Consider the following 127,260-nt stretch of genomic DNA (forward strand, 5'->3'; position numbering starts at 1 on the left):
CCCGCCCCCCCGCCCCTGCCACCTGCCACCCGCCACCACACAGGGCATGCTTTGTTCTTGTCGCTACTAGCAATTACTGGCACATACTCAGAAATTCAGGAACAGCTTCTTCCCCTCTGTCATCCAATTTCTGAATGGACATTGAACCCATGAACACTACCTCACTACTTTTTTTATTTCTACTTTTGCACTACTTATTTAATTTAACTATTATATATATACACACACACTTACTGTAATATTTAATGAATATATAACTACTCCAGGCAGAGGCTAAAAACTAAAGCTCCAGAGATTAGAACAACAAAGAGGTGATCATGAGAGGCAGAGGAGTAATTATGGGGTTGCTTTGAGTCAGTGGACTGGACTGTGTACGAGCACTCATCTAGAGATCTGAATGAATACACCATGGTTGTAAAAGACTTTATTAAAACAGCTGTAGATGAGTGTGTCCCCACTAAATCATTCAGAGTCTTTCCCAATCAGAAGCTCTGGATGAAACCATGAGCTCCACAATCTGCTGAGGGCAGATCAGATGCATTCAGGTCTGGAGACCAAGAAAGTCACAAGAGGTTCAAGTATGATATCTGGAAGCCATCTCACAGGCAAAGTGGAAATTCCAGACCAAATTTGAATCAATGAGGTATGTTTGATAGCCGTGGCAGGGTTTGAATGCTATCATCTTTTATAAAGTTAAATCAAGCGACATGGGAGACAGCAGGACTTCGCTTTCAGAGGAGCTCAATGCCTTCTGTGGTTGCTTTGACCATCAGAACAAGGAGGGACTATCACGAACGCCCACATCTCTGAATGATTCCATGATTTCAGTCACGTTGGCTGCCTTCAGGAGGATGAATCCATGGAAAACATCCAGACCGAGCAGAGTAACTGGCCACGTACTAAAGACCTGTGCTGATCAACTGGCCAGTGTGTTCATTAAGATCTTTAACCTCTCACTTCAGCAGTGTGTGGTACCCATCTGTTTCAGGCAGGCTTCAATTATATTGGTGCCCAAGAAGAGCATGGTGATCCGCCTGTTCCCCAGATGCACTTACATCCACAGTGATGAAGTGTTTTGAGAGGCTGGTGTTGAAAGGCGATGTGGATCCATTCTAATCTGCCAACTGGAGCAACAGGTCCACAGCAGACGACATCTCATTGCCTCTTCACTCAATGCTGGAACATCTGAATAGTAAAAATGCATTCATCCGCTCAGCATTCAATACCATCATCTCGTCATAACTAATCAATAAGCTCCAAGCCCTTAGCCTCAATACCTCAATGTGCAAAATGGATCCTGGATTTCCTCACTTGTAGACCGCAGTCAATTCAGATTGACAACAATTCCACCATCTCCATCAGCACAGCTACAGTACAAGGCTGTGTGCTTAGCCCTTTGCTCTACTCACTTTACACTTATGACTGTGTGGCTGAGCACAGCTCCAATGCCACATTCAAGTTTGCTGTTGGCACCAAACTTGTGGTCAAATCAAAGATGGTGATGAATCAGCATATAGGAGGAAGATAGGAAATCTGGCTGAGTGGTATCATACCAACAACCTCTCATTCAATGTCAGCAAGACCAAGGAACTGATTATAGACTTCAGGAGAAGGCAACCAGTGGTCCATGAACCAGTCCTCATTGGAGGATCAGAGATAGAGTGGGTTAGCAAATTTAAATTCCTAGGCATTACTATTTCAGAGGACCTGCTCTGGACCCGGCATGTAAGTGCAATTGTGAAGAAAGGATGGCAGCACTTTTACTTCCTTAGAAATCTACAGACATTCAGTATGACATCTAAAACTTTCACAAACATCTATAGATGTGTAGTGGAGAGTGTATTAATTGGCTGCATCACAGTCTGGTATGGAAACACCAATGCCCTTGAATGGAAAATCCTACAAAAGGTGATGGATTCGGCCCAGTACGTCATGGGTAAAGCCCTTCCAACCCTTGAGCATATCTGCATGAAACACTGTCATAGGACAGCAGCGTCCATCATCAGGGATCCCCATCACCCAGGGCATCTCTCTTCTTGCTGTCGCCATCAAGTGGAAGATACAAGAGCCTCAGGACCCACACCATCAGGTTCAAGAATAGTTCCTACCCCTCAATCATCAGGCTCTTGAACAAGGGGGATGACTACACTCAAGTTCACTTTCCCCATTAATGATCTGTTCTCACAACCTATGGATTCACTGTCAAGGACTCTTCATCTAATGTTCTCATTATTTATTGCTATTTATTTATGTTTGCATTTGCACAGCTTGTTGTCTTCTGCACTCTAATTGATCTTTCACTGATCCTGTTCTAGTTACTATTTTATAGATCTGTCGAGTATGCCCACAAAAGGAATGTCAAGGTTGTATCTGATGATGTATAGGTACTTTGATAATAAAATTTACTTTGAACTTTGGAGTCATATAGTTATAGAGTTGTAGAGCACAAAAGAGTTGCAGAGGTGTAGGCCCACCATGCCCACCCTTCTTGCTTTCGGATGGTATTCTTTGTTGTCTATGTTAACATGTCTTTTCTACTGTATATAGTTAACACTTTGTGAACAAAGTATAGAGTATATTGAAATAAAAAGATATTCTCACAGATTAATATCTTAATTAATAAAGTTTGGCCTTATACTGCTTTAGTTAACTTGGTCCATGGCCTGAGTCTGATATCAAACTGTTTCAGGCAGATCCTATTTTAAAATTTTTTCTGAGAGTTTGCTCCCGCAAACCTTGCCCTATCTTCACCTCTCTGCTCCACATACCCCTTAATGGAACAGCATCCTCACCTACAATCACCACGCACATTGATTGAGCCATCTGATTGCTTCTCTGGCATAAACCTCAACTATGTATCCAAACTAATTGCACACCATCTTCTCAACTCATAGTGTCTGCTCTGACTATATTGCCATGCCCCCGACCCCAGTCATGTCATCAATCCTAAATCCTTAAAGGTACAATTCTTAAAGTCACGAGCAACCATCCTGTCTCATTGTTAGGAACCTTCACTAAGCATCCACTCCAAGAACCATCATTCACAGCTAACCTTCACAATGACAGAATCAGTCTTTGTGTGTCTCTATGTATGTGCAGCCAATGTACTACACACCAAACCCTAGCCCAGATGAGGCACGGTAAAACTTCCTGGCCCCTGTTACTAACAACATTGTTCAGAATAATAGTGAAAAAAATCTGATTTATTTCCTAAGACTACAAACCTTTGACAAGATTACTGTTTTATGAAAAAAATGTTTCAGTGATACTGGCAATTAAAATAGAATTACTCTCATGAATAGGTAACGTCACAGCTATGCAATCCAAACTTATGGTCAACAGCACCTGTTTTTCTAGTTTTCTCAGTGCTTTTTTTCCCTACAGCTCGATGCTTTAATTTCTCCAGTAAATAATTTCTTTGTGCAGGGGCATTTTAACACTCCACATTATTCTATGAAGGGAAAAATGATTCATTTTAATAATGTTAAACATTTTGCTTCTCAAATAATTCTGCTATCTTTTTGTAGTTAAGTTGTGTCTTTTCTCCTAAGCTGCCATTCTTCCTCCTCCTTTGTCAGGTGCAATTCCACACACTTATCAATAACTGTTATCCCTGAGACTTGATGGGCTTGAAAGTAAATAATTCCAGCCCTGGTTCTAATTAATTTTTGATATGTTGCTAATTATACCCTGTCCATGTTGCTTTTCACTTCTACCATTAGGTTAAAGAGGGTGAAATTTCTTGTTATATTCATCTATAATGGGAACTAGGTAGAAACTATACATCCTGTAGAATCATTTTTGAGTTAAAGAACCTGTACTGGAAATGGAATAATTTCTATGTTCATATTTTAAAATGACTACAATATTTTTAATTTATTTATTTTCCGGGATTTGGGAACTACAGGCAAGGTCAGTATAAGAGGGGTGATTGATAAGTTCGTGGCCTAAGGTAGAATTAGTCAATTTTAGAAAACCTAGCACATCTATTTTTCAACATAGTCCCCGGCTACATGTACACACTTAGTCCAGCGGTCATGGAGCATACAGATCCCTTCTTTGTAGAAGTGGTCCACAGCAGGGGTGATTGATAAGTTCATGGCCTAGAGAAGAAGGAGATGAGTTACTAACTTCAAACTTTCTGCATTATCACTCAAAGAGTTGAACTGCTTGTGCATGTAACGAGAGCGTCTTGGACCTCCAGGTGGTCCATAGCAGGAGCGATTGATATGTTTGTGGTCTAAGGTAGAAGGAGATAAGTTATACCGCTCTCGTTACATGCACGTGCAGTTCAACTCTTCGAGTGAAAATGCAGAAAGTTTGAAGTTAATAACCCATCTCCTTCTACATTAGGCCACAAACTTATCAAGCACCCCTGCTGTGGACCACTTCTGGAGTTCCAAGATGCCGACTTCTACAAAGAAGGGATCTGTTCACGACCGCTGGACTAAATGTGTAAATGTAGGAAAAATAAATCTGCTAGGTTTTCTAAAGTTGACTCTTTCTACCTTAGGCCATGAACTTATCAATCACCCTTCGTATACTGTCCCACTTCATGCATTTTCCCTTGATCTGAATGTCTTGTAGGCCACTTCAGAGGATAATTCATAATTAAATGTGATAGATGGTGCATTTTTCAAGTTGGTCACAGACAGAAAGGAGATGGATCAGAATCAGAATCACGTTTAATATCATTGGCACAAACCATGAAATTTATTGTTTTGCAGCATCAATACATAATAATAAAACTACAAATTACAGTAAGAAACATGTATCTATAATTTCTTAAAATTAATTAAGTATTGCAAAAACTAAGGAAAAATATCAAGATAGTGTTAATAGCTTCATTGTCCGTTTAGAAATCTGATGGCTGAGGGTAAAAAGCTGTTTCTGAAACTTTGAGTGTGTGTCTTCAGGCTTCTGTATCTCCTCCTTGATGGTAGCACTGAGAAGAGGGCATTTCCTAGGTGATAGATGGCTGCCAAGAAAGGCAGTAAGTGCAGGCGGATAGTGCAAAGTGGCCATTCAGCGGTCATTCCTCTCTCAAGCAGATATTTGGTTTTGGATACAAATGTGTGATTAGCTTCTCGGAGACAACACTGTGGCACCACTGTAGGGTCAAGAAAAGGTATGAAGGAGGGATTTTCAATAGTGAGGGAAACAGACAGACAAGCAAGACTCCAAAATAGTATTGCAAACACAAGAAAATCTACAGATACTGGAAATCCAAGCAACACTCACAAAATGCTGGAGGAACTCAGCAGGCCAGCAGCATCTATGGAACAGAGTAAACAGTCAACATTTCAGGCCAAGACCCTTCATCAAGACTTGGAAAAAAAGAAGAAAAGAAGGTGGGGGGAGGAAGAAGTACAAGAATAGGTGATAGGTAAAACCAGGAGAGAGGGATGAGTGAAGTAAAGAACTGGGAGGTTGATAAGTTGATTGGCGAAAGAGATAAAGGGCAGGAGAAGGAGGAATCTGATAGGAGAGGGAAGTGGGGAGGAGCACCAGAGAGAGGTGTTGGGCAGGTAAGGAGTTAAGGTATGAGAGGGAAACGGGAATGGGGACTGGTGAAGGAGGAAGTGGGGGCAATAGCTTATTGTATAAGTTATTTTAAAAATACGAATCAGAACCAAGTTCATTATCTCTGACATTGCAAGTTCATTATCTCTGACATTGCGTAAAATTTGTTGTTTTGCAGCAGAACTACTGCTCAAGATGTAAAATTTACTTTAACTTACAAATATAAGTAAATAGAGAATAAGCAAATGGGACAGTGTTAATGGGTCATGGACAATTCAAAAACGTGATGGCAAAGGGAAAGAAGCAGTTCTTAAAATATTGCAAGTGGGTCTTCAGGCTCCTGTACCTTCTCCTTGATAGCAGTAACATGAAAAAGGCAAGTACTGGATGGAGGGGGTCTTTACTGATTATTCAATTTTATTTCTACCATTTAGCCTTTCATTGTCCTGCATTGACATCTATAATTCTTTGTCGTTTTTCATGCTTGAGCATTGAGTCAAAAATTACTTCCCAGTTATTTCAATATCATATGAGTTATTGTTTCCCAAAATAATATTAGCATGGATCACTGTTAAAATTAGATCTTGGAAAGAGATGCTGGGGAGCTCAGCGGGCCAGGCACCTGTTAATTGGACAATGGACAGCCTCATGCTTAACAAAACTGAAAGAGTTAATAATAAACTTCAGTCTTTTTGTTCTGAACTCAAAAGCACTTCACACCAGACATAATTGGTAATTGATGTTTTGTTGTCACATGTACAAAGATACAGTGAAAAACTTAGTTATATAAGCAGCCAAGCAGATCGTTTCAGATTCAGATTCAAAAGTACGTTTATTTTCAAAGAATGTATAAATTATACAACCTTGAGATTTGCTTTCTCACAGGTAGCCACAAAGCAAGAAACCCAAAAGAACCGAATTAAAGAAAAAAAAGACCAACACTTGATGGGCAAGAGAAAAGAAAAATTAAAAAAATCATGCAAACAAATTAAACAATTACAGCACTCCAAACCAAACATGAGTCCTCAGATCTGAACCCCGGAAAAGCACAGAGTAGGCCCAAAGCCTCACTTAACAGTTCATCCTAATAGCGGGCATGAAGCACAACAGCCAGGGCAATCTTCATCAGCGCCATGGAGATGACCATCATGGAGAACGAGTGAAATTGGCTCTCGCCTCAGATCCCGACACCATGTCTTTGCAGTCTACCTCAGTCAGTGTTTAAACTGACCCAACAATGGACAGCAAATAGCTCCAGTGCCGTGGAGAGAGGAGTGAAAGTTGCAATGACCTTCAACTTCTACTGTTTACTCTTTTCCATAGATGCTCCCTGGTCTGCTGAGCTTCCCCAGCATTTTGTGCACGTTGCTTCGGATTTCCAGCATCTGATGATTTTCTTGTATTTGGAATTTCAAAACATAATAAGTACATTGAGGTTATACAGTATAAAAGCAATAACATAATGCAAAAGATACAGTAGGTCAAGAGATACATTTACAGAGAAAGTCCAGGACAGGCAGACAATAGGGTGCAGGGACCATGAAGAGGTACAATGTGGGGTCACGAGTTCATCTTTATCATTATAGAGGTCCATTCAAGAGTTAATAGGGTGGTTAAGAAGACATACGGTGTGTTGGCCTTCATTAGTCAGGTGACAGAGTTCAAGAGCAACGAGACAATTTTGCAGCTCAATACTTGAAGATTGATTGTTAACTTTTAATTTAGCTTTAGATTAGGATGGCAATCTGGAGGACCAATCTTAAAACTGTAAGTGCTCATTATCTCCCAGACATTAATTGATGCAGGTACTTATTTAAAAAAAGTTAGAATACTTTGAAGGTGTTTTTTATTTCTTAAGTTTGAACTTGAAACATAAACAGATAGCTTTCTGTCTTTCGGACATAATCCATTACAGTTTCATAGTGTTCTGTTTACAAAGTATCTAACAGAAAGATTTAGTGTACAGCAACATGAGGCTTATGAATATCTTCAAAGATTTAGAGATGAGAAAATTCAATAGATTGTAACACACACAAAATGCCGGAGGAACTCAGCAGGCAGCATATAGGAAAAGACTACAGTAGACATTTTGGGCTGAAACCCTTTGGCAAGACTGCAGAAAAAACGTTGAGGAGTGGATTTGAAAGGTGGGGGCAGGGGAAAGAGAAGCACAAGGTGATGGGTGAAACCTGGAGGGAGAAGGAAGAAGAAGACCGAGGAAGTTGATTGGTGAAAGAGACAGAGGGCCATGGAAGAAAGAAAAGAGGTGGGGGGGGGGGGCGTGGCATCAAAGAGAGGCAATGGTGAGCATGGAGATGTGGTGAGAGAGGGAAAAGGAAATGGGAAATGGTGAAGGGGGGTGGGGGGCATTACTGGAAAATTGAGAATTCGGTGTTCGTGCCATCAGGTTGGAGGCTACCCAAACAGAATATTAGGTGTTGTTCCTCCAACCTAAGTGTGGCCTCATCACGACAGAAGAGGTGACTATGGATGGAAATATCAGAATACGAGTGGGAAGTGGAATTAAAATGAGTGGTCACTGGGAGATCCCGCTTTTTCTGGTGGATGAAGCATAGGTGCTCACAAAACGGTCTTCCAATCTATGCCTGGTCTCATCGATGTACAGGGGGCCACACCGGGAGCACCCAACACAGTATATGACCCCAACAGACTCAAAGGTGAAGTGTCACCTCACCTGGAAGAACTGTGTAGGGCCCTAAATGGCAGTGAAGGAGGAGGTGTAGGGGCAGGTGTAGCACTTGAACGAGGATAAATGCCAGGAGGGAGATCAGTGGGGATGGGGATGGAAAGATGTGCTTGGTGGTGGGATCCCATAGGAGGGGGCGGATGTTTTGGAGGATTATGTGCTGGACATGAAGGCTGGTAGAGTGGTAGGTGAGGATTAAAGGATCTCTGTCCTCGGTAGGGTGGCAGGAGGATGGGGTAAGAGCAGACACGTGTGAAACGGAAGAGATGCAGTTGAGGACAGTGTTGATGCTGGAGGAAGGGGAGCCCCTTTCATTGAAAAAGGTGGACATCTTCTTCGTTCTAGAATGAAAAGAATCATCCTGAGAGCAGATGCAGTGGAGACAGAGGAATTGAGAGATTGGGTTGGCATTTTTAACAAGTAACAGGATGGGACAAGGTATAGTCCAAGTAGCCGTGAGAGTCTGTGGGTTTATAATAGATATCACTAGATAAGGAACAACAGATATAAGATATGGAAATCTTGTATGAGTGAGAAAGAGAAGAGATCCTCTCATAGGTTATGGTTAGGTATGAAAAGGGATAAGGTCTTGAAAAGAGAATAAAGGGAGCTGAGTAAGAATATAAAACTATAAGGACTGTAGAGAGCATAAGGAAGGATGGGTAGCGATGAGGAAAATATGCAGTCAGTGTGGTCTGTTGAAATGTGTATTTTGATGTAAGAAATATCAGGAACAAGGATGATGAACTTAGAACAAGAGTCAATACGTGGAACTATGAAGTTGTGGCCATTACAGAGACTTGTCTGTCATAAGGCATGAATGCGTGTTGGATGTTCTGGGGTTTGGATGTTTCAAAGGGCTTAGGGAGGGAGATACAATCAATGGGAGACTGGGATTACTAATTGGGGATAGTATCAGCTGCAGAAAGGGAAGTTGTCATTGAGGAATTGTCTGCTGAGTCAGTTTAGGTGGAAATCAGAAATAGAAATTCAGCAATGACTCTATTAGAAGTATTCGCTAGGACTCACAATGGTAACGGAAACACTGAGGAACGGATCGAGAGGCAGAGTTGGAAAGAATACAGGTGGTGTCATGGGTTTATTTAGAGATACAGTGCAAAATAGACCTTTCCAACCCGATAAGTTGTACTGCCCAGCAGCCCAGCTATTTAACCCTCGCCTGATCAGAGGACAATTTACAATAACCAATTTGCCTACTAACTGGTACACCTTCGGAATTTGGGAGGAAACTGTAGCACCCAGAGGAAACCCACACATTCATGGGGAAGAATATACAAACTCCTTACTGAGGATGTCCGAACTTCACTGCTTCATTACACTAACCAGTATGCTGGAGTGGCAATGACTGAACTTCCCAAACACTGATTGGCACCTCTTTAGTGCAAAGGTTCAGTTGGGGTAGAATTTGTTTGGTGTGTCTAGGAAGAATTACTGACACAAAATATAGACAGGCCAGCTAAAGAGGAAGCCATACTGGGACTAGTACTGGGGTAGTGAACCAGGTGAGATGTCAGATCTCTCAGTGGGTGAGCATTTCAGAGTAAGTGACCACAATTTCCTAACATTTACCATAGCCTTGGAGAGGAATGGGGGCAATTATTTAATTGAGGGAGGGGGAATTATGATGGTATTAGGTAGGAATTTGGGAGTATAAACTGGGTACAAATTAAGGAGCACTTGCATGAGGCCCTGCATAAGTTTGTCCCATTGAAGCAGGGAAAGGATGACAAGAAATATGGAACATCTAGTCAAGGGGAAGAAGGAAGCTTACTTCGGGTTTATAAAGCAAGGATTAGACAGGTATCCAGGAAATGTCTGAAGAATGGACAGGAGAGCCAGAAGGGGGCAAGAAAAGGCCACATTGAATAGGATTAAGAAAATACCAAGGTGTTTGACATGCATGAGATGAACAGGAAGAAAACTAGGGTGAGAGTAGGATCAATCAGGGATAGAAAAGAAAACACGCCTGGAGTCAGAGAAGATATGAGAGGCTCTTAATTAATGATTTTATTCAGTATTCAAAGTAAGAGTGATCTTCATATTTGTAAGGACAACACAAAATAGGCTAATATGTTTCATGTTTGAAAAAAAGCATGTGCTGGAAACTTCGAAAAATATTAAGCCAAATAAGTCTCTGGGACTGAATGGAGTATAACCAGAGGTTAGCACAAGCAGTGAGGGAAGAGATTGCTGTACAATTGACTGGGGGGTGGGAGTGGTGGCAAATGTTATTCCGCTGGTGGAGTAGGGATAAACCTGGGAATTATAGACCAGTAGATCTTACTTCAGCAGTGGGCAAAATATTAGAGAAGATTCTTAGAGACAGTATTTACATGTATTTGGAGAAGTAAGTCTGATTAGGGATAGGCAGCATGGCTTTCTGAGAGACAGATCATGTCTCATAAGCTTGATAAAATTCTTCATGTGACAAAGCACACCGATTGAGATAGAGCTATGGATGTGCGCTACCACTGATATGTATATATTCTATATTTTAGTAAGGTGACAGATAATATTTGCCATGATATGCTCATTCAGAAATTCAGAGGCATGGGATTGGCTTGCCCGTGAAAGGCAGAGAATGGTTGTAGATGGAGCGTATTCTACCTGGAAGTCAATGACCAGTGATGTTCTGCAGACATCTATTCTGGGGCCACTGCACTTTGTGATCTTTATAAGAGCCTTGAATAAGAATGTGGAAGGGTGGGTTAGTAAGTTTGCAGATGACATAAAGGTTGGTGTAGTTGTGGATAGTGTAGAAGATTGCCATAGTTTACAGTAGGACATTAACAGGAAGCAGAGCTGGTCTGAGAAGTGAAGTCCACGTCCATAAATTCCTCAAAGTTGTCCTGCAAGCTAATTGGATTTTGAAGAAGTCATATGATGTGCTGGCCTTCATTAGCCAGTAATTTTGTGATAAATCCCCATTTGACCACACTTGGAATATTTTGTTCAGTTCTGCTTGCCTCATTGTAGGAAGGATGTAGAAGCTTTATATTGAGTACAGAAGAGATTTACCAGGATGCTGCTTGGATTAGTCAGCATGACTTACACTGATAGGTTGAGAAAACTTTTCTGTCTCATAGAGGGTCAAATGGACTGTACTGTGCTGTAATGTTTTGTTCACACACATCTGTAAATCACAGAAAATGACAGCACAGTGCAAACTCTTTAGCTCATGGTACTCTGCCTACTCTAAGATAATCTAACCCTTCACTCTTACATGACCATGTGCCTATCTAAAAGTTTCCTGAATGCCCCAACTGTATTTGTCTCTACCACGACCCTAGCAGGGCATTCCATGCACCCACAAATCTCTGTGTAAAGAACCTACTTCTGACATGCCCCTACACTTTCCACCAATCAACTTAAAAATATATGCATTTGTATTAGCCACTTCGGCCCTGGGTAAAATTATCTGGCTAATCACTCTGTCTATTCCTCTGATCTTCTTGTACATCTCTATCAAGTAACCTGTTATCCTCCTTTGTTCCAAAGAGAAAAGCTAGCTCACTCAACCTACTTTATAAGACATGTCCTTTTGCCAGGCAGCATCCTAGTAAATCTCCTCTACACCCTCTCTAAAGCTTCCAATTCCTTCCTATAATGAGGTGACCAGAACTCTACCCAATGTTCCAACTGTGGTATAACCAAGATTTTATGGAACTGCAACATTATCTCACAGCTCTTGAACTCAATTTCCCAACTAATGAATGCCAAAACATCTTACGCCTTAACAACATGATAAACTCCACCTGCCACTTCACAGCCCAGCTTTGTATCTTGTCAATGCCCCATTGCAATCTACAACAACCCTCCACACTATCCAAAACTCCACCAACATTTGTGTTGTCTGCAAACCTACTAATCCATCTTTCCATAAGACAAAGGAGCAGAATTAGGCCCATCAAGTCTCATCCACCGTTCCATAATGGCTGATTTATTATCCATCTCATCCTCATTCTCCTGCCTTCTCCATGAAACCTTTAACACTCTGATAAGTTAAGAACCTCTCAACTTTCACTTTAAATATACTCAATAACTTGGCCTCCACACCAATTGTGACAATGAACACCCCCAGACAAAAGAAATTCCTCCTCATCTCTGTCCCAAATGGAAGTCCCTCTTTTCTGAGGCTGTGCCCTCTGGTCCTAGACTCACCCACTATAGGAAGCATCCTCTACACATCCACTCTATCTAGTCCTTTCAGGGGTTTCAGTAAGATCCTTCCTCCAGGGAGCACAGACCCAGAGCCTCATACGTTAACATTCCATTCCCAGAGTCTCATACGTTAACATTTCATTCCCAGAGCCTCATACATTAACATTTCATTCCCAGAGCCTCATACGTTAACATTTCATTCCCAGAGTCTCATACGTTAACATTTCATTCCCAGAGTCATTCACATGAACCTTCTGTGGACCTTCTCTCAACCTCATTCTCCTGCCATCTACCCGTAACATTTGATACTTCCACCTTAAATACACCCAATGGCTTGGCCTGCCACCCGTGGCAGTGAATTCTACAGATTCACTACCCTCTAGCTAAAGAAATTCCTCCCCCCCCCTTGGCACCCAGGCAAGGGTGGACACACACCAGGTTCCCGCCGATCGTACCTTTCCACCCTGTGCGTTTATGGCCCGGTACTTCCCACCGACTTGTGAGAGACGCACCGCTTCCAGGGTCTCGTTACCTCAGGTGTCGTGTGTGTCCTGCCTTAGCGAACCAGTCCCTTTTTATCCCCCTGCTGGGGTATCGCCTGTCCATCACTTCAAACAGTTCAGGGTTCAAAGGGGGAGCCGCTCTAGACAGCTCTCTCTCCCGTCCCTTCATTACACATCTCCAAATGCTGCTCCATTGTCTTCCTTATCTCTCTCTCTCTCCTGAAGACAGGTGGCAAACCAACTGCTGATCCCACTGGACAGCTAACATCTTTGTGTATTCTTGTCACACTTCCCCCCTTTAAGGATTTTTACCGCGGGGTAAAAATTACAAACATGAATACATTATTTGGTACACACACAAATATACATCTTTATCAGCTATTTGGCCAATACAGCGAGTTTGAAGTTGTCAACACCTGACAGACAGTCAGCCATCACATTTTCTGTTCTTTTTATATGTGTTATTAATAATCCCTTAGACCAGGCTCCAACTTAGCAAACTTCATAGTGGCCAAAAACACTGATGAATTGCGATCAATGTAACCTCTCATTTGGTTTTGTCCCAGACCACAATAACAAGGGTCGTCCCACTCCGACTTAGTTTTCTCTCGCAAGGGCTTAGTAGGAGGGGGAGGGGTAGTGACCGCAGAGTTATTGCAAAACTTCCTACAGTACCCCACCATCTCCAAGAGCCTTCTGAGGGCCCTCTTGTCTGTCGGGGTTGGGATGTCAGAGATAGCCTGCACTGTAGCTTGCATCGCTGCCAGCTGCCCCTGTGTCACCACAATTCCCAGGTAAGTGACCTTCGCGTGGCCGAACTCATATTTTTCAAGGTTCACTATCAAGCTGGCTTCAGACAGCCGTATTACATTGCCAATACACACCTCTGTGTTCGTCAGCCCTTTAGTCACTGAATTACTCATTCTATATGGGTGTTGCTTATATTGTAACAGACACCACCCAATGTCCCAGTTCTTTGCATCGCCTCGGGACAATCAAACACGTGGGTGCGAGTCGTTTAATTACTTCTCCTAAAGAGTCGCTTTGTTCGGGGATTAAGGGAGAGACCTTATCAGCAGACCTGGCCAAAACAATAGCCTTCTCCCATCTGGTCGATACCATACTCATCTTTTCAAAATGGTTTTTTTCTCTTATCAGGGGGACCCTAGCTTCATTGATTTCCGTGCTAATGCCGACTAGGTTTGTTAGCATATCAAAAGCCTGTGACCGTCTCAGTTCGCATCGGCCATAATCAATAACATCCTCCCCCCTGGGCAGCCGGTAAACCTCTTTCATGATTCCACCAACTGTTTCCTCCAGCACCACAAAATGTCCACCGGGGGTACCTTGTGGGCCAGGTTAAAAATCTCATCCTCATAACTCTTTTGCACCACCCCCCATTCCCCATCTGCAGGTACTGTACTTGATTTCCCTTTCTTCCTTAGCACTTCCTCCCCCACACAATAGCCTACTAGTTCCCTTGTTAAGTCTGTGTCAGAGAGAGCTGTCTCTGCCAAAACCATCAGCCCCTCGTCTCGCTCCTGCACCTGCGCAAATTCCTTCCTGGCTAATGCTAAGTCTGTCTCAGCTCCCTTACTACCTCTTGTCTCCCTACACTCCTTCTTTTCATTTTCTACCCCTGTCTCGTACAAAGTTGGCAGAAACGTCTCAGCTAAATTTACCACCGCAGCCCCATGATGAACCTGTGAGTCCATGGGCGGGGCCTCAATGCTGGCAGGATGACCTATCAATCTCACGACTGGGAACACGATTCCCCCGGCAATGTCATTACTGAGCAAGACTTCCACGCCTTTCATCGGTAATTCGGACCTCACACCGATCGTGACTAGTCCAGAGACCAGGTTGCTTTGTAAGTGTATCTGGTGCAAAGGGACTGACTCTGTCCCTTCCCCAACACCTTTGACCTTTACCTCCCCAGTCTGGGTCTCTGAGCTAAACTCTAATACACTCTTCAGTATTAGTGACTGACACGCTCCCGTGTCTCTCCAGATCCACACTGGAACTGGTTTTAACCCCTCCTTCACTGACACCAATCCGGACGAGATAAACTTCTTGCGCCCTTCCTGAACTTTGGCAGACCTGTCCTTCCCTAGCGGTTCGTGTACCAGCTCGATACAGCCAGTCAAAATTGCCGTTTTTCCTTTTCCCGTCTCCTTCTTTTGGGCGAAGCACCTGGATGCAAAGTGTCCAACTTTCCCGCAATTATAGCAGACGATCCCAGGAGACTTCCTACCAGACTGCTCCCGGTCTACCTTATCCTTCTCACTAGTCCCCGGCTTACTTTCTGACTTTTCTGGCGGACTCTCCCCGCCGTCCTGACTACCCTTCTGGTAGCCTTTACTCAGGGCGAACTTCATTTTATGCGTCAACACATACTCATTTGCTAACTTAGCAGTTGCGGCTAATGTGGCTGCCTCTTTCTCATCTAGGTAGGGTCTCATACCCTCAGGGACACAACCTTTAAGCTGCTCAATCAGGATCAGCTGTAGCAGTCTGTCATAATCCCCATCTACCCCCTTCGAGGTGCACCAACACTCACAATATGTCTGCATCTCACGGGCAAACTCTAAATACGTGCGGTCCCACTGCTTCCTGGCATTCTGGAACCTCTGCCGGTATGCCTCCGGGACCAACTCATAAATCCGGAGGATGGCCTCTTTCACCACCTCATACCTCTGGGCATCTTCCGCGGACAAAGCTGAGTAAGCTTGTTGGGCTTTCCCTTTCAGCACACTCTGAAGAAAAACAACCCACTTATCCCTTGGCCAGTCCTGACTTATAGCCACTTTTTCGAAATGGAGAAAGTACCGATCCACGTCGGTATTGTCAAATGGGGGAACCAGCCTAACCTCCTGGGTCGCCCGGAACCCTCCACCTTGGTTCGGCACGAGCCCCTGCTCTTCTCCAGCTCGAATTCCCTTTCCCTCTGCCTCTCTCTCTCTTCTCCCTCCCATTGCCTCTCTTTCTCTTCTCTCTCCAACTGTCTCTCCCTCTCTCTCTCTTGCCTTTCCAACTCTCTCTCTTTCTCCCGCCTTTCTAACTCTCTCTCCTGCCTTTCTAACTGCTTCTCTTCGTGTTCTAACTGCCATACCCGGAACTCGTGCTCGAGTCTCAGTTTTTCAAGTTGCACCTGTACCGCGTCTCCAGCAGGTTTTTCAATAGACACCACCCCCAGCTCGCCTTGGGGAAACACACCTTTAGATACAAAGTGCTCTACGATAGCTCTGTGTATCTCCTCTCTGCTCATTGTCGACTTCCCCTGAGCAAGATTCAACCGTTTGGCCACAGCTACCAATTCCGATTTCCTGGCATCCTCTAGTGCCTCCAAGGCCAGCGCCTTTATAAATTCCTCAGCCTCCATTGCTGCTGTTTGTCTTTTCTTTCTTTCGGGAATTTTAACCCAATCAATTTACTCCATCCCAAATTTAGCGTTCAAAATCGCGGACGAGAACCCCACTTATGTTACGTACCCCGTAACTGGGTTGCCAAACCAGCAGAAATGGATCACTCAGTTGGAGTCTGGATTACTAGAACTAGGAAAGTTTTATTAAAGAAACAAGCAACACAGTACTCTAATCAAAAGGATAATAAATGCAACAGTTCAGCAATGATAAACACACGTGTACACAGAATTAAGATAACAGGATCAATCAAGCTCTATCGTTGTCTAGGGGCAAATGACCAGTTTCAAAGTGACAGAAAGTTCAGTTCAATTTAGTTCAGTTCACAGTAATCGTTGCTGTGGCGATGGACAGTGGGGGGGGGGGGGGAGGAGAGAGAGCAAAATGAATGAATATTCAACACAGCTTCCATACAGACCTTCGCAGTCAGCTTTCGTGCGAGCCCTTTGTGATGTCATCTGAGGTCACCGACCGTGACCCCTCCGTTTCCAGACACGACCATTTCCCTGTGCTGAACCTGGCACCCAGGCAAGGGTGGACACACACCAGGTTCCCGCCGATCGTACCTTTCCACCCTGTGCGTTTATGGCCCGGTACTTCCCACCGACTTGTGAGAGGCGCACCGCTTCCAGGGTCTCGTTACCTTGGGTGTCGTGTGTGTCCTGCCTTAGCGAACCTGTCCCTTTTTATCCCCCTGCTGGGGTATCGCCTGTCCATCACTTCAAACAGTTCAGGGTTCAAAGGGGGAGCCGCTCTAGACAGCTCTCTCTCCCGTCCCTTCATTACACATCTCCAAATGCTGCTCCATTGTCTTCCTTATCTCTCTCTCTCTCCTGAAGACAGGTGGCAGACCAACTGCTGATCCCACTGGACAGCTAACATCTTTGTGTATTCTTGTCACACTAAGAAAGTGCATGAACATACACTTCATGACACTATATTCCATCTGCCACATATTTGCTCATTCTCCTAATCTGTTCAAATACTTCTACAGTCTGCACTTCCTCAACATTACCTGACCCTCCACCTACCTTTGTATCATTCGCAAACTTTGCCACAGAGCCATCAATTCCATCACCCAAATCTTTGACATATAACCTGTAAAGAAGCAGCCCCATTACTGATCCCTGCAGAGGAACATAAATCACTGACAGCCAACCAGAAAAAGCCCCTTTATTCCTATTATTTTCCTCCTGCCAGTCAGCCAATCTTCTATCCATGCTAGTACCTTTCCTGTAATATCAGAGTTATTTATCTTGTAAAGCAGTCTCATGTGCAGTACCTGGGGACGCAACTGGATGACAGACTTGAAAAGACCACCGACAAAGAGGCTGTGTACAAGAAGAGCCCAAGTTGCCTCTACTTCCTGAGGAGACTGAGGTCCTTTGGAGTACACAGGCCTCTCCTTCACAGGTTCTGTCAATCCGTTGTTGCCAGTGCAATCTTTTATGTGGTGGTGTGCTGGGGCAATGGCATCAACACGGATGATGCCAACAGGCTCAATAAACTGATTAGAAAGGCTGGCTCTGTTATAGGAGTCAGACTGGACGCACTGGGGGCTGTGGTAGAACAAAGGACCCTACGGAAAATCCTGGCAATTCTGGACAATGTTTCTCATCCTCTGCATGCCACCTTAGCTGAACAGAGGAACACTTTTAGTAATAGATTAAGACAACTGTGGTGCTCCCAAGAGTGCTATATGAGGTCACTCTTATCCTCAGCCATTAGGCTCTATAATGAGTCAACTTATAGCTGGGGAAGTGATGACCTCCTCCTGTTAGACTGTTTGAAGTAACTTATTTTTTAACTCTTTCTTACTTCTCTTCTAATATTTATATATCACTGCACTTGCAATGCTACTGTGACACTGTAATTTCCTTTGGGATCAATAAAGTATCTATCTATCTCATCAAAGTCCTTCTGAAAATCCAAATAATCAACAACCTGACTCCTCTTTGCCTATCCTGCCCATTATTTCCTTAAATAATTCCAATAGATTTGTCAGGCAAAATTTCTCATTAAGGAAACCTTGCTGACTGACTTTGGCCAACTTTACCATATTCTTCAAAGTACCCTGAAGCAGCATCTTTAATAATAGACTCCAACATCTTCCTAACCACTGACACCAGGCTAACTGACCACTAAGTTCCTTTCTTCTTCCTCCGTCTCTTCTTAAAGAGTAGAGTGTCATCTGCAATTTTTCAGTCCTCCAGATTCTTGAAAAATAATTTCTAATGCCTCCACAATTTCTTCAGCTACTGTATTTCTTTCAGTACTGTGTGGTGTGGTCCATCTGCTCAAGGTGACTTATCTACCTTCAGAACTTTCAGCTTCCCAATCACCTTCCTCTTAGTAATAGTAACTACACTTACTTCAGTCCCCTGATATTCTCAAATTTCTGGCATTATTACTTTTGATAGATCTGAAAAACTTTTGGTGTCTTCTTTTATATTATTGTCTAGCTTACTTCCATATTTCATCTTTTCTCTCTTTATGACTTTTTAATTGCCTTCTGCTAGTTTTTTAACTAGCAGAATTTGCTAACTTCCCATTAATTTTTGTTTTATTGCATGCCCTCTCTTTTCCTTTTATGCTGTCTTTGATTTCCCTTGTCAGCCATGGTTGCCTCATCATCCCTTTAGAATACTTCATCTTTGGGATGTACAATATCTATCCTGCACCTTCTGAATTGCCCCCAGAAACTCCAGCCATTGCTGTTCTGCCATCATCCCTACTAGTGTCCCCTTCTAATTAACTTTGTCCAGCTCCTCTAGCAAGCCTCTGCAATTCCTTCTACTTCACTGTAATACTGATCATCTCCCTCTCAAACTGCAGGGTGAATTCTATCATATTATGATCACTGCCTCTTAAGGCTTCTTTTATTTTTAGTTCCCTAATCAAATCTGGGTCATTACACAACACCCAAAATTCAGAAATGCCTTTCCCCTAGTGGGCTCAACTACAGTTTTCTCTAAAACACCATCTTGTATGCATTCTACAAATTCGCTCGCTTGGGATCCAGTACCAACCTGATTTTCCCAATCTAACCCTGCCATGACTATCATAACATTGCCATTTTACTAGCCTTTTCTATCTCCCATTGTAGCTTATATCCCACATCCTGTCTGCTGTTCAAAGTCTGAATAACTCCGATCAGTTTCTTTACTTTACCCACAAGGATTCTTCATCTTCCGCTCCTATATCACCTCACTCTAAGAAAGAAACCCCTCCTCCTCTATCTACCTGCCAGTCCTTTCAGTACAAGGTGTACCCTTGGATGTTAAGCTTCCAACTGTGATCTTTCAGCCATGACTCAGTGGTTGCCATAATGTCATACCTGCCAATTTTCAAATGCGCTACAAGATCATCACCCTGCATGCATTCAAATATAGCACCTTTAGTCCTATGTTCATCCCCTTTGATTTTGCCCCCATGTTACACTTCAGCTCATCCCACTGACTGCAATTTTGCCCTATCATCTGCCTGTCCTTCCTCAGAGTCTCACTGCACACTGCATCTCCTTGTGTATCAACTGCCATATGCTCAGCCTTGTCACTCCAGTTCCCATCCCACTGGCAAATTAGGTTAAATCTTCCGCAAGGATGTTAGTCCCCTCCAGTTCAGATGTAACCCATCATTATTGCATAGTTCATACCTTCCCTACATGAGATCCCAATGATCCAGAAATCTGAAACCCTGCCCCCTGCACCAGATCCTCAGGCACTCATTTATCTATACAGGTACTATCAGCTTATTCCTTCCCTGACTAGCAAATGGCACTGGAGTAATCCAGTAACTACAACCTTGTAAGTCCTACTCTTCAGCCTCTTCCCTAACTCCCTATACACACTGCATTGGACCTTTGCTCCTTTTCTACCGATGTCATTGGTGCCAACATGCACCACAACCATAGGACACTCATCTTCCCTCGTGAATATTCTGCAGCCACCCTGAGGCATCCTTGAATCCAGCATCTGGGAGGCAACACAACCTCCTGGAGTCTTTCTCCTGTCCATCGCCCTAATTATTGAGTCTCCTATCGCTTTCGTACTACCTGACTTTACCCTTCCCTGCTGAGCCTCATAGCCGGCCACAATGCCATTGGCCTGACTGCTGCTACGGTGTCCTCATAGGTCACCCCCCCCGCCAGAAGTATCTAAAGGGGTATACACTTTGCTAAGGGGAAATGCCCAGGGGGACCCTGCATTGATTTCTTATTCCTGTTACTTCCCCTGGTGGTCATCCATCCACTATCTGAAACCAACACTCTGCATGTCGCCACCTCAGTACAAATGATGTTTTCATCTTCCTGGATGATCCTGAGTACATTCAGCGCTAGCTCCCTGACCTTGACCTTGTCAGTCAGGAGCTGAATCTGGGTGCACTTTCTGCAGTTGTCATCATCAGGAAGACTGTCTTAGGTACCATCCTGTTAACACTCTTTATACCTTTGGGTGTAACTTCTCAAGTTCAAGTTTTACAATAATCTAAGTGACTCCAAAAGACTCAGTACCTTTAGCCCACACCTGTTCTCCTGAGCTGGAGCCCGATCATTCCCACAGTGGCTACTCTGCTTACACTTCCTTTCTTCTCACTGGCTCAAATAAGAGTTGCTGCTTTTAAATAGCTCCCGCCCTGTGAGATGTTGCTCTCTCACTCGCTACTTCAATCAATGACTCATGCCTGGCTCCAGCCCTGCCTGATGTTACCCTCTCACTCACTACTTCAAACAATGACTCACTCCTGACTAGGTTTACTGTTTTCAAATGGATCCTGCCCTACAAGAGGTTGCTCCCTTACTCACTACTTCAAGCACTTCCTCATCCAAGCCATTAATAAAAACCGCAAAGATCAGCAGTCTCAGAACACACCACTGGTCACCAACCTCCAGGCAGAATACACTTTATAATCTATCATTTTCTACCTTCTGTGGACAGGACAATTCTGAATCCATGCAGTCACGTTTCCCTGGATCCCACACTTCCTGACTTTCTGAATGAGGCTACCTTATCAGACCCCTTACTACAATCCACATACACCACATCCACTGCTCTACCTTCATCAATATGCTTTGTCACATCCATAAAGAGCTAAGAAATCGCAGGGTTAAAAGGACACTGATGGCAGGCCTCCAAACAGCTGCAGTGATGTGGAGTACAAATTACAACAGAAAATAGAAAAGGCTTGTCAGAAGGGCAATGTTATGATAATTGTGGGGGATTTTAACATGCGAGTGGATTGGGAAAATCAGGTTGGCACTGGATCTCAGGAGAGAGAATTTGTAGAATGTCTGCGAGATGGCTTTTTAGAACGGCTTGTTGTTGAGCCCACTAGGGGATCGGCTGTATTGGATTGGATATTGTGTAATGAACCAGAGGTGATTACAGAGATTGAGGTGAAGGAACCCCTAGGAGGCAGTGATCATAACATGACTGAGTTCACTGTGAAATTAGAAAAAGAGAAGCCGAAATCCGATGTGTCGGCATTTCAGTGGAGTAAAGGAAATTACAGTGGCATGAGAGAAGAACTGGCCAAATTTGACTGGAAAGAGACACTAGCAGGAAGGACGGCAGAGCAGCAGTGGCTGAAGTTTATGCGAGAAGTGAGGAAGGTGCAAGACAGGTATATTCCAAAAAAGATGAAATTTTCGAATGGAAAAAGGATGCAACCGTGGCTGACAAGAGAAGTCAAAGTCAAAGTTCAAGCAAAGGAGAGGGCATACAAGGAAGCAAAAATTAGTGGGAAGACAGAGGATTGGGAAGTTTTTAAAAGCTTACAAAAGGAAACTAAGAAGGTCATTAAGAGGGAAAAGATTAACTATGAAAGGAAGCTAGCAAATAATATCAAAGAGGATACTAAAAGCTTTTTCAAGTTTATAAAGAGTAAAAGACAAGTGGGAGTAGATATAGGACCGATAGAAAATGATGCTGGAAAAATTGTAATGGGAGATAAGGAGATGGCGGAGGAACTGAATGAGTATTTTGCATCAATCTTCACTGAGGAAGACATCAGCAGTATACCGGACACTCAAGGGTGGCAGGGAAGAGAAGTGTGCGCAGTCACAATTACGACAGAGAAAGTACTCAGGAAGCTGAATAGTTTAAGGGTAGATAAATCTCCTGGACCAGGTGGAATGCATCCTCGTGTTCTGAGGGAAGTAGCTGTGGAGATTGCGGAGACATTAGCGATGATAGATTCTGGCATGGTTCCGGAGGACTGGAAGATTGCAAATGTCACTCCGCTATTTAAGAATGGGGCAACGAAGCAAAAAGGAAATTATAGACCTGTTAGCTTGACATCGGTGGTTGGGAAGTTGTTGGAGTCCATTGTCAAAGATGAGGTTACGGAGTACCTGGAGGCATATGACAAGATAGGCAGAACTCAGCATGGATTCCTTAAAGGAAAATCCTGCCTGACAAACCTATTACAATTTTTTGAGGAAATTACAAGTACGCTAGACAAGGGAGATGCAGTGGATGTTGTATATTTGGATTTTCAGAAGGCCTTTGACAAGGTGACACACGAGGCTACTTAGCAAGATCAGAGCCCATGGAATTACGGGAAAGTTACATATGTGGATAGAGCATTGGCTGATTGGCAGGAAACAGAGAGTGAGAATAAAGGGATCCCATTCTGGTTGGCTGCTGGTTACCAGTGGTGTTCCACAGGGGTCTGTGTTGGGGCCGCTTCTTTTTACATTGTACATCAACGATTTGGATTATGGAATAGATGGCTTTGTAGCAAGTTTGCTGATGATACAAAGATAGGTGGAAGGGCCGGTAGTGCTGAGGAAACACAAAGTCTGCAGAGAGACTTGGATAGATTGGAAGAATGGACAAAGAAGTGGCAAATGAAATACAATGTTGGAAAGTGTATGGTTATGCACTTCGGCAGAAGAAATAAAAGGGCAGACTATTATTTAAATGGGGAGAGAATTCAAAGTTCTGAGATGCAATGGGACTTGGGAATCCTTGTGCAGGATACCCTTAAGGTTAACCTCCAGGTTGAGTTGGTGGTGAAGAAGGCGAATGCAATGTTGGCATTCATTTCTAGAGGAATAGAGTATAGGAGCAGGGATGTGATGTTGAGGCTCTATAAGGCACTGGTAAGACCTCACTTGGAGTACTGTGGGCAGTTTTGGTCTCCTTATTTAAGAAAGGATGTGCTGACGTTGGAGAGGGTACAGGGAAGATTCACTAGAATGATTCCGGGAATGAGAAGGTTAACATATGAGAAACGTTTGTCCGCTCTTAGACTGTATTCCTTGGAGCTTAGAAGAATGAGGGGAGACCTCATAGAAACATTTTGAATGTTGAAAGGCATGGACAGAGTGGATGTGGCAAAGTTGTTTCCCATGATTGGGGAGTCTAGTACAAGAGGGCATGACTTAAGAATTGAAGGGCACCCATTCAGAACAGAAATGCGAAGAAATTTTTTTAGTCAGAGGGTGGTGAATCTATGGAGTTTGTTGCCACGGGCAGCAGTGGAGGCCAAGTCATTGGGTGTATCTAAGGCAGAGATTGATCGGTATCGGAGTAGCCAGGGCATCAAAGGTTATGGTGAGAAGGCGGGGGAGTGGGACTAAATGGGAGAATGAATCAGCTCATGATAAAATGGCGGAGCAGACTCGATGGGCAGAATGGCCGACTTCTGCTCCTTTGTCTTATGTCTTATGAACTCATTCAGGCTCATGAGGAATGACTTGCCTCTCATAAAAACCATGTTGACTGTCCCTAATCATACTATGTATCACCAAATACTTAGAAATCCTGTCTGTAAGTATCTTCTCCAAAAATGTGCCCACCACTGAAGTAAGACTCACTGGTCTATAATTCTGAAGGTTATCCCTATTCTCTTTCTGAACAAAGGAATAACATTTGCCGCTTTTCAATTATCTGGCACTACTCCAGCGGCGAGTTCACAAAGATTATCACCAAAGGCACAGCAATCTCTTTCTCCACCTCCCATATGCTGCCCAGGATGCTGTGTAAGTTGCATGCTATCTTGGTCAATGTCTCCCATCCACTACATAATGTACTGGGTGGGCATAGGAGTACATTCAGCCAGAGACTCATTCCACCGAGATATAACACAGAGCGTCATAGGAAGTCATTCCTGCCTGTGGCCATCAAACTTTACAACTCCTCCCTTGGAGGGTCAGACACCCTGAGCCAATAGGCTGGTCCTGGACTTATTTCATAATTTACTGGCATAACTTACAATTTACATATTACTATTTAACTATTTATGGTTCTATTACTATTTATTATTTATGGTGCAACTGTAACGAAAACCAATTTCCCCCGGGATCAATAAAGTATGACTATGATTATGAATATGAAGTTGGTCTATATTCTGTCCAGCCCCAGGAACTTATTTATCATAATGTTTTCCAAAAACTCCAGAACATCTTTCTAAACATCAACATGTTTATCAGCCTGTACTTACAAATGTCAATGTCCTGCTTACTGGTGAATACTGAAGCAAAGTATTCATTAGTGACCTCCCCTACCTCATCTGACTCCTGTACTATCCATGATAGCCCCACTCTGGACATACTCCTGTTTTTCACATTATGTGTGAAAAACCTTGGGGAGTTCCTTAATCCTATGCGCCGACGCCTTCTCAGAAAACTTAGCTGTCATAGAAGCTTTATCTTCTCACATTAAATTTCCCTTCTGAACAGAAGCCAGATAGACCTCAGGTTACGTTTGCCAAATGCAAATTTCCCATACACTGACTCAAAGAGTAATGACAGTTTCATATGGTTCTGTGACCAGCTTTACTTAGCACCTGATGATACAAAGCAAATATGAAAAATTGAATTCTGTTCAAAAACTGTGAAATTGATAAGCTGCTACTACAGCAGTGACAAAGATACAAAAAGACACAAACAGAAAATGTTCGTGGAACTCCACAATTCCAGCTACATCTGTGAGAGGAGGAACAGTTAACATTTCTACTCGGAGGCCTGTCATTAGAACAAGGCACGTAGGATCTCTGCCTTCAACTCTGTTTCTCTTCCCACAAAAAATATGCAGCCTGACTTGAGTATTTCTTGTAATTTCTGCTTGCATCTCAGATTTCCAGTTTCCGCAGGTTTTTTGAATTTCATGTCTAAGAAGGTATATCAGGCCTTGTACAATCAGAATATAAATATAATGGCTGACACCTTCATTTCTACAGACAATGGAAAGCATTCTTATATTGATTGTATACAGTTAAAAGGCTGTTCTTCCATTCTGCTTAACTGCATTGCTGTAAAGCTCTCACACACTTAAGAGCTAAAAACTCCAAAGCCCCCAAAGTGGCAGTCCAATGAATCAATGATGTTCTCTCCTTAAGCATTAATAGCAAATTATTTCAATGGGCTTTCACACCAAAGATGCAATAAGGTCAATCTGGGACTGCAAATTTATAATAAAGGTTCCCAACTTAGGGTCCACAGACCTCTTGCTTAATGGCATTGGTCCATGGCATGAAAAAGGTTGGAAACCCCTGCTTTAAAGGATGCCTGTCTTGAACTTGTAACTAATAGTTTTGTTACCTGAATGATTATATTTGATTGCTTTGAATACAGCAGAATTAATAAAAGACTCTCTAATAACATTTGATTTCAATATTTCAGAAGTGGCTGCTATCAAAGAACATTGTAATAAATTAATACAAATCAATAATTTTAATGACAACCTTCTGACAGATATAAAAAACTAGATGTATTCCAATTTGTGACTCAAACCCATATAATACTGGATGACTGTCAAAATTCTTCTCAGATGAATCTAGTAAAAAAGGAAAAGGGCCCGAAGCAAGTTTGGGCACCCTGCATGGCAGTACTTTCTATTCAAAAGGTTCAAAGGAACATCTAAACAAGCCTGATGCATTTTGGAAACAAGTCCTGTGGACTGAAGAAGTTAAAATAGAACTTTTTGGCTGCAATGAGCAAATGTATGTTTGGGAGAAAAAAGGGTGCAGAATTTCATGTAAAGAACACCTCTCCAACTGTTAAGCACAGGGGTGGATTGATCATGCATTGGGCTTGTGTTGCAGCCAGTGGTACCGGGAACATTTACTCATAGAGGGAAGAATGAATTCAATTAAATACTAGCAAATTTTGGAAGCAAACATCACACCGTCTGTAAAAAAGCTGAAGATGAAAAGGGGATGGCTTCTATGACAGGATAATGAACCTAAACACACCTCAAAATCCACAATGGACTACCTCAAGAGGCGCAAGCTAAAGGTTTTGCCATTGCCCTCACAGTCCCCTGACCTAAACATCATCGAGAATCTGTGGATAGACCTCAAAAGAGCAGTGCATGCAAGAAGGCACAAGAATCTCACAGAACTAGAAGCCTTTTGAAAAGGAAGAATGGGTGAAAATCCCCCAAACAAGAATTGAAAGACTCTTAGCTGGCTACAAAAAGTGTTTACAAGCTGTGATACTTTCCAAGGGGGGTGTTACTAAGTACTGCCATGCAGGGTGCCCAAACTTTTGCTTCGGGCCCTTTTCCTTTTTTGTTATTTTGAAACTGTAAAAGATGGAAATATAAAAAAAAGTTTTCTTGCTTAAAATATTAAAGGAATGTGTAATCTTTAATTTTATGCCTTTTGGAAATCAGTTCATCTTTCACTCACTTAGCTATTCACAGTAACAGAAATTTTGACTAGGGGTGCCCAAACTTTTGCATGCCACTGTAAGTAAATAATGTCTTGCCAACCCTACTACTCAGTATAAGCAAAACTTTTTCTGCAGGAATATTTTCCATTTAAGAAGCTGACTGGAACAGAATTTGAGATCAAGTTTAAACTATTTGAACATCCCAAGTTCAAAACTTCCATGGGACACCCACCAGTACAATCCTACAAAGGCAATTGAAAATTAAAAGCTTTCCAAGTAACTTCAGAAGTACTAGAAATACAGCAACCCTATAGGTTTCAGTACTGTGCTCCCACCCCCAGCCCTGCTTCACAGTTAATTTTTTTAAATTTATTAGTGTGGAATGGGCCCTTCAAGCCACACCACTCCAATTTAACCCTAGCTAGTCAATGACCAATTAACCTACTGCCAGTCGGCAGTGCAGTGGCATCCGTACTGGACTTCATGGCCTATGGTCCCAGGTTTGAATCCAGCTAGCTCCTTGCATGCTGAGTTGAGTGTCCAGCTTGCAACTTGGCCTCATAAAAGGGACAAATGCTAAAGAAACAGCAAGGTTGCCACATGATGCATCACAAGGCACAGAAAAGAAAAATAAATTAACCTGCAAACTGGTGCATTGTTGGACTATGGGAGGAAACTGCATTACCCAGAGGAAACCCATGTGCATACAGGAAGAAATGTACCAACTTGCTTACAGTGGGCACTCGAATTGAACTCTGACACCCTGGCTGTAATAGCTCTGTGCTAACTGCTATGCTACTATGGCACCTGTTTAGGAATTTTAAAAATAGTTTAAAATTAATCTGATAATATTTTTAAATTGCTGCAGCACATTTTTGATGTACAAACCTACTAGCTTCTGTGAACTGTGGCTGATATGGATAAAAATGATTGTTCCCTATCACTCTCCATCATGGAAGTGAGGTGATACCATTGTGATATACACACAGTGGCCACTATATTAGGTACAATCAGCCAATCATGTGGCAGCAACTCAATGCATAAAGGCATGCTGATGTGGCCAAGAGGTTCAGTTGTTCAGACCAAACATCAGAATAGAGAAAAAATGTGGTCTAACTGACTATGACCATGGATTTCCCATCACATGCTGGTGATAATAAACCTGATTCTGATTCCAATTGTTGGTGCCAGACGGGGTGGTTTGAGTCTCTCAGAAACTGCTGATCTCCTTGAATTTTCATGCGTAACAGTCTCTAGAGTTTACAGAGAATGGTGCAAAAAGCAAAAGAAATCCAATGAGTGGCATTTCTGTGGGTTCAATGCCTTGTTAGTGAGTGAAGTTAGAGGAGAATTGTCAGATGGGTTCAAGTTGACAGACCACAGTAACTGAAATAACCACACATTACAACAGTGGAGTGCACTAGAGCATCTCTGAATGCACAATACTTGCAACTTTGAAGTGGATGGGCTACAGCAGCAGAAAACCACAAATATACACCCAGTTGTCACCTTATTAGCTACAGAACATACCTAATAAAGTGGCCAATAAGTGTAGTCTGTATGTTTCAATATATTAATCCTTTGCCATTTAAAGTACTTATAAAAAAACTGCAATTATCCAAACAGAAATGTTTGTAGGAGACAATATCATATAAATGAACTTTTTAAAGATCCTGCAACGAACACAGAAAATAAAATTATATCTATAATATATTTTAAAATTACAAATTTCATTCTAGGTGGCTGGTAACATCTTGGAATGAATATTTGAAACTTTAACATTGTACTAAAGTGAAATTACAAAATATTTTACTTAGCAAGAGTCTTTTCGGACCAGTCCAGACAGACAAGGCCCTGCCAATTATATCACTGTGGTATTTGCAAACAATGGTTTTTGCCAGCTCGTTTCATGAAGACAGTGAAAATTGAAATCTGATAAACTCGTGAAGTTAACTGTAAGACTCAGCTTCCCCCTTAGTTCCATGAAATAGTTGATTTAAATAGAGTATTTATCAAAAAGTAGTCACTGCATTGTCGATGGTGGCGGGGAAGCGAAGGGGGCAGAAACACCTACCCCATCTCCAATTATCATCCCTTTTCTCGATGCACGTCTTCTGTTCTCAGTCGCTGTAATATGTAAACAGCCACTTCTCTTTGCACTCACTCTCCTTTCTAATCTTAGAATGCGTAGACGGTCTACGCAGGAAAGCCCGCGTCCGTAAAGACACGTAAAGCAGCCGAATTTAAAGAAGGGACCAATCCGTGTTCGGGGAAACGCTCCTGCTTTATACCAGGACAGCTGCAGCCTTGTCTTTAGACTCCTGGGCTCTCTTACAGCCGTACAGCCACTGAATGACCCTGGCGTTACGCTCGATGACCGAAAGGACAGAGGGAGGAGGCTTTTTCTGTACCTGGAGCCGTTGGCTGCCACTGCTGCTGTTGCTGCTACTACTGTGCCGCGATAGCTCGCTCTCCGAGTCCGGGCTGCTCACGCTCCGGAACCTGAGGGTGAGGCTGTCGGAGGTGGCGGCGAACTTCTCCCTGATCAGGTCCTCCATCACCTCGGGCTCCAGTCCGCAGTGTTCGAAGAAGCTGTCCAAGCCCGAGCAGGCTCGCGAGTAGCGGTAGCTCAGGTCGGAAAACGAGCGCCGCAGCCCCGCTCCTCCTCCCCGCCGTTTCAGTGGTTCCTTGGTGCGGCCGGTGTCTGCTCCCTGGGGTGCCGCCGGCGTGTTGGCTGCTGCTCCCTGGAGTGCCGCCGGCGTGTTGGCTGCTGCTCCCTGGGGTGCCGCCAGCGTGTTGGCTGCTGCTCCCTGGGGTGCCGCCAGCGTGTTGGCTGCTGCTCCCTGGGATGCCGCCGGCGTGTTGGCTGCTGCTCCCCGGGGTGCCGCCGGCATGTTGGCCTCTGCTCCCTGGGGTGCCGCTGGTTTGTCGGTTGCTGCTCCCTGAAGTGCTGTACCATATGCCAATCCTTCTTCTCCTGAGGTTGTCCCTGTCGCCGACTGCAGCAGTCTGTCGCCCCGGCCACCAGAGCCCGGCAGGAGTCTCCTGACTAAGCTACGGTTGCTCTTGGAGCTCCGATTGCTGCTGGTGGTCGTAGTTCCCCGAACAAACTCGCACTTTTGCCGATAGATGACTAGTGAGTCGGGCCTCAGCAGCCTCTTGAACCCCGAGCGCCGCACGATGCTCGGTTGGAGCTCCCGCTGCCCGGTCCGCTGGTGGCTGCTGGGTTCCAAGTGGTTCTCTCTGTTGCTGCTGGCGCCGCTACTGCTGTCTTCCTCAGAGGAAGAACTGCCTAAACCATTGGGCTCCAACTTGCGTCCCCTCGCCGCCGGGCTCTTCACGTACTTGGCTTTGTCGGCCGCCAGTCTCTCCACGGCGCTCGGCCGATCCCGCCTGTCCCTCTCCATTTGACTGCGAAGGTAGCTGGGACCCTTGGTCAGAAGCCTAAGGGGCAGAGAGGGGCTCACCTCCGACTGCATACCTGCAGGGGCCGAGATCTCGCTCGGCATCCCACCCTGGTCCACAGTTTTCACGTTCACGAAGTCTGGCAGGCGCACCTTCTCCAGAACATTCACCCCTCCAGGTCTTGCGACCTTATATTGTTTTGTTTGTATTCCTGCCTGTTGCTGCCAACTTTCCAGCCACGTTTCACAGTACGGAGTCTTGTGTTCGACGCTGTCACGTAGCTGTAGTTGCTGTTATCAGTTCTTGACTTTGCAAATACAGTGTCACTTTCAACCGGTTCACCTTGCCGCCGGGCTGTCTCTCCTGCAAATGAAACACATCACATCAGCACTCTATGACATCATGCGGGAGCAAGCAAACTATGTATAACACAACAGAGATGGGATTGGCTTTCACGTACATAGCCTCAAACAAGTACAAACCCTAATTAATGTTTATATCCAATACTGTCCCTCAGCCGGCTTTCTCACCTTTCCTCTCTCACTTCTAACTAAACCCAAGAGTACGTAACCACAAGTCACACTTGCACGTGCACAAAGCTAATTGTTTCCGTAAACTAACGAAGACAGTTTACTTTCAGGTAGATACGTGATACACATCAGTGATTCTGATGTTTGTTTAAAGTCATTCTGTCATTGGTGTTAATCTAGTTAACATAAAGAGGTTTGCAATTATGGTAAAACAGAGTATAAAGGATTTTTTTAAAACTATTACTAGCACGACGTTCCATGCCCGGGATAATTGCCAGCTTTTATTTGATAAAGTTCAGATGAGCTAAAATAATTAGTATAAGCCTTGCTTTTCCTGGGAATGAAAACACGGGAAAATTTGGCACAGATCAATTATATTTGACTTGATAAATTTGATAAATCAAATTATGTTTTCTCATGGTGTTAGGATGATTTGCAAGTTAATACTGTATAACGTTAATAACAAGAATTTGATTGATCCCAGATTGTAGGTGGCAAAATGTCAACGAAGTGAATGGCAATTCTCTGCTCTTATTGGTTAGAGAGACTGTGAGGAAACAATGCTGACGTCTTACTGGAAAGTAAGTGTGTGAACAGTACATTAGGGGTGAGTATCATTATTGTTGCTTATCTACACTGAATTTATAGCTTTCCTTGTGTACACAGAGAACATTTTCTCCTAGATAGGGACCTAGCTGGAGTATCCCTAATGGTTGATTTGCACACCATTAGTTTGCTTGCAAAGGTAACTGTTTAAAGAAGATGTCAGGTCAGGAGCAGCTATCCTCAAGACTAATTTAATGTCTTTGGTTTGACTTGCATAAGGTGAAATTGGAGAAATATTCTCAAAAACAGTCTCATGTTGATTTCCAATGTTTTATTTTATGACTGATGTGTAGTTTGAAAACAACAAAATAACAAATCAGTGAGAGGTAGTTAGGCAAACACGAGGAATTCAGCAAATGCTGGAAATTCAAGCAACACACATCAAAGTTGCTGGTAAACGCAGCAGGCCAGGCAGCACCTATAGGAAGAGGTACAGTCGACGTTTCGGGCCGAGACCCTTTGTCAGGACTAACTGAAGGAAGAGCTAGTAAGAGATTTGAAAGTGGGAGGAGGAGATCCAAAATGATAGGAGAAGACAGGAGGGGGAGAGATGGAGCCAAGAGCTGGACAGTTGATTGGCAAAATGGATATGAGAGGATCATGGGACAGAAAGCCCAGGGAGAAAGAAAAGGGGGAGGGAGGGGAAACCCAGAGGATGGGCAAGGGGTATAGTGAGAGGGACAGAGGGAGAAAAAGGAGAGAGAGAGAAAGAATGTGTGTATGTAAATAAATAACGGATGGGGTACGAGGGGGAGGTGGGGCATTAGCGGAAGTTTGAGAAGTCAATGTTCATGCCATCAGGTTGGAGGCTACCCAGACGGAATATAAGGTGTTGTTCTTCCAACCTGAGTGTGGCTTCATCTTTACAGTAGAGGAGGCCGTGGATAGACATATCAGAATGGGAATGGGTCGTGGAATTAAAATGTGTGGCCACTGGGAGATCCTGCTTTCTCTGGCCACACATTTTAATTCCACATCCCATTCCCATTCTGATATGTCTATCCACGGCCTCCTCTGCTGTAAAGATGAAGCCACACTCAGGTTGGAGGAACAACACCTTATATTCTGTTTGGGTAGCCACCAACCTGATGGCATGAACATTGACTTCTCTAACTTCCACTAATGCCCCACCTCCCCCTCGTACTCCATCTGTTATTTATTTTCATACACACATTCTTTCTCTCTCTCTCCTTTTTCTCCCTCTGTCCCTCTCACTATACCCCTTGCCCATCCTCTGGGTTTCCCCCCCTCACCCTTTTCTTTCTCCCTGGGCCTCCTGTCCCATGAACCCTTCGTATCCCTTTTGCCAATCAACTGTCCAGCTCTTGGCTCCATCCCTCCCCCTCCTGTCTTCTCCTATCATTTTGGATCTCCCCCTCCCCCTCCCACTTTCAAATCTCTTACTAACTCTTCTTTCAGTTAGTCCTGACGAAGGGTCTCGGTCCGAAACGTCCACTGTACCTCTTCCTATAGATGCTGCCTGGCCTGCTGCATTCACCAGCAACTTTGATGTGTGGAGAGATATTTAGCAAACTTTTCACGTATTTATGATTAGGTTAATGAATGACTAGTAATCTAGTTGCTTATTAACCTAATCATAAACATGAGAATCAACAGACTAATTAGCATTTCAATAAAACTTTTATATTTTGATATATGGAAAAAAACCGAAGTAGCAAAAAAAACACAGCAACTGGGACAACACATGTGGTCACAGAGTGAATATTGAAGCTGTACACAAATAGCTCCAGAAGTCTGGATCAGTGAGGCAGCAGCAGCTCTATTAAATGCCCTTTGTGATGGTAAATATTTAAGTCAGCTTGAAGTGGAGTAACTTCCAGGTGCCACAAGGATGAAATTTACACTGCATTTCTTGTTCGTGTCCATTTCATGTGGAAGCCTTTCGATTATGTTCCTTTTGATTAAATTCCAAGGTCACATTTGAATTTCATCAAACTTCTTCAGCACCATTAATGTACTACCAATGCAAACACATTTATTCCCTTTGACATTAATGATCTACAAGATAAGTTAAACCAATTATTTCTAAGTGACAATTTCTGCCTTCAATAAGTTGTGACTATTACCAGCTCCAACCATGTTAAATAGTATTGCTAACAGGCATTGGAGGCAGTCAAACAAAACAAAATGAAGTAAATTGGGACCCCATTGGTAGGTAAATGAACAACAGATGCCTTCTGCTATGTGTACCAATGTGCTTTTGCCCTGGAAACGTTATAATGATGGCAGTGTGGGAGGATTCTGATATAATGGAAAGATACAGTGGCAGCTGGTTTACATTCTAATACTCATAACGCTGAGTAATTGCTTTCAGGTACCATATGTTTTTCTGTTCTCCAACAAAATACTTGTTCAATGTGCAGTACTCCTGGCCTTTTAACAAGAGTGCAATAGACTTTGAAACAAGAACTATTGAACAAATGGTACTACTTTTAGTATTTCTGAGAATGTTTTCTTTCTCATTTATTCATGTAGTTTGTTTCAGAACATGTTTTTTAACTTCTACTGTGTTTTCCCTTTCCGGAAGATGACATTGAAGGATGACAATTGTATTTCTGACCTCAGAATTTGAATACTCCACCCTCACGGGTTTTAATGATGGGATGAAAGCTCCTTTGGGATTCTCTTAAATAAATGGATCAGTGAGATGGATATGGTTAAATTGCATCTTACAGAAAACAAGACAGTATAGCACAGGAGCAGATCCTTCAGCTCATTGTGTTACTCCAAACTAATTAAATGAGTAATAAAGTGTCTAATTAAAACAAGTCTCATTTCCTTCCATTCTCTACACACTTAATGTGCCTAAGTAAGAGCAGCTTAAACACCTCCATCCTATTTGCCTGCACTACCATACCTGACAGTTCAGTCCAGGCACTCTCTACACTCTGTGTCGAGAAAAACCTGGCCACACATCTCATTTGACCTTAAGCCGTCTCTCATTAAATGCAGGCCCTCTAGTATTTTAACCCTGGGGAAAATATACTGACTGTCTGCTTTATTGATGTCTCTCATAAGCTTATATATTTCTATCAGGGCTTCCCTCGGCCTCCAGTGCTGCAGAGAGAACAACCCAAGTTTGTCCAAACTCCTGATTGAAATGCCTTCAAATCCAGACAGAATGACGGTAAAAATCTTCTGCACCCTCTCCTAAGTCTCCATATTTTCCTATAATGGAGCAACCACTATACTCCACATGTGGCCTAAGCAGCAGTTTAAAAGCTGCAGAATAGCTTTCTGACTCTTGAACACAATGCCTTGACTAATAACAGTAAGCATGGTATATGCCCGCTTTACCACCTTATGCAGCCACTTTCAGGAATTATTGACCTAGACTCCAAGACCCCAAGCTTGGCGTCAAAAGAACGTTAAGTAAAATTTAGAAAAGTTTTAATGTTTTGCAGTTCAACATCTCAAAAGTGAAGCTATTCACATTTCTTGTACAAAACTTTGCGGGGAAATCTCAGCAAAACACACAAAACTGCATGTGCAGATTCTAACCATGCTGCAGCATAACTCCCAAGGTTGAAACATTTGGTTCTGCACAGAATTCTAAACCAATCTGAGCTACTTTGATATTGGGTGATAGTGGTCTTAGTTTGTGCCTTAACCTCTCACTGACACAATGCTGGTTTGAGATGAGATATTGCTATAGCAGACTCATTGCTTTTTGGCCTAACTCAGTCATGCCAACCATGATGCCTTTCTGCACTGATCTAAGTTGATTGCATTAGATCCTGTATCATTCTAATCCTGTCATATCAAAGCACTTGTCCAAATCCATCTTAAATGTTGCAATTGCTCTTGCCTCTCCTACTTTTGCTGGCATTTGTTCCATTTACCCACTACCCTCTGTGTGAAAAACTTATGCTCAGATTTCCTTTGTTTCTCACTCGCACCTTAAAAATACATCCACAAATTTGTACTTATACTTTCACTTTAAACATAAGGCTGTGAAGTCAAGCACAGCTCCAATGTCATATTTAAGTTTGCCGACGACACCACTATTGATTGGCCGAATCAAAGGTAGTGACGAATTATTATAGGAGTGAGATTGAAAATCTGGCTGTGTGGTGCCACAATAACCTCTCTCTCAATGCCAGCAAGACCAAGGAGCTGATTATTGACTTCAGGAGGAGGATACTGGAGGCCCAAGAGCTTGTCATCATCAGGGGATCAGAGGTAGAGAGAGTCATCAGCTTTAAATTCCTCAGTGTTATCATTTCAGGGGACCTGTCCTGGGCCCAGTACATGTGCATTTATGAAGAATGCACAGCAGCACCTCTACTTCCTCAGAAGTTTGATAAGGTTTGAAATGACATCTAAAACTTTGATAAACTTCTGTAGATGTGTGGTGAAGAGATAATTGTCTGTTTGCTTCACAGTCTGGGATGGAAACATCAATACCTATGAATGGAAAATCCTACACAAAGTAATGGATACAGCCCAGTCCATCACAGTAAAGCCCTTCCCACCATTAAGCACATATACCTGGAGCTCTGTCTCAGGAAAGCAGAAGCCATCATCAAGGACCCCCACCATCAAGTCCATGCTCTCTTCTTACTGCTGCCATCAGGAAGAAGGTACAGAAGCCTCAGTACCTTCACCCCAAATTCAGGGGACAGTTATTGTCCTTCAACCATCAAGCTCTTGAACCAGAGGGGATAACTAAACTCAATTTCACTCGCCCAATCATTCAACTGTTCCCACAATCTATGGACTCACTTTCAAGGACTCTTCATCTCATTTTCTTGATATTTATTGCTTTTTTTTTCTCTCTTTTATATTTGCACATTTGTTGCCCTTTGAACATTGGTTTCTTATCTGTCCTGTTGGGTGTGATCTTTCATTGATTCTATTGTGTTTCTTGGATTTACTGTGTATGCCTACAGGGAAATGAGTCTTAGTGTTGTATATGGTAACATATATGTACTTTGATAATACATTTACTTTGGACTTTTGAATTTTGTACCCTCCCACCCTCAAAAAACACTTGAGGTATTGTGCACTGGTCCCACATTACTGAGCAGATGTGGTAGCAACAGAGAGGGTGCGGAACAGATTCACAAAATACTTCCTGAAATGGAGGGTTTTAGTTTTAAGGAAACATTGGATAGACTGAGTGTTCTCACTGGAATATAGGAAACTGAGCAGTGAATTTACAGAGATTTAAAAGATTATGAGGGGCATGGATAGGATAGATTATGAGCATTTGTTTCTCACATTTGAGAGGTTTGTTAGAATGTGTTAGATTCCAGTCCAATTCTTAGAGCTCGGAACTAAAAAACAGTAAATGAAAACATAAATTAAAAGGTCATTTACCCCAATTATTCCACTCTCTACGAATGAAATTTGACATATTGGGTATTTTCAGTATTCTCTCCATATTTGAAATTACAGGCTTCTGCAGTTTCTGTTTGCCTTTTGTGCAGAAACATGGTCTGTAACTATATCTTTAATGTTTTGGAGTTTTAAAAATGTTTTCATATATATTTACATTTACAAATGAGGATGCAGTCATTTGCCCATCTTGCAGAACAACCCCATCAATCTTCTGCCACTTATTTCTCTATAATCTACATTCTCTCCCATGCTCAATAACTCCACCATAAATCTTTAACACCCCATTATTCTAGTAGTCATGCATTGTCACCAGTTTACAGAGAGAATATGCAAACTTCCACACAGGTTAAAAAAAGGGGCTGCTGGTTCAGTCTGTATGTTCTAAACCAAAAAAAAAAATAACTTTGGACTCTGACAGGATCACCTTTAAGTGACTAATTCTCAAACGGAAATATTAATCATGTGATGCCTGTCATTATGAACTGTCTTGTTTGCTCTTGTGCTGACACATTGGTGAGTAATTATCCGACAAGTTGAAATGATAAGGTCGTTGAAGATCTTGAAGGTTATTTTGTTAAAACAATTAAAATAAATTGAAATGCAATATTATTAAGAAGTTCCTGCTTGAAATTGTACATTCAATTGTAGAGGCAATGCTGGAGTAAAATGATAATTAACATAACTTAAACATGATTAGAGCTACTAATATCCACATCTGCATGTAAAGTGCTCAAGCATCTATTAGAAATTACTTTTCTGAATTGGATATGCAACTTCAGTGTGTCTACTTACATTGAAAGTGTGAAGAGAAACAAAGATTGAAGATGGTGGTGTGGCACAGCCACTTCTTCAGAGCCCCAATGACCCAGGTTTGATCTCAACATCTGATATATTTTGAGTGGAGTTTGAACCCTTGTGACCTTGTGGATTCTCCCTAGACAGGGTCATAGAACAAGCACTACAGCACAGAATTAAGCCCTTTGGCCCTTCTAGTCCATGCTGAACTGGTATTAGACCATTAGATATAGGAACAGTATTAGGCCATTTGGAGCATCCAGTCTGCTCCGTCATTTCATCATGGCTGATCCAATTTTCTTCTTAGCCCCAATCTCCTGCCTCCCTTACCCTGCCATCCCTTCGTACCCTGTTCAGTCAAGAACGTATCATTCTCAACCTTAAATACACATGATGACTTGGCCTTCATAGCTGCCTGTGGCAAAGAATTCCACAGATTCATCACTCTCTGGCAAAAGAAATTCCTCCTCATCTTTGTTCTAAAAGGACACCCTTCTATTCTGAGGCTGTGTCATCTAGTCTTAGACTCTCCTACCATAGGAAACATCCTCTACACATCTACTCCATCAAGACCTTTCACCTGTGACGAGAATACACATAGATTAAGATGTTAGCTGGCCTGTGCTGGCACCAGTGGGATCAGCAGTTGATCTGTCACCTATCTTCAGGAGAAAGAGAGATAAGGAAAACAATGGAGCAGCATTTGGAGATGTTAATGAAGGGACAGGAGAGAGTAACGGAAGGAGAGCTGTCAAGATCGGCTCCCCCTTTGAACCCTGAACTGTTTGAAGTGATGTACAGGCGATACCCCAGAAGGGGGATAAAAAGGGACAGGTTCGCTAAGGCAAGACACACACGATACCCCAAGGTAACGAGACCCTGGAAGCGGTGCGTCTCCCACAAGTCGGTGGGAAGTTTTGGACAGCTGATCGCGGGGCAAGCCATAGACGCACAGGGTGGAAAGTCACGATTGGCGGGAACCTGGTGTGTGTCCACCCTTGCCTGGGTGCCAGGTTCACCGCAGAGAAACGATCGTATCTGGAAACGGAGGGGTCATGGTCGGTGACCTCAGATGACATCACAAAGGGATCGCACAAAAGCTGACTGAGAAGAATGTCGAAGGTCTGTGTGGAAGCCGTTTGAATATTCATTCGTTTTGCTCTCTCTCTCCTTCCCCCCCACTGTCCATCTCCCACGGCAGCGATTACTGCGAACTGAACTGAACTAAATTGAACTGAACTTTGCGTCACTTTGAAACTGGTCATTTACCCCTAGACAACGATAGAGCTTGATTGATCCTGTTATCTTAATTCTGTGTACATGTGTGTTTATCATTGCTGAACTGTTGCATTTATTATCCTTTTGATTAGAGTACTGTGTTGCTTGTTTCTTTAATAAAACTTTCTTAGTTCTAGTAATCCAGACTCCAACTGAGTGATCCATTTCTGCTGGTTTGGCAACCCAGTTACAGGGTACGTAACACACCATTCAATAGGTTTCAATAAGGTCAGCACTCATTCTTCTGATCCTAGTGAATACAGGACCAGAACCATCAAACACTCTTCGTAAGACAAGTCTTTCAATCCTGGAGTCATTTTTGTGAATTTCCTTTGAACCCTCTCTGGTTTCAGCACATCCTTTCTAAGATAAGGGGCCAAACTTGCTCATAATACTCCAAGTGAGGCCTCACTGGTACTTTATAAATATTCTAGTCCTCTAGAAATGAGTGCTAACATTGCATTTGCCTTCCTCACCACAGACTCAACCTGTAAATTAATGTTTAAGGAATCCTGCACACAGACTCCCAAGTCCCGTTGCACCTCAGTTTTTTTGTATTTTCTCACCACTTAGAAAATAGTCAACCTTTTCATTTCTTCTCCTAAAATGCGTGACCAAACACTTTCTGACATTGTATTCCATCTGCTGCTTCTTTGCCCATTCTCCTAAACTGTCTAAGTTCTTCTGTAGTCTCTTTACTTCCTCAAAACTACCTGCCCCTCTACCTATCTTCTTATCATCTGAAACTTAATAAAAAAGCCATTAATTCTATGATCCAAATCATTGACATATAACGTAAAATGCAAAAATCACAGCATAGGTCCCAGCAGAAAACTACTGGTCACCGGCAAGCAACCAGAAATGGATCCCACTCTTTGCCTCCTGCCAATCAGCCACTGCTTTATCCATGCTAGGAACTTTATTGCAATACCATGGGTTCGTAGCTTGTTAAGCAGCCTCATGTGTGGTACCTTGTCAAAGGCCTTCTGAAAATTCAAGTACACAACATCAACCAATTCTCCTTTGTCTAACCCGTTTGTTATTTCTTCAAAAATTTCCAACAAATTGGTCAGGAACTCATGTTGGCTACGGCCTATTTTATCGTGTGCCTCAAAGTACCCAGAGACCTCATCCTTCACAATTGACTTCAATATCTTCCCAACCACTGGGGTCAGACTAACTGGCCTATAATTTCTTTTCCCCTGCCTCCCTCCCTTCTTGAAGAGAAGAGTGACATTTGCAATTTCCCAGTCTTCCAGAACCATTCCAGAATCTAGTGGTTCTTGAAAGATCATTGCTACTGCCTACACAATCTCTTCAACCACTTCTTTCAAAACCATGAGGTGTACACCATCTCATCCAGTTGACTTATCCACTTCAGACCTTTCAGTTTCCCAAGAACCTTCTCTCTAGTAATGGTAACCTGATACACTTCATGACTTCTGACACCTGGAACTTCCACCATACTACTAGTGTCTTCCACAGTGAAGTCTGATGTAAAATACATATTCAGTTCATCTGCCATTGCCTTGTCCCCCATTACTACTTCTCCAGCATCGTTTTCCAGTGGTCCAATATCCACTCTTGCCTCTCTTTTACACTTTATGTATCTGAAGACCTTTTGGTATCCTCATTAATATTTTTGGCTAGCTTACTTTGCTGTTCCATATTTACTTTTTTTAATGACTTTTCAGTTGCCTTCTGTTGGTTTCCAAAAGCTTCCCAATCAGAATCAGGTTTATTATCACTGGTATGTGACATGAAATTTGTTAACTTAGCAGCAGCAGTTCAATGTAATACATAATTTAGAAAAGGGCAAAATAAAAATGTAGTAAATAAATAAGTAAATTAATTACGTACAGACTTTTTAAAAAATGTGCAAAAACAGAAATGCTGTATATTATTCCTCCAACTTCCCTCTAATTTTTGCTCTATTATATGCCCTTTCTTACCCCGTCTAGCCATGTAATTAAAAATATTTCCTAAATATTGAAATTGAACTTGCATCTACACTTCTGCTAGCAGCTTGTTCTAAACTTGGAGGGGGAACAGATTTCCCCTGAAATATTATTCTTTCACCATCTACCTGTGATCTTTCATACTAATTTCTTCAAATTCAGTGGGAAAAGACTGCTTTCATTTACCCTATCTATACCCCTCATAATTTTTGTATACCTCTATCAAATCTCCCCTCATTCTCCTATTGTTGAAGGAATAAAGTCCAAACTTATTCAATCTTTTCCGATAACACAGGTCCTCAAGTTCTGGCAACATATTTGCCAATTTTCTTTGTACTCTTTCAATCTTGTTGATAACTTTCCTGTCAGTAGGTGATCGGATCTACTCGCAATACTCCAACTTATGCCTCACCAACATCTTATACAGCTTCAACATAACATCCCAACTCTTGTAGTCAATACTTCGATCTCTGAAGGACAATATACCAGAATCTTTCTTTATGACTTTATCTACCTGTGACGCCACTTTGAAGGAATTGTGGATCTGTATTCCCAGATCCCTCTGTTCTACCGTACTCCTTTTTATGCTACAATAGTTCATGATACCACTGGAGCCAAGAAAAAAATTACCCTTATCTTGCAATGAAATGTTTACCTGGGAAAACAAATATGCTTTGATATATGTTTGTCAATGAAGGTTGGAATAGAAATAAGTAAGTGATTATAATAAGTAAAGGATTATGATGTAGGAAATCATTGAACTTATTTAAAAAAAGCCTTCAAAACTGAACGGTTGATTTGCTTTTGCTGAGTATCACTAATGCTGTCTGGTTACTTTAAGGCTCACTGTAAAACACATGAATGATGAACAGAGCTTTCCGTTGTTTTGTACATACATTTAATCTCAACGTCCGAAGCAAATTGCCTTCAGTTATAACAACTGGAGTGTCACATTTGAATAAAATTTAGGAATATAAAACGTTGAATAAAATGTGGCCTATGTCAGAGACTCCACTGATCATATACCTGTACCTCCAAGTTCAGTGTTTATGTTCTGCATGAATGCAAGATTTTCTTTCATATTGCTCCTTCAGAAGGATATGGCAAGAAGCAGCAGGTATGTTTCTTGAGGAATTGTTCAAAATAAAAAAGAGCAAATAATAGCTTCTCACCATATTGGCACAATTCAAGCAGGGAAATGTGCTGCTTGATATAGAATGAATCCAAACCAGTTTAAAAGAGGGCTCTCCAAAAATGCATCCCTCACTGCAGTGAATTCTCAGTGAATATTGTGTATGCAAGTTCTGGAGTGAGGTTTAAACTCAAACCCCCTAACTGAGCCACTAACTGAGAAAGCTGATCATGAGAATTTCACTCGGGTGAAATAGCATCAGATGGCAAATATAGCTGTGGCTGCAATAGAGCAAAGAGAAAAAATAGAGCTAATTGGAAATAAAAATATGATATGCTTCAGTATATTAGTGGTATTGACAAGGGTGAGGGAAGGGCAACAAAGAAAAGGAAATGCCTGACAATTATTATGTACAAAGATAATGCATAGATATTGGACCTGCATTTGGTGCATGCAGAATATCAACACCTCCTCCCAGTTCAATTTGGCCCTGTCCTGCACTTGCCCAATTTAAGTCTCATAAGGTTTTGCATAGGAAATAGCTTTATAGTCATAGTCGTAGTCATAGTCATACTTTATTGGACAGATAAGCAACCTTGAGCAGTACACATAAAATGTTGGACAAACTCAGTAAGTCAGACAGCATCTATGGAGGAGAATAAATAGTTGATGTTTCAGGCTGAGATCCTTTATCAGGACTGGAAAGGAAAGGGGCAGAAACCAGAATAAGCAGGTAGGGGGAGGGGAAGTAGATGATAGGTGAGATCAGGTAAGGGGGAACGGAGATGGTTAGATGGGTGAGTGGGGGAGGGGGAATGAAGTAAGAAGCTGGGAGATGATACGTAGAAAAGGTAAAGGTTTGAAGAAAGAATCTGATAAGAGAGGAGTGTGGACTGCAGAGGAATGGGAAGGAGAAGGTGCACCCGAGGGAGGGGATAGGCAGGTGAGAAGAGAAGGAATGGGAGGCTAACCAGAATGGGAATGGGAAAGAGAGGCAGGGGAAGGGAGGAGTAATGATTGTAAGTTAGAGTAATCAATGTTCATGCCATTAGCTTGGAGGCTACCCAGACGGATTATGAGGTATTGCTCCTCCATCCTGAGTTTGGCCTCACTGTGGCACTACAGGAGATCACGGAAAGACATTTTCAAATGGGAACCGAAGTTGAATTGAAATAGGTAGCCACAGGCAGATCCTGCCCTTGGGGCGGACAAGGTGAACTTGCTCCATGAAATGGTCCCCCAGTCTGCATTGGTCTCACCAATGTGAAGGAGGGGGCATCGGAGACAGTAATGACCCTGACAGATTCATAAAGCAAGTGTCACTTCAGCTGGAAGGACTGTCTGGGGCCCTGAACGGTGCTGAGAGAGGAGGTGTAGGGACAGTATTAGCATTTGGCATGCTTGCATAGAAAAATTCCAGGAGGGAGATCGGCATGGCAAGATGAGTGGACAAGAAAGTCACCTAGAGAGCAATCTTTACGGAAAACAGATGGGGGAGTGGGGAGGAAAGATATGCTTAATGATAGGATCCTGTTGGAAATGGCGAAGGTTACAGACAATGACTCACTGGATATGAAGACTCATAGTGTGGTGGGAAAGGAGAAGGGGAACCCTATCCCTGTTATGATAGTGGGTGGATGGGGTGAGAGCAGATGTACAGAAACTGGAGGAGATATGGTTGAGGGCAGCATCAATGATGCTGAAAGGGATACTCCGTTCTTTGAAAACTAGAGGACATCTCATATGTTATAGAATGAAAAGCCTCATCCTGAGAACAGATGTTGTGGAGACAGAGGAAGTGAGAGATGAGACTAGCTCTACACTGAAAGAGCTGGAGGAACTCATCAGGTTAGGCAGCATCTATGGAGAAGAGTATAGTTGACATTTTGTGCTGAGACCCTTCATCAGCATAGCATTTTCACAAATGACAGGGTAGGCAGTGGTATGGTCAAGTTAACTGTGAGAGTCAGTAATTTTATAAAAGATGTCGGTAGATATCTGTCTCCAGAGCTAGAGACAGAGAGATCAAGAAAGGGGAGAGAGGTGTCAGATAAATTTATGAGCAGGATTGCAACTTTATCAATATTTCAATCTAAGTGACCAATCAACACGGAATCTAAATCCAGTGTATGTTGGAATCATGAATTCAGTTTCAAATCTGTTGGAGAGATAAATAAAATGAGGGAAAAGGAAGAACAAGATAAAAAGTAAAATAAATAATTTTGGCATCCAGCAACAAGTAGCTGTTAAAAGAATGAGATTCCATACTTGAAATAATCAGACAGGTGGTTTGATGGTTATAGTATTTAGACTAAATTGGGAAAGTCCTGACCTTTTCTTCCCCATATTTAACACCATAGAGCGCCCCAGTTGAAGTGAATATACAATTTTTACATGAGTAACCTCATTTTATTTAACCAACGATATTTACAACAGGTTTCCCATAGAGGCAAGCAGTCCAATGAAATGGCAGTATAATTTTCAGCAGAATTGACAATTGACGGTTTTGATGACGGACTGCTAATCCCCAGTGGCATATTACGCCATGTCACAGCTAAACATCCACAAGCTGCTGATTTTGTAGCCAAGCTCATTCTTACCTAACATTTTCCTTGATTCTGCATTATATTCAGCACTACAGGAACTAGTGTGATAACAGACATCAGCCTTTAGTGAAATCAGCAATGTTTCACAAACAGTTGAACTTTACTGTTGAGCCACAGTAGGACTGTCTGGTAGTAAGACTGTATTCCTGAGATCTGTTAGAGGATTCTGTATGCTGTGAGCGCCACTCCTTTTCCCTGGCTGGTGTGTCAGCACCACAACTCATAACACACGCTAAAAGAACCTGCCTACAGGCAACTAACTGAGGTATTTGTGGTTGTTATGTGATATGTGATAGACATAGCACTACTTCTCCACTGTTCCTTGAGCCTCTATCCAAACAAGGAACAAGCCGCAGCATAATTGTCAGAGAACGCCGTAAACACTGGTGGCAAAATACATACTTCAGTCAAACTAGTGAAGAAGATCTTGTTTCCAAAAGTATGTAAAAGTGCTTCTGTGATTTTTATTAACATAATTAGTTGTTTTTGTTTTCCTTTGGTGTAAGATTTTTAGTAAGGATGTGACTCATTTTTGGAAGTGCTCATGTTTTCCTTTTGACTGTCCTAGCCCAGGTCCACACAGATATATTGAGCAACACCTTTGCTTACATATTCTGATTTCTAGTAGTGGATGCTTATATTATGAAATTGGTCATAATGGTCAGTACTGCTACTTTTTCAGCCCAAAGTAGATTGAATGAAATGGTGAATAGTGAGGGATGATACTGACCTTCTCTTCTGGTTGAAGGGTTATGGAGAGGAAGAGACACTAAGCTCTTCTAGTTAAAGGGCAGCTAAACAACACTGAGGATGATTTGTTCATCGGTAGAGCAAAGGTTTATCCGGCCATGGCATAAATAATTAGTTATACTTTGGTTTGATTCTGCTATTTAAAGAACAAGGAAGTGGGCTTTGCTAGTGTAAACCTTTGGATAGGCACCACTATTGGAGGATTCGAGACAGTGTTCTGCCACCTGGGGAATTTTTGGGAATGACGTCCTTTTATTTGGGAGATCCAGAGTTACTGCCTCCTCTGTCCATTTCCATATTTCTGTCATTCATGCTGTTACAGCCATTGTTCTAGTCTATCCTTGCCTTGTAATCTTGCTATTGTTGGCCCAGCATAAGAATACATAATGTAGTGAATGATAGGCACCAGTATCCATAGCTGTCATTTTTTCTTGGCTTGAGTACTGTTGTTAATCTGCCATGTGCTTCTCAACAGACAACGCTATGAGGGTTCCCTCTGGTGCTCCGGTTTCCTCCCAAATTCCAAAGATGTGGGGATTAGTAGGCAAATTGCTTATTTGGTTATAATTGAGTAACACAAACTTGTTAGGCCAGAAAGGTCTGTTACCAGTCTGAATTTCTAAATAAAAACAAATAAACAAGATGGTGGATAAATCATGTGGCTCGCTTGCCTTCATTGGCCATGACATCAAGTGCAATAGTTGAGCTGTCTATAAGACCGTAAGACCATAAGATATAGGAGCAGAAGTGGCCATTTGGCCCATCAAGTCTGTTCCACCATTCAATCACGGGCGGATCCAATTCTTCCAGTCATCCCCACTCCTCTGCCTTCTCCTCATACCCTTTGATGTCCTGGTTAATCAAGAACTTATCTATCTCTGCCTTAAATGCACCCAATGACCTGGCCTCCACAGCCTCTTGTGGCAACAAATTCCGTAGATTTACTACCCTCTGACTAAAGTAAGTTCACTGCATCTCTGTTCTAAATGGGCGTCCTTCAATCCTGAAGTCGTTCCTACTTGTCCTGGGCTCCCCTACCATTGGAAATAACTTTGCCGTATCTAATCTGTTCAGGCCTTTTAACATTCAGAATGTTTCTATGAGATCCCCCTTCATTCTCCTGAACTCTAGGGAATATAGCCCAAGAGCTGCCAAACATTCCTCATATGGTTCCTCATTCCTCCCCTTTCATTCCTGGAATCATTCTCATGAATCTTCTCTGAATCCTCTCCAATGTCAGTATATCCTTTCTAAAATAAGGAGCCCGAACCTACATACAATACTCCAAGTGTGGTCTCACGAGTGCCGTATACAGCCTCAACATCACATCCCTGCTCTTATATTCTATAACTCTAGAAATGAATGCCAACATTGCATTTGCCTTCTTCACCACTGATTCAACCTGGATGTTAATCTTAAGGGTATCCTGCACAAGGACTCCCAAGTCCCTTTGCATCTCTGCATTTTGTATTCTTTCTCCATCTAAATAATGGTCTGCTCATTTATTTTTTCCACCAAAGTGCATGCCCAGATACTTTCCAACATTGTATTTCATTTGTTACTTCTTTTCCCGTTCTCCTAAACTATTTAAGTCTCTCTGCAGGCTCTCTGTTTCCTCTATCCGCTCCTCCACCTATCTTTGTATCATCAGCAAATTTAGCTACAAATTCATTAATCCCACAGTCCACGTCATTGACATACATCGTAAAAAGCAGCGGTCCAATCTCCTATCCCTGTGGAACTCCACTGGTAACTGGCAAGCAGACAGAATAGGATCCCTTTATTTCTACTCTCTGTTTTCTGCCAACCAGCCAATGCTCCACCCATGCTAGTAACCCCCCTGTAATTCCATGAGTTCTTATCTTGCTAAGCAGCCTCATGTATGGCACCTTGTCAAAGGTCTTCTGAAAATTCAAGTACTCCACGTCTACTGCATCTCCTTTGTCTACCCTGCTTGTAATTTCCTCAAAAATTGCAGTAAGTTAGTCAAGCAGGATTTTCCTTTCAGGAAACCATACTGGCTTTGGCCTATCTTGTCATGTGCCTCCAGGTATTCCGTAATCTCATCCCTAACAATCGATTCCAACAACTGCCCAACCACTGATGTCAGGCTAACAGGTCTATAGTTTCCTTTCTGCTGCCTCCCACCCTTCTTAAATAGCGAAGTAACATTTGCAATTTTCCAGTCACTGGTACAATGCCAGAATCTATTGATTCTTGAAAGATCATTGTTAATACCTTTGCAATCACTCCAGTTACTTCCCTCAAAACCCGAGGGTATATTCCATCAGGTCCAGGAGATTTATCCACCCTCAGACCATTAAGCTTCCTGAGCACCTTCGCAGTTGAAATTTTCACTACACATACTTCACTTTCCTGACACACTTGAATGTCCGGTATACTGCAGATGTCTTCCACTGTGAAGACTGATGCAAAATACGCATTCAGTTCCTCTGCCATCTCTACGTCTCTCATTACAATATCTCCAGCGTCATTTTCTATTGGTCCTGTATATACCCTCAACTCTCTTTTACCCTTTATAGTACAGTACCTTCTAGTATCTTCTTTGATATTAGTCACCATCTTCCTTTCATAATTCATCTTTTCCTGCCTAATGACCTTCTACAAGTTTTAAAAGCTTCCCAATCCTCTGTCTTCCCACTAGCTTTGGCTTCCTTGTATGCCTTCTCTTTTGCTTTTACTTTGGCTCTGACTTCACTTGTCAGCCACAGTGATGTCCTTCTTCCATTTGAAAATTTCTTCTTATTTGGAATATATCTGCTTGCACTGTCCTCATTTTTCACAGAAACTCCAGCCATTGCTGCTCTGCTGTCCTTCCCGCTAGTGACTCTTTCCAGTCAACCTTGGCCAGTTCCCCTCTCATACCATTGTAATTTCCTTTATTCCACTGAAATACCGACGCATTAGAATTTAATTTCTCCTTCTCAAATTCCAAAGTGAACTTGATCATATTGTGATCACTGTTCCCTAAGAGTTCCTTAACCTTAAGCTTTCTTATCACCTCTGGATCATTGCACAACACCCAATCCAGCACAGCCGATCCCTTAGTGAGCTTAACAAGCTGTTCTAAAAAGCCAACCCTTAGACATTCTACAAATTCTCTCTCTTGAGGTCCAGTTTTCCCAATCCACTTTCATGTTAAAATTCCCAACAACTATCATGACATTGCCCTTCGGACACACCTTTTCTATCTCCTGTTGTAATTTGTAATCCATATCTCAGCTGCTGTTTGGAGGGCTGTATACAACAGCTATTAGGCTCCTTTTAACCTTGCCATTTCTTAATTCAACCCATAGAGACTCTACACCTTCCAATCCTATGGCATTCCTTTCTAATGATTTAATATTATTTCTTATACACAGAGCAACACCACCTCCTCTGCCTACTAAACTATCTTTCTGATGTCCGTATATTCTTGGATGTTCAACTTCCAATGGCAGCCATCCTTTAGCCAAGTTTCAGAGATGGCCGCAATGTCATACTTGCGTACATGTCATGATACAATAGCACAAGATGGATACAGTTCAGGTTGTCATACTACAGCAAGGATTTAGTGATGTTAGAGAGGGTGCAGAAAAATATCTCAAGGAATTTACTGGGACCGAAGGGCTTGAATTAGATGGGGAGATTGGATAGGCTGGGATTGCTTTCCCTTGGGGCAAGTGACTGAAAGGTGATCTTACAGAGTTTACAGAATTAGGAGGATTAATAGGGTCAACAGTCATAGTTCTTACCCCCCAGAATGGGGACATATAAAACTAAAGTGCATAGGTGGAAGGTCAAAAGGAGTAAATATCTGGCAGTATTTGCTAGAAGAGTCAATTAGTGGAGCAATATTGCAGTGTTTAAAAGACATTTGGACAGGTAGGAAAGGTTTAGAGGGAACTATGCCAAAGGCAGGCAAATGGGATTAAATTAGACAGTCATTTTGGTGAACACGGTTGAGTTGGGTTGAAGGGCCTTTTTCCATTTTGCATGATTCTCAGAATCTACGATCCATATGTGGCTGACTCGTTGAACTGTCCTACTCACAGGGAGATTTGCTAACCTTACCCACTCTGTTGTAAATCTAGAGTCAGATTTTCATTGGCCCTTAACTGTAGTCTTGTAGGACAATTATTTCAAAGTGCTTTATCACAACCCCCTTATGACAGAATCGATGGGCCATAATAGTTTTGCCAGTCATTCATACATCCCGCAAGAGAATAATATACAGTAAATTTTGGAGACAAAAATAAGTATTGGAGTTTATCCTCAATTCCTTTGCTGTTGATGACCCCAATTGGGTGAACTAACTTTTGAACATGCTTTGGTTGATTTGTTCTGTCCCCGTGAATCTTGTCTTGCAGTTTTTGTAGGGAGAAGATAAAGTTAGACGTATCAGTATTATAGTGGAGTAAAGGGAATTACAGAGGTATGAGAGAGGTGTTGGCCAAAGTTGATTGGAAAGGAACACTATCAGGCATGACAACAGACAGCAATGTCTAGAGTTTTTGGGGGCAATTTGGAAAGCTCAAAGATGAAGAAATATTCTAAAGGAAAGATGAGGCAACCGTGGCAGACAAATGAAATCAAAGACAGCATAAAAGCAAAAGAGATGGCATATAATAGAACAAAAATTAATGGGAAGTTAGAGGATTGGGAAGCTTTTAAAAACCAACAATGGGTAACTAAAAAGTCATAAGGAGAGAAAAGATGAAATATGAAATGAAGCTAGCCAATAATATAAAACAGAATACCAAAAGTTTTTTCAGATATTTAAATTAAAGTGAGGTAAGAGTGGACATTATGCTGGAGAAGTAGGAATAAGGGACAAAGAAATGATGGATGAACTTAATAAATGTTTTGCATCCATCTTTACAGTGGAAGACACTAGCAGTATGCCAGAAATTTGAGAGCGTCAGGAGGCAGAAGTGAGTGTAGTTGCTTTTACTAAGGAGAAGATACTTGGGAGGCTGAAAGGCCTGAAGGTAGATAGGTCACCTGGACCAGATGGACCACATCTGAGGGTTCTGAAAGAGGTAGTTGAAGATTATAAAGGTTTGAGTAATGATCTTTCAAGAATCATTAGATTCTGGAATGGTTTTGGAAGACAGAAAAATAGTCACTCTACTCGTTAAGAAGGGAGGAAGGCAGAAGAAAGGAAAGTATGGGCCAGTCAGCCTGACCTCAGTGGTTGGGAATATGTTGGAATCCATTATTAAAGATGAGATTTTGAGGTACTTGGAGGTGCATGATAAAGTAGGCTAAAGTCTATAACTTCCTTAAGGGGAAATCATGCCTAACAAATCTTTAAGGAAATAACAGGCAGGATAGACAAAGCAGAGTCAGTGGATGTTGTTTACTTGGATTTTCCAAGTAAAGACATTTGTCAAATGATGAACATGAGGTTGCTTATTAAGATAAGAGCACTTTGTATTACAGGAAAGGTACTATCATTGGTAGAAGATTGGCTTACTGGCAGAAGGGGCCCATTCTGCAAAGGGATTTGGAAATCCTTGTGTAGGGTTCCCTAAAGGTTAACTTGCTGGTTGAGTTACTGGTAAGGAATGCAAATAGAGGGAGGAGAAGATGGTGGTGCGACGCAGCGCGCGCGGCCGTTCTGAATGAGTATCATTTATGTGTAACTAGGGGGCCGTGCACAATCTGGATTTGATGGAGACAGGCGTGAGAAGCGCAGAGGAACATCTGGAGTAACTTCTGAAATGCCTGCTTCGCTGCCGCTGCTACTGTGCGATCAAGAATCTCTGGAGATGAAGGTCCCAAATCCTTGGCTTTGCCTATTGCCTGTTGCCGGGGCTGGAGTCGAAGCGCTTGGTAGAGATGGTGCTCGGTGCTCGGTGTCGAAGAGGTGGTCGGAGGCTCGGAGTTTTCAGACGGACTCGGAGTCGGACTGTGGTCGGATGCTTCCAGGATGCTGCATTGGCAAGTCAGTGGCCGTGGAGGCTTACCATCTGTGTGAGATGATGGGACTTTTGAGAGACTTTGAGACTATTATTGTGCCATGGTCTGTTCTTATCAAATTATGGTATTCCTTTGCACTGTTGTAACTATATATTATAATTATGTGGTTTTTGTTAGTTTTTAAGTCGGTTTGTATGTGTTTTCATGATATCATTCTGGAAAAACATTTTTATCATTTCTTAATGCATGCATTAGTAAATGACAACAAAAGGGGACTGTGTGTCCTCATAATCATAATAAATGCAATACTGGCATTCATTTTCAGAGTGTCATGGTCCGGTCCATGAAGTCCGAATTCCGGTTCACGGTCCGGTCCATTGTTCCTTTTTCCAGGTTTTCTGGTTTTCCCTCTTAATGTTGGGTGCTCTAATTGAGGCAGCTGATTCACATTTTGGGCTGGCTACATAAATAGCTCCTGGGTTCAGCTTCAGTTGCTGGACTGTTCCCTTCCTTTCACCTTCTGCCTGCAGCCTCACCTGCATTGCTGTCAAGTTCTACTGCTGGAGCAAGACTGGAGCCTTGCTGTGTTTAGATAAGGAATTATCCTTTGTTGTGTCCTTGCCTTTGCTAGGTAGGTCTGGCTGTTTGCTGCTACCTAGTGTTGAGAACCATCTCTATGCCCATGCCTTCACTAGGTAGGTCCGGCTGTTTGCCGCTACCTTGTGTTGGGAACTGTCTCTCTGCATTCTGTGTAGAGCCCTGGCCCCAAGTCCTTTTCCCAAGGAGGGGTCCTAGTTCTGTGTTCCATGTCCCTGTGTTCCTGTCTTTCAATTCCAGGGCTCTGTGTTCCTGTGCTCTAGACCAAGGCTCTGTGTTCCTGCCCTCCCCAAGACCAAGGCTCTGTGCTCTGCATTCCTGTCTCCCTCAACCAAGTCAAGGCTTTGTGCTCTTGTCCTGTCCATGTGCCTCTCCCAGCCCAGGAATACCTCACCCAGCCTGGTGTTGGTGTTCCCTTGTCCTGTCCAGGAATCACTCATCCAGTCCTGTAGCCGTGTCATGTCTTTGTCTAGTTCTGGAGTCTGAGTCCTAGTCAAGACCCAGGTTCTGGGTCCTTGCCCAGTCTCTGGCTTGGAGTCCATACCCAAGCCTCGAAGAAACCCAAGCCTCATCCAGTGCTGTAGCCATGTCATGTCCTTGCTTAGTTCTGGGGTCTGAGCCTGAGTCAAGACCCTGGTTCTGGGTCCTTGTCCAGTCTCTGGCTTGGAGTCCAAGCCCAGGCTCCTAGTTCCTATTTCTTCATCCTGGTCCCGCTTTCCTAGTCAGTCCTAGCCCAAGTCTGTGTTCTTGTCCCAGCTCTCTAGTCAAGTCCTGTTCCTAGTACTTCCATGTCTGTGTCTTGCAGTTGGGTCCACACCCAGCACCCCACTTATGACACAGAACTAGAAAATAAGAGCAGGGATGTGATGCTGAGGCTTGATAAGGCGTTGGTCACACTGTACTTGGAATATTGTGAGCAATTCTGGGCTCCTTAAGAAAAAAATGTGCTGGCACTGGAGAGGTTCATGAGAACGATTCTGGGAATGAAAGGGTTAATGTATGAGGCATGTTTGATGGCTCTAGCCCTGTACTCGCTGAAACTTAGAAGAATGAGGGCAATCTCATTGCAATCTATTGATTATTGAAAGGCCAAGACAGAGTGGATATGGTGAGATGCTTCCTATAGTGACTGAGTCTGGGACCAGAGGGCATGACCTTAGAATAGAGGGATGCCCATTTAGAACAAAGATGAGGAGAAATTTCTTGTGCCGGGGGAATAAATCCGTAGAATTTATTGCCACAGACGGCTGGTGAGGCCAAATCATTGAGTATATTTAAAGCGGAATATGATAGATTCTCTGTTAGTCAGAGTGTAAAAGCTTTTGGGGAGAAGATAGGAGAATGAAGTTGAACATCCATGATGGAATAGTGAAACAGACTTGATAGGCCAAGTGGCCTAACTCTGCTCCTATATCTTATGGTCTTTCAGTTAGTAAACATAGTCTTGAGACATATTCTGTTGTTTACTTACTTTGCCAAATGACGCAGAGTTCACCAGCATGCAGCTCTATGTGATCAGCCTCCAGAAATGAGCAATTAGGTGGATGCCTTGAGTGCATGCAATACCCACTCAAATATCTGAAGGCCCTCCCACCATGACTAATTTCTACAAGTTTATGCAATATTCTCTGTGCCTCTGTTGAATGGAAGACTACTTGAAAAATATGATTATAAAAACCTAAACAATTTTAACACCTACTTAATGATATGCAGTAGCTGCTGTCTTGTTCAAGCATGAAAGCAAGATGCATGTCAAAACGTGCAAATGCTACTGGCTCTTTTTAAGCAAACAACACTGCCACATACATTTTCCAAACATGAGAATATTTTTTCTTCAAATCTTCTTTGCTTAGATTTGCACTGATTCACCCACTCCATCCCTACCCTCAAAATTATCCGGGCAGATTGGGAACAGTTACTCTAATTCCAGTATATGTTACCTCACCCTAGTATATTCCTCTGGGCGATATGTAGCCAGGAGATCATTCAACTCATGGAAGAATCAACGATTCGAAGTACATTTATTATCAAAGTATATATGCAGTGACATGGTCCGGTCCGTGAAGTCCGCATTCCGGTTTATGGGCCAGTCCTTCGATCCTTATTCCAGGTTTCCTGGTTTTCCCTTGTTCTGTTGGTGCCTTAATTGAGGCACATGATTCTCATTTTGAGCTGGCTACATAAACAGCTCCTGGGTTCAGCTTCAGCGGCTGGACTGTTCCCTTCCCCTTCCTTCTGTAGCTCTCGCCTGAAGTCTCACCTGCTACCTTTTGCCTGAAGCCTCGCCTGCATTGTCACTTATTCTCGTTGTCAAGATCTACCACCGGAACAAGATCAGAGCCTTGCTGTGTCTAGATAAGGAATTGTCTTTCGTTGTTTGGAACTGTCTCTGTGTCCACGCCTTCGCTAGGTAGGTCTGGCCGTTTGCCGCTACCTAGCGTTGGGAACCGTCTGTGTGCACGTCTTTACTAGGTAGGTCCAGCCATTTGCTGCTACCTTGTGTTGGGAACTGTCTCTTTTGTCCACGCCTTTGCTAGGTAGGTTCGGCCGTTTGCCTCTTCCTTGTGTTGGGAAATGTCTTGTCGTGTTCAACATTCTGTGTATGACTCCCAGCCCTACGTCCTGTTCCCAAGGAGGGGTCCCGGCTCTGTGTTCCACATTCCTGTCTCCCAAGACCAAGGCTTTGTGTTCTGCATTCCTGTATCCCAAGCCCAAAGCTCTGTGTTCTGTGTTCCTGCCTCCCAAGACCACCAAAGCTCTGTGTTCCGCGTTCCTGCCTCCCAAGATTGCCAAGGCTCTGTGTTCTGCGTTCCTGTCTTCCAAGATAGCCAAAGCTCTGTGTTCTGCGTTCCTGTCTCCCAAGATTAGCAAGCCTCCGTGTTCTGCGTTCCTGTCTCCCAAGATTACCAAGGCTCTGTGTTCCAGTCTCCTAAGGCCAAGTCTTGGCTTCGTGTCCTCATCTAGTTCTGGTCCCGCGTCCTGCCGCCACATCTTGTCCTCGCCTAGATCCAGAGTCCGAGCCTGAGTCAAGACCCAGGTTTTGGGTCCCTGTCCAGTCTCTGGCTCGGAGTCCAGGTTCCAAGTTCCTTGTTCCTCATCCAGGTCCCGCTTTCCTAGTCTAGTCCTAGCCCAGGCCCTGTATCCTAGTCTCATCCAGGGCCTGTCTTGTCCAGCGTAGTTTCTTCCCCACTTTCCTTGCTTTCTAGACACACCTAGTCCCATTCCTAATACTTCAGTGTCTGTGTCTTGCATTTTGGTCTGCCACCAGCGCCCCCTTATGACATACAGTATATAACCATGAGATATGTCTTCCCATAGATAGGCATGAAAAAAAAATGAATGGAATCCGTTCAAAGGAAAATATCACCCCAGCATGCAAAAAGAAACAAATTGCGGGGGGGGGAGGGAATTTTTTTTTTACTGGAAGGGAGCAATCAATATCAGGTTAGATTCTACCCAGAAAGGATATACGGTGTTTCTCTTTCTCCCTGAGTATTCCCCAGTTATACTCCCTAACACTTCCTACAGTACTTTGGCAACTGCAGTAGTGCTGCTTCATACACCCATACTGAGTGTATCAATTTCATCAACTTTGCCTCATACTTCCGCCCTGCTCTTAAATTCATTTGGTCCATCATTGACACCTCCCTCCCCTTTCTTGATCTCTGTGTTCATCTCTGGAGACGAACTCAACTGACATCTTTTAAAAACCAACTGATTCTCATGGTTATCCTGACTAGACCTCTTTCCACCTAGACCTCCTGTAAAAATGCTATTTCCTTTTCTCATTTTCTTCACCTTCACCACATCAGTTCACATGAAGCGGCTTTGCATTCCAGGGTACCAGTTATCCTCCTTCTTCAAGGAATAGAGCTTCCTTCCCTCCACTGTTGATGCTGCCCTCACTGATATCTCCTCCATTTCACATACATCCACGCTCACTTCATCTTCCCATTGCCTTAACAGTGATAGCATTCCTCTTGTCCATACCTACCACCCCATCAGCCTCCATGTCCAATACATCATCCTCCGCAACTTCCACCATATCCAAAGGGATCCCACCACAACATTTCTTAATCCCCTCCTTCATTCCGCAGGGATCAGTCCTTCTGCAATTCCCTTGTCTATTCATCCCTTCCAACTAATCTCCCTCTCAGCACTATTCCTCCATGAAAATAGCCGAAGTGCTACACCTGCCCATACACCTTCTCTTTCACCTCCATTCAGGGCCCTAAACAGTCCTTCCAGGTGAGGCAACAACTCAATTGTGAATCTACTGAGGTCGTCTATTGAGTCGGTATTCCTTTTGCACCTCTGCATTGGTGAGACTAGTTGGAAATTGGGGGACCGCTTAATCAAGCATCTCCACTCCATCTGCCACAAGCGGAACTTCCCAGTGGCCAGATGCTTTGATTCGAATTCCTGTTCCCATTCCAACATATCGGTCCATGGTCTCCTCTTGTCTAAGATGTAGCCACCCTCATGGTGGAGGAACAACACCTTATATTCTGTCTGGGTAGCATCCAAACTCATGGTAGGAATATCAATTTCTCTATGGTAAAAAAAAATACCTTTCCCCTTCCCTCTCCCTCTATTCCCTACTCTGACTTTTTACCACTTCTCACCTTACTAACACTTCCCCTTGAGTCCCCTCCTCCTTCACTTTCTCCTATGATCCACTTTCCTTTCCTCCAGATTCCTCCTTCAGCCCTTGACCCTTCCCACCCACCTTTCACCTTCTAGATAGCCTCCTTCCCCTCGCCCCTCCCCCCTTTTATTCTGGCATCTTCCCCCTTCTCAATCCTAATGAAGGATCTCAACCCAAAACATCAACCATTTATTCATTTCCATAGATGTTTCCTGAACTGCTGAGTTTCTCCAATATTGTGTGTGTGTGTGTTGGTTTGGATTTCCAGCACCTGCAGACTTATGATATCCCTCTTGGCTTTCCATGCCTCAAACATGTCCCTTCTCTCCAGGGAGAACAGATTTTGGCTCTACAGTCTCTCCACATAACTGAACTGCTCTCTATCCTGTGGAAGATCCAAGTGAATCTCTTCTGTATCATCTCCATTTCTATTACAACTTTCCTTTAGAACGGTAACCAGAAATGATGCAGAACTCCAGCTGAAGTCTGATTAAAGTTGGAATATATCCTCTGCACTTCAATATTCTATTGAGTTATAAAGAAAGATTGAACACATTAAGATTATATTTTTTTAGAAAATAGAAGATTGAGAGGAGATTTGATAGAGGTATACAAAATTATGAGCCATATGGATAGGGTAAGTGCAAGTGGGCTTTTCCCACTGAGGTTGGGTGGGACTACAACCAGAGGTCATGGGTTAAGGGTGAAAGGTGAGAAGTTTAAGAGGATCATGAGGGGAATTTTTTCACTAGAAGGGTTGTGAGTGTGGAATGAGCTGCCAGCACAAGTGGTGTATATGATCTTGATTTCAACATTTAAGAGAAGTTTGGATGGGTATTTGGATAGTAGGGGCATGTAGGGCTATGGTTCCAGTGCAGGTCGATGGGAGTATATTCTAACTACAAATCTGCTTCTTTTGTGAATGGTAATATAAAATATTCATTAGAATTTCATCTATACATTCTGACTCCCTGCACACATTGCCCATGTTGTCCCTAATGGGCCTGATAGATCAAGCTCAAGTTCATTCAGCCATACAGGAATACCCATGAATGCAGCCAAACAAAACGGTGTTCCTCCAGTGCCAAAGTGCAAAACATAGTACTAACAGTCATACACAGCATAAAGCACATTTAGCACTTAAGATGTGGTAAACAGTCACACACAAAATATTTCAGTTATCCCAGATCCCTGAGTGTCAAGTTCTGTAGATTGATGGTGCATGAATGTTGTCAGCAAGAACATGCCTGCAGCATTGAATTCCTTTGATGTGCATTTACTTGCTTCTGCCTGCTGGACTTACTCTTTTCCTCCTGGTAACTGCACCTTTCCTCTGAACAGCTATTACGAGCTCCTTTCCTCTGTCAAATGAGTTTAAACATCCTCTAATAGCATGAGCAAACCTGCCAGCAAGTATTCTGGTCCAACTCTGGTGCAACACATACTGTTTCTACAAGTTCCTCCTACCCAGAAATGGTCACAATGATCCAGGAACCTAACGACCATCTTCTGGCACCATCCTTCAGTCACATATTCAAGTGACCTATCCTTCTCCTCTTGTACTGATCAGCTTATAGTACTTAATCAATCAAGGGATAACAACTCTGTAGTTCCCAGCTTCAGGCTGTTTGCCCTTTCGTTTACAAATGTCTTTCAGCTGCTCTGAGACATTCTTGATCATAGCATAAAAGGCAGCTACAAAGAATGTCTATCTGCCCTCCTACTGAAGGTGTTCCTTATCATTATTTCTCTCACGGCCCTGTTCCAGTACTTCTGTCCAGCAATGCCCTGAATGGTGCTGCGCACTGGCCTGTTGCTGCTGTTTTAACCTGGGAGGCCATCTTCCCCAACAATATCCAACACAATTTACTTATTAGAGCAGAGAATGACAACAAGGATCTTCTGCCTGCTTTGAATGTCCTTTCCGGTTATATCTCCTCTCTTTCTGTACCTGTGGAGTGACTATCTTGTCCAATGTACTGACTGCTACACTTTTCACACCGTGGATGATCCATACTAAGCTACAACTGTTCTAGGTGCTCTGTCGGAAGTTGCACTGGACACACTCCTGCAGGTGTAGTGATCAGGGAATGTATCTGATCTCCCACATCCTGGAGGAGGAGCATACCACTACACAGCTTCCAGAAACGTCATGAGTTCTCTCCTTGACTAAGATAATAAGATTGAAAAAACTGTTACCTTGTCACTACTCATTAAAGTCCAGTGCTCACCAATAGAATCTCCGAGAGGCAGAATCTCAGAGCAGTAGTATCTCAGAGAAGCTGTATCTATAAGAAATAGAGCCTCAGACTGCCACGGTAGCGTAGTGGTTAGCTTGATGCTATTACAGCTTGGGGCATTCCAAAGACCGGAGTTCAATTTCTATATTATTCTGTAAGGTGTCTCAGTATGTCCTCTCCAAAGAATGTGTTGCTTTTTTCCATGTCCTCTGGTTTCCTCCCACATTCCAAAACGTACCAGATTAGACAATTTATAATGACCAATTGACCAGTGATTAGATTAGGTTTAGTTGTATTTGTCCGATGTTGCTGGGGCCATTGAACTTGAAGGGTTAGAAGGGCCTACTCCACACTATTGTTGTTCCTTTTAGCACCTTATGGCACATGTGGCGGCATTTTTTGCTGTTTCCATAGAATTTGCCTGTTTTCACAAGGCTGAGTTGCTAGTTCGATGCTCAGCCCAGTATGCATGGAAAGCGTGCAAGTGGCTGGATTCAAACCCGGGACCATTTGCCTCGAAGTCCAGTGCTGATGCCACTACACCACCAGCTGGCATACGCCACACTACTCTCACTAAATAAAAAGAATAAATAAATAAAAATAAAATAATTTCCGAGAAGCTGAATCCCAGAGGGGGGCAGGATCCCCACATAGCACCATCCCAACAAAAGTAGAAATTCTGAGAAGTGGAATTGTAGAGTAGTACAGTGAGGAAATGGTCGGAGGAGGCTTATGAGGCGCTCCAGGGTTGTTTTGAGGTGACAGACAGGCAGGCACTCTGTGAGCCACATGGAGAGGATATTGATGGGCTCACAGAGTGCATCACTGATTACATCAACTTCTGTGTGGACTGCAATGTTCCGACAAGAAATGTCCTTTGTTATTCAAGTAACAAGCCATGGGCAACAAAGGACATTAGGGACATCCTGAACGCTAAAAAGAGGGCGTTTAGAGATGGAAATAGGGAGGAGCTGAGGGCAATACAGAGGGACCTAAAAGCCAGGATCAGGGAGGCTAAAGACAGGTACAGGAGGAACTTTGAGTGGAAACTCCAGCAGAACAACATGAGAGAGGTCTGGAGTGGGATGAGGACCATCACTGGGTTCCAGCAAACTAGCAACAGAGGAGCTGAAGGCAGAATGGACAGGGCCAATGAACTTAACCTGTTCTTGAACAGATTTGACATTGTGGCCCCTGCCCATCCCCCACATGAGTCATCTGTTGTCGGCCCCCAACCAACACATATTCCACTCTCCCCTCCTACCCCTCCTCACAGTCCCCCACCCTGCTCTCATGACTATACCCCTTCCCCACACGAAACCACCACGGTGGGCTTCACAGCTGAACAGGTGAGAAGATAGCTGAAACGTTTCAACCCAAGCAAGGCTACAGGACCGGATGGTGTCAGTACCAGGGTGCTCAAAGCCTGTGCCCCTCAGCTATGTGGAGTACTTTGCCATGTCTTCAACCTGAGTCTGAGGCTCCAGAGGGTTCCTGTGCTGTGGAAGACATCCTGCCTAGTCCCTGTGCTGAAGACGCCGCACCCCAGCGGTCTCAATGACTACAGACCGGTGGCATTGACCTCCCACATCATGAAGACCCTGGACAGACTTGTTCTGGAGATGCTCCGGCCTATGGTCAGGCCACACTTAGATCCCCTCCAGTTCGCCTACCAGCCCCGACTACGAGTTGAGGATGCCATCATCTACCTGCTGAACCGTGTCTACGCCCACCTGGACAAGCCAGCGAGCACTGTGAGGGTCATGTTTTTTGACTTCTCCAGTGCGTTCAACATCATCCACCCTGCTCTGCTGGGGGAGAAGCTGACAGCGATGCAGGTGGATGCTTCCCTGGTGTCATGGATTCTTGATTACCTGACTAGCAGACCACAGTATGTGTGCTTGCAACACTGTGTGTCCGACAGAGTGATCAGCAGCACTGGGGCTCCACAGGGGACTGTCTTGTCTCCTTTTCTCTTCACCATTTACACCTCAGACTTCAACTACTGCACAGAGTCTTGTCATCTTCAGAAGTTTTCTGATGACTCTGCCATAGTTGGATGCATCAGCAAGGGAGATGAGGCTGAGTACAGGGCTACGGTAGGAAACTTTGTCACATGGTGTGAGCAGAATTATCTGCAGCTTAATGTGAAAAAGACTAAGGAACTGGTGGTAGACCTGAGGAGAGCTAAGGTACCGGCGACCCCTGTTTCCATCCAGGGGGTCAGTGTGGACATGGTGGAGGATTACAAACATCTGGGGATACGAATTGACAATAAACTGGACTGGTCTAAGAACACTGAGGCTGTCTACAAGAAGGGTCAGAGCTGTCTCTATTTCCTGGGGAGACTGAGGTCCTTTAACATCTGCCGGACAATGCTGAGGATGTTCTGCGAGTCTGTGGTGGCCAGTGCGATCATGTTTGCTGTTGTGTGCTGGGGCAGCAGGCTGAGGGTAGCAGACACCAACAGAATCAACAAACTCATTCGTAAGGCCAGTGATGTTGTGGGGATGGAACTGGACTCTCTGACGGTGGTGTCTGAAAAGAGGATGCTGTCTAAGTTGCATGCCATCTTGGTCAATGTCTCCCATCCACTACATAATGTACTGGTTGGGCACAGGAGTACATTCAGCCAGAGACTCATTCCTCCGAGATGCAGCAGAAAGCGTCATAGGAAGTCATTCCTGTCTGTGGCCATCAAACTTTACAACTCCTCCCTTGGAGGGTCAGACACCCTGAGCCAGTAGGCTGATCCTGGACTTATTTCCTAGCATAATTTACATATTAGTATTTAACTATTTCTGGTTTTATTACTATTTAATTATTTATGGTGCAACTGTAACGAAAGCCAATTTCCCCCGGGATCAATAAAGTATGACTATGACTATGATTAAAAAGATTGCCAGTCAAGTGGATTGCTTTATCTCAGAAAGTGGCAAGTTGCTCGAGTATTGCTGGAGCTGCTCTCATCCCGTCAATTGGGGAATAGTTCATCACACTCCTAACATATGCCTTGCAAATGGTAGAAAGGTGTTGGCACGTGACTTGTCATGGATATTTAACCCCCTATAAACCACAGTACTAATGTAACTTATGTAGTTCTTTGAATGAATTCTGATAGTTGGCAGTTAAACTCACAAACTGTAACCCTAACACCGACGTAGACATAAGGGACACAGTAATGGTAATTCAATTGAATATGAAAGGTATGTAGTTACTCACTCTCGTTGGAGATGATTATTACCTGACATTTTTGTAGTGTGAATATAATTTGCTGCTTAAGAAATAAGTTCAAGAGTCATAGTTATCTGAAACAAAAAAAAATCCATTTGGCCCAATTTGTCCTTGCCTGCCAAGATGCCTATCTAAACCTACCCCCATTTGACAATAACCCATAATCATAACAGTATAAATCAGCAAGCTTCAAAATCTGCCCAGCTTTCCTCCCTCTGTAAGTGGACCCTCAACTCCCTCATCAGGAGACCGAGACCACAGTCAGATAACAACTCCTCCTTGCTGACAATGTACACAGGTGAATGTCGGGATGCATGCTTATTCCATTGCTCTACTTGCTTTATACTTATGAGTATAGGGCTAAGTCCAGCTTAAATGCCATTTTGAATTTTGCAGATGATATAATTTGATGGTGAAATCTCTGCTGACAATGAGAAAGCATAGAGGAGAGATATAGATTGGATGGGTGAGAGGTGTTGTAACAACAACATCACATTCAACATCAGCAAGGCCAATGAAGTTGACTGTGAAAGGCAAGGAAGGGAAAGTCAGGAAATCACACACCTGTCCTCATTGAGACTGTGGGAGGAAAGCAGAGCACTTGGAGGAAACCCACGTGGTCACAGGAGAATGTACAAATTCCTTACAGGCAGCAGCGCAAATTGAACCTGGGAATTGTTATTGTCAATCATGGTGCCAAACACTATGCGAGTGTGTCACCCCAGGTTTAACTTTAAGAGAATCCTGAATCAGATGTTGAACAACAGCAGGCTTTTAGTCTCCACCTATGATTACGATGCCTGTATTGATTAAAAAGTTACACTAGACTGTATGAGCATTTTACTTGTTTTAGACTTCATGTAAGGTATAAAAACAATCAGACTTCTACACTTACTCTAGTGATAAAAGTTTCATAAGCAACAATCTTTGTAAACTTATCAATGAATTGCTCTGCTGCTTCATCATCAGCAGACACTTTTTTTAATATAATTTAAAAAAATTGAAAACCTTGCCTTTACTTAAGTTTCTGCAGCCAGCCTGCTGAATATTCACAATTACCTTCAATTTTCAATTCACCATGATAGATTGTTTTTCTCTTTCAAGATCAGCAGACCATTAAACAGCATATGTTCACTCCGCTGACAAATCAATTTGAATCTTCATTTTTCACGTTATGCAGTGCTTGCTTCTATTTTTCATTAACTTCTGTTGCCTATGACGTGCAGAGACCTGTGCATCACCTGGAAAGCTTCCGAGCATCTTGTGGAATTTTCCATTTGTGACGCCATGTCAGCACTCAAAAATTTCAGATGTTGAAGGCTTTGGGATTTTGGAATTTCAGATAAGGTGTACTCAACCAGTAGTACCTCTGTCACCTGGGCTCTTCTGCAAATCCAAGTAAATAATATCCATTGACTCTTGTTTGATAGCGTACTCAGTGTGAAAATGAGAATTTACCTCCAAAGGTTTCTCTATTGGGTTTGCTTCAACCCATGTTATCATGGACAGATGAATTCAGGTAGGTGTGTTGTGTTGTGTTGAACCCTTGAGTTGGTTCACTCATTACCTACTTCACACTCAGTCTAGCCTTAAAGACTCTGGCAGTGTTAGTGCGCCTTGAGTTGCTGGACATTGAAGTCCTCTCCAAAACTACAATTGCTACTTTTAATGCTTCTTCCAAGTGTTGCTCAACATGGAGATCACTGACCTAGGAATGGAAGTATCTAGTACACAGGAGGTTTCCTTGCCTATATTTGACCTAATGCAATGAAACTTCATCAAGTGTGGAATCAATGTTGAAGACATTGATTCCACACTTGAGGAGGTCTCCTCTCTTGATACGGCACTCTGCTACCACCTTTAGTGGGTCTGTCCAGCCAATTAGATATGAAACATAGAAACGTGGAAGCATAGAAAACCTACAACATAATACAGGCCCTTCGGCCCATAAAGTGGTGCCGAACATGTCACTACCTTAGAAATTAATAGGGTTACCCATAGCTCTCTATTTTTCTAAGCTCCATGTACCTATCCAAAAGTCTCTTAAAAGACCCCATCGTATCCGCCTCCAACACCATTGCCGGCTGACCATTCCATGTACTCACCACTCTCTGCAGTTAAAATAAATAAATAAATAAATATAAAAATAATAATAAAAACAAAAAAAACAACGACAACAACTTACCCCGACATCTCCTCTGTCCCTACTCCCAAGCACCTTAAAACTATGCCCTCTTGTGGCAGCCATTTCAGCTCTGGGAAAAAAAACCTCTGACAATCCACATGATCAATGCCTCTCATCACCTTATACATCTCTATCAGGTCACCTGTCATCCTCTGTCACTCCAAGGAGAAAAGGCTGAGTTCACTCAACCTGTTTTCATAAGATATGCTCCCCAATCCAGGCAACATCCTTGTAAATCTCCTCTGCACCCTTTCTATGGTTTCCAAATCCTTTCTGTAGTGAGGCGACCAGAACTGAGCACAGTACTCCAACTGGGGTCTGACCAGGGTCCTATATAGCTGCAACATTACCTCTCAGCTCCTAAATTCAATTCCACAATTGATGAAGGCCAATACACCATATGCCTTCTTAACCACAGAGTCAACCTGCGCAGCAGCTTTGAGCGTCCTCTGGACTCGGACCCCAAGATCCCTCTGATCCTCCACACTGCCAAGAGTCTTACCGTTAATACTATATTCTGCAATCATATTTGACCTACCAAAGTGAACCACCTCACACTTAGCTGGGTTGAACTCCATCTGCCCCTTCTCTGTCCAGTTTTACATCCAATCAATGTCCCACTGCAACCTTTGACAGCTCTCCACACTATCCACAACACCCCCAACCTTTGTGTCATCAGGAAATTTACCAACCCATCCCTCCACTTCCTCATCCAGGTCATTTATAAAAATCACGAAGAGTGAGGGTCCCAGAACAGATCCCTGAGGCACACCACTGGTCACCAACCTCCATGCAGAATATGACCCGTCTACAACCACTCTTTGCCTTCTGTGGGCAAGCCAGTTCTGGATCCACAAAGCAATGTCCCCTTCGATCCTATGCCTCCTTACTTTCTCAATAAGCCTTGCATGGGGTACCTTATCAAATGCCTTGCTGAAATCCATATACACTACATCTACTGCTCTTCTTTCATCAATGTGTTTAGTCACATCCTCAAAAAATTCCATCAGGCTTGTAAGGCACGACCTGCCCTTGACAAAATCATGCTGACTATTCCTAATCATACTATACCTCTCCAAATGTTCATAAATCCTACCTCTCAGGATCTTCTCCATCAACTTACCAACCACTGAAGTAAGACTCACTGGTCTATAATTTCCTGGGCTCCCTCTACTCTCTTTCTTGAATAAGGGAACAACATCTGCAACCCTCCAATCCTCCAGAACCTGTCCTGTCCCCATTGATGATGCAAAGATCATTGCCAGAGGCTCAGCAATCTCCTCCCTTGCCTCCCACAGTAGCCTGGGTACAGCTCATCCAGTCCCGGCGACTTATCCAACTTGATGCTTTCCAAAAGCTCCAGTACATCCTCTTTCTTAATATCTACATGCTCAAGCTTTTCAGTCTGCTGCAAGTCATCACTACAATCAACAAGATCCTTTTCTATAGTGAATACTGAAGTAAATTATTCATTAAGTACCTCTGCTATTTCCTCTGGTTCCATACACACTTTCGCACTGTCACACTTGATATGTCCTATTCTTTTACATCGTATCCTCTTGCTCTTCACATACTTGTAGAATGCCTTGGGGCTTTCCTTAATCCTGCCCACCAAGGCCTTCTCGTGGCCCCTTCTGGCTCTCCTAATTCCTTTCTTAAACTCCTTCCTGTTAGTCTTATAATCTTCTAGATCTCTAAAATTACCTAGCTCTCTGAACCTTTCATAAGATAAGACACATTCACGGATGGTAATAAAGGTGTCTGTTCTAAAGCCCATTGGATATAATGCTGCAAGTATGACGATTGTCACCCTAACCCATATAAAAGACTGAATGGGTACATCATTTTACTGTAAAACTATGATTTATGTACATAGGCTTTTTTAAAAGTCTCTACACAATGTAACAGTTGGAAGGCATTCTCGTACGGGGCAAAACAGCATCCTTCATTCTGCAGTGAGAATTGGCATTGGAAGGGTAGCTGCCAATATCACTGCCGAGCTCTTGTTCCCCATTTGGAAAAGAGGTTCTGAGGAAATTTAATTAATGAGTTTAAAATTATGGAAGGCCAAGGCAGAGTGAATGGAGAAGGCCCATTTGTCTCAGCAGGAAGGTCTATAACTCGGATTGGGGGCAGGAGTACAGTGGGAAAGAGTTAGAGTGAGAAGGTCAGGATGGGGTAGATTTACAGAAACTGGTAGAACAATTGATGAGAATATTGTCCACCCAGATAGAAACAACAGTCAAAAACTCATTGTGTGGAGAAGAGATAAAACCCTATTCTCATTGAGAAAAAATTATTTGGATGAGTACATGATGTATCATAATGCATGTGGCTAAAGGTCAAGAATGAGAAAATTGGAAAGCTTTTTCTCTGGTAATTGGAATATGTTGGATGTAATGGTTAACTCTCAAATAGTGAATATCTATCAATATGGTGAAATGACATGGCACTTAATGAGTCATATGCTTGAATCTCACTTGTTCTGGTCTATGCCTAGTTAATGAATATAGTATAAAGGCCCTTGATAGTGGAGGGAAACTGAAGTGGCTAATGCCCCACAACTGGGCACAACTTCATGGGTTCCTGTTAGATTGTGTGAATAATGGATAAGAAATGACATCTTCTGAAACTGATGGTTAATAGATCAACAAAATGACCACGTACTTACAGAGGTACAGTCTCCCCTCCATAGACTTTGTAATTCACTGAAAATCAAAGGAGAAGTCATTGACCGTGTGATCTGAGGCAGGGTGGTAGGGCCTTGGCTCATTTGGGCTTCGGCGATAATGGGTAAAGACAATAAACAGGAGGAAAATTACCTGTGAGGAGTAGAAACAGGAAGTATGTCTGTGGGACTGGTGTTCTGTGCTAAGTGTCGGATGACTCCCAGCCTCCCGGATGACCACATCTGCCCCAGGTGTGTTGAGCTGCAGCTCCTTAGGGACCATGTTAGGGAACTGGAGATGCAGCTGGATGACCTTCGTCTGGTCAGGGAAAGTAAGGAGGTGATAGAGAGGATCTATAGGCAATTAGTGACACTGGGGCCTCAGGAGACAGATAAGTGGGAAACAGTCAGGAGAGGAAGGGCAAGAGTCAGATACTAGAGAGTACCCCAGTGGCTGTCTCTCTTAACAATAAGTACTCCTGTTTGAGTACTGTTGGGGGAGACGGCCTACCTGGGGGAAGCAACAGTGGCTGCACCTCTGGCACAGAATCTGGCGCTGTGTCTCAGAAGGGTAGGGAAAGGAAGAAGGCAGCAGTGATAGGGGTTCTATAGTTAGGGGGTCAGACAGTCGATTATGTGGATGCAGGAAAAAAATGCGGATGGTAGTTTGCCTCCCAGGTGCCAGGGTCCGGGGTGTTTCTGATCGCGTCTGCGATATCCTGAAGTGGGAAGAAGAACAGCCAGAGGTCATGGTACATATTGGTACCAACAACATGGTAGGAAAAGGGAGGAGGTCCTGAAAACAGACTACAGGGAGTGAGGAAGGAAGTTGAGAAGCAGGACCTCAAAGGTAGTAATCTCGGGATTATTACCTGTGCCACGTGACAGTGAGTATAGGAATAGTGAGGTGGAGGATAAATGCGTAGCTGAGGGATTGGAGCAGGGGGCAGGGATTCAGATTTCTGGATCATTGGAACCTCTTTTGGGGCAGGCGTGACATGTACAAAAAGGGCGGGTTGCACTTGAATCCCAGGGGGACCAATATCCCGGCAGGGAGGTTTGCTAGGGCTACTGGGGAAAGTTTAAACTAGAATTGCTGGGGGGTGGGAACCGAACTGAAGAGACTGAGGAAGGGATGGTTGGCTCACAAATAGAGAAACCTTGGAGACAGTGTGAGAGACAGGATAGTCAGATGATAGAGAAGGTAGGCGCTCAGATTGATGGTTTGAGATGTGTCTATTTTAATGCAAGAAGCATCATGAACGAAGAGGATGAGCTTAGTGCGTGGATTTGTACTTGGTGCTCTGATGTTGTGGCCATTACAGAGACTTGGATGGTTCAGGGGCGGGAATGGTTACTTAGAGTGCCAGGCTTTTGATGTTTCAGAAAGGACAAGGAGGGGTGCCAAAGAGGTAGAGACGTGGCACTACTCTCTATCAGAGATAGAGTCATGGCTACAGAAAAGGAGGAGGTCATGGCGGGATTGTCTACTGAGTCTCTGTGAGTGGAAGTTAGAATCAGGAAAGGGTCAATAACTCTACTGGGTGTTTTTTATAGACCACCCAATACTAATAGGGACATCGAGGAACAGATAGGGAGACAGATTCTGGAAAGGTGTAATAAAAACAGGGTTGTCATGGTGGGAGATTTTAATTTCTCAAATACTGATTGGTATCTCCCTAGAGCAAGGGTTTAGATGGGGTGGAGTTTGTTAGGTATGTTCAGGAAGGTTTCCTGACACAATATGTAGATAAGCCTACGAGAGGAGAGACTGTACTTGATCTGGTATTGGGAAGTGAACCTGCTCAGGTGTCAGGTCGCTCAGTGGGAGAGCATTTTGGAGATAGTGATCACAATTCTATCTCCTTTACCATAGCATTGGAGAGGGATAGGAACAGACAAGTTAGGAAAGTGTTTAATTGGAGTAAGGGGAAATATGAAGTTATCAGGCAGGAACATGGAAACATAAATTGGGAATAGATGTGCTCAGGGAAATGTACGACAGAAATGTGGCAAATTTTCAGGAGATATTTGAGTGGCATTCTGCATAGGTACATTCCAATGAGATAGAGAAAGGATGGTAGGTTACAGGAATCGTGGTGTACAAAAGGCTGTTGAAAATCTAGTCAAGAAGAAAAGAAAAGCTTATGAAAGGTTCAAAAACTAGGTACTGATAGATTTAAAATATTATAAGGCTAGCAGGAAGGAGCTTAAGAATGAAATCAGGAGTGCCAGAAGAGGCCATGAGAAGGCCTTGGTAGACAGGATTAAGGAAAATATCAAAGCATTCTGCAAGTATGTGAATAGCATGAGGATAAGACGTGAGAGAATAGGAGCAATCAAGTGTGACAGTGGAAAATTGTGTATGAAACCAGAGGAGATAGTAGAGGTACTTAATGAGTACTTTGCTTTAGTATTCACTATGGAAAAGGATCTTGGTCATTGTAGGAATGACTTACAGCAGATTGAAAAGCTTGAGCATATTGACATTAAGAAAGCAGTTGTGCTGGAGCTTTTGAAAAGCATCAAGTTGGATGTCTCTGCTCTGATACTGGACGAGATGCACCCCAGGCTACTGTAGGAGGTGAGGGAGGAGATTGCTGAGCCTCTGGCAATGATCTTTGCATCATCATGGGGGTAGGAGAGGTTCCGAAGGATTAGAGGGTTGCAGATGTTGTTCCCTTATTCAAGAAAGAGTAGAGATAGCTCAGGAAATTATAGGCCAGTAAGTCTTACTTCAGTGGTTGGTAATTTGATGGAAAAGATCTTGAGAGGCAGGATTTATGAACATTTGGAGAGTTATAATATGATTAAGAATAGTAAGTATGGCTTTGTCAAAGGCAACATGTGCCTTACGAGTCTGATAGAAATTTTTTGTGGATGTGACTAAACACGTTGATGAAAGTAGAGCAGTAGATGTAGTGTATATGGATTTCAGCAAGGCATTTGATAAGGTACCCCATGCAAGGCTTATTGAGAAAGTAAGGAGGCAATGGATCCAAGGGGACATTGTTTTGTGGATCCAGAACTGTCTTGCCCACAGAAGGCAAAGAGTGGTTGTAGACAGGTCATATTCTGCATGGAGGATGGTGACCAGTGATGTGCCTCAGGGATCTGTTCTGGAACCCCCTCTCTTCGTGATTTTTATAAATGATCTGGATGGGGAAGTGGAGGGATGGGTTAACAAGTTTCCTGATGAAACAAAGGTTGGGGGTGTTGTGGATAGTGTGGAGGGCTGTTAGAGGTTATAGCAGGACATCAATAGGATGCAAAACTGTGCTGAGAAGTGGCAGATGGAGTTCAACCTAGATAAGTGTGAGGTGGTTCAGTTTGGTAGGTCAAATATGATGGCAGAATATAGTGTTGATGGTAAGACTCTTGGCAGTGTGGAGGATCAGAGGGATCTTGGGATCCACAGGACACTCAAAGCTGCTGCGCAAGAAGGCAGGTGTTTGTGGTTGAATGGGATCTTTTGAAGGCATACATACGGTGCATTGGCCTTCATCAACCATGGGATTGAGTTTAAAAGCCAAGATGTAAAGTTACAGCTATATAGGACCCTGGTCAGACCCCACTTGGAGTACTGTGCTCAGTTCTGGTCATCTCACTACAGGAAGGATGTGGAAACTATAGAAAGGGTGCAGAGGAAATTTACAGGGATGTTGCCTGGATTGACAGCATGCCTTATGAGAATAGGTTGAGTGAAATTGGCCTTTTTTTCTTGGAGCGCTGGAGGATAAGGGGTGACGTGATAGAGGTGTATAAGATGATGAGAGGCATTGATTGTGTGGATAGTCATAGGCTTTTTTCCCAGGGCTGAAGCAGTTAACACGAGAGGGCACAGTTTTAAGGTGCTTGGAGGAAGGTACAGAGGAAATATCAGGCGTAAGTTTTTTACTCAGAGTAGTGAGTGCCTGGAATGGGCTGCCGGCAATGTTGTTGGAGGCGGATACGATGGGGTCTTTTAAGAGAGTCCTGTAAAATTAGAGGGTTATTGGTAACCCTAGATAATTTCTAAAGTAAATGCACGTTCGGCACAGCATTGTGGGCCGAAGAGCCTGTATTGTGCTGTAAGTTTGCTATGTTTCAATGTTTCTATGTTTCTAATTCTTGCTGCCTGGTAAAGCAACCAATATAATCAAAGACTTCACACACTCAAGGCATTCTTTGTTTGGGCAAAAAATGCAAAAGCCTGAAAGCACGTATTACAGCTTCTATTCTTCTTCACTGTTATAAGACATTTGAATAGTTCCCTAATATGACAAGATAGACTCTTGACCACACAACTTACCTCGTTTTGACCCTGCACCTTATTGACTGCGTGCACTGCATTTTGTTTCATTCTGTTATTGTTTTACCTCAATGTTGCAAAAATTATTTATAAGAATAGTATGAAAGACAAGTTTTTCACTGTACTGTACCTTAGTACATGTGATAATAAGAAGCAAACTTACCAACGTAGCAATTTACCAACAAGGGAATTCATGGAAAATGAAGCAAAAGCGAGAATCTGGTACAGAGGGTGCCCATGATCAAACTGAATGGCAGAATTGTCTTGATGGCCTAAGTTATATTCCTGCAACTTCTTTGTAATTTAAAAAAAATGATTACTGGGGGCAGGTTATGGAAAGCCGCCAGTGCCGGGAGAGGCATTTCATAGTCTTACTGGCAGAGAGTCATTTGGCTATTACACAGTAATATTGTTCTGCTGATTCATCGGCCACGTCAAGGTGTAGGCTTTTTCCTCTCTTGTTGTGAATGAATTAAATAGACATCACTGTGATCACTTACTGTCAGAAAGTGCAACCTGGAGTGGCATTCTTTAACATCCTCCAAGACAGATTTACCACCAGGATGATTTTGTGCTTTGAAGTTCACTGGCTAAGCTTTGGATGGTACCTTGCTGTCCGGTGATAGTCCTATCAAATATACTAGTGGTGCTTCTTTAGAGAGTGAGAGGCCAGGCTAATAGTAAGAGTCAAATACACCTGAAGTGGTCTCCATGTTAATGGTCTATTGCTTAATAATTACAATTACTTGCTTAAGTAAATTAAAAGATTTTTGGATTTGAAGTTAAGCAGAAGAGTATTAGCATCAACAAATACTTCTCTATAAACACCTTCAGGTCTTCATTTATATACATTGAAATAAAAAGTATAAGTTTAACTTTCTTGCAAAGTAATACCTGATTACTCAGCTGCAACAGACATGTTGTAATCCCAAAAGCACCATCACCAGAGCCTCCACCAAAGAACTGGTTAATAGACGAATTTTGGTAGAACCTGAGTTTTCTCCTGCTACTCGCCTTTCATGGTCTGAGTGAGATTAGTTGAAGTACTAGTTGTGACTGGACACAAGTCAAGAAAACTCACATTTGTTCTATTCTGTTCTTTGGTGTTATTTGTAGGTCAAAGGGCAAAAGGTATAAGATATGTAGTTTGTAATAGATACAATTCTATCATGCCATAGGGTTATCAAAAGCAAGGAGAGTTCAGTTCAGCTTAAGCAGCTGAATTGAAGAGATTGCCTGAGTATTGTGAGTTCAATGATGGGCTTAATGATAAGATCGTAAGACATAGGAGCAGAATTAGGCCATTCAGCCCATCGAGTCTGCTCTGCCATTCCATCATGGCTGTTCCCAGATCCCATTCAACCACAAACACCTGCCTTCTTGCCATATTCTTTGATGCCCTGACTAATGATGCACCGAGAGATTGTTTAGTTTGTAGAATCTTACAAGAAAGTGTTCATAAGCAGCTCCTAACTGAAGTATAACTTACATTTAAAAGAGTAGTTGAAATTGCTTTATCCATGGATACAGCAAACAGAGACACATTTGAGTTGCAGCTGGGAATGAAAGTGAGTGTAAACAAAATTGCAGCGTCTGAACAGAAACTTATCTGGCTGAACAAATTGTGTTACTGTTGTGGCAGGGACTCACATACAGCACACCAATGCAGATTTAAAGACAAAACTTGCAGAAAATGCAACAAAGTAGGTCACATACAAAGTGCATGTCAGACAGACAAAAGTAAATGGTCTGCACAAGGAAAAGAAATAGCTAAGAAGTCAAATTATATTAAAAAAACAATAATCTGTCTGCTGTTGAAGAAAAAATCTGATGATATTGAGTGTGACACAGGACTGGCTGGCCTTGAGATTTAAAATGGGAAACTAGCAATAGGCAAGCATCATGGCTTACACCAGAAGTGAAGAGCAAATCAATTAAAATGGATTTGGATACTGGTTCAGCTGTTTCAGTCATTCCACAAAATGAGTTTTAAGGGCATTTCAAAGGTACAGGTGCCCCCCGCTTTTCGAACGTTCGCTTTACGAAACCTCACTGTTACGAAAGACCTACATTAGTACCCTGTTTTCACTTTCAGAAGATGTTTTCACTGTTACGAAAAAAAATCAGTGCGCGATAAAAAGCCGCTTGCGCCCCGAGCAGCGCTCTCCCCCCGGATTCGGAACGGCATTGCTTTATCACGTGCCTGTGAGCAGTCGTTTGCAAGATGAGTTCTATGGTATTGGAAAAGCCTGAAAGAGCTCGTAAGGGTGTTACACTTAGCGTAAAACTAGACATAATTAAGCATTTCGATCGTGGTGAATAAAATAAGGACAAAGTGAGTTTGGCTTGTGGAAGCTGACAAAGGTGATGTTGAAGAGGTTTTGGCATCCCATGACCAAGATCTGATAGATGAAGAGCTGATGCAATTGGAAGAGGAAAGGATAACAATCGAAACCGAATGAGTAATGATAAAGTACGACTTTAATTTTGAAAGGGTATGTAGGTTTAGGGGATATTTGCAGGATGGTTTGAGTCCTTACAAAGAATTGTATGATAGAAAAATGCGTGAGGCTCAGTAGTCAAGCAAGCCTTCCACATCAGCCACAGCAGACGACGAACCTCGACCTTCGACATCGAGGCGAGCAGTCACAGGAGAAGATGAGCTGCCTGCCCTAATGGAAACAGACGATGACGAGATGACACCCCAGTGTCCCACCACCCCAACCCCCAGGCCACGGACAGATACTGATTCGCGGAGAATGCAGCAGTAGCCGGGAGACACACAGCACATCTTTAAGAAAAAAGCTGAAATAAACATGCTAATTAATTAGGTACCGCCCGACACGTAATTGTCAGCCCAGATCAAAGATGATGCAATCAGAAATCGGCACTGATCTGGGCTGCCAATTACGTGCCGGATGGCACCTAATTAATTAGCATGTTTATTTCGGTTTTTTTCTTAAAGATGTGCTGTGTGTCTCCCGGTTACTGCTGTACCCCTGCATGCTTCGCGGCAACGTATCGGTCGGCGGCCTGGAGGGTGGGGGCCACTGCACCACCCAACCTGCGACAACTCAGTCTAACACACCGTCATCAGTGTGCTTGGCGCTGAACTAATTCCGGTAAGTGACACTACACTGTACATACATTATTTCTACTTTATATAGGCTGTGTATTTTTACGTGTTATTTGGTATGATTTGGCAGCTTCATAGCTTAAAGGTTACTGGAGAGCGTTTGCGTCGTGTTTTTGCCAACAGCGCTTGCGTGAGATTTTCTGCCGACGGCGCTTGCGTGAGATTTTCGCTACGGAGAACAGTTCAGTAATGATGTGGAAAAATATTTCTACTTTATATAGGCTGTGTATTTATCATATCATTCCTGCTTTTTCTATATGTTACTGTTATTTTAGGTTTTATGTGTTATTTGGCATGATTTGGTAGATTATTTTTGGGTCTGCAAACACTCACAAAATTTTCCCATATAAATAAATGGTAATTGCTTCTTCGTTTTACGACATTTTGGCTTACAAACCGTTTCATAGGAATGCTCTACCTTCGGATGGCAGGGGAAACCTGTACTAAACTGAAGCCTGCAGATATCCAAATAAGAACTTGTATTCTGGAGAAAAGATAACTGTTGTGGGAATGACATTTGTAACAGTAAAATACAACAACCAACAAGTCACATTGGGCTTGAATGTGGTAAAAACCAGATCAGCATTGTGGGGATGTGATTGGCCAAGACAACTACAACTTGACTGGAGATTCATCCACCATTTGCATGTCATATCCCCTGCAATAGAGTCAAATGAAAACGAATTTAGAAAGGTATTGGGTGATGCCAAACTGTCTCCATGCTGTACATCATGATCCATTCCCCAACAGAAGGCAAACTAGTGTTGGTACGAACCTTTGTCTCTGGTTGGAAAGCATATTGGACCAAGGAAGGACCATGATGTTCAGAGAAATCTTGAAAGTGACAGAAGCAGTGGTCCAATTATAACAGTTTTTATAGGCAACTTATCTGAGAAAGCTTCTGATATATTAATTAGGCAGTTACTTGCAAAATATGCCTTGCTTTTAAGATGGAAGAGAGTTCAAGAAGCTTCAGGAAAGCTGCAAGCATTCGGGTGTTATGAGTATAAAGAACCAGAATCTACTCTGCGTGCATTAAGGTTATTGCATGAATTTCAAGTGGGAGACAAAAATCTGCTTGTAAAAGTACATGCAAAAACCAAAGCCCAGTTGGATGAATGGAAAGCCAAAAAGGAAAGACTCAATAGAGATACAAAAATCAGAGGATTCATCAGATGTTGTGGATGAGGAAACCAATGAGGAATCGATTGTAAAGGGAGCAATAGAAGGATTGATAAGAGAATAGTGAACGAAATGGATATTCCCAAGATCAGGATGCACAAACTAGAAGAAGAAAAGGGAAGGAGCGGAAAGGTGTCCAGATCTGTCAGAAGCACTTCCTGCAGTCTCAGAGTCAACTCCCACAACCACCACAGAGGAGGCCCCAGAACCTGAAATTGTTTTCACAGCCACAAGTCTCAACTGCCAGGCAGAATGATCACACCCCCTCTTGTCAGGAAAGATGTTATCTGAAAGGAGTTAGAAATCCACCACAGTGATTAAATCTATAGGACAGAATGGGACAATTGATAACTTACTATGCAATGAATGTGTGCACAGTAGTTGTATTATATAGTATATTGTGTATATATTTGAGATGCATTCTCTACTGAGTTGGAGTTTTTAACTAAGCAGGGTGAAGTGTTGTGTATTTAATATTTAAGTAGTATTTGAGTAATATTGAAAATATATTGTTTAAGTAAACATGCTTGTTCTTTAAATAATTAGTTATGGGTTTATGTGAATTGCCTTTGTGTTCACGCTGCCACGTGCTACAAACATGCCTTGCTTAAAGTAAACATGAGGTTAGACTCACATTTTGGAATTAGTTTAATGTCTTGAAGTTATAAAACATAACAGGCAGAATTGCTAGGGCTGTTGGGCATGGTTTAAACTAGTCTGGCAGTGGTTGAGAACCAGGGTGATAGATCAGAGGATGTGGAGGATGGTAAACAGGTAGATAGCATGTGTAGAGAGGCCAAAGAAGAGTAGCACAAAATTGCAGACAGCGGGACAGGCTCAAGTGTGTCTATTTTAATGCAAGAAGTATCAGGAACAAGGGAGATGAATTTAAAGCATGAGTCAGTGCATGTAACTATGACATTGTGGCCATTCCGGAGACGTGGATGTCACAAGGGCAGGAATGACTGCTGGATGTTTCTGGGTTTAGATGTTTCATAAGGAACAAGGGGGGTACAAAAGAGGTGGGGGATTGGAATTGGTAGTCAGGGACAGCTGCTGAAAGGGAGAACATCAAATTCAAAGTCCAAAGTAAATTTAAAATCAAATTATATATATGTCACCATTCACAACCCGGAGATTCATTTTCTTGCATACACAGAAAATCCAAGAAACGTAATGGAATTGATCAAACACCACACCCTACCAGGATGGACAAATGACTAATGTGCAAAAGACAAATTGTTCAAATACAGAAGAAGAAAAATTAATAATTAAGCAATAAATATCAAGAGCATGAAATGAAGAGTACTTGATAGTCCTCAGGGAAGGATTGTCTACTGTGTTAGAGTGGATGGAATTCAGAAACAGGAAGGGAGCAGGGAAAGGATGGAAAGTGAAGGTTGACAAGAGATATGGAACATTGCAAAGTCAAGAGAAAGAAAGAAGCTTATTGAATGTTTATGAAGCAAGGATCAGACAGGGTTCTAACGAGGAAAGGAGTAATCACTCTATTGTGAGTATTCTATAGACTTTCCACTAGTAACAGAGATATTGTGGAACAGATCTGGAGACAGACTTTGGAAAGTTGCAAAAATAACATGGTTGTTGTCATGTGGAATTCAACCTCCCTAATATTTAATTGGGATCAGTAGTGCAAAATATTTAGATGGGGCAGAATTTGTTAGGTGTGACCTGGAACACTTAGTGCAAATGATTTAGATAGTGTGGAATTTGTTAAGCGTCGAGGAAGCGTTCCTGATACAATAGTAGACAGGCTGACTAGAGGAGAGGTGATACCAGATCAAGTATGCGGCAATGAACCTAGTCAGGTGTCAAATGATTTTGGTGGGTGGGCATTTCAAAGACAGTGACCACAACTCCCTGAGCCTTGGACAGTGATGGGGGAGGGGGAGATGAAATAAAGAGCTGGGAAATTGACTGGTGTAAGAGGTAAAGAGCTGGAGGAGTGGGAAACTGATAGGAGAGCAAGGAAGACAGTGGGAAAAAGGGAAGGAAGAGGAGCACCAGAGAGGGGTGATGGGCAGGTAAGGAAAAAAGTGAGAGAGGGAAACAAGAATGTGGAATGGTGAAGCGGAGGGGTGGGGTGGGGTGGATGCAATTACCAAAAGTTCGAGAAATTGATGTTCATGCCATCAGGTTGGAGGCTACCCAGACAGAATATAAGGTGTTGCTCTCCAAACTGAATGGGGCCTCATTGAGCAGAAGAGGAGGCAATGGACTGACATGTCAGAATGGGAATGGGAAATAGCATTGAAATAGGTCGCTACCGGGAAATCCCACTTTTTCAGGCAGGTGGAGCGTAGATGCTTGGCCAAGCAGTGTCCCAATCTACCAAGATGTTATGCCAAAAGAATATTTAGTATGGGTATAGCAAAAGTGTTTATTGCCTTTGTTATATTCTCATTATTGAGCTCTGATTAGCAGATTTTCTTAAGCCTGGAAGTAAATTCTGGCAAAAGTTTTCTTTTTATCACATTATGATCTATCTTCTTTGCTTGTTGATATTCCAAATACTTATATGTTTCATATTCATCCATTGATTGTATTGTATCCTGCTGCTTATTATTATTTTTTGTCAATCTCTTTCTTATTGCACAAAGTAAAAGTAATGAAATTATACAGTACCTTCCATTCCCTTTTCAGTCATCTCATATCACTTGCTGACTTGTTAAGTTAAGAAGAGGTAAGCCTTTTTTTCTCTTTTTTTTAGGTTTAGAGTAGTCAGAATGAAATGCTCCTGCCGTCAAATATGGGAAATCAAGATACCTGATAACTACATCTCCAGTGCCTGACTGACCGGGTCAAGGAGTTGGAGCTGGAGTTAAATGTACTCAGGATCATTAGAAAGGCTGGAGATATTATCGATGAGACTTTTGAAGAGGTGGTCACACCAAGAGTACAGCCTTGGGACAGGTGACCATCAGGAGAGGTAAAGGGATTAAGAAGTCAGTGCAGGGTTCCCTTGAGGCCATTCCCCCCATAACAAGTATACCTCTTTGGATACTGCTGGAGGGGGATGACCCATTGGATCACAACAGCAGCAGCCAGGCTGGTGGCACTGTGGACGGTACTGAGACTCAATAGGGAAGGGTACAGTTGGGCAGTGCAGTAGTTATAAGGGACTCGATAAGGGACAGAACGGAGATACTGTGACTGCAAGGGAGACACCAGGATGGTGTGTTGCCTCCTGGGTGTTAGGGTCCATGATGTAGTGGGGTGGCTGCAGGATATATAAAGGAAGGATGACATAGGCAGAAAAGGAGAAGAGGTCCTACCCAGTGAGTATATAGAGTTATGGAAGAGGCTGTAGAGGAGGACCTCCAAGGTACAGTAGTAATTTTCGGAATACTCCCTGCCACAAGCTAGTGTAGTAGGAATGGGCCAATAGCATGGATGAATGAGTGACTGAGAAGACAGTGCAGTGGGCAGGACTTCAGGTTCTTGGATCGCTGGAACCTTTTTTGGGGAAAGGGTAACCTCTACAAGAGTGGCGGGTTGCACTGAACTGGAGGGAAAACAATATTCTGGCCTTGAGGTTTGCTGATGATACTCAGGAGAGTTTGAACTAGGTTTCCCAGGTCAGTGAGGGAAGGATCAGATCAGAAGGTAGATGTCAGGGAAGGTATTGAAGGGCAAAATCATAATAAGAGGTATGATGGGTTGAATAGTTTGAAGTGTGTATATTTTTATGTTAGGAGTATTATGGGTAAGGGTGATGAACTTAGAGCATGGATCAATGTATGGAACTATGATGTATGGTATGATCCTTAGGGGAGAGCTTTAACTGGAGCAGGGCACACCTGAGATGTGGAGGGTGTTGCAGTGTACAGGAAAAGTATGTTCCTGTTAGAAGGAAGGACAGGGATGGAAAGATAAGAGAACCTTGGATGTCAAGAAACGTAATGGATTTAGTTAAGAAAAAGGAAATGTAAAGGTTCGGGAGTTAGAATCAAACGAAGCACATGAATATAAAGAAGCCAGAAAAGAAATAAAGAAGGGAATTTGGGAAGACAGCAGGGGCTATGAAAAGTCCTTGGCAAGTAGGATTAAAGAAAATCCTGTGGCATTCTATACATACATCAAGAGCAAGAGAGTAACTAGAGAGAGGATGGGACCACTCAAATATAAATGGGGGAACATTTGATTGGATGTAGAAAATGTGAGTGAGGTACTAAATGAGTACATTGCTTCAGCATTTACCAAGGAAAAGATTATGGAGGACTAGGAGATCAGTGCTGGGCATATAAATATATTAGGGCTTTTAAAGGTCAAGGAGGAGGAAGTATTGGCTCTCCTAATGAGTATTAAGGTGGAAAAATCTCCAGGGCCTGATTGGATATACACATGTGTGTCCTCTCTAGCCATAGGTGAGGTCCTGGAGGACTGGAGAGTGGCTAATGTTGTACCCTTATTTAAGAAAGGAACAAGGGAAAATTCTGGAAATGACAGACTAGTGAGTCTCATGTCAGTTGTAGGGAAATTACCGGAGGAAATTCTTAGGGATAGATATGAGCATTTGGAAACCCATGGCCTAAATATGGAGAACCAGCATGGCTTTGTGCGTGGCAGGCCAGGCCTTACCAGCTTCACTGAGTTTTTTGACAAGGTGACAAGAGGGCAGTGAATGTTGTATATCTGGATTTTAGAGAGACATTTGACAAAGTCCCTCATCCAGAAGATTAAGATGAATGGGATCTGTGGTGAATTGACTGTTTGGATTCATAAATGGCTTGCACACAGAAGACAGAGGGTTGTGATTGAAAGGACTTATTCAAGCTGGAAGTCCATAATTAGTCGTGTTCCACAGGATCCTGTGCTGGGACCTCTGCTGTTTGTGATGTATATAAATGACTTGGATATAAATGTAGATGGGTGGGTTAGAAAATTTGCAGAATATACCAAAATTGGTGGAGTTGTGGATAGTGTAGAAGACTGGCAAAGAATACAGCATGATATAGATCAGTTGCAGATATGGGCAGATGGAGTTTAACCCAGATAAATGTGAGGTGGTTAAGAAGGCTTGCTTTTATTAGTTGAGGCATTGAGTTCAAAAGCCATGTGGCTATGTTGTAACTTTATGAAACTCTAGTTAGACCACATTTGGAGCATTGCATACAATTCTGTTTGGCCCACTATAGGAAGGATGTTGAGGCTTTGGGGAAGGTGCAGAAGATGTTAACCAGGATGCTGTCTGGAGTTTAGAAGAATGAGGGGGAATCTCATTTAAACCTATCGAGTATTGAAAGGCCAAGATAGTGTGGATGTGGAGAGGATGTTTCCTGTAGTTGGGGAGTTTGGACCAGAAGACACAGCCTTAGAATTGAGGAGTGTCCAATTAGAGCAGAGATGAGGGAAAAATCCCTTTAGTCAAAGGATGGTGAATCTATGAAATTCATTGCCTCAGACAGCTGAGCAGCCCAAGTCATTCGGATATTTAAGGCAGAGGTTGATAGGTTCTTGATTAATCAGGGTGTCAAAGGCAGGAGAATGAAGTTGAGAGAGATAATAAATCAGCTATGATGGAATGGCAGACCAGACTTGATGGGCTGAATAGCCTAATTCTGCTCCTATATCTTATGGTCTGCATTGGGTGTACTGGATACAATAGATGACCCTGACAGACTCAAAGGTGAAGAGTTGCCTCATCTGGAAAACTATTTAGGGCCCTGAATGGAGGTGAGATTGGCAGGTGGATGACTTCTTCCACTTCCAGGGATAAATGCCGGGAGGGAGATCAGTGGGGAGGAATGAATGGACAAACAAATCACAGACAGTGTGGCTTTTGCAGAAAGCAGAGAGTGGGGAGGGGAGAGGCAAAGATGTGTTCCATGGTAGGATGCTGTTGAAGAAGGCAGAAGTTGTGGAGGATGATGTGCTAAATGGGGTGGTAGGTAAGGACAAGAGGAACGCTATTCCTCTTAAGGCAGTGGGAAGATAGAGTGAGGGTGGATGTCTGGGAAATGGAGAAGGCGTGGGTGAGGGCAGCGTCAATGATGGAGGAAGGGAAACTCTATTCTTTGAAGAAGGAGGACATCTCTGAAGTTCTGGAAAAGGAAAGTCTCATCCTTGGAACAGATGCAGCAGAGTCAAAGGAACTGAGAAAAGGGAATGGCATTTCTTAGCTCATTTTATCAATACATTGATATCATCCTGTAGTCAAAGACGATCAAAACTCACTGTCAACAATACTACCCATCTTTGTTTCATCTGCTAACTTTCTGTTCATGCCTCCTACATCCCCTTGTAATTATTGAAATGTATTGCCATTAGCAAAGACCCAGAGCTGATTACTATGAAGCACCACTAGTCAGAGGAATTCGATCACAAAGAAATCCCTCTACCATTACCACCCCTCTCCTTCACCATTCCCCATTCCCATTTCCCTCTCTCACTTTACCTGCCCATCACCTCCCTCAGGATCTTCTCTCCCTTCCCTTTCTTCCATGGCCTTTTGTCCTCTCCTAACAGACTGACCCTTCTGCAGCCCTTTATCTTTTTCACCAATCGACTTTCCAGCTCTTTACTTCACCTTTCCCCCCTCCCAGTTTCACCTGTCATTTACTACCTTGTATTTTCTTGTACTCAACTGGTACTCACACTTAATAACTTCTCTCTTGACTGTTTCCACTTTCTTCAGGTCAAGGGTGTAGCTATGGGCACTCACATGGGCCCCAACTATGCCTGCCTCTTCATTGGTTATGTGGAACAGCCTGTCCTCCAAAACTATTCTGGTACTGCTCCCCAACTTTTCCTTCGCTACAATGATGACTACATTGGTGCTGCTTCCTGCACCCATGCTGAGCTCGTCAATTTCATCAACTTTACTTCAAACTTCCACCCAGCCCTCAAATTCACTTGGTCTATCTCGGACAATTTTCTCCCCTTTCTCGATCTCTCAGTCTCCATCTCTGGAGACAGACTGTCCACTGACATCTTCTACAAGCCCACTGACTCTCATAACTACCTTGACTATACCTCTTCCCACCCTGCCACATGCAAGTATGCCATTCCCTATTCCTAGTTCCTCCGTCTCTGCCGCATCTGCTCCCAGAATGAGGCTTCCCATTCCAGGACATCTCAAATATCCTCTTTCTTTAAGGATCGTGGTTTCCCATCTGCCGTCATCAATGATGCCCTCACCCGCATTTCCTCCATTTCCCGCACTTCCACCCTCACCCCATCCTCCCGCCACCACAACAGGGACAGAGTTCCCCTTGTCCTCACCTACCACCACACCAGCCTCCGGATCCAGCACATTATCCTCCACAACTTCTGCCACCTTCAACAGGACCCCACCACTAAACACATCTTTCCCTCTCCACCCCTCTCCACTTTCCGCAGGGATCGGTCCCTCCGCGATTCCTTGATCCACACGTCCCTCCCCACGAATCTCCCACCTGGCCCTTATCCCTGTAAGCGTAAGTGCTACACCTGTCCCTACACCTCCTCTCTTGCCACCATTCAGGGCCCCAAACAGTCCTTCCAGGTGAGGCAACACTTCACTTGTGAGTCTGTTGGGGTCATCTATTGCATCCGGTGCTCCCAGTGTGGCCTCCTCTACATCGGTGAAACCCGATATAGATTGGGGGACCGCTTCGTCGAGCACCTCCGCTCCGTCCGCCACAACAGACAGGACCTCCCGGTTGCCACCCACTTCAACTCTGCTTCACATTCCCATTCAGATATGTCCATACATGGCCTCCTCTACTGCCATGATGAGGCTAAGCTCAGGTTGGAGGAACAACACCTCATATACTGTCTAAGTAGTCTCCAGCCCCTCGGTATGAACATAGAATTCTCCAACTTCCAGTAATTCCCTCCCCCTCCCTTCCTCTATCCCTATGTCACTCAGCCCCCTCCCCCAGCTGTCTATCACCTCCCTCATGGTTCCGTCTCATCTACTACCCATTGTGTTTTCCCCTATTCCTTCTTCACCCTTCCTGCCTATCCCCTCCCTGCTTCCCCTCCCACACCCCTTTATCTTTCCCCTTACTGGTTTTTCACCTGGAACCTACCAGCTTTCTCCTTCCCATCCTCCCCCCACCTTCTTTATAGGGCCTCTGCTCCTTCCCTCTTCAGCCCTGACAAAGGATCCTGGCCTGAAACATTGACTGATCGTTTCCACGGATGCTGCCCGACCTGCTGAATTCCTCCAGCCTGTTGTGAGTGTTGTATTTTCTTGTTCTCTCCTCCCACCTTCTTAGTCTGACTTCTCATCTTTTTTCCTCCAGTCCTGATGAAGGGTCTCGGCCTGAAAAGTTGACTGTTTATTCTTTTCCATAGATGCTGCCTGGCCTGCTGGGTCCCCCCAGCATTTTGTGTGTGTTGCTTTGGATTTCCAGTATCTGCAGATTTTCTCCCGTTTGTGAATCTCGCTCTTTGAATCTGTTAGCAGCCTGCTTTGGACTCTGGTTTTATTTTGGTTTAAAATACACAAATATTGTTACAAGTAGAATGACACACAGATAGAGTAACACATTGGCTACTTCCTGGTTGTACCCATTATAAGCTTTTGCGAACATTTGTGCAAAAGTCACCAAAACATCTATTTTTATGATATTGTTGGGAGATAAATATTGATCAGGATGCAAGGGGTAAAATTAACTACATTCCTTTTCATTGAATAGTACCATAGAAAATTTTGTGCCTAACTTAGAAAGCAGACAAGATTCCAGTTCATCTGGAAATCAGCACTTTTGACATTGCAAAACTACCTCAGTATTTCACTAAGTGTCATCCTGGATTTTTCTTCCAGTCTGGTCATGGGTCTACAAGAGCCAGAGGATAACTAGGGAGAGGGTAGTATCACTCAAGGATAAAGGAGGGAACATGTGTTGGAGGCAAAGGATCTAACCCAGCCTCTTGAGTTTGGGAAACATCCTTTTAAATCTATTTTGCTCTATGTCCAGCTTAATTACATCTTTCCTACAGCTGGGTGACTAAACTGAACACAATACTCCAAGTGCCACCTTCCCAAAATAGGTTGCGTCCGTCTTGATCAGATTGCATCCTGGATAAATGCACAGAACTACAAGGAAGAAAATCTAAATATAACAGGTTATTGTACAAAAGTGTTTCAGCTGTTAGCAACATACTTGTACATTTTGGGCGGAGAGGCTAACATTCACCTTCCGCCAAAAAAGAGCTCATATTTATTTGAATGTGTTTCACTATGTAGTTCCTACAATGCATAATACATTTCTGAAGATCACATCAAAGTTCACAAAAAAAATTCCAACAACTGTTCTTTCATTGATCAGTAAATTCCAATCAACTGTTGGAAGTAATCATGGTTTGTAAAACCCTAAAGCATTACCAGTTCTGTTTAAAAAAAAGTCCATTTTTGTTTCTAGTTGCATGCCAGGAAAGGTGAAAAAAAAACATCAAGCACAGTTCCTTCACCCTCACTTCTCTCAAGACAAAAATATTCCATGCAGACACAGCAACCAAGCCATAACTTTACAAGTATGCTGTAAGGTAAGGAGCTCTCCAGTTGCACCTGCAGCAACCACATAAATAAAGCTATTGTCTAGACATGAAGCAATGATACTGTCATGCAGAATATGATTATAGGTAGTAGTGAAATGCAGGTATGCAAGACATTTTAAGTCCTAAATTAGGAAAAATCTAAGGATGACTGACAATAACAATTGTATTGATCAGGCATGAAAAATAACATTCTATTTAATTGAAAAGAGAAATGTGCCACTGACAGAAATCATACTTTTCTTATTAATATTATGGACAAAGTCTAGGATAAAGGGTTATAACCTTAAAAATAGAGCTGGGTAATTGTGGAGTGACAAAAGGAAGTATATTTTGATTCCAAGGATGGTAGGAATTTGGACTTCACTCCTTCAAAAAAAAACTATTGAGATTAGATTATTTGCAAGATTTAATATCTGTCACGGTCCCGACCATTAATTCCCCATTGTCTCCTAATTCCCTTTGATGGCGGCACACCTGGTTTTCAACAAGACCTGCAGCATAAGAACCCGGGCTTTGCACCCACTAGTTACTAGATCGTTGGTTTTACCAGTGTGGTAATTAATGTTTCCCGGCCGCTTAGGATTGTACGTACTAAGTTTTCCTTCAGTACCAAGATTTACCCATGAAACTCAGTCTCTCCGTGTCAAGATAAGTTTTCTAAGTTCTACTCCAGTTCCGAGGTCTACCTGCAAAACTCGGTCTCTCCGTGTCAAGATAGTTATTCGGTATTCTAAGTTCTACTTCAACACCGAGGTTTACCTGTGTAACTCCACCTCTCTGTGCTAAGAAAAGTTTTGTCTGCCGCTTTCCTTTCTACGCTCCGTGTCAAGATAAGTCCTGCCTGCCTCCTGCTTTCCTGCACTCCCTCCTGTTTGCCGTTCAATGCTCACGCCCACGTCTACATCTTAACTCAATCTCTGTGCCTGTGTCCTGCGTTTGAGTTCACCTCGTTCATTGCAACAATATCATTGTTAGGGAAGTAGAATGAGTGGACTAAATGGAGATATGGTGCAGATCAATCAGGTACTGTGGAACAAACTCTCATAGCTGACTGGGCTAATCCTGTTCACAGGTTCCTATCCGTTTGAAACAGTAAGTGATTTGCACAATAAAGAACAATCAGTGACCCACAAGCAGAGTAAAATTACTTCTGCAAAGCATTAATATCTCTTCTTTAACCAGATTAAATATGCAGATATTAATATATAAAATATGCTACATAAAAGATTTGGTCTCATATTGCAGCTTGGTAGAAACTTGCCTATGTCTGCAACACTTTCAGATTTAGCATCATGGATCATAAGATAAGCAAGGCACAAGCAAGACAAGTAAATAGCGCAGTTATATTCCCTACTATTCTCCCTCACTATTCTTTGTGCTAGTATAAAATTACCCAAAGAATATGCACTGCCAAAAAGAGATTGCTGCTCCTTTGGCGCTGATCTATGTGTCACTGGCCACAAAAGAAGTGCTAGAGGATTGGACAGAGGTAAATGTTATTCCTTTGTTCAAAAATGGGAATTATAGACAAATGGATCTTACATTGGTGGGAAAGCTGTTGGAGAGGGTTCTTAGAGAAAGGAATTATGAGCATTTAGAGAAGCATATTCTGATTAGGGATATAACCCAGGTTGCCACTGGGAGCAAGGGAAGAGATTGCTGGGGCTTCGACACATATCTAAATCTTATCTTCACAAGAGCAGTGCTGGATGACTCGAGATCATGGTAAAATATGACAAAACTTTGACAGTCTCCAATCGCAGCACATCCTTTCCTAGATATGGGACCCAAAACTGTTCACAATGTGGTATGACAAATGCCTTATAAAACTTCAGCATTACATCTTTGCTTGTATATTCCAGTCCTCTTGAAATGATACATTGCATTTTCTTTCCTCACTACCAACTCAACCTGCAAGTTAACCTTTAGGGAATACTGCTCGAAGACTCCCAAGTCCCTTTGCACCTCCAATTTCTGAATTCACTCCCTGTTTACAAAATAGATTATGTCTTTATCCCTTCTACCAAAGTGCCTGACCATACACTTCCCTACACTGTATTCCTTCTTCCACTTCCTTGCAAATTCTCCTGATCTGTCCAAGTCCCAACTTCCTCAACACTACACGCCCCTCCACCTATCTTTGTATCATCCTCAAACTTGGCCAAAAAGTCATCAATTCTTTCATCCAGATTTCAGGCGTATAACATGAAAAATAGTGGACCCAACATTGTCCTCAGTAGTGAACCAGAAAAGGCCCCTTTTATTCCCATGTTTTGTCTTCTGCCAGTCAACCAATCTTTTGTCCATGCTAGTATCTTTCCTATAATACCATGGGCTCTTATGCTTTTTAGCAGCCTGGTATGTGGCACCTTGTCAAAGGTCTTCTGAAAACCAAGTAAACTGTATCCACTGATTCTCCATTGTTTATCCTGCCTGTTGTTTCCTCAATGAAAGTCACCAGATTTGTCAGGCAAGGTTTTCTCATAAGGAAACCATGCTGACTTAGGCGTATTTTATCATGTACCCTGACATCTCATTGTTAATAATTTACTCTAACTCTTGCCAATCACTGATTTCAGGATAAAGGGCCTTTAATTTCCTGTCTTTTGCCTCCTCCCTTTTTAAAGAGTGGAGTGATGTTTGCAATTTTCTAGTGATTCTTGAAAAATCACTACTTATACCCCCACAATCTTTTCAGCCACCTCTCTTATTAAACCCTGGGGAGTAGTCATCTGGTCCAAGGCATACCTTGCAGCCTTCCAAGCACATTCTTCTTAGTAATAATGACTACAGTCACTTCTGCTCCCTGACTCTCTTGGATTTCTGGCATGCTGCTGGTGCCTATCACAGTGAAATGGATGCAAAATAATTATTCAGTTTGTCTGCCATTTGTTTGTTCTCCATTACTACTTCAGCATAATGTTCCATTAGTCCGATGTTCACTCTTGTCTACCTTTCACTCTTTATATCTCTGGGGAAAAAAAGCCTTTTGTATCCTAATTTATATTATTGGCTGCTTAACTGCATAGTTTATCTTTTCTCTCATTGCTTTTTTTCTTGCCTTCTGTTGGTTTCTGGTTCGTTAAGCTTTCCACTTTTTTTTTGCTATATGGTATGCCCTTTCTTCTTCTTTTATGTTGGCTTTATCTTCCTTGTCAATCACGGTGTTACGAGGTTCAGATATGGCCCAATTGCGGAGTGAGAGACACTGAAGCAGCTCGATAGTTCACAGACTTTAATGCGAACAGTATTAAAGGGAAAATAAAGCAATAAACACTAGGCCAAACAGGGCCATTAGCTAAAACTCTTAAATAGAAAACGAAGCCTACACTGTGGCTGAAAAGAACATCTAAACATTAGATGCTAGTCTTCAGAGTCGGTTGACTCGAAAGTTCAATTTCTCAGGGAAGGCCAAATGCAAACAGGCAGTGAAGCGTTGCTGTGCTCTGTCCAAGTCTCGACATGCACTACGACGACAAGTATGGAGTTAAGTACCAACACGATTAGTTGACATGTGCATATTCACAAGTGCAATTGCCGTATCCACTGTGCTGCCGAATCAGTGGTTGTGGCTCATGGTGGTTACGTCCTCCCTTTTGAATGCTTCTTCTTCTTTGGGATGAACTAATCCTGCATCTTCCAATTTGCTCGTAGAAATTCCAGCCTTTGCTGCTCTACTATTATCCCGACTAATATCCTTTCCGGTCAACCTTGGCCAGCTCGTTTCTCATGCCTCTGTCGTTACCCTTACTCCACCGTAATACTGATGCATCTGATTTCATCTTCTCCCTCTCAAACTTCAGGGTGAATCCTGTCATATTATAATAACTGCCTCCTAAGGTTTCCTTTACTTTTAGCTCTCTAAACAAATCTGGTTCATTACACAACAATCAGTCTAAAAGAATTTCTTCCTAGCTGCTCTAAAAACCTGTCTTATAGGCATTCTACAAATTACACATGCAATGTCAGGCCACTGGGGTGTGTTGTAGATGAGAAAGACCTAGGAGAACAAATATAAGACCATAAGATATAGGAGCAGAAGTAGGCCATTTGGCCCATCAAGTCTGCTCTGCCATTCAATCATGGGCTGATCCAATTCTTCTAGTCATCCCCACTCCCCTGCTTTCACCTCATACCCTTTGATGCCCTGGCTAATCAAAAATCTATCTATCTCTGCTTTAAATGCACCCAATGACTTGGCCTCCACAGCTGCTCGTGGCAACAAATTCCAGATTTACCATGCTCTGACTAAAGTAATTTCTCCGCATCTCAGTTCTAAAAGGACGTCCTTCAATCCTGAAGCCCTCTTGTCATAGAATCCCCTACCATGGGAAATAACTTTGCCATGTATATTCTGTTCAGGCCTTTTAACATTCTGAATGTTTCTATGAGATTCCCCCTCATTCTCCTGAACTCCAGGGAATACAGCCCAAGAGCTGCCAGATGTTCCTCATACGGTAATCCTTTCATTTCTGGAATCATTCTTGTAAATCTTCTCTGAACTCTCTCCAATGTCAGTATATCCTTTCTAAAATAAGGAGCCCAAAACTGCACACAATACTCCAAGTATGGTCTCACAGGTGCCTTATAGAGCCTCAATATATACTTCTGTGAAACTGGCAACACAGTTAGAAAAGATGGTGAAGAAGATGTAAAGAGCACTTGACTTCGTTGGATGGGACAATGAGCACAAGAGTTGGGACGTCATGTTATAGCTGTATAATGCATTGGTGAGACCACAGTTAGAGAACTGGGTACAGTTTTGGTTGCCATATCAAGGAAAGATGTGATTAAACTGGAGAAGGTGCGGAAAAGATTCACCAGGATGTTGCTGGGACATGAAGGCTTCATTTATAAGAAGAGATGGGATAAAGGAGATGTCCACCTTTTTTAAAGAAAGGGGCTTCCCTTCCTCCACCATCAACTCTGCTCTCAAATGCATCTCTCCCATTTCACGCACATCTGCTCTCACCCCATCCTCCCGCCATCCCACTAGGAATAGGGTTCTCCTTGTCCTCACCTACCACCCACCAGTCTCTGGGTCCAACATATTATTCTCCCTAACTTCCACCACCTCCAATGGGATCCCACCACTAAGCACATCTTTCCCTCCCCCCCTCTGATTTCTGCAGGGATTGCTCCCCACACAACTCCCTTGTCCATTCGTCCCCCCCATCCCTTCCCACCGATCTCCCTCCCGGCACTTATCCTTGTAAGCAGTACAAGTGCTACACATGCTCTTACACTTCCTCCCTCACCACCATTCAGGGCCCCAGACAGTCCTTCCAGGTGAGGCGACACTTCACCTGTGAATCGGCTGGGGTGATATACTGCGTCCGGTGCTCCCGATGCGGCCTTCTATATATTGGCGAGAACCTACGCAGGCTGGGAGACCGTTTTGCTGAACACCTACGCTCTGTTCGCAAGAGAAAGCAGGATCTCCCAGTGGCCACACATTTTAATTCCACGTACCATTCCCATCCTGATATGTCTATCCACAACCTCCTCTACTGTCAAGATGAAGCCACACTCAGGTTGGAGGAACAACACCTTATACTCCATCTGGGTAGCCTCCAACCTGATGGCATGAACATTGACTTCCCTAACTTCCGTTAATGCCCAACTTCCCCTTCGAACCCCATCGATTATTTATTTATCTTTTATTATTATTAAATATTATTTTTTTCCCTCTCCTTTTTCTCTGTCCCTCTCACTATACTCCTTGCCCATCCTCTGGGCTTCCCCCCTCCCCCTTTCTTTCTCTCTAGGCCTCCAGTCCATCCAATGATCACCTCATATCCCTTTTGCCGATTAACATTCCAGCTTTTAGCTCCATCCCTTCCCCCTCCTGTCTTCTCCTATCATTTCGGATCTCCCCATCCCCCACCTCACTTTCAAATCTCTTACTATCTCTTCTTTCAGTTAGTCCTGATAAAGGGTCTTGGCCCAAAACGTTGATTGTACCTCTTCCTATAGATGCTGCCTGGCCTGCTGCATTCACCAACAATTTTTATTTGTGTTGCTTGGGATAAGATGGAGCTATTTTCTCTGGAGTAAGGATGTTGAGGATGACCTTTACAGTGGTTTATAAAATCATGAGGAGCACGGATAAGGGAGATGGTCACTATCTTCTTCTCAGAGTATGGGAAGAGAGGGGAGACTGTAAGAGGGACCTGTGGGGCATGTTTTCCACACAGAATGTGTTAAGTTTATGGAATGAGCTGTGAGTAGAGCACAACTGTGCAGGTACATGGCTATGAAAGGTTTAGAGCGATTGGAGCTAAATACAGACAAATGGGACTTGCTCAGGCATGAATGATTTGAGACAAAGGACCTTGTTCCATGATAAATAACCCCCAACTCCAAATGCTGCTAATTGCATTCCAGGATTGGGATGCGTGGCATTGGTTCTTCGTAATAAGCTGCACTTCACACATTGATTCCAGGATTATATCTATCATCAAAAAGCAGTCAACATGCCCAGTGAAAATCATTTCCCCCCCAAACCCTTTCTTCTCTTCCTTTTCTATCATCTCAAATACTGAAACTCAGAACTGAAGAACAGCCTGCTTGGATCAGTTTTCACAAATAAACCCAAAGCCAAAAAAACTGATCGATCGTAATTTTATAATATTTTTATTTGTGTGAGAAAACACAAAAACTTAGGCAGATCTGCAACATAAATGGACAGTACAGTCATTGAGGATGGTATTGAAGAAACCAAACTTGTGCAAAAACATTCCGCTGTCTTACTTTCACACCTAGTTAAATAGAATCATCATATTATTATTGTACCCAAAGAAGCCATTCAGCCCATCAATTTCATGCTGCCTCTCTGTAAAAACGCTTTGGAGGCTTCAACAAAAATAAAGTTTATTTATTATACACTTAGATAAAAAGAAAATGCTAACAATGCTGACCAACAATTGCGAACTCTAATAAACAGAGAATAATTGTAATTGCAAGACTGTCAAATGTGGGATACAAGTTGAAACAAGTGTAACAAGAACAAGGACAAAGTTAAAACAATTAACTCTGGTAAATAATTGGAGTAACAAGTTATTATCTTAATCAAAGAAATTTGAAAAATGCCCATAAATGAAAAGTAACAGGATGGTTTAGAGTTGAAATGGATTAAGGGATGGAGAAACGAAGAGACAAAAGGAAAAAGTATGAGAAAATTCTATTTAAGGGCATCTATGGACAACTATTTATGTGAAGGAGTGAGATTTCACAATAAATGAAATTAATAAATTGCAGTTGTTGAAAACCTGCAATATAATGACACAGAAAATGCTGGAGATAATCAGCAGGTCAGTGAAATATTATCTTTGTCTTTCAGCACAAGCTCCTGATCCATTTCTGTGTTTGTATTGTGTGATAATAAATATCCTTATCATTAAAGATCCTTTCTTTGGGTTGACTTTCTATGGCAAGTTTAATTTCTCATTGAACACTTTTTCAAGAAATCAGAACTTGGGTCGTGTAAATTGTCCAGTAATTTAGGGGAACTCTCACTTTGTAGTAACACTTCCTCATGTATTTCACACAATAATAGTAGACTTTGTATTAGATTTAAATGATTCCATGACTTCCTGTACCTGTCTTTGTAAATTTGAGTACTAACAACAGTGCTTCACCAAAATTGCTGACGAATAAGCTTCTGCATATATTTATTTAAAAATGGATCAGTAATAAGGTGTTTTGTCTATTAAAAATTGCTCTGAGGTTGTAAAAGGTACTTTCTGTGTGAAAATGTTCTTCCTTTTTATAGTCATACTGTGCAAGTGTTGTTTGCACTTGCCTAACTCTATGCATGTCTTCTTAAACTATAGAAACAAGTTGCTGATTTCATCAGCAGATACGTATCAAGATTGGCACAACACTAATTGCAAGACAGGATCAGGACAAGTATGGAATGTGTAGAGCTGGAATTTTTCATTGCTACTCATATGCAACAACACGCCTCATGGTGATCTGCCAAGGGATTGAAATTGATTTGCAATAATGGCTGAAAAGTGTTTGTGACTATAATCCCAGGTAGGCACAAATTCAACTAGCTGTGAATTCACCAAACTACCCTTTCTAACTATTAGGGTCTTAGTTAGCACACATGATATGAAAAGTCAGTTTATTTCACATGGGGATGGCTGCAGGTTCTCTGTCCATTTGCGAACTCATATACTATCTTTGTGTCCATTAACCTCTGACTGAAAGCTGTGTTTTGCTGAAGACTAATGTGTCAGAATTCTCATGTAAATATTTCCATTATAAGCTGTAAATATCAGCATTAAAAAATTTCAATTTGGAATGCAACAAAGTGCAAGCAATTTGGTTAACCAGATATTTGCATTTTTATACACCGAAGTATGTTATCTGAAATAGTAAATTTAAATGCATATATTCATGTGAAAACCTTACAGTACTGAACATGATAATGTATGACATTGGTCTTGTGGCCAATTTATCACTTTTGAATGTCCCGTAATTCTACGAAGCACTACCAATGATATAACAGACTGTAAACTTCACAATTTGCAACATGTTATTTTTTAAAATAATTTTTCACACATGTTAAATCAGGTAGTTCAATGGGTTGGTGACTCTGCTAACATATTTAAGATTGATACATGACAACTATTTGGATTTATATAATAACTTTATTGTAAAAAGGTGCGTTTATCTCCTACTATTAAATATGATCATACCGTGGAAATGCTGATAGCTCTTGCTGAACTCAATATATCTTCTTATTCAATTTCAGCTATAGAAACAAGTTGAAACAAGTTGAAGAACATTAAACTGGATACGACCCCAGGGCCAAATGGAATCTATCTCAGGTTCCTGAGAGTGATAAGAGAGGAGATTTCTGGAGACTTGACTGAGTTTTTTTGGTAAGCTCCTTAGTCACAAGCATGGTCCCAGAGGACTGGAGAATAGCCAATATTGTTCCTTTAAGAAGGGCAAAAGGAATGATTCAGAAAAATATAGGTCAGTACGCCTTACATCTATGGTAGGGATGTTATTGGAAAAGATTTTTAGGGATAGGATCAAGTTATATCTGGAAAAGCACAGACCATTAGGGGTAATCAGCATGGAGGTGGTCATATCTGACAAATTGACTGAGTTTTTTGAGGTGGTGATGATGATTTTTGAGGGTAAGGCAGTGGATGTTGTCTACATGATCTTTAGTAAAGCAATCAACAAGGTTCCTCATGCAATGCTGGTCTAGAAGATTAAAGCACACGGTATCTACTGTGATTTGGTAGATTTGATTTATAATTGAGATGGTGGAGAGGTTTTCTTCTGACTGGAGGTCTGTGACCAGTAGTGATCCACAGGATGAATGCTGGGACCTCTGTTATTTGTGATGCATATAAATGACTTGGAAGAAAATGTAGCTGGGAGAAAGTTTACAACAAATATCAAAGTTGGCAAGTCATGTTGCAGATGTGTAAAACACACAAAACACTGGAGGAACTTAGGAGGCCAGGCAGCATCTATGGAAAAAAGTACAGTTGATGCTTTGGGCCAAAACCCTTTGGCAGGACTGGAGAAAAAATGCTGAGGAGTAGATTTGAAAGTGGGGTGGGGGTAGAGAAATGCCAGGTGATAGGTGAAACTTGGTGGGGGAGGGATGAAGCAAAGAGCTAGGAAGTTGAATGGTGAAAGAGACAGGAGGCCATGGAAGAAAGAAAAAAGGGAGGGAGGAAGAAGCACCAGAAGGAGACGATGGGCAGGCAAGGAGATGACATGAGAGAGGAACAAGGTGATGGGAAATGATAAAGAAGAGGGAGGCTTTACTGGAAGTTTGAGAAATCGATGTTCATGCCATCAGGTTGGAGGCTACCCAAATGGAATATAAGGTGTTGTTCCTCCAACATGGCCTTATTCCAAAAGTGGAGGAGGGCATGGATGGACATATCGGAATGGGAATTGGAAATGGAATTAAAATGGGTGGCCACTGGGAGACCCTGCTTGTTCTGGCGGACAGAGCATAGATGCTCGGTGAAGCTGTCTCCCAAGCTATGTCGGGTCTCACCGATATACAAGAGGCCATACCGGGAGCACCAAGCATAGTATATGACCCGAACAGATTTACAGGTGAAGTGTTGCCTCACCTGGAAGGACTGTTTGGGGATCTGATTGGTAGTGAGGGAGGAGGTGTAGGGGCAGGTGTATGGACAAAGAAATCCCTGCAGAAAGCAGAAAGTGAGTGAGAGGGAAAGATGTGTTTGGTGGTGGGAGCTATTTCCCATCTCCTTGCCCACCCATCGCCTCCCTCTGGTGCCCCCCTTTTTTCTTTCTTCCATGGCCTTCTGTTTCTTTCACTAAACAACCTCCCAGTTCTTAGCTTCATCATCCCCCCTCCCAGTTTCACCTATCACCTGGTGCTTCTCTCTCCCCTCCCCCAGATTTCAAATCTACTCCTCAGCTTCTTTTCTCCAGTCCTGCTGAAGGGTTTAAGGGGAATATGAGGGGGAACTTGTTCACTCAGAGGGTGGAGGGAGTGTGGAATGAGCTGCCACCACAAGTGATGGATGCGGGATCGATTTCAACACTTAAGAGAAACGTTGACGGTACTTTTTTTCCTTAGATACTACCTGGCCTGTTGCGTTCCTCTAGCGTTTTGTGTGCGTCGCTTGGATTTCCAGCAGCTGCAGATTTTCTCTTGTTTGTGGGTAGATGTGTAAAACCTTGGTTAGACTGCATTTGGTGTATTATGTTCATTTCTGTTCACCATATTGCAAGAAGGATGTGAAGAGTTTAGGGAGAGCGCAGACGATGTCCACCAGGATATTACCTATAGTAAGGAGTAATAGCTACCAGGCAAAGTAGTTTTCTCTGAAACACCAGAGCTAAGGGGAGATCTGATAATTGTTAAAATTATGAGAGACTTTAAAAGGGTAGTTAGAGTCAATTTCCGAATGTGGACATGCCAAGTACTACAGGGCATAGTTTTATGGTGAGAAGGGGTAAGTTTAAGTGAGGGATTTACAAGACAAGACTTTTACACAGTGTCTGTTAGGTGCACTACCAGGGAACTTGGTGGAAGCAGATGTTTAAGAGGCATTTAGATAGAGACATGTACAGACAGGAAATGGGAATGCGTGCTGGCAGATTGGTTTTGTTTAAATTGGCATCTTGATTGGCATGGACACTGTAGAGTGAAGGGCCTGTTCCTGGGCTGTATCATTCTATGTTCTGTGTTTATAGGCAGCATGTTGACCCAGCTGGAACACTGCTAGTGACTTAGGCTCATTCCTGACGTTTAATATTGTCTGTGTGCAATTTATATCCCCTCTGTATGACTACGTGGATTTCCTCACCATGCCCTGATTTTCTTTTTTTTTTCCCAAAGATGTGATGGTCAGTAGAAGAATTGTCCATTGTAAGTTAAATGGTAGAATCTGGGGAGTCTGACGGAAATATGGGGAGAATGAAAATGGGATCAGTGGAGGATTAACGTAAATGGGTTTCTGATAGTCAGTGTGAAGGTTCTAGTTCCACGTTGTCTTATTTAGTGATTCAGTGATCGATGATAATCACTCTCTGATTTGAATCAGCAACAATTTTGATTCCAAACATCAGACTGATCGAGGAACCAGAGCTTTTATTTTTCTAATATATGCTGTGTTAAAATACTTCACTTCCAGCACACACGTTGAATTCTTTACAGTGGAATGACCAAGGAGATTTACTCAAACTGGCTCGACTTTTTGTTTAATCTTTCTGTTTAATGCAGTTTCAAAAGATTATAAATATCTATATCTGCACTTTATGTTATCAAATCAATCAATCATATTTAGACAAGCTGTATGTTACTATCCTTTTACACATTTTGGGGATGTTTCAGCTGCTGCTTTGTCTTTGTCAATAAACAGGCCAGCAATGACCTTTGCAATGATTTTTGTGTCCTTACTGGCCACAGGGGTAGTACCAGATGACTGAAGTGTGGCAAATGTTATTACTTTCTTCAGAAAGGGAATCGGGAAAATCTTGGGAGTTATGATCTGTGTGTTTTACATCAGTGTTAGGCAAGCTTTTGGAGAGGATTTTTAGAGACAGGACTTAGGAACATTTAGAGAAGCTAGGGTCTAGGGATAGTCAGCATGGCTTTGTGAGGGGCAGGCTGTGCCTCACGAGCCTGATTGATCCATTTGAGGAAGTGTCAAAACAACTGGGTGAAGGGAAAGCAGTGGATGTGGTGTATATGGATTCTCATAAGGTGTTTGACAAGATTCCCCATGGTAGGCTCATTCAGAAAATCATGAAGCATGGGATCCAGGAAAACTTGGTTGCGGATTCAGAACTGGCTTGCCCTTAGAAAGCAGAGGACAGTAGTAAATGGAGTGTATTCTGCCTAGAGGACAGTGACCAGTGATGTTCTGCAAGAATCTGTTATGGGACTTCTCCCCGTTCTTTGTGATTTTTACAATTGTCTTAGATGAGGAAGTGGAAAGGTGGGTTAGTAAGTTTTCAGGTGACATGACGATTGGTTCTGCTGTGGACAGTGTAGAAGGTTACTGTAGATTAAAATGGGACATCGATCGGATGTAGAGCTGAGCTGAGAAGTGGAAAATGGAAAAGTGTGCAGTGAAACTGATTGGAAGGTTGAACTTGAAGGAAGAGTGTAGGGTTAATGTCACGGTTCTTAGCAGTGTGGAGGAATAAGGGGATCATGGCATGCACGTCCATAGATGTCTCAAAGTTGCTGCGCAAGTTCAAAGGATGGTTAAAATGTGTACGTTGTTTTGGCCTTCATTAATCAGGGGATTGAGATCAAGAGCCACATGGTAATGTCCTATGTACTATATTGATATCACCTTCATTAAAAATGGCTCGGCAGAGGATGTAATTCTCAGAGCATTTGATTAAAATTCCAACTTACTCAGAACATACAGGTACAATTCTACACTGCCATCATAGACAGCATCCTCATATCAGCCATCACTGTCCGGTTAGGTACAGCATCCTCTCCAAATATGTGAAAACTACAGTGAACTGTCAGATCTGCTGGAAAGGTCATTGACTGCAGTCTACCATCCCAGTAGGACCTTGTGTGTCCAGGACCAAAATGTGTGCGGGAAAATTATTGTGGACACTACCCACTCAGCAAACCGCCTTTTGCAAAAGCTCCCTTCTGGAAAGCATACCAGGCTATTAAACTGATCACTTCAGACCCTCTTAAAGGTTTCTTACCCCAGGCAGTTAATCTGATCAACCGTTCTAATTAGCCACCCACACCACATCCCCTGTTACCTCAGTCAGTGTACTGTACTATAAACACTTTAATCCAGTGGTTCTCAACACGGGGCGGTCCTCCAGGGGATCATGCTGGATTTCAGACAGGCCACAAGTAAAACACTGGGGCCACAGGAGTTACTGAATGGGTCATAGTAAGTTTACTGTTTTAAAGAAATATTACCAAAATATTAAAATGAAACAGAAATTATTATATGTAATTTAACTGGAACCCTAAATGACATGAACAGGAAAATGTGCCAGATGATGCAAATAAGGCAGCAAAACAGCTTAGCCTGTGTGGGGTGGGGTGTGGCAAATCTATCATTTTCTCTGCTCCTGCTTGACCACCCGCATATCACCATTCACACCTTGCAGGGTTCACTGAGCCCCACTCCACTCACAAACAAGAGAACATCTACAGATTCTGGAATTCCAAGCAACACACACAACGTGCTGGAGGAACTCAGTAGACCAGGCAGCATCTTTGGAACAGAGTACAGGCAACGTTTCAGCAGGATGGGAGAAGGAATGAGGAGAAGTCAGAGTAAGAAGGTGGGGGGAGAGGAGGAAGAAAACCAAGGTGATAGGTGATACCGGCAGGGGTGAAGTAAAGAGCTGGGAAGTTGACTGGTGAAAAAGGTACAGGGCTGGAGAAGAGGGAATCTGATAGGAGAGGACAGAGGCCATAGAGGAAAGAAAAGGGGAGGAGCACCAGAGGGAGGTGATGGTCAGGAAGGAGATAAGGTTAGAGAGGGAAAGATGTACTTGGTGGCGGGATCCCGTGATTCTGCTCTCACCTCATCCTCCCGCCACCCCACTAGGGATAGGGTTCCTATTGCCCTCTGTGTCCATAACATCTGCCTTCTCCATTAGGATCCCACCACCAAGCATATCTTTCCCACTCCCCGACTCTCTGCTTTCCACACGGATCACTCCCTTCACAGCTCCCTTGTCCATTTGTCCCTCACCACTGATCTCCATTCTAGCACTTCTTGCAAGTGGAACAAGTGTTATACCTGCCCCTACACCACCTCCCTCACTACCGTTCAGGGCCCCAGACAGTCTTTTCAGGTAAGGCAACGCCCCTCCTGTGAGTCTTTTGGGGTCATCTACTGAATCCAGTGCTCCTGGTGGGGCCTCCTGTAGATTGGGAGACTGCTTCGCCGAACATCTACTCTCCATCAGCCAGAATAAGCAGGATCTCCCAGTGGCCACCCATTTAATTCCCATTCCCATTCCTATCCAACATTTCAGTCCATGGCCTCCTCTACTGTGGCAATGAGGCCACACTTAGGTTGGAGAAGCAACACCTTATATTCCGTCTGGGTAGCCTCCAACCTAGTGACATGAACATTGATTTATTGCCCCCCTCACCATTGCCTGTTCCCACTGCCCTCTCTCATCTTACCTCCTTACCTGCCATCACCTTCCTCTAGTACTACCCCCTACTTTTCTTTCTTCCATGGCCTTCTGTCCTCACCTATCAGATCCCCCCCCCCCTTCTCCAGCCCTGTATCTCTTTCACTAATCAACTTCCCAATTCTTTACTTCACCCTCCCCCCCCCCGCCCCCGGTTACTCCTATCACCTACTACTTTGTATTTCTTCCTCCCCTTCCCCCACCTTCTTACTCTGACACCTCATCTTTTTTTTCCAGTTGTGATGAAGGGTCTGGGCCCGAAACGTCAACTGTACCCTTTTCCATAGATGCTGCCTGGCCTGCTGAGTTCCTCCAGCATTTTGTGTGTGTTGCTTGAGCCCTACTCCACATACACTCCCAAATCACGAACTGCAGATTGGGTGGGGCTGCCTGCAGCAAGATGAATTGGTGAACATGCAGCAGGAGGCTGGTTCTGAATGCCTTCCACAGACCTGAGCATGTTATCATACCTATAAAAAATGACATGAAGGCTACAGTTACTGCAGCGGGGTCATCGGCCAGAGACAAGAATGTGGATATTCTACCACTGCATCACTATCTGCCACTACAATCATACTTTAAAAGAAAGTTCATTTCGTCTGCTCTTTATCAAAGTATGTTCATGGTCTGCTCTTTATCAAATTATGGCATTGCTTTGCACGGCTGTAACTATATGTTATAATTATGTGGTCTTGTCAGTGTTAGTCTTTGGTTTGTCCTGTTTTTTTTGTGATATCACTCTGGTGGAACATTGTATCATTTCTTAATTCATGTATGCATTTCGAAATGACAATAAATGAGGACTGAGTGTCCTCATAATCTGATCTAATCTAATTTCGTTTTTCTTGGTGAGTATACACTCTTCATTGCCACATAGAATTCACAGAAATAATAGCATTCAAAAAATTCCTAAAAATTATTTTTTAAAATACTGCCTAGGAAGCTAGATTTATTTTTACATTGATATTCAATACTGACACTTTTTCACATGAGATTAAAATTATTATAATACTTTGACATTTACTAATTTTCTTTAGAACCTTCTCACACAAATGCATTGTTTACTATTTATAAACAGTATATATCTATATATAAAGACACACACACACACACACACACACACACACACACACACACACACACAAATATATATATGTATTTTTTAAAATTTTCTTTATTTTGTTTATATCAGATTAACAGTTTGGAGAACAAACTGTCGCTGCTAATCTGTCCTAATTTACGTGTCAGATACATTTGAAAAAACTGATTTTGTTGAACCAACAGTTACAAAGAACAAAAAGCTGCAATCTCAGATCATGCAAAGAGGCTATTGCCGCTTTGCTTGGAAAACTCAAACATTTCAGCAACAATATTGGATGCTATGAATTTATGCAATTCTGGAAGAGCTGATCAGGATGTCAGAGGAACAGGGCTGGGTTCGAAAAACTGACGTGACTGCAGACCTTGTTGCTGGCTGCTACTCGGAGGGATAGGACTTGGTGCACGAAGGCCGTGTGCAGTATAACCGTGGGAGATTGGCTCAGACATTTCACTTGAAATTGCAAGACTCTGTTGGACAGAGATAATGCAAGTTGCCACAGGCCTGTTACCCTTGTCTAGAGGTGCAACAGATGACATGGTTGCTGTGTTGCATCACTTGTAGTGAGGATTAGATCTCAAGTCGTAGACTTGCCTACTGCTGCAGACCGGGTGAGGAAACACCAGAGGCATTGCACATGCCATCTGCACTCAGTTGCGGGGGGGCTGGCTGCTCTCATTGGTGCTGCCCTCCTGTGTTCGAGCAGTGGAATGACAGGCTGGATTGTGTGCATCTACACACTGCTGGGAAACTGTACAATCAATTGTGGGACCTGTTGCTCAAGTCTTGGACTATACGTATGCTTTTTATTCGTGAATATGTTTCTTTGCTTGCTATTTTGAATGTTTTCTCACTATTTTAAATGTGCTTCTTTGTATATTCTGCACTTTGGCCCCTGAGGAAGGCTGTCCTGTTCAGCTGTATCTATGTATAATTAAACTTGATTTGATTTGATTCACTAGCAACTCCTAAAATAGAGTTTCAAGATGATTATCTGATTGTATATCTTGATCATTTGAAGCAACTGCACACTCACATGGAATTTTGGTTCAGAGACTTGCTAGAGATGCATATTCCAGATTAGCTGGTGGATTCATTTGGGGTGAGTGTGAATGATATTGACACCAAATTGCAAGAATGCCTAATTGAGCTGCAGAGTTATATAGCAGCTCATGCAAAATTCAAACAGCAAGCAAAATTTCTGGTTAACTAGTGATATTCTAAATAAATTTCCACACATATGGGAGAAAGCAAGGTTGCTTTTAATTGGATTTCCCAGCTGTTATCTAGTTCAATGTAATTTTAGTCAGGCTCTTCACCTGCTATCAAAAGCTCATAACCGTTTTGAGAAGAGGTGATCGATTACTTTTAACCAAGTTGCGACCAGATATTCTAGAATTTGATAGCTTGTATCACTTGCAAGGATCTCACTAAATACCCTGATTTAACAATATTAAGTGCTTTTTATTGTTGCTATTTGGAAGAACATTTCATATATTTCAAAAATTTGAAATAGTTTTATTTTTCGTATCCACTTGTAACACTATAACATTATGTAGGTTGGAGGCTACCTAGAATGAATATGAGGTATTGCTCCTCCACCTCATGGTCCTTATTTTGACAAAAGAGCAGGCCATGGACCGACATGCTGGAATGGGAATGTGGATATGAATTAAAATAGTTGTCCACCTGGAAATTCTACTTTTGGCAGATGGAATGGAGGTTCTTGTCAAATTCGTCCCCAAACTTACACCGGGTCTCACTAATTTAGAGGAGGTCATGTTGGGAGCACCAGATACGATAGACAGCCAGATGAATTTCACAGGTGAAGTTTTGCCTCAACTGGAAAGACTGTATGGGGCCCTGAATGGAGGTAAGGAAGGAGGTGATTCATCAGTTGCAGAGATATGTGGGAGATTAGTGAGAAGGGACGAATTGACAAGGGAATCATGGAGGAAGTGATCCCTATGGAAAGTGGAAAGTAGTCTGGAGGTAAGAAGTGTTTGGTGGTAGGATCCCACTGAAGATGGCAGAAGTTGCAGAGAATTATGTATCCGATGTGGAGGCTCATGGGGTGGTAGGTGAGACAATAGGAAATATGTCCCTGTCAAGATGGTGGGAAGATGGGTTGAGCACAGATATCTGGGAAATGGAGGAGATGCATATGAGGACACCATCAATGGTGGAAGAATGAAAAATTCATATTCTTTGAAAAAGTTAGACACCTCTGATATCCTGGAAAGGAAAGCTTCATCCTGAGAACAGATATGGCAGAGGCAAAGGAACTGAGGAAAGGGAATAGCATTTTTACAGGAGACAGAGTGGGAAGAGGTATAGTCAAGATACTCATGGGAATTGGGAATCGGTGGGTTTATAAAATAATGTCAGAAGACAGTTTGTCTCCAGAGATGGAAACAGAGAGATTGAGAAAGGAGAGAGGCATGTCAGAAATGGGCTGGGTGAAAGTTGGAGGCAAGAAGCAGCACCAATGCAGTCATCAGTGTAAAGCCTCAGCAGGAAGGCTTGGAACATGTACTGTAGCCAACAAAAAGGCAGGCATAGCTGGGGCCCACATGGGTGTCCAATGCTACTGCTTGAGTTTGGAGAAAGAGGGAGGAGCCAAAGGAGAAATTGTTGAGGGTGAGTACCAGTTCTTCCAGACAGAGGAGGGTGGTTGTGGAGGGGAACTAGATGGGTATTTTATTGAGAAAGAAGCGGAAAGCTTTAAGGCCTTCTTGGTGGGGAGGAAAAGTGTATAGGGGCTGCATATCAATGGTGAAAAATGAGGCAGTTAGTGCCAGGGAATGGGAAGTTGTTGAGGAGATCACGAGCATGTGAAGTAGGCGGATATAGGTGGGAAAGAACTGAACCAAGGGGACGTAGAATGGAGTTGAGCTATGTGGGCACAGCTTCAGTTGGGCAGGAGCAGCAGAGACAGTGGGTCTACTGGACAGTAAGGTTTGTGGATCTTAGGTGGGACATAGAAGTGACCAATGCCGGGTAAGGAAACTATGAGTTTGGTGGCAGTGGATGGGAATTTTCTGATCATCTAGAGTGGGGTCATTTTTAAGGGGATGGTGCCTGACAGTTCTCACTGGCTTCAGCAAGGTGGAGGTCAGTTCACCACAGAACTTCATTCCCTTTGTCTGCGGGTTTGATGATGAGGTTGAGAACAGAGCAAAGAGAGTGGAGAGCAGTGCATTCAGGGGACTAAGGTTCAAAGAGAAGAGAGGAGTATTGAGGTCAAGCCAGTTGATGTCTCATCAGCAACTTGACCTGAAAAGATCCAGAGCAGGCAGAGAACCAAGGTGTGGTATCCAACTTTGACTGTCCGTTCATTTCTATAGGTGCTGCCTAACCTACAGAGTTCAAATTTGCCCAGTTTCAATGAGTGGAGGGCAGAAGACATTGTATTCTTAGACTTCAGTAAGGCTTTTGATAAGGTTCCTCATGGTTGGCTGCTCTAGAAGGTTAGATCATAAGACCTCCAAGGAGACCAAATAGATAAAGGTTAACTAGATGGTAGGAAACAGAGGATGATGGTGGAAAGATGTTTCTCTGACTGAAAATCTGTGACTGGTCGTGTGCCCAAGAGTTCAATGCTGGGCCCATTGTTATCTGTCACAAACAACAGAGGTCCCAGTACTGATCCTTGTGGGATGTCACTGAAAATCACAAGTCAAAATAATGCCATTCCACCAATACATTCTGACTTCTATGAATATTAGAATATTGTCCAATATCAAAGATTGAAGCTGCTGATTATATGATCTTTTTCTCATTAATTTTCTTCCTAATTCTACAAATTTCCTCCACACATACTTAAGACAATCTCCAGAACTCTGTAATTAGGGATTCTGAAGAAGACTCACTATTCTATGACATGGGATCAATGCTTTCAACACTAATAGCCCCAGGGGGTGAGGGTAGTGGGTTGATATCTATACAAAGCAGCCTATGACATTACTATCCAAGTCATAAGCATACTACTTAGAGTCAATGCGTACTTAGTAGAACCTACAAAGCTGGAAGCAAATACATATTGTACCTCATTTAGAGAATTTAACAAAATATCTAGTATACAACACCCGTTTTAAAATTAATAGTAGGGAGAATAATAAAATCATTTGCAGATTTTTTGTGAACTATAGGGAATTAACTTGGCAATGGCATTCGTCAAAAGCTCAGGGAAAAAATCCCAGCCTGATCATCTCCATGACTGAACAGACATGGTAAGCATTGTATTAATTACATAATGCAAGGGAACTCTGATTTCTGAAGACAACACAGAATAGACCTAGAGGCAATTTCTTAGTGGGTAATTAACTTATTCACAGGAAATCTGTGCAATGCTGCTATGTAACATGCCACCTCGTTATCACTCAGATGTGCACATAGCCGTAAGCCAGTAATCTAATTCTTGGACTGATGATGCATTTAAAATATTGACATCCAATCCTCCTGCATTAGCGTCATACTTGTATAGTCATAGAGTTAAAACAGCATTGAAACAGGATCTCTGGCCACACTAGTCCAAGCTGACCAAAGTGCATCAATTTGAACCATCTCTCTCTGAAACCTTTCCTATCCATGTACTTGTCCAGAAATCTATTAAATTTTGTAATTAAACCACATCTAACACTTTATCTGGCTGCTTGTTCCATATACCCACCACCCTATGTGTGAAGAACTTATCCCTCAAGTCCCGTTTAAATCTTTCCCCATCATCTGATATTTATGCCCTCTAACTTCCGTACCTTGAGAAAAAGACCTTATCTATGCCCTTCACAATTTTATAAACCTCAGTATGGTCACCTCTGTAGATTTCCTTGTTCCATGAAAAACACTCCCAGCCTATGCAGTCTCTCCTTATAATTCAAGACTTCCCATCCCAGAAATAACATTGTGAATCTTCTCTGTATCCTTCCAAGCTTAATCATATCTTCCTACCTACATCGTTCCTAGAGCACAGAAACTCAAACTACAAACATAATAATGTAGGAGTGGTCTCACCAACATCTTGTATGTCTTAACTCCTGTAAAGGCCCTCCACTCCAACATGTCTAAGTTATATGTGTACGTTCTTTACGTTTGAACAACTGTCAACTAAATATAGTTTACCCAAGACTAATTTTTTTCAATACATACAAATAAGAGATTTTTTTATGGTCTCAAATAAGTACATTTCCTAAAAGTCCTGATAAGAATCTACTAGATGTAATTTTTAATTTGAAACCTTTTTATAATGGATATATATCTAATGTTCATAATATGCTGTTGGGAATGAGAAATGTTCCTTTAGATAAAATTAAAAATCTTTGGGAACAAGATTTACAGACTTCAACTTCTGAGGAAACTTGGAATCAAATTTTTAAATTGGTTAACACTTCATTGTTATGTGCCCGGCACTCTCTCCTACAATTTAAAGTGGTCCATAGGGCCCATATGACCAAGGATAAGTTGTCTCATTTTCACTTAGATATATCTCTGTATTGTGATAAATGTAATAACAGAGAAGCTTCACTCATTCATATGTTTTGGAGATGCCCGAGTCTTGGAAACTATTGGAAGGAAGTATTTCAAACTTTCTCGATACCTTTCAAAGTAAACTTTAAGCCTAATCCTTTGACCGCTTTATTTGGTATTGTTGGAGGAAAGGATATTATTTTGGAGTCATCTGACTTACACATTTTGGCTTTTATTTCTCTTATGGCCAGAAGGACGCTCTTGCTTAAATGGAAAGATGTGACCCCTCCTGGGGTCAATGGTTACGTGATGTCATGTCATGTTTAAGTTTAGAGAAGATTCGATGTTCAATCCCTGAATCTAGCCAAGACTTTCAAACATTGTGGGGACCTTTTTTGAATTATTTTCAAAACCTTTGATTTGCTGTTAAAGCACAGATGATAACTAATAATTCTGTTTTCCTTTTTTTCTTTACTAATCAGCTTCAGTCTCGGTAGTGGGTTAGGTTTTTTTATATAATAAAATTACTATATTTCAATGTTACAAATTAATTCATCTGTGTGAATATAGGGTAAGGAGTCTTTATATGCAATTTATTATAATGTATTGACATTTTTTCTTGTATTCTGTATTCTTATATGTAAAATTAACAATAAAAATATTGGAAAAGAAAGTTATATGTGTACGGGACCCCAACAGCATGCACATATTCCCCTCCCCTTCACTTCCCTCCTCTCCCCTCTCCACAGGGGACTACTGTTTTCATTATACTTATTCTCTCCTTATTGATCCCCCATCCTTTCCAGGTATTCCACTCTATAATTGTGCAAAGAGGTAAGCTTCCCTCACCACTGTCAGGCCCTTCAGCAGTCCTTCCAGGTGAGGCAGTATTTTACAAAGGAATCCACTGATGTTATTTATTGCAGTCAGTGCTCCCAGTATGGCCTCCTCGACATCAGTGACCAGGTAGAGAGACCACTTCATTGAGCATCTTCGCTCTATCTGCCATGTCAACCAGGAACTCCCCTTGGCGAGCCATTTCATTTGAACTTCCTGTTCCCACACCAGCATATCTCTCCATGTACCCCTCCACTACTAAGTCATGTTCAATTGAAAATTAGAGGAACAACACCTCATATTCTGCCTGGGCTGGTGGCATGAACCATGAATTCTTAAACTTCCAGTAAGAATTATCCCTCTGTCCCTTTCCCCTGGTTTTCATTTTTTCTCTCTTTCTCCTCCTGATCTAACTGATGCCATTAACCCTTCACTTTCCCTTACCCCACCCTCTCCCTGACCATCACTCACACATTCCTCCCTCCAGTTTGGCTAACACCACAAAAGGTGTATAGCAGATGCTCTCTCACTGGCTTTGCCACTCAGCCTTGGATCATCGGAATAATGGAAATGTCTGTGTCAGGCCGCTGTTTGTTGATTACAACTCAGCGTACAACACAATCTTACCCTCAATTCTAATCAACAAGCTCCAAATCCTGAGCCTCTATACTTCCCTTTGCAACTGGATCCTTGACTTCCTTACTTGGAGACCACAGTCAGTGCAGATTGGAAGTAACATCTTCTCACAGACAATAATCACTGATACACCTCAAGGATAAGTGCTTAGCCCACTGCTCTTCTCCCTCTACACCCTTGACTGTGTGGCTGGGCACAGCTCAAACACTACCTGTAAATTTGCCAATGACGCAAGTGTTGGCAGAATTTCAGATGGTGATGAGGAGACACACAGGAGTGAGATAAATCAGCTGGGTGAGTGGTGTCACAACAACAGCCTTGCATTCAGTGACAGTATTGGATTGTAGACTTCAGGAAGGGGAAGTCGAGGGAACACACACCATTTCTCATTGAAGCGTCTGCAGTGGAATTGGCGAGCTGGTTCAAGTTTCTGGGTGTCAACACCTTTGAAGATCTATCTTGGGCCTAGATATTGATGAAATTACAACAAAGGCCACGGTGGTAGCTATATTTCATTAGCAGTTTGACCACAACTCAATATGTTTTAAGATAGTTATGGGTAAGGATAAAATTTGAGTCACAGAACAATACAGTACAGATACAGGCCCTTCAGTCCAGTGAGTCCATGCTCACCCTGTTTGTCCTGATTTTCTGCATTCACTCCATATCCGTTTAAGCCCTGCTGCTCCATGACTATAAGACCATAAGGTATAGGAGCAGAATTAGACCATTTGGCCCATCATATCTGCTCCCCCATCATGGCTGATCAATTTTGCCTTTCCACTTCAGTCTCCTGCCTTATCCCCATATCCCTTCATACCCTAACAAATCAAGAATCTATCAATCTCTCCTTTAAATATATCCAGTTGCATGGCCTCCACAGCTGCCTGTGGCAACAACTTCCACAGATTCACAACTCTATGGGTAAAGAAATTCCTCCTCATCTCCATTCCAAAATGACACCCCTCTATTCTGATATTGCGACCTCTGGTCTTAGACTACCCAACCTGAGGAAACAACCTCTCCACATCCACACTTCTGAGAACTTTCAACATTCAATAGGTTTCAATGGGGTCATTCTTCTGAATTCCACTGAGTAGAGGCCCAAGGCCAACAAACACTCCTCAAATGACAAGCCTTTCAATCCTGGAATTATTTTCATGAACTCCTTTGAATCTTTTCCAATATCAGCACATCCTTTCTTAATTAAGGGGCCCAAAACGGCACACAATACTCCAAGTAGGGCCTCACCAGTGCTTTATAAATCTTCAACATAACATCCTTACTTTTATATTCTAGTCCTCTCAAAATGAATAATAACATTGTATTTGTCTTCCTCACCACCAAATCAACCAACAAATTAACCATTAGGGACTCTTGTGCCGACCATGTAACCTACTCTAGAAACTGCCCAGAATTTTCCTACCGCATAGCCCTCTATTTTTCTAAGCTCCATGTACGTACCTATCTAAGAGTCTGTTAAAAGACCCTATTGTATCCGCCTCTACCACCGTCGTTCCATGCACCACCAATCTCTGTGTGAAAAACTTACCTCTGACATCCCCCTGTACCTACTTCCAAGCACCTTAAAACTATGCCCCATCGTGTTAGCCATTTCAGCCCCTGGGAAAAAGCCTGTGGCTACCCACACAAGCAATGCCTCTCATCATCTTATACACCTCTACCAGGTCACTGCTTATCCCCTGCCACTGCAAGGAGAAAAGACTAAGTTCACTCAAGCTATTGTCATAAGGCTCGCTCTCCAATCCAAGCAACATCCTTGTAAATTTCTCTGCACTCTCCTGGAATCTGAGCTTCAAACACTTTGACACATCAGGGAGGGGGAGAGTTATTTGGATGTTCTGTTTCAAGAGTTACTCACACCATTAGATTAGCAGCCTCAAATTCAGTCTGTGGTCAGAGTCAAGAGGGTGTGACCGCGAGTGGAATCCAAGACACAGTGCTGGAGCAGCCTGAGCCCTTGAGCTTGTCCAACAGGACCAAGGTGGTTGCCCCCTGTGTGAGGCTGTAGAAAGGATAAGCAACTTACCTGTGGCACCATGGTTCGGGTAGTTATTCAAGACGAGGGAGAGAGAAGAAAAATGTAGTGGTAATTGGAGATAGTATCATCAGGGGAATAGACTAAGTTCTCTGTTGCAAGGTTAAGGCGTTCCGAAGGCTGTGTTGCCTGCCTGGTGCCTGATTCTGGGACATATTATCTGACCTGCAGAGCAATTTGCAGTTGGAGGGGAAAGATCCAGTTGATGTGGTCCATGTGGGTATCAACGACATAGGTAGAACAAGGAAAGAGGTTCTGCTGAAGGAATTTGAGCAGCTAGGGACTAAATTAAAGAAGGAGAGCCAAAAAAGTAGTAAGCTCTGGATTACCATCTGAGCCACATGCAAAGTGGCACAGAATAGAGAGTTTGCTGATTACACTAAAATGAGTGGAAAAGCAACTTGTGCAGAGGATGCGGAGAGTCTGCAGAGAGATATAGATAGGTTAAGTAAGTGGGCAAGGGTCTGGCAGATGGAGTATAATGTTGGTAAATGCGAGGTCATCCACTTTGGAAGGAAAAATTAAAGATCAGATTATTATTTAAATTGTAAAAGGTTGCAGCACACTGCTGTGCAGAGGGACATAGAAGTGCTTGTGCATGAATCACAAAAGCTTAGTTTTCAGGTGCAGCAGGCTGTCAAGAAGGTAAATGGAGTGTCAGTCTTCATTGCTAGAGGGATTGAATTTAAGAGCAGGGTGGTTATGCTGCAACTGTACAGGGTACTGGTGAGGTCGCAGCTGGAGTATTATGTACTGTTCTGGCCTCCTTACTTGAGGAAGGATATACTGGCTATGGAGGCAGTACAGAGGAGGTTTATCAGGTTGATTCCAGAGATGAAGGGGTTAGACTATGAGGAGAGATTGAATTGCCTGGAACAGTACTTGCTGGAATTCAGAAGAATGAGAGGAGATCTTATAGAAACATATAAAATTATGAAAGGGATAGATAAGATAGAGGCAGGAAAGTTGTTTCCACTGGTAGGTGAGACTAGATTTAGGGGATATAGCCTCAAGATTCAGGGGAATAAATTTACAGCAGAGATGAATAGGAACTGCTTTTTCCAGAGAGTGGTGAATCTGGGGAATTCTCTGCCCAATGAAGCAATGGAGGCTACCTCAGTAAATATATCTAAAACAAGGTTGGATAGATTTTTGCATAGTAGGGGAATTAAGGGTTATGGGGAAAAGGCAGGTAGGTGGAGATGAGTCCATTGTCAGATCAGCCATGATCTTATTGAATGGCAGAGCAGGCTCGACGGGCCGGATGGGCTACTCCTGCTCTTATTTCTTATGTTCTTATGTTCTGATATAATACTTCTTCCTCTTTTGCATGTACCTATCCTGAACTTTCTGAATTTCTCCTGGAAATTCCAGCCTTTGCTTCTCTGCTGTATCCCCGCCAGTGTTCACACAATTAAATAACCTAAAACAATTGTTAATATCAATAATCAAAGCAAACCTGTAGAAATACCTCATGCAATATCTACTCCAAAGATATTTCCGAATGAGAATGTAGGTTCCTCATTAGCTACTCATACCGAGGAGAGTCAGTGGATGTTGTTTACTTGGATTTTCAGAAAGCCTATGACAAAGTGCCCTATATGAGGCTTCTAAATAAGATAAGGGACCAGGTAAGACATAAAGGAAAGGTACTAGCATAGGTAAAGGATTGGCTGACTGGCAGTAGAAAAAGAGTGGAAATAAAGGGGGCCTTTTCTGGTTGGCTGTCAGTGACTCCTGGTATTTCACAGGAGTCAGAGTTGGGACCACTTCTTTTCAAGTCATATGTCAGTGATTTAGATGACAGAATTGATGGCTTTGTGGCCAAGTTTGTGTATGATTCAGATATAAGTGAAGGGGTAGGTGGTGTTGAGGAAGCAGGGAATCTGCAGTAGGAGAATGGGCAAAGAAGTGGCAGCTGGAATAAAGTGTAGGGAAGTGAATGGTCATGTACTTTGGTTGGAGAAATAAAGGCACAATTTTCTAAATAGGTTGCAAATTCAAAAATCATAGGTACAAACAGGTCTCATGCAAGATTCCCTAAAGTTCAACTTGCAGATTGAGTCAGTAGTAAGGAAGGCAAAGTAGTAAGGACTCAAATATAAAATTAAGTTTGTAATATCAAGGCTTCATAAGGCATTGATCAGATTGCACTTGGAATATTGTGAGCAATTTTGGGCCCCTGATCGAAGAAAGAACAAGCTGACATTAGAGTAGGTCCAGAGGAAGTTCACAAAAATGATCCCAGGAATGAAAGAATTAATGTAAGAGGAGCATTTGATGGCTCTAGGCCTGTACTCACTGGAGTTTAGAAGAATGAGGGGTATCTCATTGAAACCTTTTGAATATTGGAAGGCCTAAATAGAGTGGACATGGAGAGGGTGTTTCCTGTCATGGGGAATTCAAGGACCAGAGGGTGCAGCCTTAGAATAGAGAGATGCTCCTTTAGACAAGAGGTGATGAGGAATTTCTTTATCCAGAAGGTGGTGAATCAATGAAAATAATTGCCACAGATGGCTGAGGAGGCCAAGTCATAATATTTAAAGCGGAGTTTGATGCCCCCTTGATTAGTAAGCGTGTCAACGGTTACAGGCAAGAAGGCAGAAGGCAGGATAATAAGGTTGAGAGGGATAATGAATCAGCAGGATAGATTGACAGAGCAAACTTTGTTGGCTGAATGACCTAATTCCATTCCTGTGTTTTATGGTTTTATGAGGAGCCTCCTTCTGGTTCCCCTCCTCCTTCCCTTTAATCCATGATCCACTGCCCTGTCCTATGACATTCTACCTTCATCAGCCCTTTACCTCTTCTACCTATCACATCCCAGCTTGTTACATTATCCCCATTCCCCCATCCGCCCACCTTCTCCCTTATCTGATCACATTTATCACCTGCCAGCTTGGACTTCTTTCCTTCGGCCTACCTCATTATTCTGCTTTCTGTCCTTTTTCTTTCCTCTCCTGATGAAGGTTCTCGGCCTGAAATAATGACTGTTTATTCCCCTCCATAGGTGCTGCCTGATTAGCACTACATACTCAATTATGTTGCTCAAGATCTCCAGAATCTGCAGAATCTCGGATGTTTATAATCTGAAATATTAATTCTGTGTCTCTCCAGGCAGATGCTCACTGACCAGTGGAGCATTTCCAGCACTCTGTGTTTTTTATTTCAGGTTTTTGACATTTGGAGTTTTATCTTCATTTTCCATTTTGGTTGAAAACTTCAACTGATTTATTCAAAGTTGGTTGGGTATTAATGATACCAATACTGGGAATACTTAAATAATGTTTTGTGTTTAGTTATTGTTGTCTCATTATAGGAAGGATGTGAAAGCTTTAAAGAGGGTGCAAAGTTCAAAATTTATTATCAAAGTACATATATGTAACCTTGAGATTCATTTTCTTTCAGGCATGCAGAGGTGATTCACCAGGATGCTGCCTGGATTAGAGAGCATGCCTAGGTTGAGCACACTGTGGCCTTTCTCTTTGGAGTGAAGGACGATGAGAGTTGAATAAGACAATAAGAGGCGTCTAGAAAATAGACAGCCAGAGACTTTGTCCAAAGGCAGAAATGACTAATATGGGGGCAGGGGCATAATTTTAAAATGGTTCGAAGAAAGTATAGGGGGGAATGTTTTACATAATGAGTGGTAGGTGCATGGAACCCACTGCCAGGAATACGGTAGAGGTAGAGGCAGAGGCAGATGGTCCTTAACCATGACCTAGATCTAAAGTGTTCTTCTACACATACTTCAGTCATCTGCCCCATCCCATTCCATTGTAGGAGGTCCAGTATCTAACTCTCACTAGTTGGGATCTCTATTTACTAATCAAGGAAACTTTCCTGAACACATTTGATAGTATGGGAATCCCTGTCAATATGTGGAAAGTTAAAAGCACCTACCATCACAATCTTGTTTTCCTTGCAACTGTCTGCTATCTCTCTACAAATTTGCTTGAAACCTTGCTGACTATTGGGTGGTTTATAATATAATCCCATTAATGTAGTCACCCTTTCTTAATCCTCAGTTCCAACTATATAGCCTCAATAGATGAGCTCTCTAGTCTGTCAAGCCCGAGCACTGCCTGACACTTTCTCTGACTAGTAATGTCACTCCTCCCCCTTCTGTCCCTTCCACTCTATCGTGTCTAAAACAATAGAATCTTGGAAGCAAACAACAGGAATTCTGCAGATGCTGGACATTCAAGCAACACACATCAAAGTTGCTGGTGAACGCAGCAGGCCAAGCAGCAACTGTAGGAAGAGGTGCAGTCGACGTTTCAGGCCGAGACCCTTCGTCAGGAATCTTGGAAGGTTGAGCTGACAGTCCTGCTCCTCCTGAAACCAAGTCTCACTAGTGGCTGCAATGTCATAATTCCATGTGCTGATCCGTGTTCTAAGCTTATCTGTTTTACCTACAAAACTCTTTGCATTGAAATATACACAGGTCAAATATTATCCCCACCATGCTCAACCTTTCAATTCCTGTCTTTGTCTGTAGGCTTAACAATATTTCTCTCCACAATTACTCCACCATCTGCCCTGACACTCTGGTTAGTCCATGAGCCAGGACCCCAAATTTGGGCCACCGATACCACCTAGGTGGAATCATTCTTATAGTGATTTTTGGCAAGGTATACACCCCTAGTGCTAGAAAATATGTGATAGCATTGCAGCGGTGGTAGCTTTCAGTGAGGGGGACTGGTAGTTGCACCTCCATGCTATAAGAACCATGATCCTATGGTGCTTTGCTTATAATAAAATGAATTATGCCAGGTACCTGTCCCCTTACTTTGCTCGGATGATGAACCTCCCAGAGAAGAATCCTTCTGTGTATGAGGCCTTCAAGACGGGCCGGTTCTCAGTGCAGCTGTCAAGTAACAACCCCTTTGGGTAGATCCCTGTGGACCAGGCTATTGAATCCACAGTGAACAAAGACACACAGACTCCTGGAGGCATATCACGGTTCAGCCTGAATGCTGGAGCTATCAAGCATTACTACATAACAGCTGAGCACCACAGTGCATTCTTGGGACAGATAAGGGAGATGGTGCAAGGCAACAAATCAGAGCTTTGTAATGCGGAGCTACAGCGGCCAAGCATCCAGAAAGACGAGGAAGCAGTTTCAGCAGTGGTTAGCCTCATACATGAATGGGTCAACTCATTTATAGAGAAGTGGGACCTCATTAGCATCTCTGCAGCAAAGGCAGCCCCCAAGGACATTGCCTCCAACCTGATGAAGGCATATGAGATTGGTGAGCAATGCTATGCAACCTTTAAGGATGAGAGACCCACCAGCAAAGAAATTCCATGACCCAATGAAAACCAACAAGCTGAAAACATTCAGTGATATGTGTAAGAAGAGAGAAGTGAAATCTAAAGGGAGGGCAATCATCTTGAAAGCAGACAGGTCTTTGTTTGGACATATCATAGTGATGGCACAAGGGTGCAGTCCATGTATGGAGGACATCCTTTCTCATCCACTTGGACCGTTGCCCTGGGCTCTGTCCACACCAGAAGAATAAAGCTACTTTAGCCACAACCTTGCAGAAAAATGTAGCAGTAGAAGAGCAACTCCCAGGAAGCTCTGCTACAGTGGTTGAGGGAATGAACTTGGTCCAAAGAGTGAAAGGTGATCAAGTAATGGCTCTGAGGGAAGGCAGTCAGAATAGCAGAATAGATGTTGTGTTCGACACATACAAGGAGAACTCTATCAAGAATAGTGAAAAATCTCTACGGGGTGAAGAGACTGGTCATGAGTTGCAAGGTATCACAGGCACACAGATGGTGAGGCAGTGGAGGAGCTTCCTGACCAAAGTCAGTAACAAGAATAGTCTCATTTGCTTCATAGTCCATGAATGGAGGAAGGCGGAGTACAGAGCAAAACTACAGCAGAAGATTCTGTATGGAATTTTGAATGACAAATGTTACAGAATCAAATCTCAAGACAGTGAGAAGTTGTCAGCTCTTCAGTGTCAACAAGAAGAAGCAGATGGCCGCCTACTTCTCCATGTTGCCCATGCCACAAGACAGGGATACCAATCTGTAGTGATCTGCTGAGAAGACACTGATGCCTTTAACATGTCTTTAGCATTTTGTGACAACATTGAGGCCCCATTGTTCCAGAAGTGTGGCACTAGAACCCGTACAAGGCTTGTAGACATCCAGTCCGTGAGCCAATAGGGTTGGTCAGTACCATTTGAGGGGAATAATGCTCATAGTGATTTTTGGCAAGGTATACATCTCTAGAATTAGAAAATATGTGATAGCATTGCACCATTGGTAGCTTTATTACTTCAAATAAGTAATCACTTTTTGTATATATTCCATATTGACATCAGTACAGCAGAAAATGTTACCTCACCCCCCCAAAAGGTAAAAAAACCTCATTTGAAGAGATTTCTGGAGTTTTATCAATGTCATGATATTTTCCATATTGTTGTATCAAATCAAAACAATCTTAAGCTTTTGTCATGGCATATAGAATTACAGTACAATACAGTAATTCAAATGTGGGGTTCCACACGGCCATAACCTGGGCCCCATTTGGTTGTAAAATGAATATATTTAATCAAAGACTGCTTTCCATACTTTGTTTTCCATATTTTCATAACCTATTAATAATCATAATCATTTTCCAAGTCTTCCATGTCTTCCACACCTTCATCTGAACTTTCCATACTCTCTGAGGTGGATGCCTGGTTCTCACAGTCTGCCAGTCTACACGTGTCAGTGCACCTGAGGCCATTTGCAACACACATACATCTTGGGAGTGAACATTTTCTTGAACAGTTACGGGCCAGTAGATGCAGGACAATATCGGTGCTGGCTGGCCTTCCATCCAGTGCACCACCAACTGTTCAGCTTTCTCTTCTCTCTCCATCTTCCATCCTCTGCCAACAGGGTTTGGCACTTGTGGGTCCTTCTCCATATACCAGCCTGGTAGATGACTCGCTGTGTATGTTTTGTTAAGCAGTCGTTGCTTGCTGGGAGTTGATGACTTTTGATTTCACCTTTTTTTGGCACAGAAAAGGTGATACCTGAGCTCATCTACTTCGGTGGTCAATGCTTTTGGGGCATGCAGGAAACATGTAAATGCCTCCACTTTGTCCATCAGTTCTGGGGAGAGGTCCCATTCCTGACCCAACTCTAAGAATGTGTCCTGAGGTTCCTTGTTGCTGGTCAGAAGTTTTAGGGCACTTGAAGTAATAAAGCTACCACTGGTGCAACGCTATCACATACTTGCTAACTCCAGAGACATATATCTTGCCAAAAATCACTATGAGCATTATTCCCCTCAGATGGTACTGACCAGCCCTACTGGCTCACGGACTAGGTGCCCATTTCCCTGCAACCCTAGTTTAAACCCCTGGAGAAGCACTAGCAAACTGTTCCTGCAAAGCTGAGCACTGCTTCACTTCTGTGCTGCACCACATACTGTCAGTGAACTTAGCAGGTAAAGATTTTATTTTTCAAAATATATATTCTGAATCTCCTGACACACCTAGAAAGAAAACAAAATCCCTTTATTCACATGGTGCTAGAATCAATATCTACTTTCTGCATTCAGCTAATTCCTGCTCATTATGTCAATGTCTACACCACAAATGATTTTAATTATACTTGAACTAAGATCTGCCGTGACATCATGTATTCCCATTTTAATTATCTCTACACTGTCACAACTTATTTTCAAACCCTGTGTCACCTGTAATTTTATGTTTTCAAGACAGAAATTCTATTTTACTTGGCAGTCATTGTTGGTGAAAATCTTGGGAGGCTGGTCAAGGGAATCAAAAGAAATATAGATTGACTGTGAATGTGCATTTGAGGCAAAAGCTCGTCCAGCGTCTTGCTAACTGGTGCAACAAGGCCAAAGGGATAAATAATATTTTAGCGTTCATTCATTTCAGGCTGATATCTAGATTTTTAAAAATGAAATATTGATCATTAAAACTGAGACAGTTTAAGCAATTAGTTTCAATTTCTTCAATGGTCAGTAAGATTCATCAGTTTATGTCTTTCTTGGTCTCCACATCACAATAAAGTCATGGTTCCTCAAGCATTCTGACAAGCTGACTGGAAATCCATTACGCAGTTTGCAGAGATCCCTGCCATTTGGTGGACATGGCATAAGTTTTGACTTTACACAGGTTCTTTCAACAGAATAGTGAATTCCAGAATGGTCAGAGACAAAATCCAGAGGACTGAAATTAATTCAATGTGTAGTAGTTAGAAGAGAAGTGAAGAAATAGCAATATAGTAGAGATCCCTGTGTAGCTAAAGAGCTGGTGCAGGAAGAAGGGCTTAAGATACTTGAACAATTGGACTCTATTCCAGAGCAGGGAGGACCTGCACAAGAGAAATAGGCTGAACCTGAACTAGAGATGTTCGCAGGGAGTTTTCCTTGTGTTACTCTGTGGCAGTAACGGGGGTATAGGAACTAAAGAAGTAGGTCAGCAGGTAGCGAGGTTGAAGGAAGGTAGAGGTCAGCTCAGGTGAAACTTGTAGTTAAGAACAGGTTAATTAACACATTCGGACTAAGGGGCTGAGGAGCTTTTATTTTCATTCAAGTAGTATGGGAATTAATAAGCCTAATGTAGTAGGCCTATTGCAGCAGGCATTGACTATGAAGCTTTGTTGATAGCCTCGTCCTGAAGAAGGGCCTTGGCCCAAAACAGCAACCATCTATTCATTTCCATAGGTGCTGCCTGACCTGCTAAGTTCCTTCAGCATTTTGTGTGTGTTGCTGGTAGGTATTTCCCTTTAGATTAGTGGGCAGGAGAATGGGTTTAAGAAGAAAGATGAATCAGTGTAATCCAATAGGCCAAATGGTCTAATTCTGCTCCCATGTCTTATGGTCTTTAAAAGGAACAATAAACAGGTCAATTACTGCCACACTTATCAGCAGGGAATTGTGAAATGTAGCTTATTACTACCTTCAATATGAAAACAGAAATATGAAACAAACTAAAGAAACAACAAGATCAGTTAACGCATTGCAGGTTATAATACAGCTGTTTACACTTACGTGATAAAATATATTCAGCAGGATTTCTCAGTGAAAATGTTGCCTCAGCATAATGAATAATTCACAGATTCAGTCTGCTCATGGATAATAAATTGACTTTGAACTTCGAACTTTGAAAAGTATCAGACATATTGAATCAAACCATGTACAAACTGAGTCATAAAAGAATGTCGTAACCATGCCTCACACTTAAACATCTTGAACTAAGTTGGCGCAATTAACAACTTCCTGCTAGTCCTGTAAACATCTGACATCATGCACTGTAAATACAAGTCAGTGCTTCCATTCAGACACACCCCTGTAGATAATTGTCTAATCCTAATATATATAAAAAACTTCTGGTAAAATGGTAATGTGTTTGGACAACCAAAGGTGCTCTTGTCTTTTTAAATGTCATTTAGGTCCAAGCTGGACATAAGAACTTCAGGTACTGCAGGTGTATTCCATAAGCAAGCTGCTCACAGGAGGAGCTCGAGTAGGTGTGACTGTGTTACTGCCTGCTGCAAGTAGTCACTGGAGTCAGTGTGCAAAGGCAGTGTGCAGACTAACAGCAAGTGACTGTCTTCTACGTTTCTTTTGTGACTGCAAAACCCTACTGGACATTGATAATGTAAAATGCTTCAAGTCTGTTTCCCTTGTTTACTGGTGAGGCAGATGGTAGGGAGCTACGTGGCTTTGGTTGTAGCAAGGACTCGGCCTAAAGCCGCGGGCTTGCCATGTGTCTGCAATCCAGGATAGGAGATGCCAGAGGCAGTGTAGCATGACATTCATGATGTGTTCGGAGCTGGCCCTTCCCGTTGGCATTGCACTCCAACGTTTGCTCGATGGAATGACAAGCTGCATTGCACGTGTGTGTGTACATTCATCTGCGGACTGCTGAAAAGATAGATAGATAGATATACTTTATTAATCCCGAGGGAAATTTGGTTTCGTTAGACTGGTAGTTCTTGCCAATAATACCTGTGCACCATATATTTACAGGAAATGTCACACAGGAACTTGAGCTATATATGTTTTTTTTGTGTGACTGTATGTTTACTTGCTGTCTTATATGTGTTACATGTGCCTTGTGCTGTGGATGACTGTTGGTACTGTGGTTTTCACCTTGGCGCCAGAGGAACGCTGTTTTGTTTGGGTATTCATGAGTATTCATGTATGGTTGAATGATAATTAAACTTGAACTTGAACGCATAATCTGCAGGAGTTGCTAACCTCCTCCCACTGTGCATGTAGGCGGAAGTGGCTTATTCTCTTTTACATGTCAATCCTTTTTTGGAAAACTTTGACATCAGTTCGTCATAAATCACAATGCTGGCTAAAAATTTTTGCATTTATTTTGATGTAAATGATCATTTTAGCGCAAGGCAAAGATTAACATTGGAAATTTTATGTTTTTTAGTATATACACAGCTATCCCATCAATATAGTTGCAGCCCATATTTTTAGAAAGATAATTATAACTTTTTGCTGCAGCAAATTTATGATTTTCATTCTTGGTTAAAGGTTTGAGGAAGTTAAAGAAATGATTTTGAAGGAGAGGGATGGACAGGGAGAGGAAAATGAGAAGTTTACATATGGAATTCCAGAATGCAAATAGCTAAAGACTTAAGGCCCAGAGTTGAGGAAAAGGAAGGTGGGGGGGGGGGGGTGTTTAAAAATAGAGATTCAAAAATACACCTGAAAGTATATCATGATTGAACTATGTCCTTGGTTCGGTATAATGAACAAATATTTATTTTTAAAATCTTAGTTCTTTCCTGTCTTTATTTTGTCTGCTGAAAGTAATTAGACACCTGATCAAAAATCATAAGACTGACATACTTTGCCAATATAATTAATCATTAATATTTATATAAAGGATTATAAAAATGTTGTTTTCCCATTAAGTTTCCATTTACTATAGTAGAATGGAAGAAATTGTACAAGATGTGGAAATATAAAAACATAAATCAATGATCACTATTAAGATATTTGCAATTCTGATTTACATTACAGCTGGAGCAAATCTTTACTACTCTTATGCTTTCACACTAACTCTATATTAGAGATTCCTTATGTACTCGTCACCCAATAAAACATTTATAACTTAAAATATTTAATGCTTAATAGAAGTAAAAACACTACAAATAATAAGTATATACAAAGAAAGCTCTGCCATATGCTTAACCATAGAGTCTTTCTTATATAAATAACCTAATATTTATCGTTGAGGACTTACCTTGCAAACTAAATTAGAAGGTGTTCACTTTCTTCTAAGATGATTACAGGCCTCTTATAGTATGTGAATTACACTGTTGATCAAGATGTTTTGACACTGGTATATCATGAGTTTGTGGCACCCTGCTTTCACTCCACTTGTTATTTCGTGACAGGTCGCTCCCTAGTTCCTACAGTAATGTTAATTATTAACTTTCTTTAGCATGCAATGTGCTGGACAACATCCAGAATTATATGTCTTTTAAACTTGTTTATCTACGTGTGCATTTCATGAATAAGTGAGGCCTAAGTTCTTTTTACAAGGCAGGATTTCACTCACCTTGAGAGAGGCACAAAAAGTTCCAAATAAAGTACAAAGATGAAAAATACAATGGCATAAATTGCTTACAGTCAGCTTTAATGTTTGAAATTGACAAGATTGAAAACAAGGACCCTTTTGAGCTTGACACTTCCCTGCAAACAGAATTCTTGGTATTATTGAGTAGGCAGTGAGAGTGCTGTTGTGGCCAAAAACAATCAGAGCAACAGGCACAGGCAGGGACACAGACTCCTGTTGAACTTAACAGTGGAGCCTAAATTACATTGTTGAAAATGGTTTTCTATCCTGCTACCTGTTGAATTAACCAGCTACAATGACATTAGGCACCCACTGACAAGCAGACACTGACTGGGGTTTGGTGTGTAAAATCTGATCTACTGCACAATATGCCTTAGGCATCAAGTGCAAGGGAACGCACACTAAAGCAGAACAGGCAATTTACAATAGTGAGTGCATTACGATTTATCTGAGTGAAAGGCAGAAGTTTGGAGATGTTGTGTTCCAGTGCTCTGCAGTTTCCAAGAGGATTCTGAGAGGCTGTGTGAATGAACTTCACAATGAACAGGCTGCAGGATGAGGCACAAAATGATTTCTGGCTCCATTTCGCCGATTAAAGCTCCCACTGTTTGCCAACTAAAGCAACGAGGACAATTGAAGCCTTGAAGCAAGTGCAGAGGGTGAGCACCGGCTGCCTGTCTTTTGATCAGTTGCTCTGCACCAGAGAGAGAAAGGCCTGCTGCTGCAGTCGGGCCCTGAGAGTATTGTCCAGGTTTTTCCTGCGTTTTGGATTTGAACTTTGGACTATAGACTTCAATTTTCAGTCTTATAGTTCTTATATTCTTTGTTTCTTTGCCTGATCTCTTTTTTTTTTGTGTGGGGAAAGGAGAGATTTGGGTGTTGATATGCCTGATCCATTTTGTTCTTTTTTTTTGTGCAAGAGGAGGGATTTGGGAGGGGTCAATGTAGCTGATTCATTTTGCTCGTTTTTTGTGCGGGAGGACGGATTCTGGGGGTTGATGTGCCTGATCCGTATTTATTCTTTTTTTTTTGCAGAGGTGGGATTTCATCGTTGATGATCCTGCTACCTTTCTTTTCTTCTTTTTTTTCTTTTTTGGTTTCATGGCTACCTAATTTCCCCCGGGATCAATGAAGTATGACTATGACTAATTGAAGAATTTCAGAGTTGTATATGTTGATTGCAAATGAACCTTTGAACCTTTTAAGAAGTAGATGTGGGAATTGAGTCTGAAAGTCTGAGGTGAAAGTTAGGCAGTTTAAGGGTTCAAGCCACTGCACCATTATCTCTCTGGAAGTGCAGTGGTGAGCATTTTGATACGGTCTTCTATCAATGAGCAGAAGAAGCCCAATTGCTATCTCCATCTAAGTAGGATTACTTTAAGATAGAAGAAGAGTCAGCAGAATGACATCAGGAATGGATTGCAGGAAATGGTTTAATGATATAATCTACACCAAGAAATGTGGGAGCTGTGGTGTATTTACTTTTATCCTACTGTCCATCTCATCCCAACATCATCTCCTTCATTTCATGCCATAGCTACTTGCAGCGGCAAAATTGATCCAAAATCATAACAAAGTGATTGCCGCCGGACTGTGACCTCACACAGTTGATATACTTGCATGACAGCCCACAGCTCCAAAGAATCAAGCGACCCTTCTCTCTCTCGATGGAGGATGAGAGCCTGTTGGTCCACGAGTCGGGGGACTCAGAGAAGCGATGCAGCAGATTGTAACATCGAAACAGCGAGCTGCTGGTCTCCTGCTCTCGTTTGTTGCAGGAGTGACCTCTCTTGCCCTTACTAGTGAAAGAGAGCGTGTCTAAGATAACAAAATATTGGGTTATGGACTGCAGTGTCTGATGGAGTCTGGATCACGGTCTCTTTGGGGGCTTTGCTATCGCCTGCATAGTGGGGGAGTGGGTCAGTTCTTTTGCTGAAGCAAGTGAGGGGATTGTTGATGCTTTTGCTGGGAGGGGGAGAAGGGGATTTGGGATTCTGATGTTTCCGTCATTCATTCTTTGGGGTTTTTTTCTGTTTTGTGGATGTCAGCAAAGAGTAGGAATTTCAGGTTGTATACTGTATTAGTTCTCTGATAGTAAATTGAACCATTGAATTCCTTATTCATATCATTTATTAGCAGTTATCAAACATACAATTAAGCATTATTGAGTGTTATCTCAGCAGTCAGCAGTGATAAGACCTCTGTGGTCCCAAACTACAAAATGTCAAGAAATAAGCAGGAACATGTAATTTATTCCCTTTGCTTTTGCCATGCCCACACAGGGCAGAATTCCTGGCTCCTACACTATGTTATCACTCCTCATACTCACTTACGGATGTGGTCATTCCTCTGTATCTTTCTTTGTTACACTCCATCTATCATCTACCATTGACACTCACACTCACTGTTATTTAAATTCATTCTCTCCATTGTAGTCATCCTCAACAAACATTCAGACTCCTTCTTTCAAAAGAGAGCACAGAACACCTGAGAGATGCATGACATCAAAGATGGACCCAATATTACCCCAAAAAAAAATCACATCAGTTTCGGTCTTATTGAACAATTAACATATAGAACGAACACCTCCACTGGACTGTGCACACTAAGCCTGATCTCCCATCCAAAGATATTAAAAAGACATAATGCTGCAAACACTCAGCAGGTCGATCGCCAACCATGGAAAGAAAAACTGTTCCATGTCCAAGTAGATTTCAAATCCAAGGCCCTTTGTCAGAACTGGGAAAGGAAAATAAATTGGTTTGCTTTCAATAATGTGGTGGATGGATTGGCAACTGGAGTATCATGTGCAATTCTGATTATCATACTATTGGAATCATAGAAACGTAGAAACAGCACATTACAGGCCCTTCAACCCACATCATTGTGCCGACCATGTACTCTACTCCAGAAACTGCCTAGAATTTCCCTACTGCATAGCCGTCTATTTTTCTAAGCTCCTTGTACCCATCTAAGAGTCTCTTAAAATACCCTATTGTATCCGCCTCTACCTCCGTCGCCGGCAGTGCATGCCACACACCCACCACTCTCTGTGTGAAAAATTTACCTTTGTCATCCCCCTTGTACCTACTTCCAAGCATCTTATAACTACGTCCCCTCGTGTTAGCCATTTCAGCCCTGGGAAAAAGCCTCTGACTATCCACATGATCAATACTTCTCATCATCTTATACACCTCTATCAGGTCACTTCTCATCCTCCATCACTCCAAGGTAAAAAGGCCAAGTTCACTCAACTTATTCTCATTAGGCATGCTCTCCAATCCAGGTAACATCCTTGTAAATCTCTCTCTATAGTATCCACATCCTTACTGTAGTGAGGTGATCAGAACTGAACACAGTACTCCAAGTGGGGTCTAGCTAAGGTCTTGTATAGCCATAACATTACCTCATGGCTCTGGCACTCAATCTCATGGTTGTCGAAGGCCAACACATCAGATGCCTTCTTAACAACAGTCAACTTGTGCAGCAGGTTGTATCCTATGTACACGGACCCCAAGATCTCTCTCTGATCCTGCTGAAAGGTCTTGGCCTGAAACATCAACTGTACTCTCTTCCATAGATGCTGCCCGACCTGCTCAGTTCCTCCAGCATTTTGTGTATTGGAAGCATCGATATTGCTGGAGATGATGCAGAGGTTTACCATGATTTTGCCAGTGATGGAGCATTATAACCACGAGGACAGACTGGAGAAGTGATGCCTGCTTTCCCTGAAGCAAAGGAGTTTAAGAGAGCACAATGATGAGGTAACTCATCAACATTGTAAATAGGATAGACTGCAGGAAACCATTTCCATCATTGAGCTTTGACCAGTGGCCAATCCAGACATCAGAATACTACATGCATTTAGATACAACTCCTTGAGTACCGTATTTGCTATCCTTCCTGAATCTGCATCCCTAATGTTTTGATACTCAGCCTGTTAGCTGCAACTTAGTCCCATCACCTGCCTGCCCTTCCTGACAATCTGCCTGCATACTATCTTTACTTTTTTACCATCTGGCCTATCCTGAGTCCCTTCACTCAGGGTACTTGGCGGCACATCACTGATTCTTGAGACTTCGGTGAAAACATGTCCCAGTAAGAAAAGTTGCTAATTCCATTGAAAATGAATAAAATTTTCTTATTTAAAATAATTAGGGTTGATCATCTGAGGGTCTTTTGCACAAATGCAACATTTTTTCAAATGTTTGTTTTTAATTTTATAAGTTATATGATTATATGATAGACCAGTACCCACAAAACCAGTTGTCCTCAGACAAGAGATTATCATTTCAATTTGATAAAAAATTGTGAAAAAATCATTTAAAATGTATAATATATATGCCAGATGAAAGAGTAGAGTGAAAAACCTCTTTAAAACTAAAAGCAGTGAATTTTCAACAATATTTACTCTTATTTTGTGGTTGCTCAAAATGTGTCCCAAATTTTTGTCAGCAATGTCAGATATTTATAAAAAAAAGCAATAAAATCAGGCAACCATGTGGTCAACTATATTCCTGAGGACCCCCTTTCCACCCTTCACGTCTGCTAAGTGCAACAAGGTCAAACAAGCTCCTGTAAGTTTGCTATTTTTTCAATAATTTTAACATATTTATTGATGTTGCTACTGTTGCAGGCATGAAGTGTCAACACTGTCTTGTTTGTATAGAAAGAGTTATTTTAAATTATGTCATAAATTTATGCATTTTCAGTAGAGGCCAGAGGCAGCTTGCAACAGAGGAAAAACAAGATGGTTCCTGTATACAACTCATGCATGTCATGTTAAAAAGTGTGTTTTTGTCACTACCGTCGGACTTCAACACTGTCAGGTTTTCTGTCTGATGGTGGTGATACATGGTTTGACGGTGTTGACAAAAACATCCAAATCATCCTCAATGGAGGCTTGAATATAATTTATGATCGCAATAAATAGTAATATGGCTTGTAATGTTTCATTAACTTCCTTATTTATAATATTCATAATTTCCCCTTTATTTCTTCCACACACAGGCCTACAATATTTCCTTACTATGTGTGTATCCCCAATGACTAAAATCATAAATGAATTTAATTGCACTATTTTATAATAATTTTATAAAATTTCACCAAATTAAACATAATTAAATTCATAGTATTTTTGCACAATTTCATAGTAATTCCATTAAATTCTGACTTTCCTTTTATGTATTTTGGGAAGTTATGGCTAGGCAGCAGCTATCAGTGGAGGAGCGAAGGAGAAGAAACAGGGAATACCAAAAAAGTAGAGAGAGAGAATATATAGTGAGCTAGAGATAAAGAAGGAATACCTGAGAAAGGAAAAGCAAAGATGGAAGAAGAGAGTAGAGGATGGGAAGATAAAAACTATCAGTGATTTGAATGAAAGGGAAAAGAGGAGTAAGAGAAAGGCGTGGAAACGTAGACAGCAAGCGACAAGAGAGCGTAAGAGAAAGGGCCCAGAATGCCCAGAAACTCCCCCAGATAGTCCACTGGATCAGACTATACAGGAGCCAGCTTGCAGTATAGCAGGGCACAGGGAAAGAAAGAAAACAAGAGCAAGATACTTGAGAGAGATGAAAGCTTTGAAAAATAAACTTCAAGAGATAGGAACAAACTGAAAAAGTGTTGGTGACAAGAGCAAACTAGAAATATGACAGATATATCTGCTGGTGTCATTAATTTTGGAGATTGGCTTGCAGTCATTTATGACCAAGATTGGTGGTTAGCAAAGGCTGTCACTGTGGATGCTCATCATCAAGATGTTCAAGTGAAGTTTTTCCACCCTCATGGGCCCAACACGTGCTTCCATCCAAAACCAGGTGGAAAGGATACGTGCTTCGTACCAGTTGAAGATATTCTGGTCAGACTGATGGAGCCATCGTCACTGGGTCGTGCAAGCAGGGGACGGGGGAGATC

At 42.4% G+C, this 127,260-nt stretch overlaps 1 protein-coding gene across 1 annotated transcript; it reads right to left on the reverse strand.

Moving 5' to 3' along the window:
- Positions 1 to 28,650: 28,650 nt before the first annotated feature.
- LOC140209812 (protein FAM110C-like) lies at positions 28,651 to 121,104 on the reverse strand. The gene is made up of 2 exons (XM_072278328.1): positions 121,012 to 121,104; positions 28,651 to 30,726 (listed from the first exon to the last, which is right to left on the reverse strand). The coding sequence occupies exon 2, from the start codon at positions 30,465 to 30,467 to the stop codon at positions 29,244 to 29,246; it is 1,224 nt and encodes a 407-aa protein (XP_072134429.1). The 5' UTR covers positions 30,468 to 30,726; positions 121,012 to 121,104; the 3' UTR covers positions 28,651 to 29,243.
- Positions 121,105 to 127,260: the final 6,156 nt, after the last annotated feature.

Source organism: Mobula birostris, chromosome 2 (genome assembly GCF_030028105.1).
Source record: "Mobula birostris isolate sMobBir1 chromosome 2, sMobBir1.hap1, whole genome shotgun sequence".
NCBI classification, from domain to species: Eukaryota; Metazoa; Chordata; class Chondrichthyes; order Myliobatiformes; family Myliobatidae; genus Mobula; species Mobula birostris.

What these genes read in the sequence shown, in the direction of transcription:
- LOC140209812 (XM_072278328.1), bottom strand. Translation starts at nt 30,467, where the DNA reads ATGCCGAGCGAGATCTCGGCCCCTGCAGGTATGCAGTCGGAGGTGAGC.